The sequence below is a fragment of the Scyliorhinus canicula genome, chromosome 23, assembly GCF_902713615.1.
Source record: "Scyliorhinus canicula chromosome 23, sScyCan1.1, whole genome shotgun sequence".
NCBI lineage: Eukaryota > Metazoa > Chordata > Chondrichthyes > Carcharhiniformes > Scyliorhinidae > Scyliorhinus > Scyliorhinus canicula.
The window spans coordinates 8452526-8557236 of record NC_052168.1 but is presented as its reverse complement, the minus strand read 5'-3'; the positions used below and the strand labels follow the sequence as shown (position 1 = coordinate 8557236).

General features: G+C 52.4%; 1 protein-coding gene across 2 annotated transcripts; it reads left to right on the top strand.

The window, feature by feature from the left end:
* The first annotated feature begins 12209 nt into the window (after positions 1-12209).
* Positions 12210-94004, top strand: LOC119956593 (DNA ligase 1-like). 2 transcript variants are annotated; one of them, XM_038783924.1, is made up of 7 exons: positions 12210-12546; positions 63063-63239; positions 70186-70373; positions 81184-81481; positions 88043-88251; positions 89962-89987; positions 93298-94004. In XM_038783924.1, exons 2-7 carry the CDS (start codon positions 63078-63080, stop codon positions 93846-93848), a joined length of 1434 nt encoding a protein of 477 aa, XP_038639852.1. In that variant the 5' UTR covers positions 12210-12546; positions 63063-63077; the 3' UTR covers positions 93849-94004. The 2 variants fall into 2 exon arrangements, with proteins under 2 accessions (XP_038639852.1, XP_038639851.1); XM_038783923.1 differs by lacking the exon at positions 12210-12546 and adding an exon at positions 52200-52495.
* Positions 94005-104711: the final 10707 nt, after the last annotated feature.

Here is a 104711-nt window from a genome sequence, read left to right as displayed (position 1 = left end):
AAGTCAGGAACGGGCATGACTTGGAGGGGAACTTGCAGGTGGTAATGTCCCATTGCATCTGCTGCCCTTGTCCTTCTAGGCAGCAGAGATAGTGAGTGTGGAGGATGTTGTGGGTGAGTTCCGGAAGGGCATCTTGTATGTGGTACACAAGCTGGTGGAGGGAGTGAATGTTTGTGGAAGGGCGAGCAATCAAGCGGGGCTGCTTTGTCCTGGCTGCAGCCGAGCACCTTGAGTGTTGTTGGAGCTGCACTCGTCTAGGCAAGTAGAGAATATTCCATCACACTCCTGACTTGTGCCTTGTGGATAGTCTTTGATGAATCAGGAGGTTAGTAATGGTTGATCGATGGTTAATCATTGGAAGATGGCTGTGAGCAGATACCCAGGACAGCAGGGTAGCATGGTGGTTAGCATAAATGCTTCACAGCTCCAGGGTCCCAGGTTCGATTCCCGGCTGGGTCACTGTCTGTGTGGAGTCTGCACGTCCTCCCCCTGTGTGCGTGGGTTTCCTCCGGGTGCTCCGGTTTCCTCCCACAGTCCAAAGATGTGCGGGTTAGGTGGATTGGCCATGCTAAATTGCCCGTAGTGTGCTAATAAAAGTAAGGTTAAGGGGGGGTTGTTGGGTTACGGGTATAGGGTGGATACGTGGGTTTGAGTAGGGTGATCATGGCTCGGCACAACATTGAGGGCCGAAGGGCCTGTTCTGTGCTGTACTGTTCTATGTTCTAAACGCCCTGGACATGAATAAAACGTGATTGTATTCATTTTGTTCAACACTTTCCTTTACCGGACAGAAGAATAAAGTAAATAAGCAAAGGAATGGCTGATTGTTTGACATTCAAGAACCGTCCAGCCAGGTGAGGCAGTGTCTGTTCCAATTTTCATTGGAAGGCGGAGCTTCATGTGACCTGGAATACATCCAACCAGAGTTGGCAGCCATATCTGAAACAAGTATCATTGATCTGTCGCTAGTGTTTGTCATGAAATAGTTTGCAACTTGCTTCTTTCAATAAAGCGACTCCATTGTCTTGGAACATGTTAAATGTTGTTTAGTGATTGCTTAAGGGGAACGGATTGAGGGCAATTTCCTGGGGCAGCAATTCCAGATCGGAGCAATGGAAGGAACAGCTATCAAGAAATTCAATCCTCACGCTAATTCTCAATGACATACCCCACTTCCCTCATTGTAAAACTCTCTGATATACCCCACACCCCTCACTGTAACACTCTCTGATATACCCCACACCTCTCACTGTAACACTCTGATATACCCCACACCCCAGACTGTGAAACTCTGATACACCCCACACCCCTCACTGTAACACTCTCTGATATACCCCACACCCCTCACTGTAACACTCTGATACACCCCACATTCCTCACTGTAACACTCTGATATACCCCACACCCCTCACTGTAACACTCTCTGATGTACCCCACACCCCTCACTGTAACACTCTCTGATATACCCCACACCCCTCACTGTAACACTCTGATACACCCCACATTCCTCACTGTAACACTCTGATACACCCCACATTCCTCACTGTAACACTCTGATATACCCCACACCCCTCACTGTAACACTCTGATATACCCCACACCCCTCACTGTAACACTCTGATACACCCCACATCCCTCACTGTAACAACCTCTGATATACCCCACACCCCTCACTGGTTTAGCTCACTGAACTAAATCGCTGGCTTTTAAAGCAGACCAAGCATGCCAGCAGCACGGTTCGATTCCCGTACCAGCCTCCCCGGACAGGTGCCGGAATGTGGCGACTAGGGGCTTTTCACGGTAACTTCATTGAAGCCTACTCGTGACAATAAGCGATTTTCATTTCATTTCATTTCATTTTTTCATACACGGATACATCCCACACCCCTCACTGTAACACTCTCATACATCCCACACCCCTCACTGTAACAACCTCTGATACACCTCACAGCCCTCACTGTAACAACCTCTGATATACCTCACAGCCCTCACTGTAACACTCTCTGATATACCCACACCCCTGAATGTGACATTCTCTGATATACCCCATACCCCTTGCTGTAACACTCTCTGATATACCCCACACTCCTCACTGTAACAATCTCTGATATACCTACACCCCTCACTGTGACACTCTCTGATATACCCCACACCCCTCACTCTAACACTCTCTGATATACCCCACACCTCTCACTGTAACACTCTCTGATATACCCCACACCCCTCACTGAAACACTCTGATGTACCCCACACCCCTCACTGTAACACTCTCTGATGTACCCCACACCCCTCACTGAAACACTCTGATATACCTACACCCCTCACTGCAACACTCTCTGATATAACCCACACTCCTCATTGTAACACTCTGATATATCCCACACTCCTTACTGTAACACTCTCTGATATATCCCACACCTCTCACTATAACACTCTCTGATACCCCACATCCCTCATTGTAACTCTCTGATAATAATAATAATCTTTATTAGTGTCACAAGTAGGCTTACATTAACAATGAAGTTATTGTGAAAATCCCCTAATCGCCACACTCCGGCGCCTGTTCGGGTACACCGAGGGAGAATTCAGAATGTCCAAATTACCTAACAATACGTCTTTCGGGAGTTGTGGGTGGAAACCAGAGCACCCGGAGGAAGCCCATGCAGACACGGGTTGAATATGCAGATTCCGCAAAGACAGTGCCCCCACGAGAGAATTGAACCTGGGACCCTGCGCTCTGAAGCAACGGTGCTACCGTGCCCCCACCCCCTCCCTTACTGTAACTCTCTAATATAACCCATGCCCCTCACTGTAACACTCACAGTAAATCTCTCTGATATACCCCTCACCTCTCATTGTACACTCTGATATACCCCACATCGTACACTGTACCACTCTCTGATATATCCCTCACTGTAATACTCTGATATATCCTCACCCCTCACTGTAATACTCTGATATACCCCACATCCCTCACTGTAACACTGTGATATACCCCACATCCCTCACTGTAACACTGTGATATACCCCACATCCCTCACTGTAACACTGTGATATACCCCGCACCCCTCACTGTAACACTCTGAGATACCCCACGCCCCTCACTGTAACACTCTGATATACCCCACACCCCTCACTGTAACACTCTCTGATATACCCCACACCCGTCACAGTAACACTCTCTGATATACCCCACACCCCTCACTGTAACACTCTGATATACCCCACACCCCTCACTGTAACACTCTAATATACCCCACACCCGTCACTGTAACACACTGATATACCCCACACCCCTCACTGTAACACTCTGATATACCCCACACCCCTCACTGTAACACTCTGATATACCCCACACTCCTCACTGTAACACTCTGATATACCCCACACCCCTCACTGTAACACTCTGATATACCCCACACCCCTCACTGTAACACTCTGATATATCCCACACCCCTCACTGTAACACTCTGATATACCCCACCCCCTCACTGTAACACTCTGATATACCCCACACCCCTCACTGTAACACTCTGATATACCCCACACTCCTCACTGTAACACTCTAATATACCCCACACCCGTCACTGTAACACGCTGATATACCCCACACCCCTCACTGTAACACTCTGATATACCCCACACCCCACATTGTAACACTCTGATATACCTCACACCCCTCACTGTAACACTCTGATATACCCCACACCCCTCACTGTAACACTCTGATATACCTCACACCCCTCACTGTAACACTCTGATATACCCCACACCCCTCACTGTAACACTCTCTGAAACACCCCACACCCCTCACTGTAACACTCTGATATACCCCACACCCCTCACTGTAACACTCTGATATACCCCACACCCCTCACCGTAACACTCTCTGAAACACCCCACACCCCTCACTGTAACACTCTGATATACCCCACACCCCTCACTGTAACACTCTCTGAAACACCCCACACCCCTCACTGTAACACTCTCTGAAACACCCCATACCCCTCACTGTAACACTCTGATATACCCCATACCCCTCACTGTAACACTCTGATATACCCCACACCCCTCACTGTAACACTGATATACCCCACACCCCTCACTGTAACACTCTGATATACCCCACACTCCTCACTGTAACACTCTCTGATATACCCCACACCCCTCACTGTAACACTCTCTGACACAAGGATGCACTCGTTGTGGGTACATGAGCACCATGCACATGTTACCGCACCCGTCACCTCGAGGTCTGTTCCATTGATCTGGACGATATGAGTTAAAATCCGAGGAGTGATGCTGCGGAATTCATTTTCAGTTCATTAAATAAATTAAGAATTAAAGACCTACTGATGACAATGAAACTTCTGGATTCTTGCAAAATTCGATCTGATTCACTGATGCCCTTTCCGGAAGGAGATCTGCCGTCCTTACCCGCTCTGGCCTGTGTGTGACTCCAGAAGCTATGAGGCGGACCATTAAATGGCCTCTGAAATGGCCCAGTAAGTCATTGGGTTGCACCAAACAAACAAGGTTAAGACTGGCACCAGCCATCACTGATCGGAAATGAAAATGCACACCCAGTCCGGCTAACTCTGAAAATTCCTGCTCATTAACATCTGGAGATCAATGCAAAAAATTGGGGGAGCTGTCCTTTACACTCGCAGACCAGACCCAACAGTGGCCGTGATCCTGGTCGGAAACCCCAATATTTAATTTTAATTTTGTAAGACTGTGAGAAAAGGCTATCTCGCTCCGGGAGTGATTTCACAAAGAAATAGGGATACGGTATATCAAAACAAACAAACACAGTATTAAAATATCTTTAACATCACACGAGAAAATTAGTTTACAATTACACCCTTAATCCAATGTTTTTCAAACTTTTTTCCCCTGGGACCCACTTTTATCAACCGGCCGTTCTTCAGTACCCACGACATTTGTGACATACCATTTTCACTTACCTTTAACGTGACAGAGAGCCAGTTTGGTCCTCACAATCTCACTTGCTTTCTTATTCAATGTTACATTCCTGCTCAGCCAGAGGGTGGTGAATCTGTGGAACTCTTTGCCGCAGAAGGCTGCGGAGGCCAAATCACTGAGTGTCTTTAAGACAGAGATAGGTAGGTTCTTGAATAATAAGGGGATCAGGGGTGATGGGGAGAAGGCAGGAGAATGGGGATGAGAAAAATATCAGCCATGATTGAATGGCAGAGTAGACTCGATGGGCCGAGTGGCCTAATTCTGCTCCTGTGTCATATGGTCTTATGCTCATGGCTTCAGCTGCTGAGTTAAGTTCTCGCTGCATCCTTTGAAAAAAATCAAGAGGCTTGTCCTCGAACTTAAGGACAAATGTGTTTCGTCTTGAAATACCTTTGATGTTGGGAGGGTTTTAAACACTCATTTGCCAGTACTTCCCTGCATATAACACAAATGGGCTTTGCTTGCTGATTTGAATCGGCAGAATGTACAAAGCCGTACCTCAAGAAATCATCTTTACCCAGCTTTGTTGCCGATTTCAGCTTCTTCTTCATGGGTTGTTCACCAGAGGTCCTGGAGCTCACACCAGCACTGTCGTGGACTCTCCTGCGCAGCTCTCTCCCGAGTTGATTCAGTTGTGAGATCCAGGCCTCTTTGTGTCTCGGGCCCTCTCTTCCTTATTACAAAACGATCCATTTTCAATTCTTCGCACAGTCCTGTTGCCTTGCGCGCTGGCAAATACAAAATGGAGGAATCTCCCCTCTGTGATTTTGCAGCCAAATCATGGACGTACAGGGCAGATGACGTCAGTGTACGTGTCAGGTGCGTGACCTGCTCTCTGCCACTGTTTCTGGCAGGAAGACTGCGTTGTTTTTAAAAAGAAATTTGAACGTGGTACAGTGCGCCAATTTCAGGAGGCAGTCTGCCCCTCTGGGCTCTGGTCCTGTGCACTGCTGGGTACGCCTGAGGGGTCACACATGAGGGAGGGACGGCCGGCATTCTTAAAAGCTGGTCGCGGCCGTTGGGTGCTTTTCCTGTGATCAGGAACGCGCCATCCTCCCAACATCCGCCCGCGACCCACGAGTTGTTGGCGACCCTGACTTTGAAAAACCCTGCTTCAAAGCTGCTACAGCAGCACGGTAGCTTTGTGGATAGCACAATTGCTTCACAGCTCCAGGGTCCCAGGTTCGATTCCGGCTTGGGTCACTGTCTGTGCGGAGTCTGCACATCCTCCCCGTGTGTGCGTGGGTTTCCTCCGGGTGCTCCGGTTTCCTCCCACAGTCCAAAGATGTGCAGGTTAGGTGGATTGGCCATGATAAATTGCCCTTAGTGTCGAAAATTGCCTTTATTGTTGGGTGGGGTTATGGGGATAGGGTGGAGGTGTTGACCTTGGGTAGGGTGCTCTTTCCAAGAGCCAGTGCAGACTCAATGGGCCAAATGGCCTCCTTCTGCACTGTAAATTCTATGAAACACTGCTCATCAATACAGTGACATAACAACCCTTAACTGCTATCTTTATTTTCGTGTAAAGAAACCCATCTCAGCTCTCAATCCACTTTTAAATGCAGTTAGCACTCAGGAATACTTGCTGTACAGAGCTGTTTTTTGAGACAGTTTTAAGAGACCGACCTGAATGCTGTCAGAATAATGCAGGATCACCAGCTGACGTCGTCAGACACTGGCTTCATGGTTTGACTTCCAGGAACCAACTTCACTGTCAGCTTTTCTGCAAAGCATCTCGAACTCCTCCCATTAGTTACATCGTCTTCCCAAGAGACACAATGGCCGGGATTCTCCGATCCATGACGCCGGGTCAGAGAATCCCCGGTGGGGGGGTGGGGGGGGGGGGGGGGGCGGAAGCGCACCCCGCTGCCCCGACGCCGGCTTCCCCATTCTCCGGCGCCGATTCTCGGATGCCCGTGGGATTCCCGCCGTGCCGGTCGGGGGCCATTGACAGTGGCCCCGCCCCGGCGAGTCTCTGCGCCCCGATGGGCCGAGTGGCTGACGAGTTTGGCTGAGTCCCGCCGGAGTGGGTTACTCAGGTCCCACACGGCGGGATCTGGAAGGTGAGTGTGTGGGGGCCGTCCTGGATGGGGGGGGGGGGGAACCGACCCTGGGGGTAGGGGGACCACGCTGGCCTGGCCCGCGATCAGGGCCTACTGATCGGCAGGCAGGCCCCTGTAGGGCTCCGCCATATTGCCCGGGGGCTGGCGCGGAGATGGGAACCCCCGCACATGCATGGAACTACGCCAGCCGTAGCGCACATGCGCGGAAATACACCTGCCGCAGCGCGTGTGCGTGGAAATACGCTGGCCGCTCCGCACATGGCCGAAACCACGCCGGCCGATCTGCACCGGCTGGAGCTGCGGGGACCACTCCGGCGCCAACCTAGCCCCCTGGGAAGGGGAGAATTCCTCATTTTTGGGAACCGTTGACGCCGGAGTGGTTGGCGCCGGTTTTCACACCGGTGTGGGGACAGAGCCCCATTATTAGAGAATCCCACCCAATGTCTCCCAGGGTACCTTCTTAATCCAAACAAAAATCCGTTAGCCCAAGCTTTTATGATGCTTTAATTACACCTCTGACTCCCAAAAACCCTAGCTGTCTTGCAAACCAGGATTTTAAAAAAAAAACATGACTGCAGTAGTCACACTCCAACCCAGATTTTTAACCCTTACAGCACCAAATTCATATAATACAATATATCTGTAATTCTTACATTCATCACATATCCCACAGCCTGGCAGTGTCACACTCAAAAATCATGCCGTACAGGGGATGTCCAAAACTCCTGCATCACTAACCCGGGGTATGTCAGACCCACTGGCAGTACAGCCCTTCTAGAAGGGGCTCAATAGTGGTATAAATCCTGGAGGGAGTTGCCCTTGGAGCCTTTAATATAGACTGCTGACTCCATGAAGTTTCATGTCATTGGGTCAAACATGAGCAAGGATTTTTTTTTGTTCTCTTCTATATATATATATTTTTTATTCTGTGTACATAACTGTAAATATACTTTGTCAAAAACCCAATAAAAAACATTTATTAAAAAAAAACAAGAGCAAGGAACTCCCCTGCTGATTACCACCTCCTCATCCCCCCTAAACTCAATACAAACACCACTTGGAGGAAGTACTGATGGCTGCCAGGGCTCAGAATATACTCTGAGTAGGGAATTCAATGCCCAGTCACAAAAATAGTTTGGTAGACTCAGTACTGGCCAAGCTGGCAAAGTCTTGACTGGCATGGCTGCCAGTGTTCAGAGATCCACCGTGAAGGAAAGCCTATTTGATCTCTCGACATCCCCTTGGGTGGTAGCACACTCGTTCGCACTGTTGCTTCACAGCTGCAGGGTCCCGGGTTCGATTCGCTGGCTTGGGTCACTGTCTGTGCGGAGTCTGCACGTTCTCCCCGTGTGTGCGTGGGTTTCCCCCGGCTGCTCCGGTTTCCTCCCACAGTCCAAAGATGTGCAGGTTAGGTGGATTGGCCGCGCTAAATTTCCCCATAGTGTCCAAAAAAGGTTAGGTGGAGTGACTTGTTTATGGGGATAGGGTGGAGGTGTGGGCGTAGGTAGGATGGACTTAAGTAAGATTCTCTTTCCAAGGGCCGGTGCAGAATCGATAGGCCGAATAGCCTCCTTCTGCACTCTAAATTCTATCATTCTATGCTCACAGAAGTCAGTTGTCATCCAATTCGATTTTTCCGATGATTACACTAAGCGCTGTGGACGATGGCAACATTCCGGCAATGGTACTGAAGACTTTTTTTCTGCAACTAGCCACATAATAACAATAATCGCTTATTGTCACAAGTAGACTTCAATGAAGTTACTGTGAAAAGCCCCTAGTCGCCCCATTCCGTGGCCTGTTCAGGAATTGAACCCGCGGGCTGCTGGCCTTGTTTTGCATGACAAGCCAGCTGTTTAGCCCACTGTGCTAAACCAGCCCCAGCATGCCCCTTGCCAAGCTGTTCCAAGGAAGCCACAGCACTGGTTGTTACCTGACAATGTGCAAAGTTGCCCAGGCATGCCCTGTTCTCAAAAAGCGGGCCAAATCCAATCCAGGTAGCTACCTCCCCATCAGCCCACTCTTGATCATCATTAACAAATTGAATGGAAGTTGGAGTGCCAACATGTTGCCTGCAGCAAGGAGGCCATTTGGCCCATCGAGTCTGCACCGGCTCTTGGAAACAGCACCCTACCCAAGGTCAACACCTCCACCCTATCCCCATAACCCAGTAACCCCCTCTGAACCTTTGTGGTCACTAAGGGCAATTTATCATGGCCAATCCACCTAACCTGCACGTCTTTGGACTGTGGGAGGAAACCGGAGCACCCGGAGGAAACCCACGCAGACATGGGGAGAACGTGCAGACGCAGCACAGACAGTGACCCAGCGGGGAATCAAACCTGGGACCCTGCTCACTGTGAAGCCACAGTGCTATCCACTTGTGCTACCGTGCTACATTAGTGAACCAGATGGGTTTTTACCACATCGACGAAGGTTTCATGATCGTCATTACATTTTTAATTCCAGATTTTTATTGAATTCAAATCTCACCATCTGCAGCCATATAACGTCTGTGGCTACAAGAGCTGGTCAGAAGCTGGAGATTCCCAGGTTTTTAACTCACCTCCTGACACCAGAAGCACTCAGGACGCTTGATACCATTCAGGACAAAGCAGCTCCCTTGCTCAGGAGCCCATTGACCACCTATCATTTTCTCCATGGCTGCCGCAGAGTGGCAGCCGTGTGTACCGTCTACAATATGGACTGCAGCAGCTCCTCAAGACTCCTCCAACAGCACCTTCCAAACCTCTGTCACCTAGAAGAGAGCTGGAACCTCCGTGAGACCCCACGTAGCCCAGCCAATGAGGCTCACCGTGAGGGGCAGAGCTTCCTCATCAGCAGGGGAGCTAATCAGGGTCACCAATGATGTGTTGGGTAAGCTGAGTCGATGTGAACTGCACTTGATGCAGTGTAGAGGGAGACAGACTTCCAACACTTGATGAGATGCAACACGATTTTATTTAACATCTAAACTATTATACATGTTCAACTGTGGGTTGACACTATGCTGACTTGACTGGAGATCTGATACTAGCCTGACCAGACTTACTAGCTACCACATGGTGTTTGCACTGGCTAGCTCACGGGCTCTGACTGTCTCGGTGGCTGGGTCCCGAGAGAGCGGGAAACCTGGTGCCCTCTGGCTTTATAGTGGTCGTGTCCTGCCTGCTGATTGGCTGCTGTGTTTTGTGTGCTCACTGGTCATCCTGTGTGTCAATCACTGCCTGTCTGCACTCCATTATATACATAGATATATATTATGACATCTCCCCCTTTTTTTTAAATATTGTTTGTGTTCAGATAATAAATATTAAGGTGCATGTGCGTGTGGATGTGTATATGTGCGTGACTATATACAGAATGTGCTAAAATGAACTGATATGCATAGGAAGGTGTCGCTAGTGCAGATATAGGTAGATGAAACGGTAAAAACGATATTTACAGAGGTCAAAACGATGAGGTAACAAAATTGTGCAAACGTTCGGTCTATAAGTTTAGTCTTTGTGACGGGCGTCGAATTCTGGTTGGCCGCCTCAAGGGTGGATCAGGGGCCGCCTGCACTTGGATAGGCGGGACTGCCGCCAATGCGGTGGTCGCAGAGGTTGGCAGGATTGCTGGTAGATCGGTGGCCTCGTGGTATGGCACGTCCGGAGGAAGCATTGTCCTTTCTCAAATGTGGAGACCAAAACTGCGCCCAGTATTCCAGATGTGGCCTCGCTAAAGCCCTGTTTTAGGAAACATGGGAAACACATGCAAGGGAAGGCTGCCATCTCCAAGTTCCCCTCCAATCATCCCAATTTTGAAAAACACTTTACATTCACTGTCGCTGGGTCAACATCCGAGAACACTCTGCCAAATCGCACAGTGGGCACACCTAGATCATTGAAACATATACGGCGGGATTCTCCATTGCCCGATGCCGATATCGTAATTGGCGATTGGGCGGAGAATCGACTGAATCATGCGCCCAGTTCGTTCGTGCATTTACATTTGATTTTTATTAATTTTTTCACAGGATGTGGCCTTCGCTGGTTAGGCCAGCAATTGTTGTCCATCCCCAGTTGCCCTTCAAAAGGTGCTGGCAAGCTGCCTTCTTGAACCACTGCAGTCCCTGAGGTGTAGGTACCCACCCACAGCGCTGTGAGGGAGGGAGTTCCAGGATTTCGCCCCAGCGACAGTGAAGGAACGGCCAATGCATTTCCAAATCAGGATGGTGAGTGACTTGGAGGGGAACCTCCAGGTGGTGGGGTTCCCAGGCATCTGCTGCCCTTGTCCTTCTAGATAGTGGTGGTCATGGGTTTGGAAGGTGCTGCATAAGGGTCCTTGGCGAGTTCTTGCATCTTGTAGCGCAGTGGTTAGCACTGTTGCTTCACAGCTCCAGGGTCCCAGGTTCGATTCCCGGCTTGGGTCACTGTCCGTGCGGAGTCTGCACGTTCTCCCTGTGTCTGCGTGGGTTTCCTCCGGGTGCTCCGGTTTCCTCCCACAAGCCCCGAAAGACGTGCTGTTAGGTAATTTGGACATTCTGAATTCTCCCTCTGTGTACCGAAGCAGGTGCCGGAATGTGGCGACGAGGGGAGTTTTTTTAACCTTTATTGTCAGAAGTAGGCTTACATTAACACTGCAATGAGGTTACTGTGGAAAGCTCCTAGTCGCCACATTCTGGCTCCTGTTTGGGTACACTGAGGGAGAATTCAGAATTCTCAGCCGGTACGGGAATTGAACCCACGTTGCTGGCCTTGTTCTGCATCACAAACCACCTGTCCAGACCACTGAATTGATTTTCACAGTAACTTCATTGCGGTGTTAATGTAAGTTTAATTGTGACAATAAATATTATTCTGATTATGTCCTGCCCAGCCGAGCTGGTTCTAAGTGGTTAGCACCTCAATGCTGGGCAAGTCGGCCTGTTGAGAGGACATAGGTGTTCGACCGCCTTTCTTTCCATCAGATCTGGAGGACCTTGGAGAGGCACCGCTGGCGTTACCTCTCCAGCGCTTTGAGGGGCCCGCTGTCGGTGGTCCCAGTAAGGTAACACAGCAAGTCTGCCCATGCTCCAGCTCCAAACCGCTTGGCAAACTGAAGCTGGCATGCTATTCAGTGAAATGGACATAAGCTTCAGGGGGAAATCTCTCCCTTCACCGTATGGAGCAAAGAGTCACCACCAGCAGTTATAAATGCTTTCTTTCCCTCATCTCCGACAGTCCTGTGACCCAGAATATATGGATGCTATTTATAGACAGAATTGCAGCGTAGTTTAAGCTGCTTCAGCACGACACTGCCTGAAATAAGAGACAGAAGGATTCCTCTCTGCAGATCTGACTGTGTGTTCAGACCGGTGGCTGTATCATAGGTTATTTCATTCACTTCCTCGGATTTATTGGCCAGAAAAGGTTGACTGAACTTTATTTTTGATTCCCGGAATCTAGTGGCTCGGTGCAACAGAATGCCTCGGGAAGATAACCAGCCTAGTGTGGGACTGGAGTCACCAGGCCTGGTAAGGATAGCATGTTACTCTCTCGCGAGGACGTAAGTGAACCGGATCAGATTTTAAGGGTCGCTTGACGGGTCACATTTTATTACGTTCCGGAGTGGGTTTTTAAAAAATCAATTTAGAGTACCCAATTAAGGGGCAATTTAGCGTGGCCAATCCTGCACATCTTTGGGCTGTGGGGGTGAGACCCACGCAAACACGGAGAGAATGTGCAAACTCCACACGGGCAGTGACCCAGAGCCGGGATCGAACCCGGGACCTCGGCGCCGCAAGTGTTTTTTTGTCAAATTCAGCAGAAGAACCCAAGGAACAACAAACATACAAACGTACAAACTAGGGGCAGGAGGAGGCCACTCGGCCCCTCGAGCCTGTTCCGCTATTCAATAAGATCATGGCTGATCTGATTGTAACTTCAACCCCACACTCCTGCCGAACCCCGTTAACCTTTCACCCCTCCCACCCCTTGTTATTCAAGAACCTATCCAGCTCTGCCTTAAAGTCATTCAAAAACTCTGCTTACCATCTCTTTTTGAGGAAGAGAGTTCCAGAGAGAGATCCTGGGAGAGAAAGAAATTTGCCTCAGATCCGTCTTAAGTGGACGACCCCCTCTTATTTTTAAACAGTTACCCCAGTTCTAGATTCTCCAACAAGAGGAAACATCCTCTCTGTCATGAAATGCACTCATGCACATAATGAGGCAGTGACAGACACCCAGTACAGCCAATCAACACACAGGACAGAACACAACCAATCACCAGGCAGAACACTAGAAGGTGGTCTCCCAGTATAAAACACACGAGGCATCAACACTCTGCCTCTTTCCACTGGTGACAACTGTAGTGACAGTCAGGGTGGATATATAAGTTTGCACCTTCTACACGTGGCTCAGAGCCAGTCTGGTCTAGTTAGTTATAGTTAGCACGCTTAGATTAGTAGAGTGTCAAACCCACAGTGAATTGTGTGCACTGCTTAACAAGTTCAATAAAGTGTATTGAAATAACATCAAAGTTTGGAGTCTACTTTCAAGTACAACTGCATTTAGTTGCAGTCCGTGTTACCCCAGGGTGATTAACACGACACTCTCCACATCCACCTTGTCAACACCGCTCAGGATCATCGTGACCTCTTCTTTTTTTTTCTCCTTTTTTTAAAATTTAGAGTGCTCAATTCAATTTTTCCAATTAAGGGGGCAATTTAGAACTTAGAACATAGAACAGTACAGCACAGAACAGGCCCTTCGTCCCTCGATGTTGTGCCGAGCAATGATCACCCTACTCAACCCCACGTATCCACCCTATACCCGTAACCCAACAACCCCCCCCCCCCTAACCTTACTTTTTAGGACACTAAGGGCAATTTAGCATGGCCAATCCAACTAACCCGCACATCTTTGGACTGTGGGAGGAAACCGGAGCACCCGGAGGAAACCCACGCACACACGGGGAGGACGTGCAGACTCCACACAGACAGTGACCCAGCCGGGAAGCGAACCTGGGACCCTGGAGCTGTGAAGCAACTGTGCTAACCACTGTGCTACCCTCATACTCATACAGGCCCTTATGGGTGTTATTCGTGATGAATTTACGGGAAGTTCGAGCTGGAGGTAGTTGTGTCTAGTTTTGTCTGTCCACCTACGAGATTAGCGGACAAGTCCTCTGTATGTGCCGCGAGGTACCTGTCCAATTTTGAGACCTGGTTCACTGTGAGGTTATAATCCCCACAGAGGCGGAAATGATTTATCCAGTTTCAGGATGGACGGGGCCCACATCACGAATTGCGTGGTTTTATTATCCCTGAACCTTCCAGCCGCCCAAACTCTACTTTCTCCAGCAGCGTGCGTGGAAACGGCCGCGCCCTGGAGCCTTTTGGCATCGGGGTAGACATGGATTCTGGCTCTGACTCCTTTAATTTTTCCAAGCCTCTCTTGGAAAACTTCAGGATATTTACTGGTCATTTCGTAAAGTCCTCCAACGCCCAATCTGGAAATTACCAGCCAATCCAGTCTGATCCTCTGGGGCCAATCTTTGCCCCATAAAATGTGGTCCCTGCCCTCTCACGGTGATAGGTGGTAGTCAGGCTGACTCTTGTCTCTAGATAACTGGGGTCGTCGTGGTTGCTATGATCGGTAAAGGTTCCTCCGTGTAGGTGGCTAATCGCGTTCTGGTTGGATAGGATTGCACTCCGGATGCAGTTGAATATCTGTTCTCCAATGACGGACACCTCTTTTGTCTACGTCCATTACATAGAATCATAGAATCCCTCCAGTGGAGGAGGCCATTCAACCCATCGAGTCCGCACTGACCCTCTGAAAGAGCGCCCCACCCAGACAGATGCCCCACCCTATCCCCGTCACCCAGTAACTCCACCTAACCTTTTGGGCACGAAGGGGCAATTTAGCACGGCCAATCCACTTAACCTGCACATCTTTGGAGTGTGGGAGGAAACCGGAGAACCCGGAGCAAACCCACGCAGACGCGGGGAGAACATGCAGACTCCGCACAGACAGTGGCCCAAGGCTGGGATCGAACCCGGCTCCCTGCCTCTGTGAGGCAGCAGTGCTAACCACCGTGTCACCGTGCCGCCCATTTCTAACGGATGACCATTCTGAGTAGCCTGATCATTATTGGGGGGACCTTAGTTGTAATGATACAGTTGAATTGCATCACCCCGTCGTCTGGAAGTGGGCATATTGCGTGGTACGAGCCCCAGGTTGGCCTTAGCCTCTTGCCTGGGGAACACACGTCTTGCCAAGTCTGCTAACATTGCCTTGGTTATGCCCTTCGAGTGTGATTACAGTAATCTATTAGCTAGCACTTGCTCTCCTCCGGAGCGGGATCTCTGGTACACTTGGGGTTATCATAGAATCCCTACAGTGCAGAAGGAGGCCATTCGGCCCATCGAGTCTTCTGAAGGAGCACCCCATCTAAGCCCCATCTCCCGCCCTATCCATAGTTTTGTCAACTGTCAGGGAGACCCTGCGGATTTTTGGTTAGACAATGGGTGACTCCCATAGGTGCCTTCATCTAAGGTTAAGCTTTCTAGTGAGAGACCCCTCCTCCCGACTCGAGGACGTTATTGGCTGGTGTCCCGTGCAGATCCTGAGCCCCTTTCTCTGCATTCTCCAGGGACAGGAATCTCCCATTGGCCTTTTGAGGCCTACGTTAGGCTCCGCCAGTCACTTCTTTTGAGTGGTGACATTACTTATTCCACACACCAGCCTATCTCACAGCATCTCGCTCAGGGATGGGTCTCAAATTCACAATGTTCCTCCCGCTTTTGCAACCTACTGAGAAATTCAGTGACGGCTTCCTCCGGGGTCCTTCCCACCGGACTAAAATGGTATCTTTGGAGGATGAGGGTTTCCTACCAGGTCTATGAGCTCGTCAAAAGCCTTGAGTCAGGGGCCTCTGGGTAGGTTAAGCTTTTGAAATCATGCTGAACACCGCGACCCCCAAGTGTCAGGGGGGTAACTTTCTGCTTCTCTTCTCCCACAATTTGTTTGGAAAAAAAGAAATAACGCATGCGCTCTGCATATCCTCCGTTAATATCGTACGGCTATTTGCATTGTTTACCGGGGAGTTGTTTGTTTCACGCTGAAGGTTGTTCGGGGAGCTTGGTTTTACTCCTCGTCGCCAATGTAATACCTCTGCAAGGTCAAGCTTCGTGCAAACTCTAGTTTATTTAGATGCCGAAAAGAGCCACAGAGGTGACGTCCCAGCCTGGAGACCATCGGGAATGTCGGTACGGGCCTGGTCCGCAGGTTTTACACTCCCGCCGGATAGTTCCGATTGCTGGAGCCTCCGCCCGCTCAACAGGGGGACTCGTACTCCACGAACCACCCGGGGAGATCTGTCGATGGCCCTTCGTGGTCGCCATGACACTGAGGTGGACAGATTTACAATCAATAAAAGGGAATCAAGGGTTGCAGAGCTAAGGCGGGAAAATGGAGTTGAGGATTATCATGATCAGATCAGTCACGATATCATTGCCTGGCGAAGCAGACTCGATGGGCCGAATGGCCTACTTCTGCTCTAACACCTTATAAGATCATAAGAAATAAGAGAAGGTGCAGGCCATTCATCCCCTTGAGCCTGCTTTACCATTCAGTACCATTTAACTCCACTTTCCTACCTCTCCCCAAAACGTTTGATCTCCCATCGTCGCTCAAAACTTTGTCTAACTCGGCCTTGAATATATTCAATGACCCATAGCCCCCACTGCTCTCCTGGGGGGACAGGATTCCACAAACTAACGACCTCTCGTTCCGCAGCCTCACCTCGTTCCCCGCGGACCTCGCGACCCCGTCATGGGCCCCCGACCAGCGACTCCCCCAGGCCTGCACCGTGCGGCCGCCCAGCCACAATGCTGCCCCAGCCTGCCACTTTTGCGGCCAGAATCAGCACTCGCAGCAGCACTGCCCGGCCCGCAACGCGACCTGCAGCAGCTGTGGGCGAAAAGGACACTAGCCTCAGCCCCAGCCTCTAACCCTCCCACGGCTCAAAGCACTCGTTCCCTGAATTCACAGGCCCGCAGGCCCTGTAATGCTGCAGCCTGTATGCCGAATCCGCCCCCACCCGACATGTGCGACTCATGGGGGCGGCCATCTTGGCAATCGTCCTCCATGCGGCCGGCCATGTGCGACTCATGGGGGCGGCCATCTTGGCAATCGTCCTCCATGCGGCCGGCCATGTGTGACTCATGGGGGCGGCCATCTTGGGATCCAACACTCCAAACTCTGAAACTCACCTCGACGACTACGAACTCAGAGGGCAGTCATCACGGGGCCACTCCAGCACAGCTGATCGAGCCGCTGACTACCCGCAGCTCAGCACAGTCACTCTGGACCAATCACGCCCGAAGCATCTGCGAAAGTCGATGGCAGAGGTCCAAATCAATGGGTACAGCACGCCATGCCTTTTCAACTCCGTGAGTACTGAGAGCTTCATACACCCAGACCTGGTAAGACGCTGTTCGCTCCTCGTTTTTCCCGTGCGGCAAACTATCTCTATCGCTTCAGGCTCCCACTCTGTCCAGATCCAGGGGCGCACCTCCGCGACACTCACAATCCGAGGCGCTAGCTATGCAAAATTTCAACTCTACGTCTTGCCCGAACTCTGCGCGCCACTCTTATTAGGCCTAGACTTTCAATGTAACCTTAAGAGCCTCACCCTCAGCTTCGGCGGGCCCCTGCCCCCACTCACTATCTGCAGCCTCGCCACGCTGCGAATCTCCCCCCCCTCCCCTCTTTGCCAATCTCACACAAGACCCGTAGCCACTCGCAGCAGGCGGTACAGCCTGCAGGATAGGGTGCTCATCAGATCGGAGGTCCAAAAGCTTCTCAGTGAGGCGATCATAGAGGCCAGCAATAGTCCCTGGAGAGCTCAGGTGGTGGTCGTGAGGACCGGGGAAAAATTCCGTATGGTTGTCAACTATAGTCAGACCATAAATAGATTTACGTTCCTTGACGCGTATCCCCTCCCCAGGATTGCAGACATGGTAAACCAGATCGCCCTGTACTGGCTCTTTTCCACGGTGGATCTGAAGTCTGCATACCACCAGCTCCCAATCCGCCCAGAGGACCGCCACTACACGGCATTCGAGACCGATGGCCACCTCTTCCATTTCCTCCGGGTCCCCTTCGGCGTCACTAACGGGGTTTCGGTGTTCCAACGAGCAATGGACCGAATGGTGGACCAGTACGGGCTGCGGGCCATGTTTCCGTACTTGGACAATGTCACCATCTGCGGTTATGACCAGCAGGACCACAACACAAACCTCTACCGTTTTCTCCAGAGGGCTCAGAAATTAAACCACACTTTTCCGCACAACCAGTCTAGCCTTCCTCGGCTATGTCGTGGAAAACGGAGTCCTGGGCCCAGACCCGGACCGTATGCGCCCATTAGAACTTAGAACTCCCCCTCCCTCATTTTCCCAAGGCCCTCAAACGGTGCTTGGATTTCTTTTCCTACTACGCCCAGTGGGTCCCTCAATATGCGGACAAAGCCCACCCACTCTTTAAGCCACACTATTTCCCTGTCAGCTGAGGCACGCCAGGCCTTCAACTGCATCAAGGAGGACATCGCCAAGGCGCCCACGACTCCTCCCCCTGGACTGCTGTATAAATACCAATGCTCAGAGCCAGTCGTTCAGTTCATCGAGAGTTCAACGTGGAACAGGCTGGCTCTGTTGTAAGTAGATTAAAACCACTGTTCATATCTTAAAGCACGTGTCTAGTGAATTGATGGTTCCATCACACCCTCAGTAACACAGCACACCCTCAGTAACACAGCACACCCTCAGTAACGCAGCACATCCTCAGTAACACAGCACACCCTCAGTTACACAGCACACCCTCAGTACCGCAGCACACCCTCAGTTACACAGCACACCCTCAGTAACGCAGCACATCCTCAGTAACACAGCACACCCTCAGTAACGCAGCACACCCTCAGTTACACAGCACACCCTCAGTAACGCAGCACATCCTCAGTAACACAGCACACCCTCAGTAACGCAGCACATCCTCAGTAACACAGCACACCCTCAGTAACGCAGCACATCCTCAGTAACACAGCACACCCTCAGTTACACAGCACACCCTCAGTAACGCAGCACACCCTCAGTAACACAGCACACCCTCAGTAACACAGCACACCCTCAGTTACACAGCACACCCTCAGTAACGCAGCACACCTTCAGTAACGCAGCACACCCTCAGTTACACTGCACACCCTCAGTAACGCAGCACACCCTCAGTATCGCAGCACACCCTCAGTAACTCAGCACACCCTCAGTTACACAGCACACCCTCAGTAACGCAGCACACCCTCAGTAACACAGCACACCCTCAGTTACACAGCACACCCTCAGTTACACTGCACACCCTTAGTAACGCAGCACACCCTCAGTATCGCAGCACACCCTCAGTAACACAGCACACCCTCAGTAACACAGCACACCCTCAGTTACACTGCACACCCTCAGTAACTCAGCACACCCTCAGTTACACAGCACACCCTCAGTAACGCAGCACACCCTCAGTAACACAGCACACCCTCAGTTACACAGCACACCCTCAGTAACACAGCACACCCTCAGTTACACAGCACACCCTCAGTAACACAGCACACCCTCAGTAACGCAGCACACCCTCAGTAACGCTGCACACCATCAGTAACGCAGCACACCCTCAGTCAGTACCGCAGCACACCCTCAGTAACGCTGCACACCATCAGTAACGCAGCACACCCTCAGTTACACAGCACACCCTCACTTACACAGCACACCCTCAGTTACACAGCACACCCTCAGTAACACAGCACACCCTCAGTAACGCAGCACACCCTCAGTAACACAGCACACCCTCAGTAACGCAGCACACCCTCAGTAACGCAGCACACCCTCAGTAACACAGCACCCCCTCAGACCCGTCCACCAGCATCACCAGAAACAGTAAGTCCAAGGTCAACGCTCGCTACCAGACGGACGACCTTAGCTGTTCTCCTGTATCTCTTTGAACCCAACAGCCTCAAATCCGAACAACGGCCATTGTTCCTCTGACTGAGTGAAATTGAAAATCACTTATTGTCACGAGTAGGCTTCAATGAAGTTACTGTGAAAAGCCCCTAGTCGCCACATTCCGGCGCCTGTCCGGGGAGGCTGGTATGGGAATCGAACCGTGCTGCTGGCCTGCTTGGTCTGCTTTATAAGCCAGCGATTTAGCCTTGTGAGCTAAACCAGCCCCTGAGTGGGCACCCGAAGTTAAGTATAGGCGTTAGCGTTAGAGATAGTTTAGTTTGTAGTACTGTTGTGCATGAGTAGATCTTACTGTGTGTGTAAATAAAGTAGTATTGACTTTGAACTAATTAACTGGTGTATTGGCTCTTTGATCGGTATTCGGGTTTGAACCTCGTGGCAGTATCGAAAGACTCTGAAAGTAAACATAATTAGGATTAAGGAAGGCGACCATATTGACTGCTATATTTATAGCAAATAAACAGAGCAACACCCTCACCCCCTTAGCGGGGAAGCCCATGTTCCGCAAGGGACACAGGGAATATAATCAACCCCCCCAGCAACAGTGGTTAGCACTGCTGACTCCCAGCACCAGGGTCCCAGGTTCGATTCCCGGCTTGGGTCACTGTCTGTGTGGAGTTTGCACGTTCTCCCTGTGTCTGCGTGGGTCTCCTCCGGGTGCTCCCACCTTCCAAAGAGTTTCGGGTTAGGTGGATTGTCCGTGATAAAATTGCTCCTTCGTGTGCAGGGATGTGCAGGTGAGGTGGAAGAGAGCTGGGGACTGGGCCTAGGCGGGGTGCTCTTTCAGAGGGCCGGTGCAGACCTGACGGGCCGAAGGGCCTCCTCTCGCATTGTCGGGATGCAGTGGTTCTATGGTAAGTCCCGAGCAGGTGCGGGTTGTGACAAGAAGCTCCAGGGGTACGTCCAACCCGAGTTGGTGACTTTAACCGCGGGGAACCCTTTTTTTTTGGTAAACACACATTTTACTGATGGGCGCTTGCAACCCCACCCGGCTATTCGCGAATGAGAGAGAGAACAAAGGCAGAAAGAAAAAGAGAGAGCAAGAAAAGGAAAAAGGTGATACCCAGGGAGGCGAGGCGGTCAGTGATTGGAAACAGAGAAAAGGATAGAGGGAAGGCATAAAGACAGAATAAAAAGGGGAGACAAGGGGGTGAGCAGGGAAATGTAAAAGAGGCACACAGAGAGGAGGCGACGACAAATAATTGGGCCAAAGGACAAAGAAGCAGGCAAAAGGAGAGAGGCTGTGGATGTGCACGAGACAAAGGGAGAGGAGAGGAGGTAGCAGGAAAACAGGATTAAGAAAAGCTTATGAGGGAATGAATGAACACTGAATGGCTAATTCTTTCATTGAGGTCTGCCTCTCTGTGTCAGATTTTTAAGAATGAACCTTTGCTTTTTATTCATGACCGTGGATGGCATTCAGCTTCGCGCCAGGTTCTCTCTCTCTCTCTTGGCTTTGTCCACACATTTCTCTCTCCGTCTGCCTATCTGTCTGTCTATCTGTCTGTGTGTCTCTCTCTCTGTCTGTCTGCCTCTTCACAACCTGTCGTCTGAAGCCACATTGCTATTTTTGGTACCTTTCTGTCTATATAAAACCCTCAGACCGAGATGCCTCGGGGCAGTATCGACTCTTTCTATTCTGTTTATAGAACATTTGAAGCTCTCAAGGGGGAGCTGCTGACGCAATTCGGCACGTGAGCCCCTTTGATAAATCTCGGACCCCTGACATGGAGTCTGCGTTGAGAATTTCAATTATTAACTGTCTGAGTGCCGAGGGAGCGATTCTGTAGCCGGAGACACAGTGAGGTGTTGGCACTGCGTATTGTTTCATCAAGAGCGCTTTCCTCATCCTTTCAATAATGACCATTTTCACTCACAATTCTTTGCAAGATGTTTATTTTCAATTCCTCCCCCCCCCCCCCCCCCCCGCCCCGCAATTTTGTACTCTCTTTTTTTCCCCCGCTCTCTAAAAAGGGATTCGCCCGCTCGCGTTTAGCTGGTCGTTCTGTGCAAGCGAATGTGGACTTTGATCGCAGGCACGATTTTCAAGTGCCGGGTGACACATTCACACATGTGCACAAACACATTCACACATGTGCACAAACGCATTCACACATGTGCACAAGCACATTCACACAAACACATGTGCTGACCCGCACGCACAAACATGCAGGCACTCACAAGCACACACATGTACATCCGACTAGGCACGTAAGCCCGGATATGGGCGGCACAGTAGCTAGCACTGTTGGCTTCACAGCGCCAGGGACCCGGGTTCGATTCCCGGCTTGGGTCACTGTCTGTGCGGAGTCTGCACGTTCTCCCCGTGTCTGCGTGGGTTTCCTCCGGGTGCTCCAGTTTCCTCCCACAAGTCCTGAAAGACGTGCTGTTAGGTGAATTGGACATTCTGAATTCTCCCTCCGTGTACCCGAACAGGCGCCGGAATGTGGCGACTAGGGGCGTTTCACAGTAACTTCATTGCAGTGTTAATGTAAGCCTACTTGTGACAATAATTATTATTAATATTATTATTATGCCCAAACGGGTACACACAGATTTACATAACCACGGACACACACATAAAATGCACACTTGCATGCACGCAGAAACATGCACACACAAAAATACTGCATGCGCAAACATGTATGCACATGTAAACACATATACACACACATGATCGCATGCATGCTGAAGGCACTGGACGCTGCAAAGGCTCTGGGCCCTGACAACATTCTGGCAATAGTACTGAAGACTTGTGCTCAAGAACTTGCCGCGCCCATAGCTAAGCTGTTCCAGTACAGCTACAACACAGGCAGCTCACCACCACCTTCTCCAGGGCAATTAGGGATGGGCAATAAAAGCTGGACTAGCCAGTGACACCCACATCCCTTGAATGAATTTTAAAAAGTACAGAAGCATGCTTACAAACACAGACACACAAAACCACACATGCACAAACGTGTATTACACATAATCACACACAAAAACACACGCACAAACATGTACACTCACAAAGACACATACAAGTACAAACATAAATGCACATACATGGACACACACAAAACACACACATGCACATAAATGCGCACACACATACAAACATGTATACACATACACATGCACAAAAAATACACACGCACAAACATGCACACACACACACAAGTGGGCGGCACAGCGGTTAGCACTGCTGCCTCACGGCACCAGGGACCCGGGTTCGATTCCAATCTCGGGCGACTGTGGAGTCTGTACGTTCTCCCCCTGTCTGCGTAGGTTTCCTCCGGGTGCTCCAGTTTTCTCCCACAGTCCAAAGATGTGCAGGTTTGGTGGATTGGCCGTGATAAATTGTCCTTAGTGTCCAGGTTGGATGAGGTTGTTGGGATGGGGAGTGGGCCTAGGTAGGGGGCTGTTTTGACGGGTCGGTGCAGACTCGATAGGGTCAAATGGCCTCCTTCTGCACTCTGGGGATTCTATTCTAGACACACATGAACACACACATGAACACACACAAAAACATATCCGTGTCTACACACACACAAGCACACTAAAGTAATTTGTTAACAACTTTTCATTTACAGAATTTACAGTGCAGAAGGAGGCCATTCAGCCCATCGAGTCTGCACCGTCTCTTTGAAAGAGCACCCTACCCAACCCACACCTGCACCCTATCCCCGTAACCCAGTAACCCCACCCAACACTAAAGACAATTTTGGACACTAAGGGCAATTTATCATGGCCAATCCACCTAACCTGCACATCTTTGGACTGTGGGAGGAAACCGGAGCACCCGGAGGAAACCCACGCACACACGGGGAGAACGTGCAGACTCCGCACAGACAGTGACCCAAGCCGGGTATCGAACCTGGGACCCTGGAGCTGTGAAGCAATTGTGCTAACCATTGTGCTACCGTGCTGCCTAACTTGAAGTAGACATCTTGACTGACATGATTCCAGTGCAACTAAGACCACCTGAGGTCAGTCACCGCTCCCCCTTCCCAAGCTACCACCAGTTACCAATCTTGAGTCTTTAATCAAATTATCTTGCTGCTGATGTTTTTCTGGAACAGTTCGCCGTAACGCCTGCGAGATCACCATTTGCCCAGGCTCGCAGTGCGAGTGCAGCATTGTTTGACTTTGCTTCGGGGTGCTGGCCACGTGGGCGCTGTCCTTGCGAACTTTCTCACGTTCTTGTGTTGGGACCCACGGCTCTCAATGGCTCCGTACCAAAGCAGTGAAATAAACCAGCGTTTAATCGTCAACCACACCGCTGCGGGTCTGGAGTCACGTGGAGGCCAGTAAGGGTGGCAGATTTCCTTCCTGAAAGAGACATCAGTGAACATCCCCTTAAATGTAACCGCCGACAGAAAATAGGTCTCTAAAAAATATAGACGTGGGATTTAGAAAGAGCATTGCTGAGTTGTGTCCAGGTGCGTTTCCATGGGGTGGAAGCAGCCTCACCACAGATACCCGCAAAGTCGCACTTTGAAGGACAGGGTAGCAATTCCCTTTGCTGCATCCACCAACACAGAAACATAGAACCATAGAAAATAGGAGCAGGAGGAGGCCATTCGGCCCCTCGAGCCTGCTCAGCCATTCATTATGATCATAGCTGATCATCCAACTCACTAGCCTGATTGCGCTTCCCCCCCCCCCCCCCCCCCCCCCCCCCCCCCCCCAGATCCTTTGATCTCCTTTGCCCCAAGTGCTGTATCTAACTGCATCTCGAAAACATACACTGCTCTGGCCTCAACTACCTTCTGTAGTTGCGAATTTCACAGGCTCACCGCTCTCTGGGTGAAGAAATCTCTCCTCATCTCTGTCCTAAATGGTCTACTCCGTATCCTCAGACTGAGACCCCCTGGTTCTGGACTCCCCGCACCATCGAGAACGTTATTCCTGCATCTCCCATATATCCTGTAGCCACTGGAAATAGCTTATCTCGTCATTGTCACATTGCTAGAAGGTCTTGTGGCGCAGCGGGTTAGCGTGCAGGCCTCTGAGCCGGATACTCCGGGTTCCAGTCCCACCCCAGGACTTGATGGTCAAGGAAGATGCGTTCGTCAAGCAGCCAAACAGGTTGAGTGTCAACGTGCAAATCCTCCCAAACGCACCAATGGCTGGCAGTAAGGGTGGGAGAGACTCACAGAATCAGAGAATAATACAGCACAGAAGGGGCCCTTCGGCCCATCGACTCTGCACCGAGGCTTGAGAACACCTGACCTGCCTACCTAATCCCATTTGCCTGCTCTTGGCCCATAGCCTTGAGTGTTATGACGCGCCAAGTGCTCATCCAGGTACGTTTTAAAGGATGTGAGGCAACCCCCCTCTACCACCCTCCCAGGCTGTGCGTTCCAGACCGTTACCACCCTCTGGGTAAAAAGGCTTTTCCTCAAATCCCCCCTCAACCTCCAGCCCCTCACCCTGAACTTGTGTTCCCCTCGTAGCCGACCCTTTCAACTCAGGGGAACAGCTGCTCCCTATCCACCCTGTCCATGTACCTCGTAATCTTGTCCACCTCAATCAGGTCACCCCTCAGTCTTCTCTGCTCCAGCGAAAACAACCCAAGCCTATCCAACCTCTCTTTATAACTTAAATATTCCATCCCAGGCAGCATCCTGGTGAATCGCCTCTGCACCCCCTCCAGTGCAATCACATCCTTCCTATAATGTGGCGACCAGAATTGCACCCATTACTCCAGCTGCGGCCTCACCAAAGTTCTACACACAAATCCAACATGACCGCCCTGCTTTTGTAATCTATGCCTCGAGTGATAATTCCGGGTCAACCATGTGAGGGAAAGATTGTTGGAACCTCTACCATCGCTATCCAAAGCTTGAGACTACAACATGCATGGAAAGGTACATGTTTCCATGAAGCGGATTCCCCTGAGCGATGGTGATGCAAGCCACATTGCTGTCTGTGGGAGCTTGCTGTGCGCAAAGGAGCTGCCTCATTCCTTCCATTACAATCGCGACTTTCTATTATTTCCCCTTGCCCACTCCTCCAACCCCCCCTCCCCCTCCCCCCCCCCCCCACACACACACACACACACCTGTTCCTGAAGGCCCACCAGGAAATCGACATAAGTGAATGGTTACATTTTGTTGCAAATTTGATCCTTGCCCCATCCTGTTTACACATGGATGGGGTCAACGCCAGCGTTTCGGCCTCATGGGGAACATATCTGGATTCCAGCCTCGTGCGCGTGAAGATCATTCAATCTCCCGGGCTAGAAATCGCTTCACGTTCCTCCTCGGAAGCCAAATGGGCCACGGGGAAGAATCTGTGTGGCTGAGGAGCATGGGAAGCTGATCCTCGGGCCTCGTTGCAACAATCGTGCCCTCTCCCGGGCGCCGATGGAGAAGCCCCGATGCAGCAGGACAAAACGTAAGTTTCTCTCCGTGCTCTTTACGGACCCGTGGTTAATTCTGTTGGAGAACTTGAGAATCGCATTTCCTCTGACCAGTTTCTCCAAGAATGTATTACAGGCCAGGGTTCAGAGAACACCAAATCATGGAGTTCACCTGATCCACAACCTTTAATAGATTTTTGGTTATGGGGAGCACAAGGGCCCACTCTACAAGTGTGGTGCAACAGAGATCTAAAGTACTTTTAAAACAAAACAATGTTTATTCTATGAATCCAGTTAACATTTTATAAACACACAGTAAACATCTTAGCAACTATCAACTCAAATTCTCCCCCCAAAGAATACAGTACTCTATAAGTAACCCTTAATCTTTCCCCGCAACATCCATAAGACAAATACCCTCTTTAACAAAAACAGCAGGTTTAAATTCTCTACTGAGAGCAGTTATCACTTTTAAATTAGGAAGTGATCTGAAGACATTCTTGTCATGCAGAGAGAGATCAAAATTACACCTTATTTGGCTGGATGCAGCTCCAACTCTGAAAATGAAACTAAACACACACTTTAGCTGCCAGTTCAATAACGAAAGTAAAAGCAGACAGACAGCCCAGCTCCACCCACACTCTGACATCACTGCAGCTATTTGATAAACACCCATTTCTTAAAGGTACTCTCATATCTGTCATGTGAGAGTACCTTTAAGAAATGGGTGCATATAAATGGGTGTGTATGTAAATATCTGTAGTGAGATTACCTTTAAGAAATGGGTGTTTCCTACTGCAGTGATGTCACAGAGTGGGTGGAGCTGTGCTGTCTGTTAGGTTTTACTTTCATTTTTGAGCAGGCTGCAGGGTGTGTTTTAGTTTTGTTTTCAGAGCTGGATAGCTGCAGTCACAGCCAGAAGGTGTATGAATCTCTCTCTGTAATCTAAAGACTGTAAATCGATCTTGGCGATTTAAAACTAATAACAGTAGTAACTTTAACCTGATGTGCTTCTGGTAAAAGGTGTTTTAAGTCGCATCGATGTTAAAAGGAAAGCTTAAAAGTTTACTTAGTGTTGTAGTCTTTGGGGGTTGTATTTGAATTGATGGTTGCTAAGATGTTCACTGTATGTTTTAAAAAGGTTAACTTGAGTTCATAGAATAAACATTGTTTTGCTTTTAAAAAATACTTTTCCATTTCTGCTCTACCACACCTGTAGAGTGGGCCGTGTGCTCCCCATACCACAATCTAGTAAAAGTTGTGGGTCAGGTGAACTCCATGATACACTTTGGGGTTCTCTAAACCCTGACCCATAACACATGACAATTGAAGGATGGTCTTTTGCACGGGCAGACCCCTTTTTGCATATTTGAAGCTGCTCGCAGGCAACTGCCAAGGACGCATGAATCAGCGAAGACCAATACGGTGGCAGCCATTCAGATCGGCCGTGGGGACACAAGTCCTGAAATAAGTAGTGCCCGATATATGCCTGAAAAACAGGCGCATTTGTGTTGATCTCTCATGCCCCTCGCAACAGTCAGTCCCAATTAAAGATTTCCACAACAACTTTCATTCCTGTAGCACCATTAATGCAGTAAAGCTGGAACAGTGATAGAACAGAATTTGCTGCTGAGGGAAGAAGAGGAGAAATTCTAAATGCTTGGGCAAAGTTGTACGTTTTCAAGGGTGCGAAAGAATGGGGGAGTGATTCCAACAGCAGAATCAGAGGTGAGGAGTCCCACCAGCTGGAAACATGGCCACCAGTGGAGGTGAAGGAAGGTGCACAAGAGGAAAGAGTTGGGTTGGATTGGATTGGATTGGATTTGTTTATTGTCACGTGTACCGAGGTACAGTGAAAAGTATTTTTCTGCGAGCAGCTCAACAGATCGTTCAGTACATGGTAAGAAAAAGGAATAAAAGAAAATACATAATAGGGCAACACAAGGTATACAATGTAACTACATAAGCACCGGCATCGGATGAAGTATACAGGGTGCAGTGTTAATGAGGTCATAGACATAGACATAGAATAGTACAGCACAGAACAGGCCCTTCGGCCCTCAATGTTGTACCGAGCAATGATCACCCTACTCAAACCCACGTATCCACCCTATACCCGTAACCCAACAACTCCCCCCCTTAACCTTACTATTAGAACACTACGGGCAATTTAGCATGGCCAATCCACCTAACCCGCACATCTTTGGACTGTGGGAGGAAACCGGAGCACCCGGAGGAAACCCACGCACACACGGGGAGGAAGTGCAGACTCCACACAGACAGTGACCCAGCCGGGAATCGAACCTGGGACCCTGGAGCTGTGAAGCATTTATGCTAACCACCATGCTACCGTGCTGCCATGTCAGTCCATAAGAGGGTCATTTAGGAGTCTGGTGACAACGGGGATGAAGCTGTTTTTGAGTCTGTTTGTGCGTGTTCTCAGACTTCTGTATCTCCTGCCCGATGGAAGAAGTTGGAAGAATGAGTAAGCCGGGTGGGAGGGATCCTTGATTATGCTGCCCGCTTTCCCCAGGCAGCAGGAGGTGTAGATGGAGTCCATGGATGGGAGGCAGGTTTGTGTGATGGACTGGGCGGTGTTCACGATTCTCTGAGGTTTCTTGCGGTCCTGGGCCGAGCAGTTGCCATACCAGGCTGTGATGCAACCAGATAGGATGCTTTCTATGGTGCATCTGTAAAAGTTGGTAAGGATTAATATGGACATGCCGAATATCCTTAGTTTCCTGAGGAAGTATAAGCACTGTTGTACTTTCTTGGTGGTAGCGTCGAAATGGGTGGACCAGGACAGATTTTTGGAGATGTGTACCCCTAGGAATTTGAAACTGCTAACCATCTCCACCTCGGCCCTATTGATGCTGACAGGGGTGTGTACGGTACTTTGCTTCGTGAAGTCAATGACCAGCTCTTTTGTTTTGCTGGCATTGAGGGGGAGACTGTTGTTGTTACACCACTCCATGAGGTTCTCTATCTCCCTTCTGTATTCTGACTCGTCGTTATTCAAGATCTGGCCCACTATGGTCGTATCGTCAGCAAACTTGCCAATGGAGTTGGAACCAAATTTTGCCACGCAGTTGTGTGTGTACAGGGAGTAGAGTAGGGGGCTAAGTACGCAGCCTTGCGGGGCCCCGGTATTGACGACTATTGTGGAGGAGGTGTTGTTGTTCATTCTTACTGATTGTGGTCTGTTGGTCAGAAAATCGAGGATCCAGTTGCAGAGGAAGGAGCCAAATCCTAGGTTTTGGAGCTTTGATATGAGCTTGGCTGGGATTATGGTGTTGAAGGCGGAGCTGTAGTCAATAAATAGGAGTCTGATGTCAGAGTCCTTGTTGTTGAGATGCTCTAGGGATGAGTGTAGGGCCAGGGAAATGGCGTCTGCTGTGGACCAGTTGCGGCGGTGTGCGAATTGCAGTGAATCATGGCATTCTGGGAGTATGGAGGTGATGCCCTTCATGATCAACCTCTCGAAGCACTTCATTACGTCTAAAGTCAGGGCCACCGGACGGTAGTCATTGAGGCACGTTGCCTGGTTCTTCTCTGGCACCGGTATGATGGTGGTGGTCTTGAAGCAGGTGGGGACCTCGGACTGGAGTGGGGACAGGTTAAAGATGTCCGCGAACACCTCTGCCAGCTGGTCCACGCAGGCTCTGAGTGCACGACCAGGGATCCCGTCCGGGCCCATTGCCTTCCGAGGGTTCACTTTCAGGAAGGCCGATCTGACTTTGGATGCTGTGATGGTGGGTATGGGTGTGTTATGGGCTGCTGGGGCATTCGACAGCGGATTGTTGGTTACCTGCTCGAACCGAGCATAGAATGCATTGAGTTCATCGGGGAGGGGTGCGCTGCTGTCGGAGATACTGCTCGGCTTCGCTTTGTAGCCTGGTATGTTGTTTAGCCCTTGCCACACCCGCCGAGAGTCTGTCTGTGACTCTAGCTTGGTTTGATATTGTCTCTTGGCATCTCAGATGGCTTTGCGGAGATCGTACCTAGATTTCTTGTATAGGACACGGTCATCTGACTTGAACGCCTCAGATCTGTCCTTCAGTAAGAAGCCAATCTCGCGATTCAGCCATGGTTTCCGGTTGGGGAACGTATGTACTGCTTTCTTTGGCACGCAGTCGTCCACACATTTACTGATGAAGTCTGTAATGGTGGTGGCTTTCTCATTTAAGTTGGTCACTGACTTCTTAAATATGGACCAGTCCACTGTCTCTAAGCAGTCACATAAGAGCCCTTCTGCTTCCTTGGACCAGCACTGCGCGCCCTTCTTGGCTGGATTCTCCCGCTTGAGTTTCTGCTTGTATGCCGGGAGAAGGAGCACAGTCTTATGGTCTGATTTCCCAAAGTGCGGTCGGGGGATGGAACGGCATGCGCCCTTGATTTTTGAGTAGCAGTGGTCAGGAGCGTTGTCGCCCCTGGTGGGACAGGAGATGTGCTGGTGGAATTTTGTCAGTACACCCTTGAGGTTGGCCTTGTTAAGTCTTTGGCCACGATGAACAGGGCCTCCGGGTGTTCTATTTCGTAGTTGTATATAACTGTGTACAGTTCATCCAGGGCCTTCCTCACTTCTACCTGAAGTGGGATGTAGACTGCTGTGATAATGGCTGAAGTGAACTCATGTGGAAGATAGTATGGCGGTACTCCAGGGTCAGGTATTCCAGGTCCAGGGAGCAGTAGGTCGCCACATCCAAGCACCAGGAGGAGTTGATGAGGAGGCAAACCCCTCCACCCTTCGCTTTGCCTGAAGATGCCGTGCGGTCCGCCCGGTGAATAGAGAAGCCTTCAGGTTGTATGGCACAGTCCGGTGAGGCGGGGGTGAGCCATGTCTCTGTGAAACAGAGCACACAGCAGTCTCTTACTTCCCTCCCAGAGGTAAGTCTGGCGTTAAGTTCATCCAGCTTGTTTTCAATCGCTTGGACGTTTGCCAGGAGTATGCTGGGGAGAGGGGTCTTGAAACCGCGTTGCTTCAGTCTAACCTGCAGACCGCTGTGTTTCCCTCGCTTCCTCGGTCGGCGGCTGCTGCTGGATGATCCTGGGATCCGATGGGAGACGTCAGCCCTTGTGGAAGGTAGGTCGTTGCGTCTGGCGGGGTCCAGGGCGCTGGTTCAGGTAGAGGGGTTGCTAGGGGGCATGTTTGCGATCTGCATGGATCCCGGCATTCTGCGGGCACGGGAATACCTTGCAGTGCGTTCGGGTCCTCGCGTGGGGTCTCCGTCATTTTGGGGGTCCTGGGTCGTGGGCAGGAGCTTCCTGAGGCAGGTTGGGCTGAGTTCTGTGGTCTGTTCCCTCCCTGGGTGCTCCTGGGGTCGGGTCTTGAAGTAGGCCCGGTCGGGCCTCCATGTGGATTTTCCTTTCTTCCATCTCCAGGTAGGTCGGGTTGCTGGGCGGGCCTCTCCGGGTAGGGTCACTGGGCGGGTCTCTCGGGGTCGAGTTGGGCTGGGTCTCGTCATCGGGGGGTGGGGTCAGTCTTAGAATTAAATTTTAAAAGATTAGAACGTGCATAAGTTAAGTACAAAGTGGATATGTTGGGGCGAGCACGCAGAGAGTCGCCTCGCTCCACCGCCATCTTCTGATTTTTTTTCTGTTGTAGAGCAGGGGAGGAACCTTCCAAAGCAAATAGCTCAATGGGATTAGAAAGGAGCTCTGCCACTGCAGGGGCCCCCACAAGGTGGGGAGGAGGACGCCATTGTGTCTCCTGACCAATGCAAGATGGCCACTGGTACCAACCTGGGCAAGCCCACTTGTCCGCCCGTGCGCCACAATCCAATGATGCAGGAGACACGGTGATGTTTGGCGATGCTAAAACCGTTCGCCCAGTTTCTGAGCCCTGTGGGCAGGCTGGCAATCGGTCGGGGTGCCGCCTGACCACAGTTTCCGAGGACAAGGATGGGGGTAGGGGGCTTTGGATCCACTGGTGGTCCGGTCCGGTCCGGTTTCGCCACCATGCAGAAAGTCCTTGGGTACACCGCCAGCTTCCACTGCCCAATCCATCGAAGTCTCTTCTGTTTGATTGGTGCCAACGCACTTGGGAGGTCATACTTTCAAGAAAATCGCCTCTCGTGGGTACAGCCAGCCAGGATATACCCATTATGTGCCACAGACACCCAAAGTGGAAATGATTGAGTTTCTTCTCCAGTGAATTGATGTGTTACCCACGATGGTACCAGTCTGCACCGATTTTATTTTTAATATTCATCATTAGTCCGGCCAGAAATTCATGTCCATCCTCTAATTGTCCTCGAGAATCATACCCTACAGTGTAGAAGGAGGCCATTCGGCCCGTCAAGTGTGCACCGACCCTTCGAAAGAGCCCCCTACCTCGGCCCAATTCCTCGCCCTATTCTTGCAACCCCACCTAACCGTTGATCACGAAGGGACAATTTAGTGCGGCCAATCCACCTAACCCGCACATCTTTGGACTGTGGGAGGAAACCGAAGCACCCGGAGGAAACCCACGCAGACACGGGGAGAACGCGCAGACTCCGCACAGACAGTGACCCGAGGCCGGAATCGATCCAGGGTCCCTGGCGCTGTGAGGCAACAGTGTTCACCACTCTGCCACCGTGCCACCCTACGGCAAGAAGGTGGTGGTGGGCCGTCTCCTTGTACCCGCTGCTGTCTGTGTGGTGTAGGTACACCCACAGTGCTGTTAGGGAGGGAGCTCCAGGATTTTGACCCAGCGACAGTGAAGGAATGGCCGATCATTCCACTGACAACAGAGAAGGCGATGGGCAGATTGGACAGAGGTGTTTAAGATCGTGACGGACTTTGAGAGCAAGTAAAGAGGAACTGTTTCCCTTTTGGATGAAGGGTTAAAAACAAGAGGACCTTTCGATGGTGGAGGTTGCGAGTTTGGAAGGAGTGGCCGAAGTAGCCTTGGCAAGTTGTGCCAGTGTGTCTTGTAGATACACTGCAGGCACGGTGCTCCCATGGTGGAGGGTGTGAATGTCCGGCTCTTGTATTCACTAACTGGGTAATTGAGGAAGGAATGGAAAATGGCCCAAACCCATCCTATCGCTCTGCCTTCGTGAGAGGGCATGACTGGGCTCATCTGCGACGCCCCCAGCAGTGGAAGTGCCCAGCAGAACCAACTGACTGGTCAACAATGCCCGCTTTGTCGAGGTACCACGGTGTCGCGATGGAGCCAGCTCCCACCAAGGGGAGGAAGGGGCAACATCAATGGCTGCAAAAACATGTCAACTCCATTGACGTCGTTGACACAATCCCTTCCTCACTCCTTTCCCCTCACCATCCTCTCTGCACAAATTTCTTCCCTTCCCCCCCCCCCCCCCCCCCTCTCTGCCTCTTCAACTTGCTTAAAGTGGTGCATGGGGCGTGCCGGGAGGAGCTGGCGCGGCGGGGGTTAAATCTGCAGCCTTCCCAGGTCTGTCTGCGTGTGATGTGATTCGAAATGTTTAAAAATAGAGCAGGTTCGAGTTTCGAAGGCACCGACTCTGCAGAGCCAGAAATAGAAACACAGGAGCTCGTGCGCTGACTGCTGAAGAGGTGGTTCATGCGTAGGTTCCCAGCTGCATAGCACAGCTGAGCAATGGGGAGCAAGATTAGCAGCTTCCAACATAAAAGGCCACTCTCCCATTGGACAGTGGTGTTAACCAGTTAACCCTTTCAGGGCCGGTGGCTAACGTTCACCTCCCTTCCTCACCCTCGCCCGCTCCCTCAGGCACACCTGTGCCATGCAGCCAGGGGTGGGCGAATCAGATTGAACCTGCCTGGTTTGGTGCTTTTTTTCAAAATTCGTTCATGGGGATGTGGGCGTGGCCAGCGTTTGTTGCCCGTCCCTAATTGCCCTTGAACCGAGTGGCTTGCGAGGCCACTTCAGAGGGTATTTAAGGCGCAATCACATTTGCTGTGGGTCTGGAGTCACATATGGGCCAGACCAGGGCCATTAATGAACCAGATGGGTTTTACAATAGTTCATATTAGGCGTTTAATTCAGATTTCACCACCTACCGTGGCAGGATTCGAATCCCCGTCTTCAGAGAGTCACCCCTGGTCTCTGGAATACTGGTCCAATGACGGTACCACCACGCCGTAAACAATTTGACGTCCATCGCGGTGAAACGGGTCGGACATTGAGCTGGCCGTAGGGCAGACGGGGATTCGTGTCACACTCTGGGTTACTGTCCCACGTCGGCCCTCGCGTGGTCTCCTGGCACTTGAGGGAGTCTGTGCACTTTTCACCCTCTCCATTTTAAACCTGCCCCCCCCTCCTCTGCCTGGGCGGCCACACAAAAACACCAACACCTCCGCGTCTCACACACATACCATCCCAGATTGGACACCGGTCGGTCATTCTTTCACCGCCACTCGGCACTCCTTCCCGAGCCGCACGCTGCGTGTAGTTACACCCCCACAGTAGCAGGTCGAGAGCAAGCACCTTCTCCAGGGCAATTAGCGACGGGCAGTAACTGTCGGCTTAGCCAAGGGCAGCCACGTCCCGTGAATGAAGCATTTCTGGAAACTCCAGCTGGGTGAATGGTCTTCCTCATATTGAACTGTGCTGTTAACCACGGCTCTGCTGAGTTGTGTGATCTGCCCCCAGCATAAATTAGGTCATAGATCATTTATTACCGTGTGGAGTTTGCACGTTTTCCCCGTGTCTGCGTGGATTTACTCCTTGTGCTCCGGTTTCCTCCCACAGTTCAAAGATACATGGATTTGGTGGATTGGCCGTGCTAAATTGTCCCTTAGTGTCTCACACTCTCTCTCACTCCTTCACATTCCCTCACACTTCCACCCAATCCCTGATACTCATTTACACTCACATTCCCTCTCACTCCTTCACATTTACATTCTCTCACAGTCTCTCACACTTTCCCACAATCTCTCACATTCTATCGCCCCCCCCCCCCCCCTCACACACACCTCCCCACACTTTGCCATACTCCCTCACACTCACATTTCCTCTCTCTCTCAATCCGTCACTCTCTCTCACTCTCCCACTCCCTCACTCTCTCTCACTCACACTCTCTCTCAATCCGTCACACTCTCTCTCACTCTCCCACACCCTCACTCTCTCTCACTCCCTCACACTCACATTTCCTCACTCTCTCAATCCGTCACACTCTCTCTCACTCTCCCACACCCTCACACTCTCTCACTCCCTCAAACTCTCTCACTCACACTCTCTCTCAATCCATCACACTCTCTCTCACTCTCTCACTCCCTCACACTCTCTCACTCCCTCACACTCTCTCTCTCTCTCACTCCCTCACACTCTCTCTCTCTCACTCCCTCACACTCTCTCTCTCTCACTCCCTCACACTCTCTCTCTCACTCCCTCACACTCTCTCTCTCTCTCAATCCGTCACACTCTCTCTCACTCTCCCACACCCTCACTCTCTCTCTCTCTCTCACTCCCTCACACTCTCTCTCTCTCTCAATCCGTCACACTCTCACTCTCCCACACCCTCACTCTCTCTCACTCCCTCACACTCTCTCACACACTCTCTCTCAATCCATCACACTCTCTCTCACTCTCCCACACCCTCACTCTCTCTCACTCCCTCACACTCTCTCACACACTCTCTCTCAATCCATCACACTCTCTCTCACTCTCCCACACCCTCACTCTCTCTCACTCCCTCACTCTCTCTCTCTCTCTCACTCCCTCACACTCTCTCTCTCTCTCACTCCCTCACACTCTCTCTCTCACTCCGTCACACTCTCTCTCACTCTCCCACACCCTCACTCTCTCTCACTCCCTCAAACTCTCTCGCTCCCTCGTACTCTCTCTCTCACACACTCCCTCACACTCTCTCTCTCACTCTCCCACACGCTCACACTCTCTCGCTTCCTCATACTCTTTCTCTCTCTCTCTCAATCCGTCACATTCTCTCACCCTCCCATACCCTCATACTCTCTCGCTCCCTCATACTCTCTCTCTCTCTCTCAATCCGTCACACTTTCTCTCACTCTCCCACACCCTCACACTCTCTCGCTCCCTCATACTCTCTCTCTCTCAATCCGTCACACTCTCTCTCTCTCACTCTCCCACTCCCTCACACTCTCTCGCTCCTCATACTCTCTCTCTCTCAATCCGCCACACTCTCTCTCACTCTCCCACACCCTCACTCTCTCTCACACCCTCACACTCTCTCGCTCCCTCGTACTCTCTCTCACACTCCCTCACACTCTCTCTCTCTCTCTCTCTCACTCTCCCACACCCTCACACTCTCTCGCTTCCTCATACTCTTTCTCTCTCTCTCAATCCGTCACATTCTCTCTCACTCTCCCACACCCTCACACTCTCTCACTCCCTCATACCCTCTCTCTCTCACACACTCCCTCAAACTCTCTCTCTCTCACTCCCTCACACTCTCTCACTCACACTCTCTCTCAATCTGTCACTCACTCTCCACACCCTCACATTCCCTCACTCTCTCTCACTCTCCTACTCCCTCACACTCTCTCACTCCCTCACACGCTGTCACATTCTCTCTCACTCCCTCACGCTCCCTCTCATTCTCTCTCACCCCCGCTGAATCTCTCATACTCTCTCTCACTTCCTTATGCTCGTCCTTGCTCTATCTCGCTCTCATTCACACCCTCACACTCTATCTCAATCCCTCACAATCTCTCTCCTTCACACTCACACTCCCTCACACTCCCTCACGCTCCCTCACAATCTACCTCAATCCCTCACATTCTCTCTCTCAGTCCCTCACACTCCCTCTTCCTCTCTCACACTCCTCCCTCCCTCACACTCTACCTCAATCCCTCACACTCTCTCTCACTCTCCCTCAAACCTACATGCCATCTTTGGCAGGTGATTCACCCAGGGATCTCTTCACTCCATCACTGTTGTATATGCCCCCCACACCCCTCCCCATTCCAGCCTTGGCATCGCACTTTGGAAGGGCATTAGGAAAACATAGGTAGTTTTGAAAGATTAATATTTTATTGTTAAACGCTGGATTCTCCAGTCCCCAGCCATGTGTTTCCCGGAGGTGCGTCACTCACTGGCAACAGGATTTTCTATTCCCGCCACTTGTCAATGAGATTTCCCATTGAAGCCAGCCCATACATCTTGGAAACCCTTGGGCAAGGGGTGCGCGGCCAGCGAGGACCGAGAATCCAACGGTCGGTGAATTCTGGCCAGGGTATAGTTTTAAGTGGGTTTCATTTAATGTTGGTATACCTGGAAGTGTAAAGCCTATTGTTAAATTCATGCTGGACATTAATTAAGTTCCAACTGTGTTGCTACTGTGCTTAGAGAGGGCTACAGCATGGAGAGTAAATAAAGAGGCCAGCAGAGGTATGCAATGTTGCTTAACAACTGGGACCTTGTAAGGTAGAGAAGACCATTAGACATGGGATCAGAATTAGGCCACTCGGCCCATCGGGTCTGCTCCGCCATTCAATCATGGCTGATATCTGTCTCATCCCCATTCTCTTGCCTTCTCTCCATAACCCCTGATCCCCTTATTAATCAAGCTTTTAAGTTTCAGTTTTAGCTGACTTTATAGGCATGATTGGAGACAGGACCCCAGGGAATGAACGTCTCTCAACTCTGCCAGAAGAAAGACGGGACAGGACGAGAGCTGCAAAGAGGCTGGCTTCCTAAAGTACACGTTACAGTCCAGATAACCAGGGAATTGGGACAAAAAAAGTGTTTAAGAAGTCTGGAGTGAAGAGAACAGAGACCAGGGTATTGTTCAGAAGAGCTCAAGGAAGAGTAAACAAAGTGTTCTGAGTTAAAGAGACAATTGCAGTAAATAAATTTAAAGTGGGACAGCAGAATTCAGAGGTGGATGAAATGTTTGATGTCATTGTAAAACCACCTGGAATCAAGAATTAAAGCTTAAAACAGACCATGTGTTAATGAGACCGTTATAGATTAAGATGTATTTTGTAATCTGTGTCAATCCTAACATTTATGTGTAATTGTTAAGCGAAAGGGGGGAGTCAAGGTGTATCGTATCACAATCCAACTTTTCATGTTTAATAAAAAAAAATTCTTGCTGTTAAAAACTAATTGGTGGTCCTGTGTGTCTCTGTTCCTCTATATTTTGGGGCCAGGGTTCCATTCTGAAACAAAAACAAAAATCGCTTATTGTCACGAGTGGGCTTCAAATGAAGTTACTGTGAAAAGCTCCTAGTCGCCACATTCAGGCGCCTGTTCGGGGAGGCTGGTACGGGAATTGAACCTGTGCTGCTGGCTTGCTCGGTCTGCTTTAAAAGCCAGCTCTTTAGCCCTGTGCTAAATCAGCCCCATTCTGGGATCTCCCCGTCCAGTTGGACCTTGGGATGGTAACAAGGGACACATGAGCCTCGGAGGGAATTCAACCTGGATTTAAACGAGGCAGACAGATTACATTGGCTAGGCTTCTATCCTATTTCATGAAAACAGATTAAGGGGTGATTTAGTTAAGGCATTTAATATAATTAAAGGATTTGATAGAGTAGAGGGAGAGATATTATGTCCTCTGGTTTTGGGCGGGTGGAGGCAGATGGAGAGGCAGAGGAACAAGGGAGCGTGACCTTAAAATTGCGAGCCAACCTATTCAGGGGAATATCAGGAACACATCTTCATACGGAGGGGAGTGGACATCTGGACCTCCCCTGCGTGCAAAAAGCGGCCAAGCCTGGGGAGTTGATTGAAAGTTTCAAAACTAAGATTGATGGATTCTTTTGAGGGTAAGAACGTTGAGGGATGAGAATCTGAGGTCGAGGGAGTTAAGATGCAGATCTGCCGTGATGTGCTTGAATAGGGGACGAGGCGCAAGGGGCTGAATGGCCTCTTCCTGCCCATGTGGTCCGACTTTCCCATGTTGTTTCCTCGCTTGATCAGCACCCCATCCACAAACATTCTCTCTCTCCACCGCCAGCGCACAGTGGCAGCCGTGTGTACCATCTACAAGATGCACTGCAGCAACTCGCCAAGGCTCCTTCGGCAGCACCTTCCAAACCCACGACCACTGCCATCTAGAAAAGCAGCAGGCACCTGGGATCCCCACCACCCAGAGGTACCTCTCCAAACCACTCACCACCCTGACTTGCAAATATATCGGCCGTTCCTTCACTGTCGCTGGGGCAACATCCTGGAACTCCCTCCCTAACAGCACAGTGGGTGTACCTACTCCTAAGGGAGTGCAGCGGGTGCAAGAGGGCAGCTCACCACCACCTTCCAACGGGCAACTAGGGGTGGGCAATGAATGCTGGCCGAACCAACATCACCGACATACCCAGACGGCACGGTTGCACAATGGTTAGCACTGTTGCTTCACAGCTCCAGTGTCCTAGCTTCGATTCCTGGCTTGGGTCACTGTCTGTGCGGAATCTGCACGCTCTCCCCATGTCTGCGTGGGTTTCCTCCGGGTGCTCCGGTTTCCTCCCACAGTCCATAGATGTGCAAGTTAGGTGGATTGGCCATGCTAAAATTGCCCTTGGCGTTCAAAAAGGTAGGGTGGGGTTACTGGGTTACGGGGATAGGGTGGAGGTGTGTGCTTAAGTGGGGTGCTCCTTCCAGGGGCCGGTGCAGACTCGATTGGCCGAATGGCCTCCTTCTGCACTGTAAATTCTATGATTCCATGATGAATGAATTTAAGAAGAGTGTAATAGATGCAAGATGGCATTTGGTAAAATGTTCTCAGATTTCCCCACATTCTGTACATGTCTCACTTGCGGAGGTCAGTGGGGAGAAAGTTAGCTCTGGGGGACAGCATAAGAGGGACACAGCCACGAAACATCTTCATCAACTGACTTCAGTGGAAATAAAAACTTATAAGCACCCTATAGCGGGTGGTTGATTTGAGATTGTCTGTTTAACATCATTGTTTAGTCACAATTACCCCCACTATGTTGCACTCATTATTTGTCTCACTCCTCCCTTCTGTGGATTCCCTTCATGCCTCCTTGTCCTCTTTCTGTTTTGCAGGTGTTTCATTCCCCTCTTCCATTTCTGCCTCTCCTCGCCAACTCTTCATCTCCCTCCTTCGCTCCCTCCATCCCTGTCTCTTTCTCTCTCTCCTTCCATCCCGCCTCTCCCCCACTCACTCCCTCCATTCATTCACAAAGATCAGCTCCCCACCACACCCCTCCCCAGTCGGATTCGTTTTCCAGACGAGGTGCTTTTTTTGTGAATCAATCCCCCCCCCCACTTCCTCACAACGTCCCCCCCCCCCCCCCCCCCCCAACTCCCCCGAAGGCAGAGACATCACCATGGAGATGCAGAATGCACACTGTGAGCAGGAGCAAGCCGAGAATGTCGGTGCTGACGTCGACTGCACCTGCCTCATTCAGCTAGGAATTAGAATGAAGATATTGAGCCAGAGAGAGAGAGAGAGAGAGAAAAACAACGCAAGGATTTCCCCCAAATCCTCCCATCCAAACTAAATCTTAGCAACAGTCCTCTCTCGCGCTCAAGGGTCAATCCTTGTTTGTACTCTGTGTTACACTTCTTTCACTCTTCTGCTTCCACCTTCCTTCTTTATTTTTATTCTTTCCTCACTCTTTTACTGTCGTGTCCATCGATGATGTACGTCGTTTGTCACCAGCGTTACATCAACAGCGAGTGGAAAACCTCCCTGAAAACTCTTCTTACTTTCTGACTTCACCAATGGTGAACATTGAGTTTCTTTTTGAGCGCTATCTCTATCGACAAGAGGGATATCATTGCACCCTTTCCCTCACCCCGCCTGCCGTCAGCTGCTTGGCGCCCATTCCCTTGGTTACGTGGGGGGGTGGTTCTCCGACAAGGGGTGAGTATACCGGGAACACAGTGGCACAGCGGAAGCGTGCTGGGCCCATAAACCCAGAGGTCGATGGATCGAAACCATTCTCTGCTAGTTACATTCGGCGCAACATCGAGGGCCGAAGGGCCTGTACTGCGCTGTAATGTACAGCCAAGATGATAGGATTGCGCCACACAGAGCAAGCCCACTCTCTCCCTCTCTCCCAGCTTGGGTAGCTAGCTGCTGGATGCGCCAGGTTGGCCTCCAAGTCAGAAGATTGAGAGTTCAAATCCCGCTCCAGAGACGTGGGCACCTCATCTCGGCTGCCATTTATCGTCTTGAGGGAGCAATGCATCGTTGGAGATGCCACCTTCCCAAACGTGGTATCGAACCGAGAGCCTGTGGGCCCTCCCAGGGGGGATGTAAAAGATCCCACCGGGGGTTGCCGTGTGGAGGGAAGGTGAGTTCGCCCCAGTGGCCTGCGGCTAAAAGGTACCCCCTCCACCGACGTCGCTGAAATACCAGGGCCTGGGAGTGCCCGACCCCGACGGGCATCTTCGCGGGTGGCATGGGAAAATTTGGAGAGCTGTGCCAACGGCCCTCCACGTGTTCCTGCCCCACCTGGGATGTCGCACGTTGCTGGTGGGTCTGCAGAATCCCAATCACCCTCTGGGCCCACAGAGTGTGCTGCTGTTTGCGGGATCTTGCTGCGCACGGGTTGGCTTCCTGCAGCGCAACAAGCGGCTGAACTCTGAGAGTACGTCCTCGGCTGCAGAGTCCGTCGGTCAGCCGCCAAGGTGCAAGCCTTTCTTTCAACCGTCCCTCGGCCCCTGCGGGAGTCAGGCCCTGCGAGAAGCCTGGCCACGGTTCGCCTTCGCTGAGGGAGTGGCGGAGGAGGCCGGCGGGCGGGCAGCAGGGGGGAGGGCGGGCATCGGTGGTGGTTCCCACCTCTGTGGGAGGGGGTGGAAGGGTTGAAGGAGGGAATACCAGGAAGTCGGTACGTGGGGCGTTGGCGGATCGGCGAGGCGGGAGTCAGTGGAATGAGGAGGGGTGGAGTGGAGGGAGTGGATCTCGGATATCTGAGTGAGCACGAACGTTTAATAGTAAAGGGGTTAAGCACGCAGGGCAAGGTGTAATGGTGAGAGGTGATGGGGGGGGGGGGGTGGGGGGGCAGGGCGTTTGGCTCCGTGGGGATCAACTCTTGGAGTTTAAAGGGCGATCGATTTCCCAACCCGTTTCGGTTTTACCCCCTACATCAGAACCCCCACCCCACTCCTTGCCGGCTAGCCGTGTAGAGGGGGGGGGGGGGCGGTGTCAGTCTGTGCTGTTGTGTGTTTACATCTGGCTGTGTAGCCTGCCTGTGGAACGAAACCAAGCTTCTGATAGTGACTCATTGCAGGGACATTTCTCATTCTCTCACTCTCGCTCTCTCTCTCTCTCTTTATCCTCAATCCACCCCCCAGAAGCACCCTCCCCCACACCAACCCTTTCCGAACAGAGTTCAGTGGAACAATATTGAGCGTGAGTCACTCAATGTGAGTCAGGATTCCCTCTTGAAAGCTTTGTAAGCTTCGCCTCGGCAGTGAGCAGTGAAGCAAGTAGACTGTTGGGTAGTTCCCTGTTTGTTTAACTGAACGCCTTTTGGTAGTGGCTGCAAGGGAATTAGGAACACAGGACTGACGCTCGAGCATAAATACCAGCACAGACACGTGGGGCAGAATGGCCTCATTCTGTGCTGCAAAGTCTATGCATTTCTGCAGAACTGGGATTAATATTCGACACAAGACCCCCCCCACAACTCTGCCTCATCTGACCCTATCAGTGCTCTTTCCACCAGCACCCCCCCCCTCCCTCTCTCCCGCCCCCGACACCACCCCCTCCCCCAGCTTCGGGACGGCACAGTGGTTAGCACTGCTGCCTCACGGGCGCCGAGGACCCGGGTTCGATCCCCGGCCCCGGGTCACGTCCGTGTGGAGTTTCCCCATTCTCCCCGTGTCTGCGTGGGTCTCACCCCCCCCCCCCCCCCCCCACAACCCAAAGACGTGCGGGGTGGGCGGATAGATAACACTAAATTGTCCCTCTGTTGGGGAAAAAAAAAGAATTCATAGAATTTAAAGTGCAGAAGGAGGCCATTCGTCCCATCGAGTCTGCACCAGCTCTTTCAAAGAGCACCCTATCCAAGACCACACCTCCACCCTATCCCCATAACCCAGTAACCCCACCCAACACTAAGGGCAATTTTGGACACTAAAGGCAATTTAGCAATAGCCAATCCACCTAACCTGCACATCTTTGGGCTGTGGGAGGAAACCGGAGCACCCGGAGGAAACCCACGCACACACGGGGAGAACGTGCAGACTCCTCACAGACAGTGACCCAAGCCGGGAATCGAACCTGGGATCCTGGAGCTGTGAAGCAATTGTGCTAACCACCATGCTACTGTCCACTGTCAATTTTTTTTTTTTCCCTTTAAACGTGTTCTCCTCAACCATTGGATTTTGATCAAGGTTTTCAAAATCATGAGGGGGGGGCGGTGGTCCGGACAGAACGGATAGGGAGAAACTGTTCCCATAGGTGGGAGGATCGGGAATGGGAGGGATACAGATTTAAGGAAAGAAGAAACGGAGAATCTTCCTCACACAGCGAGTGGTTAGGATCGGGTATGCGGTTAGGATCTGGGATGTGGTTAGGACCTGGGATGGTTTTCCTTAGTTCATTCATGGGATGTGGACCAGCATTTATTGCCCGTCCCCAATTGCCCTTGAACTGAGTGGCTTGCGAGGCCAACCACGTTGCTGTGGGGTCACGTTAGGTCAGATTCCCCTTCCCTGAAGGATATTAGTGAGCCAGACGGTCGCTTCATGGTCGTTATCATTACACATTCAACTTCAGATTTAAAAAAAAATTGAATTCAAATTTCACCACCTGCCATGGTGGGATTTGAACCCGGGTCCCCAGATCTTTACTCTGGGCCTATCTCGCTCATCCAGAGAAAATACCACTGCACCACCGCCTCTCCATCAGCTCAGCTTCTGCTGAAACTCTCAATTCACTTCATAGAATCGTGGAATCCCTACAGTGCAGAAGGAGGCCATTTGGCCCATTGGGTCTGCACCCACCCTCTGAAAGAGCACCCTGTCATAATATCCACTCATGTATATCATGAGATGCAGCCAGGCAGTGATTGACACACAGGATAACCAATGAACACACACGACACAGAACAACCAATCACCAGACAGGACACCACCACTATAAAGCCCACAGGGTATTAAGGCTCTCCCTCTCTCACAGGACATGGCTAGGGAGATAGTCGCAGTGCACAGGCCAATGAACATCATCATCATGTGATAGAGAGCTAGTCTGGTCAAGCCAGTAGGAGGTTATCAGTTAGGTTAAGAGTGTGTCAACCCACAGCAGATTATGTACAGCAATCAACAGGTTCAATAAAACAGTGTTGGACCATCTCCTGTGCCGGAAGCCTGTTTCACGTTTTACTTCATCCAGTTGCAGTCGATGTTAGACCAGCACAGATAACACATCACATCCTACCTAGGCCCACACCCTGCCCGATCCCCGTAACCCTACCTAACCTTCGTAGACACTAAGGGGAAATTTAGCGCGGCCAATCCACTTAACCTGCACATCTTTGGGCTGCGGGAGGAAACCAGAGCACCCGGAGGAAACCCACGCAGACACGGGGGAGAATGTGCAGACTCCGCACAGACAGTCACCCGAGGCCGGAATCAAACCCGGGTCCCTGCCTCTGTGAGGCAGCGGTGCTAACCACCGCGCCGCCCACTTCAGTGCTCCCCGGAGAACCTCCATAGTCCGACTTCCATAAACTGGAGCTGATCCAAAGCTCTGCTGCCCTATCCGAATTCACACCAATTTCCATTCGGCCCTCAACCCTTGTCCTCACTGACCGATGTTGGCTCCCAGTCAACCAAGGGCACCATTCATTGTCTATCCCCAATTGCCCTCGAGAAGGTGACCACCTTCTTGAGTTGCCCAAGTCCACCTGGGGCAGGTACAACGCAGATGGGGAGGGAGTTCTATAAACGCTATATAAATGCAAGTTGTTGCTATCCTTAAAAGTTAATATTGAATCTGCTTCCTTCACACGTCAAGCAGCACATTTCAGGCCGTTACCAAGATAAAGAACAGCCTCATCTCCCCCTGAATCATTGACTTACTTTATTACATTATGGCATTGGAGGCAGTCCAGAGAAGGGGCAGCACGTTAGCATTGTGGTTAGCACAAATGCTTCCAGGGTCCCAAGTTCGATTCCCGGCTTGGGTCACTGTCTGCGTGGAATCTGCTCATCCTCCCCGTGTCTGCGTGGGTTTCCTCCGGGTGCTCCGGTTTCCTCCCACAGTCCAAAGATGTGCAGGTTAGGTGGATTGGCCATGCTAAATTGCCCTTAGTGTCCAAAATTGCCCTTAGTGTTGGGTGGGGTAACTGGGTTATGGGTATAGGGTGGGGGTGTGGGCTTGGGTAGGGTGCTCTTTCCAAGAGGCGGTGCAGACTCGATGGGCCGAATGGCCTCCTTCTGCACTGTAAATTCTATGACTAATTCTATGATTCACTGGGTTGATCCCGGGTAGGGAGGGATTTTCTGATGAAGAGTGGTTGAGTAGGTTAGGCCTGTGCTCACTGGAGTTTAGTGACCTTATTGAGACATACCGGATTCTCAGGAGGTTTGACAGAGTCGATGCTGAGAGGTTGTTTCCCCTTGTGGGAGAGTCTAGGACCAGAGGGCAGAATCTCAGAGTAAGGGGGTCGTCCATTTCAGACAGAGATGGGGAGGAATTTCTTCCCTCAGAGGGGAGTGAATCTGTGGAATTCTTTACCGCAGAGAGCTGTAGAGGCCGGGTCGTTAAGTATCTTTGAGGCTGAGATAGATTCATAATCAGCAAGGGCTTTACGAAGATAAGGCGGGAAAGTGGAGTTGAGGATTATCACATCAGATCAGTCATGAACTCATTGAACGGCGGAGCAGACTCGATGGGCCGAATGGCCGACTTCTGCTCCTGGTCCATTGGTCAAATTCCCCTTTGGTTACTGGTTCTCCTGCCAATGGAAACAGCTTGATTATTCTTGTAAATTCCATCACAGTTTGGGTTCCTCTTTCCATTTTATTCTTCCGCCGGATGTGAGGGTCTCCGCCAAGGCCAATATTCATCACACGTCCCCAGTTGCCCTGGGAATGAGTGGCTCGCTTGGCCATTTCAGACTAACTACATTTGCTACATTCCAAACCAGGCAAGGACGGCAGATTCCCTCCCCTGTAGGGCTTGGATGAATCTGATGGGGTTTTAACCACCATTCGCAACCCTCAGTAATGACATAGATTTCTGAAGGCAGCAAGACAGGTAGATAAGGTGGTCTGGGATACCTGCCTTTATTAGCCAAGGCATAGAATATGAGAGCTGTATAAAACGCTGGTTAGGTCACAGCTGGAGTACTGTGTACAGTTCTGGTCACCACACTATAGGAAGGATGTGATGGCACTGGAGAGGGCGCAGAGGAGATTCACCAGCATGTCACCTGGGATGGAGCGTTTCAGCTGTGAAGAGAGGCAGGTTAGGCTGGTATTGTTCTCCTTAGAGTGGAGGAGGCTGAGGGGAGGATCTCATCGAGGTGTACAAAATTATGAGGGACATAGATAGGAAAACACATTTCCCCTTAGTGAAATGTAAGTTGCCTTGTGTGGTGTGTCCTTGCCTATCAATGAATCTACAGAACTGCTGATGTCTAAATCAGAGATCAGCAGCCTGATTCACGGGCAGCACAGTGGGCTGCACAGTCGCTTCATAGCTCCAGGGTCCCGGGTTCGATTCCCGGCTTGGGTCACTGTCTGTGTGGAGTCTGCTCGTTCTCCCCGTGTCTGCGTGGGTTTCCTCCGGGTGCTCTGGTTTCCCCCCCACACAGTCCAAAGACGTGCAGGTTAGGTGGATTGGCCATGCTAAATCTTCCTTAGTGTCCAAAAATTTCAGATGGGGTTACTGGGTTACAGGGATAGGGTGCAGGCGTAGGCTTAAGTGGGGTGCCCTTTCCAAGGGCCAGTGCAGACTCGATGGACCGAATGGCCTCCTTCTGCACAGTTGATTCTATGAGAACAATGTTTTATTTTGTGTACATGTGGTTGAGTGGCGATACGAATCTCATGCAGACTTGGTTTTTACAGAGTTTTCGCTAGACTCTCCTGGAGCTTGACTTATGCACGATTGTCCTTCAGTATGCCTTACAACCGCCTCCCCGTATCCGGAATTCACCTGGCTTATATCTGACAACCCCCCATGGTGGATCTGTACTGCCACCTGCTGATGGGAGGTCACACTGCTGAGTACATGCAGGGTTATCTCCAGCCACATCACCACACCTTGGTCCCCAAACACTAACTGGTGACGATTTAACCTGAGGTTGATCCTTCATGGATACCCTCAGTTGGTGCAGGAATTGAACTTGCGATATTGGCATCACATACCAGCCATCCAGCCAACTGACCCCCACCCTCCCAGAGGCGTCAATACCCAGGGGGCATAGATTTAGAATAATAATAATCTTTATTGTCACAAGTTGGCTGACGTCAACACTGCAATGAAGTTACTGTGAAACTCCCCTGAGGTTAGGGGCGGGGGATTTAAGGGGAACCTTTTTGCACCCGTAGGATGGTGGGAGTTTGGAACACGCTGCCTGAAAGGGTGGTGGAGGCGGGAACCCTCACAACATTTAAGAAGTATTTCGAGGAGCTCTTGAAACGCCAAGGCTGCGGACCTGCTGGGTTCATCCAGCATTTTCTGTTTTCATGGCGTACTCTCTGGTTTACCATCAGAACCCTCCTTCGCCTTAACCACCCCCATTTACATTTGTCTTCTGCCCTCAACATCGTTGTCCACCTCCACCTATCGCTGCCCCCCCCCCTCTATCGAGCCCCACCACTCCACACCCCCCCCCCCCCAACCACAACACAGTATAAATCTGACGGCATTTCCAGCTCTCTCTCGCTTTAACAAAGAGTCACCCAGACTCGAAACGTTAGCTCCCTTCTCTCCCCACAGACGCTGCCAGACCTGCTGAGATTGTCCAGCATTTTCTGCTTTTCTGTCTCTGGTTTACTATTCTGGTGGCTTTCCATCTGCCATTATGTTATCAGTTCCCCAGTAACCACCCCCCCCCCCTTCCCTCCCCGGCACCCCCCTTTCCGCCCCTCCCCAAACTTATTTAATCTTATTTCATCTAATTATTCAATGAGGGGCTGGTTTAGCACAGGGCGCAATCGCTGGCTTTGAAAGCAGACCAAGCAGGCCAGCAGCACGGTTCAATTCCCGTACCAGCCTCCCCAAACAGGCGGCGGAATGTGGCGACTAGGGGCTTTTCACAGTAACTTCATTTGAAGCCGACTTGTGACAATAAGCGATTTTCATTTCATTTCATTTTTCAATCTCGCCTAACTAGTTCTGTTTTCAGGGGAGCAATCCCAGTTTCTCAATAACACTAATAATAATCTTTGTTAGTGTCACAAATAGGCTTACATTAACACTGTAGTGAAGTTACTGTGAAAATCCCCTCGTCGCCACATTCCGGCGCCTGTTCGGGTACACAGAGGGAGAATTCAGAATGTCCAATTCACCTAACAAGCACGTCTTTCGGGACTTGTGGGAGCGCCCGAAGGAAATCCGTGCAGACGCGGGGAGAATGCGCCGACTCCGCATGGACAGTGACCCAAGCCGGGAATCGAACCCGGGACCCTGGCGCGGTGAAGCAACAGTGCTAACCACTGTGCTCCCCTGCCACCCAAATCTCCTCCTCTAACTGAAACCCTTCATTCCTAAACCCCTCGCTTAGAATCCAGCCTGCAACTCCCTCTTGGCTACCCATTCTGTATGTAAACATCTTTGTTTCAATTCCATCCCGTGACTCAATTCCGGACACTCCTCAATCGGTACTTAAACTACCCAAATCCCTCAGTGAGAGTCCAACCTTGATGAGCTGACGTTGGGTCTGTTTGGTGCGAGTTGATCATGAGTTGGTGAACAGCGTCCTCTCCTGGAGAGTGCGGGAGATGTTCATCGGCAAGTGAAGGGAACGATCAAGGATTCGAGGACCTGACCTGCAGGATGTACATTGCAGGCGTTGAAAGAACAGGTGGAAATTCATATGAAATTAGTAAGACAGCAAAGGTGCGTTTCTGACCTGGCGAAAACTGTCAACGAGCTGAACCTCTCCTGCGAACTCAGTAGGTTTAACGTTCAAATTCTTCATTTGACTCCAGGATAGCTCTACAAGTGGTTTTAGTGATCTGGGCGCATTCAATCTCTTTGCTTCTTCACAATTCCTGCTCCCTCACCCGTTAATGGACATTGTCCGGATCCAAATTGGGCATCGTCACACGTAACTGGCAGCAGGGTAGCACAAGGGGATAGCACTGTGGCTTCACAGCGCCAGGGTCCCAGGTTCGATTCCTGTCTGTGCGGAGTCTGCATGTTCTCCCCGTGTCTGCGTGGGTTTCCTCCGGGTGCTCCGGTTTCCTCCCACAGTCCAAAGACGTGCAGGTTAGGTGGATTGTCCATGATAAATTGCCCCTAGTCTCCAAAAAGGCTAGGAGGGGTTATTGGGAAATCAAAATCACTTATTGTCACGAGTAGGCTTCAAATGAAGTTACTGTGAAAAGCCCCTAGTCGCCACATTCTGGCACCTGTTCAGGGAGGCTGTTACAGGAATCAAACCGTGCTGCTGGCCTGCTTGGTCTGCTTTCAAAGCCAGCAATTTAGCCCAGTGTGCCAAACAGCCATCGACAAATGAATAGCAGAGGATGGCTCTGATCTATTGACCTGGGTTATCGGCCCAGCACGCTTCTGCTGCGCCACTCAGCTCTAGGGTGGAAGTGAGGGCTTTGGTGGGTCGGTGCAGACTCAATGGGCCGAACGGCCTCCTTCTGTACTGTATGTTCTATGTTCTAGTAACTACGTTCTCCATGCTTCGTCTCACTCACCAGGTCTAGTCCCCTTCGCCTACCCACATTTGTGCATTTGTTATCTCGAGACTCGCCTGTTCCAACGAACCCCTGGCTGGTTTCCCACATTCAACCCTCCATAAACATGAAGTCGTTAAGGTTGCTGCTCTTCAAAGTCTTGACGTGCGGCAGGGCCCATTTCCCTGTCGCTCCTGCGAGGGAGCTAGTCTAGCTCAGTGGGCTGGCCAGCTGGTCTGGGATGTGGAGCAAGGCCAACAGCATGGGTTCAATTCCCGTACCGGCCGAGGTTATTCATGGAGGCCCCACCTTCTCAACCTTGCCCCTTGCCTGAGGTGTGGTGACCCTCAGATTAAATTACCACCAGTTAGCTCTCCCCCCTCAAAGGGGAAAGCAGCCTGTGGTCATCTGGGGCTATATCTACCGCTCCTGGTTAAGTAACACCTTGATTTTAAAATTCTCTTTAAATCTATTATTTCTTAATTCATTCGCTGGCTTGGCCTGTATTTTTTCCCATCCCTGACGGCCCTTGATTTGAGTGGGTTTATCAAGATTCATTTACAGGATGTGGGCATCGCTGGTTACGCCCATCCCTAATTGCCCTTCAGAAGGTGGTAGTGAGCTGCCTATTGAACCCTCCGCAGTCCCTAAGATGTAGTAACACCCACCGCGCTGTTAGAGAGGGAGTTCTAGGATTTTGACCTAGAGACAGTGAAGGAGCAGCCGATTTATTTCCAAGTCAGGACGGTAGGTGGCTTGGAGGGTGACCTCCAGATGGTGGGGTCCCCATGAATTCCTCCAAGGGCTCATCCCTCCCTATCTAAGGAACTGCACCCCGCATTGCCCCATTCCACCCTCCCATCAACCAACTTCACCCCCATCGCCCCACTTCACCCCCCCATTGTCCCACTCCGCCTGCCATCGCCCCACTCCACCCCCACTCCAACCCCCATTGCCCCACTACACCCCCCATCACCCCACTCCGCCCCCCATTGCCCCACTCCACATCCCCATTGCCCACACCACCCCCCCAACGCCCCACTCCCCACCTAAATTCCCACTCCACCCCCCCAATCCCCGCCGTACCACCGCCACTGTCACAAGGGCCACATGGTCGAGCGACAGAGAAAAAATAAAGCGACGCCTTCTGCAGCCGAATGGCCCGCCGATACTCCCGGGGGTGGGGGGGGGGGGGGGGGGGAGTGGCGGGGAGGGGACATAAAGACAGCAAGCGCTGGATAAACGCAGTGGGTCCGGCAGCATCTGTGGTGAGAGAAAATCAGAGTTAACGTTTTGAGTACGTGTGACCCCTCTACAGAAGTGGGGGGGGGGAACGCTAGCCAAACTTGGAACAGTGCCAGGTTGAAGGAATGCAGCTTCGGGTGATCCACTGTGTGGGGAGGAGAAACTTCATTGAATCATAAAATTTACAGTGCTGAAGGCCATTCGCCAGCCTTTGGAAAGAGAACCCCACTCAAGCCCACGCCTCCACCCCATCCCCGTAACCCAGTAACCCCATCCAACCTTTTCGGACTCTAAGGGTGCAATTTCGCGGGGCTAATCCACCTAACTCACACACCTTTGGACTGTGGCAGGAAACCGGAGCGCCCGGAGGAAACCCGCGCAGACGCGGGGAGAACGTGCAGACTCCGCGCAGACAGTGACCCAAGCCGGCGAATCGAACCCGGGGCCCGTCAGGCAACTGTGCTAACCACTGTGCTACCGTGCTGCCCTACAACTTGACGGGGTCGTGAGCCGCGGGGGGAGGGGGGGTGGGGATGGGAGGGGGATGCACTGGGAGGGGGGGGGGGGCAGATGCTGCAAAATAATGACAACAGGTGGGCAAATAAATGCAACCCCCAACCCCCACCCAGCATTATGTTTCACATATCTTATTAACATTTCAACAAAAATGACTCAATAATGACTTAAAGGGGGCATGATGAGGGTGGTGGGGGGGTGGGGTGGGGGGTGGTGAGCTGAGCTCCTGTGTTGAGGAGGGGGCTGGGATATCATAAGGGGGAGGGGTGGGCAGAGGTTTTCTTTTTGCAGAGTCAGGAAGGGAGGGGGTGAAAAGTTTTGCGGCTTTTGGATGTAGCCAAATCTCAGCTGCTGGCTGACGTCACAACCCGATGACGACAGGGGGTTGGAATTACGTCACTGTGGGGGGTTCCCCGTTGACGTCGCGATTGGGGCCAGAGCCGCTCACTTAGCCGCAATTGGACTTTTCTTTTTATCTTTCACCGGAGGATTTTTTTTTTTCGTCCCTCCCCGTCTGACCGGCTGCTCGTTCATGGTTCGCTACGGAGCTGTTAAAGGCACAGGCAAGGCAGCAACTGCACGCTTCATGTGCCAGTCGGAGCGGTCCCTTTAAGAACGTGAGCCTGTTAAATTTAGTTTGGCTATTCTCTCTCTCTCTTGTTTTCCTTTCTCATTGTGATGGGTGGGGTGGGGTCGGTTTTGGTTTGGGTGGGTTGGTCCCTTTAAGAATGGGAAAACCCCCACCCACCCCCTCCTCCCCTGCCCAAAACAACAACACAACTTTGAGGCTTCTTCCAAACTTTATCATAATTAATCATCTTTATTCGTGTCACAAGTGGGCTTAGATTAACACTGCAATGAGGGGCAGCATGGTGGCGCAGTGGATTAGCCCTGCTGCCTCACGGCGCCAGGTTCTGGGTCACTGTCCGTGTGGAGTTTGCACATTCTCCCCGTGTTTGCATGGGTTTCGCCCCACAACCCAAAAATGTGCAGGGTAGGTGCATTGCCCATGTTAAATTGCCCCTGAATTGGAAAAAACGAATTGGGTACTCTAAAATTAAAAATGAAGTTACTGTGAAAAGCCCCTAGTCGCCACATTCCGGCGCCTGTTTGGGTGCACAGAGGGAGAATTCAGAATGTCCAAATTACCTAACAAGCACGTCTTTGGACTGTGGGAGGAAACCGGAGCACCCGGAGGAAACCCACGCACACACGGGGAGAAGGTGCAGACTCCGCACAGTGACCCGAGCCGGGAATCAAACCCGGGACCCTGGTGCTGTGACGCCACAGTGCTAACCACTGTGCCACCGTGCTGCCCTTACGCCCGAAGTGCACCAATGTGGTTCACTGGAACCCACACCCTTTCTCCAATCCCCAGTGAGTTGCTTATTAACCGACCTCGGGGCAATTTGGGTCACACTGTGAAAGCCCCCCCACCCCCCCTCCACCACCACCCCACCATCCCACCATTCCCTCCTCTTTGAAATGGTCAAAAAACCAACACCACCACCAATACCCCACTGGTGTGTCACTCCTGGGCAGACAAAACTGTTTATAGAATTTACAGTGCAGAAGGAGGCCATTCAGCCCTTCGAGTCTGCACCGGCTCTTGGAAAGAGCACCCTACCCAAAGTCAACAACTCCACCCTATCCCCATAACCCAGTAACCCCACCCAACACTAAGGGCAATTTTGGACACTAAGGGCAATTTATTATGGCCAATCCACCTAACCTGCACATCTTTGGACTGTGGGAGGAAACCGGAGCACCCGGAGGAAACCCACGCACACACGGGGAGGATGTGCAGACTCCGCATAGACAGTGACCCAAGCCGGAATTGAACCTGGGACGCTGGAGCTGTGAAGCGACTGTGCTATCCACAATGCTACCTTGCTACCGTCCTTGGACCAATTCCAGTCATTTCCCCTCCCGTCTGCCCCATGAAACTTACAGGGTGTTGTGATTGAGCTCAGCACCCCTGGGGTGAAAGGGACATGGGAGGAAAGGAAGTGGGGGGGGGGGTGTAGGATGGGTGGGGTCGGTCATTGGGCGCACAGGAGGGCATCATTTCGGGGTTACCCAGAAGCGTGGCATTTCATTAGGTTGGTTGCGACGCCCCATGTGGTGGAGCAGCAGTCGCCAAGCTTTTACTGAACTAAATTCAGACCCGGTGGCGTACGGCTGCCTGGCCAACCAAAGGGTGCTGGAGCATGTACTGGCAAAAACCCATGCCACCTGTGATGGATAGGGGACAGGGACGGGAACATTGGCAAGGTTATGTAACATGTGCGTCAAATCCGGTCCAAAGGGCACGTACTGATTCGTAGATCACATTTATTGATTATGTACAAGACAGCCACAAGGGTATGCATTCCACCCCCCCCCCCAAACAGGTTTTATCACCCCCTACCCTGAACGTGTTGACCTCTGCTTGCCCCTGGATCGCTGGGTGTTTCGATAACCTTCATCAATGTATTTGACAGGCTCATCCACTGGATCGGGATTACATAGCTCTCACTGCTCACATCCAATATATCCAGGGTGACTGTGCTCATTGGAGTGTAACCTAACCCTGGCTCTTCCCATATTAGCTTCAACTTCATCTGTTATGCACGAGGGGAAATCTTTGCAGGGTTACGATTTGGAACCCACTGCTGATCCGGTGATAGGTTCAATAGTGGCCTTCGAAAGGGAATTGGGTCAACGCTGGCACGTTGATGCTGGCCATGATCGCTGGAGGAAACAAAACTGCAGGAATGTGGGAAGAAAGCGGGACCGACTGGTTTGCTGCTGGGAAGAGGCGGGTCGAATGGCCTCCTGTATTCTCGATTGTGCCAATGCTTACACGGCAGTTGAGTGCCAACCACGTTCCTGTGGGTCTGGAGTTACACGTGGGCCAGGACGGGTAAGGATGGCAGATTTGGGGCAGCACGGTAGCATTGTGGATAGCACAATCGCTTCACAGCTCCAGGGTCCCAGGTTCGATTCCGGCTTGGGTCACTGTCTGTGCGGAGTCTGCACATCCTCCCCGTGTGTGCGTGGGTTTCCTCCGGGTGCTCCGGTTTCCTCCCACAGTCCAAAGATGTGCAGGTTAGGTGGATTGGCCGTGATAAATTGCCCTTAGTGTCCAAAATTGCCCTTAGTGTTGGGTGGGGTTACTGGGTTATGGGGATAGGGTGGAGTTGTTGACCTTGGGTAGGGTGCTCTTTCCAGGAGCCGGTGCAGACTCGATGGGCCGAATGGCCTCCTTCTGCACTGTAAATTCTATGTAATCTATGTAATTTCCTTCCCGGGGGGGCATTAGTGGACCAGAGATGGGTTTCTGCGACAAGGGTTCCATGGGGGAACCAGATGGGTTTTTAACCACCATTAATGTCCCGCTTTACAACCCTGGGCACACATGTCCATCGGCCCCAGCAGAAGGCAGCAGGACAGGTAGATAAGATGGTTTTAAGAGGGGACACCTGCCATTATCAGCCCAGGCATGGAATAGAATGGGTCATTAGCGAAGCAGATGGGTTTTTACGACAATCGCTGATGGTTGTCATGGTCACCATAGCATAGACTGGCTTTCAATTACAAATTTTATTCATTGAATTTAATCTCCACCAGCTGCCGCGGTGGGATTTGAACCCATGTCCCCAGTGCATCAAGATTACTAGTCCAGTGACATTACTACTACGCCACTGTCTCCCCTTTTTGCAGCAATTCTTTTGCTGTTGATCTACTTTTCCCATTTTCATCTCCTGTGTTTCTTTCCTGGTTTCACTGCCATCTTTTGCACCATCCTTTTGGTCATTTAGTCTCTCCTGCCTCTTATCCGATCACAGACCTTCCCTTTTACACGTCCCTCTTTTCCCTGGCTCTGTAATTGTCCAAGACCATAAAGACTAGAAGACATAGGAGCAGAATTAGGCCACTCAGCCCATCGAGTCTGCTCCGCCATTCGATCATGGCTGATATTTTTCTCACCCCCATTCTCCTGCCTTCTCCCCTTAACCCCTGATCCCCTTATTGATCAAGAATCTATCTATCTCTGTCTTAAAGACACTCAGTGATTTGGCCTCCACAGCCTTCTGCGGCAAAGAGTTCCACAGATTCACCACCCTCTGGCTGAAGAAATTCCTCCTCATCTCTGTTTTAAGTCTGTCCCTTTAGTCTGAGATGGTGTCCTCTGGTTCTAGTTTTTCCTACCAGTGGAAACATCCTCTCCACGTCCATTCTATCCAGGCCTCGCAGTATCCTGTAAGTTTCAATAAGATCCCCCTCACCCTTCTAAACTCCAACATGTACAGATCCAGAGACCTCAACCGTTCCTCATACGACAAGCTCTTTATTCCAGGGATCATTCTTGTGAACCTCCTCTGGACCCTCTCCAAGGCCAGCACATCCTTCCTTAGATACGGGGCCCAAAACTGCTCATAATACTCCAAATGGGGGTCTGACCAGAGCCTTACACAGCCTCAGAAGTGCATCCCTGGTCTTGTATTCTAGCCCTCTCGACATGAATGCTAACATTGCATTGGCCTTCCCAACTGCCAACTGAAACTGCACATTAACCTTAAGAGAATCCTGTTACATAGAACAGAACAGCACAGAACAGGCCCTTCGGCCCTCGATGTTGTGCCGAGCAATGATCACCCTACTCAAACCCACAAATCCACCCTATACCCGTAACCCAACAACCCCCCCCCCCCCCCCCCTTAACCTTACTATTAGGACACTACGGGCAATTTAGCATGGCCAATCCACCTAACCCGCACATCTTTGGACGGTGGGAGGAAACCGGAGCACCCGGAGGAAACCCACGCACACACGGGGAGGACGTGCAGACTCCGCACAGACAGTGACCCAGCCGGGAACTGAACCATTTTTCCAGTTCTGTCTTTGATCTGAAACCTTAACCCCGTAACCTCCCTCCACAGATGACGCTGAGTTTATCCAGAATTCTCTGTTTGTATTTCAGATTTCCAGATCCTTGGTAGTGTGCTTGTTGGGTTTTGCCGTAGGTTTTTCGGTGCCTGGGGAGAATGTGTAACTCTGCCTAGATTTCCTTAATTCCTGATAGGAACATCCCTCTCAAACATCATGTCCCATTGGAGTAACTATTGGCACCATTGGTGTTTGCCCCCTCCCCCTGCCACCCCCATCTCAAACAGAAGGGCGTTACCATTGACTACAAACTGAACTGGACTAGCCATAAATACTGCGGCTACCAGAGCAGATCAAAAGCTAGAAATCTTGCGGTGAGTAACTCACCTCGTGACTCCCCAAAGCCTGCCCACCGTCCACAAGACACAAGTCAGGAGTGTGATGGAATACTCCCCACTTGCCTGGATGAGTGCAGCTCCAACAACACTCGGGAAGCTCAATACCATCCAGGACAAAGGAGCCCCGCTTGATTGGTGCCCCATTCACAAACATTCACTCCCTCCGCCACCAACGCACAGCACAGCCGTGAAGTACCATCTACAACAGGGGTGGGCAAACTACGGCCCGCGGGCCGCATGCGGCCCGCCAAAGGTATTTCTGCGGCCCTCCAAGTCATTAAAAAAAAAAAATTTGTTTTAAATTTTTTTTTTAAGGTTAATGGGGGTTGGGTTACTTACTGGTATAGGGTGGATACGTTGACTTGAGTAGGATGATCATTGCTCGGCACAACGTCGAGGGCCGAAGGGCCTGTACTGTGCTGTACTGTTCTATGTTCTGCATGAGGCGCCCAGAATCATAACCGGGTGAAGTAATTATTTTACTTAGTATACTATGCGGCCCTTTGTGAATTGTGAATTTCTGAATGTGGCCCTTGCACGGAAAAGTTTGCCCACCCCTGATCTACAAGATGCACTGCAGCAACTCACCAAGGCTCCTCAGATAGCACCTTCCAAATCTCTGACCACTACCATCTAGAAAGCAGCAGATACCTTGGAACCCCATCGCCCCTCCAACTCACTGGGTCGAAATCCTGGAACTCGCTCCCTAACAGCACTCTGGGTGTACCTACACCTCATGGATTGCAGCAGTTCAAGAAGGCTAAACCGAAATACAGTACTAAGCCGGACGGCTGACACTGACCCAAATGCATCTTACGGATGGTGAAATTGTCAGTCTTTGGCCACTTGAGAGTTGCTGCAATGCAACGTGAACTGCAGAATGGCGAGGACAGCCATTGCCCCGCAGGATGACTTTGATGTGTTCTGTTTTGTTGTTAAGCGTGCGAAGTGAAACCTATAAAATTGTAACAGGACTGGACAGGGTAGATGCAGGAAGAATGTTCCTGATGGTGAGAGAGTCCGGAACCAGGGGGCACGGTCTGAGGATACGGGGAAAGACCATTTAGGACTGAGATGCGGGGACGTTTCTTCACCCAGAGTCCGTGGATTTGCTGCCACAGAAAGCGGTTGACGCCAAAACTTTTTGTGGGCCATCTCCTGGCCGTGTTGCACCCAAAATGCGGCACAGCTGGTAGATGCCCAGAGATCCCTGTTACCCGGATCTACCTGGCTTGGCACGCCTCGTGAGATCAAACGTGTATTTTGCAAAGCTGCATATTAGAGTGAGACAGCTCGCTTCGATCAAATTTGCACTCCCTTAATCAACCTGAGACATTGGGTTCTAACCCCTTTGCCTCGGAGGCCTCGGGCGAGCCCCGTTCAGTACTGGTCTCCACAAACAGGGACCAGGCGGAGTGGCACTCGTAGAGGGTCTCCCAGGAGATGGGAGCTGCCAGATGGTTGCCCCCCCCCTCCCCCCGGACAAGGTGGCAGCCTGACACTGCTGGTGTCACCCTGGGCACAGCCTGGCATCTGGCAGTGCCATGGTGTCCAGGTGGCACCGCCAACTGGCACTGCCAGGGTCCCAGGCTGGCTGCACCAGGGTCCCAGGCTGGCATTTTTCCCACTCCGGGGAACGGGCCCATGGGCAGGGGCCCGAGGACACCCTTCTAGGTGAGCTAGGGCCTTGGGGAGGTTCGGGGATCGCGTCCGGCGGGGGAGGGGGGGGGGGGGGGGGGTCGAGAGATCGGGACCCCATTTGTAAACGGCGAGCGGAGCCCCTCAGTGCTGGAAAAGGGACAAAGTCCTGCCTCGGTGGGGAAGTCCCTCCGCAGAGTCCCAATAGAGAGCTTGGTATTTCCCGGCACTGCGCGCACCGGCTAAACACACCCGTCTCGGTTTTCTGTTCCAATTTGGATACCCGTATGTTTTCGAGAAGGAGTTAGGTATAGCACTTGGGGCGAAAGGGGTCAAAGGGTATGCGGCGGGGGGGGGTGGGGGGGGGAGCCCGCTGGTGGGGAGTGGGAACAGGATACCGAGTCGGATGATCAGCTATGATCATCATGAATGGCGGAGCAGACTCGAAGGGCCTCGTAGAATAATAGAATCGCTACAGTGCAGAAGGAGGCCATTTGGCCCATCAAGTCTGCGCCGACCCTCTGACAGAGATCCTACCTAGGCCCACATCCACGACCAAAGACAATAACCCCGTCTAACCTTTTGGACACTAAGGGGTAATTTAGCACGTCCAATGCATGGGCGCGATTCTCCGCACTCACGACGGGGCGGAGAATAGCGGGCGGCACAAATTTTTACGCCGACGCTGGTCCGACGCCCTCCCACTATTCTCCTTCCCCCCACGCCCGCCCCCCGACACGAATCGCTGATCGCCGTTTTTTTTTACGGCGAGCAGCGATTCTCCCCTGGCCGATGGGCCGATTTCCAAGGCCTTTACGGCCGTTTTCACGAATTTGAATACACCTGCTATACAAGTTCGTGAAAACGGCGCCAAAGTGCCGTTCTGCACAACCATGCCACCGATTGGCACGGCCGCACCACGGCCGTGCCAAGGGTGGCATGGGCCCACGATCGGTGCCCACCGATCGGGGGCAGCGGGTACTTACCCCGCGCACTCTTTCTCCCTCCGCCGCCCCGCAGGATCAGTCCGCGGGGCGGCTGAGGGGCATTACGGACCGCGCATGCGCGGGTCTGAAGTAAATGTGCGATGACGTCATCCGCGCATGCCCGGGTTGGAGCTGTCCAACCCGCCCATGTGCGGCTGATGTCATCGTGCGCGTCAGCCGCCGTGAGTCTTGGCGGCCGGGTTTAGTGAACGTTCGCTAAGCCCGCGCTGCCATTCTTCCCGGGGCCGCGATGCTAGCCCCGACTTGGGGGGCGAATCGGGTCCCGGGAACGGGTGTTAAGGCTGCCGTGAAACACGGCCGGTTTCACGGCAGTCTTTACAACTCTCCGCATTTGCGGAGAATCGCGCCCCATGTCTTTGGGGAACCTTGCAAACTAATTTTAAAAAATATTTTTACTGAGAAATTTTTCATTATAACATAATTATATAATAGAAAAGAGATGCTTTATGATTCAATGTAAATAGAGCACAATCAATAGTCAAAAACACATTCAACCTTAACCCTCTCCCCCAGCAACTGGGCGAAAAGGGCTAAAAATACAGTACCCCAGCAGTTGCCACCTCGTGCATCTCTTCTCGCTGCATACTGCCACCGGCTGTGAGAGCTCGCAAGCTCCGCACACACACAGTCTCCCAAGATTAGAACCAAACGCGGGCCCCTGGCGCTGTGAGACTGAGGTGCTATCGCATGCAGCTCACCACCCCCTTCTCGAGGGCAACTATAGGGTGGGCAATTAAATGCTGGCCCAACCAGCGACATCCCGGTTACATCCCGTAAGTGATGAATTTTTTTTAATGACTTTAGATGTGGCGCAACCCACCAGGAGAATGCATTGTAAAGATCAAGTGTCAGCTCAGTTTGGCAGCTCCCATGATTCCCATTTGTAAGATTCTGTGTTCTAGTTCCAGTCCGAGAACCTGACTCAAAAATCTAAGTCGACAGTACTGAAGGAGTGCCGTACTGTCGGAGGTGCTCCTTTCTGATGAGATTTTGGACTGAGGCCACGGCGCCATTTTGGAAAACGAGCAGGGGTGTTGGCCGATATCGATCCCTCAGTCAACATCAGGAAACGCAAACTGTCTGATCGCTAACACACTGCCGTTTGTGGACGATTGATGTGTGGCAGAATGGTCGCTATGTTTCCGACATGACAACAGTGTCTCCTCCTCCTGCTATCCTGCCCTAAGAGGGTGTTGGCGACCAGAGTTTCCATTGGATTGGTCCATGGTGATGCCTGAAAAAAATAAGCAGTGGTTTGCCATTGCCACCTGCAACCTGGCTGACAATCTGTCTTACAGTCTGTCATCTGGTGTATAAGAGGGACTTGCAGGCCGATAATCAAACCTGTTTGGCCACATTACGAACTGACCTTCTAAGGCCACCAAGTCCTGGAGTGGGACTTGAACTCTCCTTTCAAAAAAAAAAGTTATTTGTTGACTGTGAAGTGTTGTGCGAAGTCCAGTCGCCGTAAGTGACGCGATAAAATGCAAGTCTTCTTTTCCTTTTATTGTAAAGAATTCCGCAAAGAACCTGCTAATAATAATTGTTATTATAATAATAATCGCTTATTGTCACAAGTAGGCTTCAATGAAGTTACTGTGAAAAGCCCCGAGTCGCCACATTCCGGCGCCTGTTTGGGGAGGCCGGTACGGGCCTTGTTCTGCATTATAAGCCAGCTGCCTTGTTCTGCATTACAAGCCAGCTGCCTTGTTCTTCATTACAAGCCAGCTATTTAGCTCACTGTGCTAAACCAGCCCCCTCTCCTAGAAAGGAGAGACTAAACGCAGACTGGGTGACCGCTTTGCAGAACACCGTCGGTCCGTCTGCAAGCAGCACCCAGACTTTCCTGTCGCCATTTCAACTCACCGTCCTGCTCCCACGTCCACATGTCTGTCCTTGACCTGCTGCAATGTTCCAGTGAAGTCCAGCTCAAACTGGAGGAACAGCACCTCATCTTCCGATCAGGCACCTTACAGCCTTCCGGACTTAACATTGAGTTCAGCAACTTCAGACTGTGAACTCTCTCCTCCACCTTCACCCCATTTTTATTTCCATCAATTTATTTCCATTTCTTCCATCGATCCGTTTTTCCCTCGCCATTGAACCCCCGCTCCCTCCATCCCACCCTACTTGGGCCATCTGTCCCCTATTCCATGTTGTCCTTGAACACGCTGCTTACTGTTTTGCCATTAGCACATTCTGATCTCTTAATGCGCCACGATCAGCACCCTTCCGAGCCATTACCATCACCATTTATATTCCCTTTGTCTTTTTGTGCCCATCATCTTTGTCAATCTCCACCTATCACTGGCACTGTATCCAACCCCACAGCTCCATGTCCCCCCCACCCCCCCCCCCCCCCCCCCCCGCCCCTCCCTTAGAACAGCATAAATCTGACACTATTTCCAGCTCTCTTCAACTTTGGCAAAGAGTCATCCAGACTCGAAACGTTAGCTCCCCCCTCTCTCCGCAGATGCTGTCGGACCTGCTGAAATTGTCCAGCATTTAATAATCTTCCTTCGTGTCACAAGTAGGCTTACATTAACACCGCAATGAAGTTACTGTGAAAAGCCCCACATTCGTCGCCACATTCCAGCGCCTGTTCGGGTTACACAGAGGGAGAATTCAGAATGTCCAATTCACCTAACAAGCACGTCTTTCGGGTCATGTGGGAGGAACCCCGGAGCGCCCGGAGGAATCCCACGCAGACACGGGGAGTACTCCAAGCCGCACAGACAGTGACCCAAGCCGGGAATCGAACCCGGGTCCCTGGCGCTGTGAAGCAACAGTGCTAACCACTGTGCTACCGTGCCGCCCAGGTGTTCTGTTTTTGTTTCTTAAAGAATTCGACATCTACAGCCCTGAGTGTGCAATTCGAGAATCTTACACGCGAGATAATCCAGAGCAGAATCCAATAGCAGAGTGACGTGTGTTGGAAAGACATAACTGACTAAGTTGCTCTTAAGTCTCAGCCACTCTTAGCCACGTCAAAAGCAAACGGCGCCATAAATCTGAAATAAGAAGTGTCAACGCGTAAATACTGAATGGACGAGGCAGCAACTTTGGAGAGAGTAACAGAGAATTGATTTTTCAACGACCCTACATGTGAACTTTGTTTCTCTCTCTCCCAAGATGCTGCCCCGCCTGCTGAATATTTTCAGCCTTTACTGCAGTTTTCGTTTTGGTTTTTTATTTCACCTTCTCGTTGTCCTTTTACGGGAATTTTTTGGTTTCTCTTTAAACCCTTTTCGTTTTCATCTGCTGTTCAGGGGTGAGGAAGGAAGATGGTCGCACCGGACAGTGAAACTCCGCACCTTTGCAGCCCCCTCGCCAAGCAGCATGTCTGCACCGAAGCCCCCACACCAGGGGCTCTCCAGCAGCATCTCTTCTACGGTGAATACGACCCCTTCAAGTATGCGCCCATTTTCGAGAGCGACTTTGTTCAGGTAAGGGCAAGTTAACTGCCGGAGGCTAACCATCATTGAGGTGGCTGCGTACGATTTATAGCACAGGTACAGGGTCCCCCTTTTCCCCTCACAGCCCGCCAACCCTTGTTCTGCTGTTAACACATCCCGCTGCCTTACCTTTATGCTGCTGTTAGCACCTTCTTTAGTCTTTAACACCACCATTGACAGTCCCATTCGGCGCAACTTTCTGGTCGCACCCGCCTGTGAGTTCATTCACACTCGCGTCGCGCAAAAGAGACATGCTGCCGAAGCTTTTCGCCCTGCACTAACCAGGACAAATACAAGAGTGCCAAATTTCAAACTGTCATAACCCACACAAGGCCCACGGGGGAGCCATGATCAACCTCCCTGTGGAGCACACGGAGTACGAGTTTCCAAGGTAGGTGGGGAGGGGGAGGGGAGTGAGGAGGCCACCCGGATAGGGCTCGTCAGAAATGAATATAAAAGCCACCCCGAGCAGGGACTGGAGAGTCGGGTGCCCAACGGGGACTGTAATGGTGGAGTTACAGGCCAGTCTGAAAAACTTATTCCTTTGACTTGCGTCCATAACATAGAACCTTTGAACATTACAGCGCAGTACAGGCCCTTCGGCCCTCGCTGTTGCGCAGGCCTGTGAAACCCCTCTAAAGCCCATCTACACTATTCCATTATCGTCCATATGTCTATCCATAGAACATAACATTTTTATCAAATATCTCCTGAGCTCAGTCCTATCACTAACCTTCTATTTGGCATCGCCTGCTCCACCCCCTCTTAAACAGGACAAAATCCATCACATTTCCCCTTCTCTTTAGCTCAGAGTAGAGCCACACGGACTCCGAATATTGGATGGGATTCTCCAGCCCTTCCCGCCTAGATCTTCCGGTTTCGTCGGAGGTGACACTCCCTCCACTCACCCTCCCATGACAAGTTCCCCCACCGGCATGGCCGACGAGCAACTCAAATGGCCATCGACTTGGGTGGGACTGGAAGATTCCACCTCTGGCCAATGGCGAGTTTCCTCCACCACCTCCACTGTGGGAAAGAATGGTGGAGGAGGTGGGGGGAGAAATCCCAGCCGTGAACTCTGTTCCTCTCTCCACAGATCCTGCCAGACCTGTTGGGTGTTTCCAGCACCTCCAGGTTTTGTCACAGAAACAGTCCGACTGGCCCTTCCATCATTTAGGTTCCATGTTAACCTCCTTATCTCGCCCTCCCTACCAAACCTTTCTCCCTTATGTACTCCCCTCGCTTCTCCCCAAATCTCTGTCTGTTATTCGCCTCAAGTACTCCAAGTCGTAGCAAATCCCACATTCCAACCTCTATTGGCGCGACCATCAATTCGCTCAGAGACACGAGTTGAAGTAAACTGTGGCTTTAATCAACTTACAACTGAGCCTGCCTGCGACTAGCTGAACTGAAGGCAGGCTCGCAGGACCGCAGCACTTTATAGTTCCGGTTGTGGGAGGAGCCAAGGGCGGAGCCCTGTACATGCTCCTCATCTCCCCCTGTGGGCAGAGCCGTGCAACGGCTCACAGATGGAGCCCACAGACACTGTGATATACAGTGTGGATTTATGTTATACATTCACCACACCTTTGTTAAAATAGGTTCCCCCTGAAGTTGCTTTTAGCTTTATTCGTCACTTTGTATTAATAGACTTTGCGCCTCCATTAATAGTCCTCCCAAGAATAGAAACTTGCCTGTACCCGATCAAATCCCTTCATGATCTTAAAGGCCGTTCTGGGTCATCCCTTAGCCTTTTCCTCTCAGGAATATAGAGCCCTAGTCTGCTCGATCCTTCCTAATGGTTATAATCTCCCCGCTCGGATACAGCCTTATAAATCCTTTGTTTTGCACCTTCCCCAGTGGCTAGATATTCCTGACAAGTTTGCTTTGATCGAGGAGCAGATGAACAAGCGGAGGCTAAAACCTCTCCTGACGAGGTTAGGTGGATTGGCCATGATAAATTGTCCTTAGTGTCCTAAATTGCCCTTAGTGTTGGGTAGGGTTACTGGGTTATGGGGATAGGGTGTTGACCTCGGGTAGGGTGCTCTTTCCAAGAGCCGGTGCAGACTCGATGGGCTGAGTGGCCTCCTTCTGCACTGTAAATTCTATGACTCTAGTTCTCCAACCATTAATACCACTTACCCAACGAAAATCCATCAAACTCAACTTGGGAATTTTTCAGTGAATACCCCGGCTCAGTAGCTTTTGGGAGCACGTCAAGTCACCTTATTCTGGACACCACTGCTCACCCCCACCCGCCCTCCCGCGCCTCCCTCACCCGCCTCCAGCCCCACCTTCTCTCCCAAACCACAGAGAAAAATAGTTTATTTCATCACATCCTCTATTCACCTTAAACACCTCAGCGAGTTCGCTCACACTCACGTCGCCAAAAAGGAACATGCCGCCGAAGCTTTCCGCCTTGCACTCATCAGGACAAACGCAAGAGGGGGCGGAGGCCATCCAGCTGGGGCTCGATAGATCTTGACAATAGAAGGCGTCCCGAGCAGGGAACGGGCAGTTGGGTGTACTGTGATGGTGGAGTTATTGCCACGGGAAGATTATTGTAAATAAATCTTTGTTTTCTACCGATGGCGTCCTCGAACATTAAACTGGCGACGAGGGCAAAGGGAGACTTGTCGAAATGCCCCGCCACCCTGGATGACCAACGTACAGGAACCTGATATAACATTTGAATATTCTGCTATTTGGTAAACTCGAGGCCTTCGTCACAGGCCTGGAAGTTTGGAATCAATATGCAGGGCATCTGAGATACTTTTTTCCGGCCAATGGTATCTTATAGATTTCATAGAATTTACAGTGCAGAAGGAGGCCATTCGGCCCATCGAGTCTGCACCAGCTCTTGGAATGAGCACTCTACCCAAGATCATACCTCCACCCTATCCCCATAACCCAGTAACCCCACCTAACACTAAGGGCAATTTGGACCCTGAGGGCAATTTAGCACGGCCAATCCACCTAACCTGCACATCTTTGGACTGTGGGAGGAAACCGGAGCACCCGGAGGAAACCCACGCACACACGGGGAGAACGTGCAGACTCCGCACAGACAGTGACCCAGCCGGGAATCGAACCTGGGACCCTGGAGCTGTGAAGCATTTATGCTAATCACTATGCTACAGTGATCCTCCTGATGGCCTGTGGGGCCCCAACTTTTGGAATTTTAAAGAGTCTTACTTACCCAACTTCACGGAGTTCCAAATCGTTCGATGAGTTGGTCGCACTAGTGGACGAACATTATGATCGGAAACCTTCCGTTATAATACAATGTTATCGGTTCAACATGGCTGTGTGGTCTCTCTGAGTCGGTCACTAACTTTTTGACCTGCCAGAGACAGCAGGTTGGAGCACAGTGAGTTCGGGTCAGCCCTCTCAGAGATGTTGAGGGAGAGGCGGGTTTGTGTAATAAGCAACACAGCCACACAACGGAAGCTGTTGGCGGAGCCCATGTTCGACTTGAGCTGTCATCATCCCGTGAAAATGCAGCGAAAGGGGTTCAGGAGTCCGGGGACTATGGCCTGTCCTCCGTGTCGGACTCCCGCAGCATCACCGGGCAGTGCCGCACTGACCAGATCACCTCCCAAGCGGCAACCCAAGGTGCAGATCTGTAGCCGGGCCCAATACCCGGGAGCCACTGCAGGATACCTCCCCCGAGGACGAAGGGGAGAGCCGGCCACATTGCCAGACAGTGCGCGATGGTCAGAACTGCCGAGGAGAATGCCGTCCAGGGCAGCCGGCAAGATCGCCACAAGCCAGGGTCCTGAACGTGGCCCCTCCAGAAGATGACAGTGCGATGCAGCTGACCCTTGAAGGTGACGCCGGTTAGGGTCACATTACAGGTGAACGGGCATCCACTGGTGATGGAGATGGACACGTGCGCTGCCATTTTGGACCGACAGACATTTCTCCGGCTTCGTGCAGGGATCTTACCGCTGGCACTGTGGGACACCAAGGTAAGGCTGGCAACCTATACCGGCAAACCGCTGGGCATCGTGAGGGCCACGGTGACTCTGGTGATACCGATCGGTCCGGCTTCCCATGGTCGTGGCACAGTGGCCAGGACCCAATCTGCCGGGGCTGTGACTGGTCGCGAGTCCTCCGGCTTAACTGGCAACAGATTTTCCGGATGGGCACTGGGAATTTATATGATGTCATGGGCAAATACCCTGAAGTGTTCCGAGAGGGTCTGGGCAGGATAATGGGGAAAAGGCTCCTATCTATGTGGGGTTAGGTGGAGCTGAGAGAGAGAGAGACAGAGAGAGAGAGGAAAGAAATGCTGTTTTGAACAGTTACAGAAAAGAAGGGAAATTGACAGGGAGATCTTGAAAGTTGCCACGGAGGCAGGCTTTGGAAAAGGATTCTGGCCAAATGTCCCTCACAGAAAGTAAATTGTTTTATAAATGCAATCATCGCCTTAGTTTATCTGTGATAGTGGAACAAGAGCTGTATTCTCATGTGCAGTGTGGTTTAATGGAAACTTGTGTGTTAAGGTTAAGAAACTGCATGTAATCTGTTAGTGTTGGCTGAAGCTAAAGTTTAAATATTGTTTTCTTTTGTTTTTTACTAACATTTCTTTATAAACTAACATCTTATGTTATCACTCTTGGAATGAATTGATGTTCCTGCAACGCATTAAAACTTTAAAGCGTCTGATTCAGTATCTTAGCCGTTGTTGAGGGCTGACCAGGGGTCTGTAACAAGTGAGATCCTAAACTGGCAAGCTCCACCATATGCTCTTAACTGGGGGATTACAGAGGACCGTCTACAGCCGTATGCCCAGAAACTCCAGGAGCTAAGCCTGGAAGATGGTTTCATAATGTGGGGAGCTTGTGTGTCGTCCAACCACAGAGAAGGAGTCCCTCCTGAGGGATTTACACAGTGGTCACCCGGGAGCCTCAAAGATGAAGATGCTGCCTCGGAGCTATGTTTGCCGGTCTGGCATCGAGGGTGACATAGAGCGATGTAGGCGGTTGTCCAGAGTGCCGGGAGCACCAAACGCTCCTGCCGGTGGCCACCCACCATCCCTGGGAATGGCCAGTACGTCCATGGGTGAGACTGCAGGCTGACTTCGCAGGGCCTTTCACGGGGTCCACAGGTTCCTCATTATCATGGGCGCCCACTCGCAATGACCTCAATGACGTCAAAGGCCACCATCGAGAAGTTGAGGTGCTCGTTCAGCACCCACGGAATCCCTGGTGATGGACAATGGGACGCTGTTCACGAGCGAGGAGCCCGCCACATTCACTGAACGGAACGGCATCCAGCAAATCAGAACCACCCCATACCATCCCGCCTCCCTTGGCCTGGCGGAAAGGGTAGTCCACATGTTTACAAGAGACCACACGCCCCATGGACACGCGGCTGTCACGATTCCTCTTTAGCTACTGGACGACGCCACACGTAACGAGAGAGGCAGCAACAGCAGGACTGCTGAAGGCCGGCAGACTTTCCCGGAACTGGGCGGGAAAGTGGAGGTTTCAGAACGGAGCAGGGAAACAGAACCATGACCGTCGGGCACCAGGGTGGTAGTTTAAATATGGTGGGGTGGGGGGGGCACAGTCTACGCCCATAACATCAAAGACTCTGGCTCACTGGGGTCGTGCTCGAGAGAACGGAGCCCGTCTCCTATACAGAGATGGTGCAAGGGAAAGTCCAACAAAAACATATGGACCACCTCGAGAAGCGGGAGCACGCGCTACACGACCCACCCAACCAACGATGTTGATGCCTCCACCATGCCACGAACCATCCCTCAGCCAGGGGACCTAACCCACCAGACCCATCGACCGGACCAGCGGAATGAAAATGATTCTGGCTCCGATGCGGACACAGAAGCATCCGCAACTACAGACAATGCCGTGTCCGAGCCCGAGATTCCGGTGATGGCCCTCCGGGGATCGGGCCAGAAAAGTACAAATGGTAAGTCCATTCTGAATGGCTGAGGTGTTGCCACGGAGAAAGCATCGGGAAATCCTCAAGCTCCCGGGTAATTCAAAAAATGCGCAAGGCTTGAACATATTCCTTTTGTTTGCAGGGAATAGGTCCCTGTGTGTGCATGTCTGTCACTCCAAGCAAGTGTAAATGAACCACGCTACCAATTATATTGGATTATCTGAAGTTGGTTGCTAGCGTGGCTATGAACGGATCGGCCAATTGAGCCGATTTGCCGACCGATCAACGTCCTTTTCTCCTGTAGTATAAATTGGCTTGATTGCAATTTGGCTTTCTTGCAATTGTGCTGATGGGTGCGGGATGAAAAGTTTCAACAACAACCTGTATTTGTATGGCGCCTTTAGCAGAATAAAATGTCCCAAGGCTCCGCGCTGGAGCGTTGTAAAGCCAAATATGACACATGAGTGAGGAAGGCAGGTGACCACAGGCTTAGTCAAAGAGATTTGAAGGAGTTCCTTAAACGAGGAGGGTGGGGGCGGGGGGCGTCTTGTGGGGCAGTGGGTGAGCACCCCTGCCCCTGAACCGGAATCTCCGGGTTTGAGTCTCTCGCCAGGACTCGGTGTCCAAGGAAGGGGTGTTCACAACCCGGCCAAAACAGGTCAACCTGCAAAATCCTTCCCCACACGCGGGTGGTTGGCAGGAAGAGCGGGTGAGACTCCTAGTCGGCCACGCTTGATGTGGAGTGGAGCCTCTCAAGTTACATATGCCTCTGGCGACAGACTAGCAACTTCTTCTGGGAATAACTAGCTATCGAAACAGACAAACGTCTGCCTTAGTGCTCCACTAGATGTGGGAAGAGATTTGGAAAGGAGGAAGGGGAGAGGGGCCAGGGAGTGTATTCCAGAGCTGAGGGTCGAGGTGGTTGAAGGCGCGCGTAGCCACCGTGGCGGAACCATTAAAATTAGGGAGGCTTCCTTGCCGTGCACTGGAGTGAGCTTTGGGTTCACTGGTTTGCTCTCTCTTGCAGGTTACGAAGAAGGGGGAAGTCCTAAACATCCATAACCAGATAACCGTGGTGACCGTGGGCGTGACCTCCACAAGCCCGAACTTTAACCTCCCGAATGTCATGCTGCTGGCTCGACCCATCAACGCCTTGAAGGAGATGATGTGTAACTGTACGGTTTCTGACGACAGATGCCCCCTGGAGCTCACCAGGTAAGAAAGCTGCCCAGTATTTCCCGGTTGATGGATGTCTCCAGTTTGGAACAGCAGCAAGGCTGCCAAGGTTAGCGAGGATGTTGTAAATTAAGGCGCAGAAGCCATAGGATCCCTACAGTGCAGAAGGAGGCCATTCAGCCCATCGAGCCTGCCCCGACCCTCCGAAAGAGCAACCAACATAGGTCCACTCCCCGGTCCTATCTCTGTAACCCTGCCTAACCCGCACATTTATGGACACTAAAGAACAATTTAGCACCTAACCTGCACATCTTTGGACTGTGGGAGGAAACCGGAGCACCCGGAGGAAACCCACGCAGACACGGTGTCATGGGCCAGGGGTTAGAGAACCCCAAAGTGTATCATGGAGTTTACCTGACCCACAACGTTTACAGATTGTGGTATGGGGAGCACACGGCCCACTCTACAGGTGTGGTACAGCAGAAATGGAAAAGTATATTTTTAAAGCAAAACAATGGTTATTCTATGAACTCAAGTTAACCTTTTTAAAACATAGAGTGAACACCTTAGCAACCATTAATTCAAATACAACCCCCAAAGACTACAACACTAAGTAATCCTTTAAGCTTTCCTTTTTAACATCCATACGACTTAAAAACAAACCTCTATCAGAAGCACATCAGGTTAAAGTCACCACTGAAAACATTTATAATTCTGAATTCACCAAATGATCAAGAGATAGTCTTTTGATGGCAGAGCGAACAGCGGTACACCTGCTTGGTCTGGATTCAACTCCAACACTGAAACAAAACTAAAACACACCCTGCAGCCTGCTCAAAAATAAAAGTAAAAAGCTGACAGACAGCCCAGCCCCACCTACTCTCTGACATCACTGCAGTAGTAACACCCATTTCTTAAAGGTACTCTCACTCCAGATATTTATATACACACCCATTTATAAACACCCATTTCTTAAAGGTACTCTCACATGACAATGGGGAGAAAGTACAAACTCCACACAGCCAGTCACCCGGGGTTGGAATCGAACCGGGGACCCTGGCGCTGTGAGGCACCAGTGCTGACCACTGTGCTAACGCGCCTCCCTGTGCTGTACTAATTAAGGGCTGGATATGCGGACACAGGGCCTGGATAGAATCAACAGTGACGTCTGGTTACCTGAGGGGAGGTGTCAAAAATCGGGGGCCATAGATTCAAAATAGGTGCTCGAGGGATTGGAGGGGAATTGAAGAAATATTCTTTAATTCAGAAGGAGAGGAACCCGCGGTCGAAAGGGTGGAAGAAGCAGAAACCCATATCACATTGTTAAATATAAATATCTATTTATAAAGAGCCACGATCTAATGAACCAGTGCAGATGTAAAGATAGAACATAGAACATAGAACAGTACAGCATAGAACAGGCCCTTCGGCCCTCGATGTTGTGCCGAGCAATGATCAGCCTACTCAAACCCACGTATCCACCCTATACCCGTAACCCAACAACCCCCCCTTTAACCTTACTTTTTAGGACACTACGGGCAATTTAGCATGGCCAATCCACCTAACCCGCACATCTTTGGACTGTGGGAGGAAACCGGAGCACCCGGAGGAAACCCATGCACACACGGGGAGGACGTGCAGACTCCGCACAGACAGTGACCCAGCCGGGAATCGAACCTGGGACCCTGGAGCTGTGAAGCATTTATGCTAACCACCATGCTACCCTGCTGCCCAGATAGTTACTGATAAAACCCTGGCGGCAGATAACAGTCTAAAAAAAAACAAGTGTCGTAATTCATTCCGTAGTTATAGACAAGCAGTAAAATTAAAATAAAGTAATAAAAGGATTGCACAATTCTGAAAATTTCAGTGTAATAATAATTACGATACATTGCAAAGTGCTCTTCATTGACAGAGCAAAAAATGAAAGATCCACATTTTGCATTGAAGTCCAGCAATCGAATGTTGTCAGGTTTGAGTTTGTTATATTTGTGAGTTTTGTAAAGTAGAGGATGTAATGTTCTTTGATTGAACTGATGTGAACAAAGAACTTTAGACTTTATTTTATAAACAAAGTTATTTATTACTAACATTACATTAACGAATAACTGAAAAGTCTAAGATGAATACAGTTGGAAATAAATGTCTAACTCTAACTTACCCTAAGATACAATAGAGGCTACTCTCGTACTGCGACTGCTATCAACTCCTCACACACACCTTCTGAACGAAGACATGGTGCATCCGGGTCCCGGGACTCTGTACTCGCCCCACCTGCTGGTCGGATGGTAGAAGTACAACAGTAAACCATATAACTTACGATGCAGATGCAGATCATAGAATTTACAGCGGTGATGAACTACTCGTGTTGCACGCAGATGATAGTCTGCCTATCACCACGGAGGATTGGGCTGACCTGTGTGAGAGAGAGAGAGAACGAGAGAGAGAGAACCCGGTCCCTCGGGTTTGACCTTGCGCGATGGCGCATGAAATGAAATGAAAAATCGCTTATTGTCACGAGTAGGCTTCAAATGACGTTACTGTGAAAAGCCCCTAGTTGCCACATTCCGGCGCCTGTTTGTGGAGGCTGGTACGGGAATTGAACCGTGCTGCTGGCCTGCTTTCAAAGCCAGCGATTTAGCCCAGTGTGCTAAACCAGCCCCTAAGGTTTACCCGATCAATGTCACGGATGGCCGGGTTTCTTATGAGGAGCGGTCGGAAAGGTTGTGTCTGTATCCATTGGAATTAAGACTAAGAGGTGACTTGGGAGAATCCTTTACGATTCTGAGGGGTGTCGACAGGATGGATGTGGGAGCATGTTGCCTCTTTTGGGAGAATCTAGAACTCGGGGGCGTCTCTGTTTAAAAATTAGGCGATGGCTCATTTATGATGGGGATGGTTTTTCTCTCTCCTTGGGTCGTGAGTCTCTGCAACTCTCCCGAGTCAATAGGCCGTGGAAGCAGAACCTTTGAATATATTTAAGAGCTAGATGGGATTCTGATTAACGAGAGCGGCACGGTGGCACAGTGGTTAGCACGGCTGCCTCACCGCGCCTATGGACTCGGGTTCGATTCCAGCCTCGGGTGACTGTCTGTGGGGAGTCTGCTATTTCTTCCCGTGGGTTTCCTCCAGGTGCTCCGGTTTCCTCCCGCAGTCCAAAGAATGTGCAGGTTAGGTGGATTGGCCATGATAAATTGCCAAAAGGGCAGTCTTTTCCAAGCCAATTAGAGGCAGAGGATGCTGGGAATGCCCGTCAGGGCAGGGAGCTGCCCGTGAGAACATAGAACATGCAGTGTAGAAGGAGGCCATTCGGCCCATCGAGTCGGCACCGACCCACTTAAGCCCTCACTTCCGCCCAATCCCGTAACCCAATAACCCCTCCTATCCTTTTTGGACACTAAGGGCAATTTATCATGGCCAATCCACCTAACCTGCACATCTTTTGGACTGTGGGAGGAAACCGGAGCACCCGGGAGGAAACCCACGCAGACACGGGGAGAACGTGCAGACTCCGCACAGCAGTGATCCCAAGCGGGGAATCGAACCTGGGATCCTGGCGCTGTGAAGCCACAGTGCTATCCTACTTGTGCTACTGTGCTGCCCAAGGAGAGAGAGAGAGAGCGGGTTAACGAAGACCCGCTGTCGGAGATGGAGCAAGGTTGAAGCAAGTCCAGGGGCAGGAAAAGAGCAGATAGAGGGGTGCGGACAGGTGGCCAGAGGGAAGATCTGCGCTTCGGGTGGAAAACATTGCTCACTTTTCCCAAGTCTGATCAAATATTGATCGTTTATTTGTTGATGGATTGCCAAACGAGCATTGATTGCCCATCCCGAGTTGCTCTTGAGAATTCACCCTCCCCTCTCCACAGATGCCTGCGGATTTGCTGAGAATGGCAAAAGCTTTCCAATGTCCTCTGCAGCTTATTTTGCTTTGCTTAAGGCTGCAGGGACCAGGAGCATGATGCGGTTAGCCACTGGGGGGGCAGCAGGCGACTGCGGATCGGATCTGGGGGTTTCACCCCGTCATTGTCCATGGGAGGGTGGGAAACAGGGAAAAGGGGGCCGGGGCTCGTCGGAGGAGGAGGTGGGGCCCACGGCCCTTCACACCCTCTCCCCCACACTCTTCACACCCTCCCCCACCCCTCACACCCTCTCCCCCCACATTCCTCACACCCCTCGCCCCAACCCCCAAACATCCTCCCCCGACCCCTCACATCCTCTCCCCCCCACCCCTCACACCCCACAGCCCTCACACCACCCCCCCACCCTCCTCCCCCACATCTCCCCCCCCCCACACCTCCCCCACCCCTCACACACCCTCCCCCACTCACCCTCCTCCCACCCCTCACACCCCCCACCCTCACAGACCCCCCCATCACCCCCCCCACCCTTCACACACGCCCACCCCCACCCCTCACCCTGCCCCCACCCCTCACACACCCACCCCCACACTCTCCCCGCCCCCACCTCATCCTCCACCCACCCTCTCCACTCCCACCCCTCAGACTCTCACCCCCTCACACCCTCGCCCACTCCCTCACACCCTCGCCCCACCCCCCGACTCACCTCCACCACCCCTCACCCACCCTCCCCACACCCTCCCCCACCTCTCACACCTTCTCTCAACCCCACCCCTCACACCCTCCAACCCCCTCCACCCCTCACACACTGTCTCTCTCCCCCCACAAGTCCTCTCTCTCACCCTCCCCCACCCCTCACGCCTCTCCACTCCACCCCTCAGACTCTCACCCCTCACACCCTGCCCCACCCCTCACACCTCAACACCCTCACCCACCCCCGACTCACCCTCACCCACCCTCCCCCAACCCTCACACCTTCTCTCACCCCCACCCCTCAACCCCCCAACCCCCTCCGCCCTCACACACTGTCTCTCTCCCCCCACCAAGTCACTCTCTCTCTTCTCTCTCCCCCCACCCCTCACACCCACTCTCTCTCTCAGCCACCCCCCCCACCCCTCACACCGTTCTCTCTCTCCTCCCCAACCCTTCCTCCCGCCCTGCAGCCCGCACCACCAGTGGTGTCCGGGGAATATCCGGAGCTGCAGGAACTCTGAGACGACGTGCGGGCCGTAGGATTCCTCAATAATCTGTCATATTGTTTTCCCAAATATAAATCACTTAAATCCCGAACCGTCAGTAAAATTATGCTTTTTGAAGTGAAAGGTATTAAGGCCGATTTTATTTAATTTCAAACCATGAATCACTGATCATTAGGTCTTTAGCATAGCTACAAATTCATGAAGCAACAGAGTAATAGAGCCTTACCAACAAGATAGGCAACAAATCTGGGTAAATAGAGTTAAGGTACAGATCAGCCAAAAAGAGCAAGGGGCTGAATGGCCTTCACTTTTCCTGTCCTATCTCGATATTAATGAACGGGCCTTCATGTATCACAAGCTCCTTCTCCAGGCATTTCAAACTAGCCCCGAGACAAAGAACCATTAGTCAGCTAAACTAATGGCTCACATGGCGCCCCTCGGATTTTCTACGGCATTATCAGGTCCCATCCGCCTGCCCGATCTTCTGTGCCTCAAACCAAGCTAAGGCCATTTATGCGTTTACATTCAATGAGTCAATGTCAAAAGCAAACGACCACCGTGCCATCGTCAATGGTGAAAATGAATGAAAAAGATATAAACTTTTAAGCCATACCCTACTCCTGAATCCGAACCACCATGCAAAATCTTTCAAAGGTCCTATGTGGCTTTTCTGGCCACTAACAGAACTTGCAACGCTTTACTATGCAAATGCCTCTTGTTATGGGCCAGGGCTTAGAAACTCCAAAGTGTATTATGAAGTTCACTGACCTATAACCTTTATGTTGAATTTGGCTGGGATGAGGAGAAGAGCCTTCACTTTGGGTTTGATTCATCAGACTTCCCAGGTACTTTTATTCAAAACAAAGTTTACTCTACGAATGTAGGTTCACATATAGATATGGAAACACAGCAAGAATTGGTATCAATTACAAACATAAAGAAAACACAACAGCAACAGGACTCTTCATGTATATGTATATAACTCTTAATGAATCCCCCTTAACTGTTCCAATTCAATAACAAAATCCAATAAACCAAAACCCCTTTCAAGGGCATGACCCAGCACACTGTAATCTCACTTAAATGGGATTGATCCTTTCCCTGAGATCCAGCCTCCAACCAACAGATTCACAATTCCTCCCGGAAAGCAACTCTATCTGTTAAAGTTCCCAAGGCAGTTTGCCGCACCCAATGTGCCTTCAGTTCACTGGAACAGCTTTTAAACTGAAAACAGGGGGAACTTATTTTCCCTTCTGCAGTCAAAAGCACCGAAACTGGAACCCCTCTCATCTCACAGCCACAGCCCAGCTCCACCCACAAACGACATCACTGAAGCCATGCTACAAGTCATGTGATAAGACCAAACCTTTCTTAAAGGGACACTGCCATGACACACCTGACCAGTTTTCTTTCCCCAGTGTATTTTTAGCATTCAATTGTGGCTTTAGTTCATTGCAGTTGTGTCCGATACCTGACACGCAACCTTGCCAATGTGTTATCCTTTGTAAATTGAGGGGTGGTAGATATAGGACAGATGTCAGAGGCAGTTTCTTTACTCAGAGAGTAGTAGGGGTGTGGAACGCCCTGCCTGCAACAGTAGTAGACTCGCCAAATTTAAGGGCATTTAGTGGTCACTGGCTAGACATATGGATGAAAATGGAATAGTGTAGGTCAGATAGGCTTCAGATGGTTTCACTGGGTCGGCGCAACATCGAGGGCCGAAGGGCCCGTACATGCGCTGTAAGTGTTCTATGTTCTAAATATTACTCTTGCGGCTAATTTCTTTTATTTGAAATATATTACCCAATTCAGTTGTTTCCAATTAAGGGGCAAGTTAATGTGGCCGATCCACCCAACCCTGCACATCTTTGGGTTGTGGGGGGGGGGGTGGGGGGCGAGACCCACGCAGGCACGGGGGGAATGCGCAAACTGCACTCGGACAGTGACCCAGGGCCGGGATCGAACCCGGGTCCCCGGCGTCCGTGTGGCAGCTGTGCTAAACACTGCGCTGCCGTGCTGCCCCCCTTGAGACTAATTTGTGACTATTTAAATAAGTAACGTTGCTTTTCTTCCCCCATCGCTTATTCCCATCAACCCAGACCCCAAAGACAAAGAGTCATCAGGACTCGAAACGTTAGCTCTTTTCTCTCCCTTCCAGATGCTGCCAGACCTGCTGAGATTTTCCATCAATTTCTCTTTCGTTTCAGATTCCAGCATCCGCAGTAATTTGCTTTTATGCTTTGACCCCAATCTGCATTTTGGAAACCTTTCCTTGTCCCTGTAATTAGGCCCATTCCAACAACAGATTGTCTGCAGTCAATACCCTTGTCAGCCAAATAAAGCATGACGGTAAGGTGACTGCCGATGTGAATTGAGGTGTTGTTGGGGCATGGAATGTGCCCGCCAGCAACAGTGGCAGGAAAGGTCTCAATCATACATCTGAAATTTTTTTTAAAAGAGGTATGGGAACTCGGTCAATGAGAGTAGTTGGGCGGGATTCTCCCACAATTGGCGAGATGGCCCGGCGCCAAGTATTCTGGCGTTGGGCCAACCAGGAAGTTGCGGAATCCTCCGCACGTCCGGGGGCTAGGCCGGCGCCAGAGGGGTTGGCGCCGTGCCAACTGGTGGCGAAGGGCCGCCACGAGGTGTCCCATGCGCAGACTGGCCGGCGTGGTTCTGCGCATGGGCAAGGGGCTGTCTTCTCCACGCGGAGCCCTATGGAGACTGGCGTGGCGTGGAGACCAGCCCGCAGGTTGATGGGCCCCGATCGCGCGCCAGGCCACCGTGAGGGCTCCCCCCCCCCCCCCAACGGGGCTGGATCCCCCCCCCGTACCCCCTCCCGAGGACTCCACTAGAAGGCCTACCAGCCAGGTCCTGCCGTGTGGGACCATCTCCATTTCTCGCCGGCGGGACTGGCCAGGAACTGACGGCCGCTCGGCCCATCGGGGCCTGGAGAGTTGCTGGGTGGGGGCCGCTGCCGACGGCCCCCGAGCGGCGATGCGTAAACCCCGCCCCCGCCCGAAAACCGGCGCTGGAGAATACGGCAGCCGGCGGCGGGGCGGGTTTCACGCCACCCCCCCCCCCCCCCCCCGGGGATTGTCCCACCCAGCGGAGGGGGTCAGAGAATCCCGCCCCTGATCTCTGAGAGCTGTGCAGTGATGTTGATGGGCCAAATATCTGGGAAGTCATGCGGTTCCCACATGGGAATCAGACATAATTTCAGGAGCTCTGCTTCCGATTAAACCCCTTACTTCCCAACACGTTGATTAAAGAAAGGAAAGTCGTGCCTGCGTCTGAACTATCTTTTTCCTGCTGCACCACCAACTATTGAATGAGGAAGGATGTGATGGCGTTGCAGAGGTTCACCAGATTGATCCCGGGGATTAAAGGGTATGAGGAGGAATTAAACAATTTGCTTCATACTCACTGGAGTTCAGAAGGATAAGAGGGGATCCGATCGAGGTGTATAAAATACTAAAAGGGATTGATTAAAAAAAAATTTTGAGTACCCAATTCATTTTTTTCCAAGGGGCAATTTAGAGTGGCCAATCCACCTACCCTGCACACCTTTGGGTTGTGGGGGCGAAACCCACGCAGACACGGGGAGAATGTGCAAACTCCACACGGACAGTGACCCAGAGCCGGGATTGAACCCGGGACCTTGGCGCCGTGAGGCCGCAGTGCTAACCACTACGCCACCGTGCTGCCCACTGAAAGGGATTGGTAAAGTAAACATAGGCCAAATGTTCCCCCATGTGGGGAGGTCTAGAACGGGAGGTTACAGATATTGACGATGTGGAGATGCCGGCGTTGGACTGGGGTGGGCACAGTAAGAAGTCTGATAACATCAGGTTAAAGTCCAACAGGTTTGTTTGGAATCACTAGCTTTCGGAGCATATCTCCTTCACCAGGTGAGTGAAGAGGCGGGTTCCACAAACACATATGTAGACAAAGTCAATGATGCAAGATGATACTTTCATTACGAGCCTTTGCAGGTCATTAAGTCTTTACAGGTCTAGGCGGTACGACCGGGGAGAGGGATATTGGTTATGAGGAGGTAGATTTAAAACTGAGATGAGGGCAGCACGGTGGTGCAGTGGTTAGCATTGCTGCCTACAACACTGAGGACCTGGTTTTGAATCCCGGCCCTGAGTCACTGTCTGTGAGGAGTTTACACATTCTCCCCGTGTCTGCATGGGTTTCGCCCCCACAACCCAAGGATGTGCAGGGTAGGTGGATTGGCCAGGTTAAATTGCCCCTTAATTGGAAAAAATAATTGGGTACTCTAAAAAAAAATTTTAAACTGAGATGAGGAGGAACTACTTCTTGTAGAGGGTGGGGAATTTGTCGAACTCGCTGCCTCATAGTGCGGTGGAGTCCAAATTGGGTTCGAGAAGGAGACAGATATATTTCTGATTAAAAGAACAGGTTAAAGGGATATGGGCAACAGGTAGGGAGGTGGATTTGAGACCAGGATGAGATCTGCCATGATCTGATTGAATGGCGGAGCAGCCTCGAAGGACTGAATCGCCTACTTCTGCTCCTAATTCCTGTGTTCCTGTGTTCTTATAAGGTAACACACCCTAATTTCAGTTATTGCTGTTTCATAATATACATCAGTAATTTTAGATATTGTCGTTATGCTTAATTATGATAAATGGAGCAATTGATAAAACCTCTGGGGTCTAAAGAAACCTCTATATTCTTAGAGAATTTGGCTTTACGTTGACAAAGTCCTAATTCTTATAAAAAATGTATTAGGTTGTGACGCCGAAAGAGGTCGTAGCCTTGGCTCTGAGATTCTGTAATCGAAGCCATTGTCTTCATCTGTTCCTGCTTAACATGACACAGAGGAAGAAAGGTCATTAATCGAAAAGCAGAATACATTGTTCTTCCTGAGGGAATGCAGCCTAAAGTGGATTGACTTGGTCTCGCTCCAGCGTGAGGGTGGGGGCTTTACCTGCAGAATGTGCTTCTCTCTCTCCCACAGAGAGCTGGCGATGCCCTCCTATACGTCACATCCTACTGCGATGGCGGCTCCTCATTGGATAATCACAGTAGCCAATTGCATTACGAGGCCCAGAGGAAGCTCCCCAGCTGGAGGCCTCTGTCAGGATGGGCTCCAGTACCCTGTACAGTTGATGCATAACAGTCTAAAGCTGTGTAGGCTAGGTGGATTGGCCATGCTAAATTGCCCCTTAGTGTCCAAAAGATGCGCAGGTTCGTCGGGGTTGCGGGAATAGGGCGCAGAAATGGGCCGAGGTAGGGTGCTCTTTTGAAGGGTTCATGCAGGCGCGATGGCCTAAATGGCTTCCTTCTGCTCTGTAGATATTCTATGGATAACCTCCCGACGTTTGTGACCAATTGCCCTCACAATACACGATAACATTATATTAGATTTCCTAATTACTTCCTGTACCTGCATTCTAACCTTTTGTGATTCATTCACTAGGACACTCGGATCCCTCTGCGTCTTAGAGCTCTGCAATCTCCCTCAATTTAGATAATAAGCCTCCTTTTTTAATTCTTCCTTTCAAAATGGACAATTACACATTTGCCCACATTCTACTCCATTTGCCAGATTTTGCCCCCTCAATTGACCCATCTCCTCCTTACGTCCTCTTCACAATTTACTCCCCGACCTATCTCAGCATCGTCAGAACGTTTAGTCCCCCCCCCCCCCCCCCCCCCCCCCCCCCCCCCCCGTACCTTCAGTGCCTTCGTCCGAGTCATTGTGTGATTTGTGTGAATCGCTGATGTCGAAGCCGCGTTATGGCTGTTATTGTTTTTCAGGCTCTTTCCCCTGAGTTTTGTCAACATTTCCATCCACGACGTTTACAACCGGCGGCTACGGCTGAAGCTGGCCAACGGGCGGGCTTTCTACCTGCAGCTGTACGTCCACCCTGACTGCGAGAACGAGGTGTTTGAGCGCTGGATGAAGCTGGTGACTCTCCTGCACACTACCCCGGAGGATGTGTACGGCTATGAGGCTGTGACGCCCGAGATTGAGTGCATCCTGGAGCAGGGCAGCCTGGAGACATCGATCGCCTCACTCTCCGATTGGCAGCTGGAGCCACCTGAGATGTCGCCGGTACGTGGGGCTCTGGTTGGGGTGTACCGGGTGGGGGGGGGGGCAGGGGCCGGTTGGGGGGGGGGGGCTTGTTGCTCATCGGTGCCTTGAACACAGAGGGCATCGGAGCCTCTTTCAAAGAGAGATAGTTGCCATTGTCACGACGCACATATGTTACCTGCAAGGGTATTCCAACTTGAAACACCAATTCGTGGGGGTGTATAGTTTTGAAGAAGTCGTCATGTGACAATATTAAAGACTATTTATTAAAGTAAAGACAAATACAGATAAACAGAACAACTCTTCTCTCATGCAGTTAAGAGGTGTGAACAGTTCAACTCTATAGAATGTACCCCGTGTACCCCTATATCGATGATTCCTGAACTCTTTAAGACTTCCCTGTTCCCCAAACAAAATCCAAATTAAATAACCAGCTATAGTTACCACACATAACAGAATCTGGGGACCGCCTTTTTTCTGGTCCAGCGAACTGCTGTTACAAAGGTTTTCTGCACTGCCTTGGCTCTAGCACTCAGAAACGTATTTGCGGTAAACGTGGCTTTCCGTTTGGTGGCTGGAAACTGGCCTCTCTATTCTCTGAGACTGCGAAGTGGTAACCGTCTCTCCTGGCTCCTCAGGGACTGGTCAATTTTACCTTTGTTTTTCTTTGATTATGCCTTCAGTGTATTCGGCAGTCTGCCCCTGGCTATACATTAACACATGTATATCTCATGGACCTTCCCAATCGTCTGTAATCTGTTCCTCCTCCATTCGCTATTAATACTTGATTGTCATTGAAACTGCTGCTTTAAACACTTTACCGGGAGAGAAACAGGCCAATTGAGGCCCTTTGCCTTATGTCTACATTGTCTCCAGGCAGGTTCATGACTCAATTGGGTAACCATTTAACAGGGAGTTCCATTTCAATGCTGACTTTCCTCTGACCCTTTCCCCGTCTCTTGGGTACCATTCAATCTGTCCCTTCCCACTCGCCATTCCCCTTATCCGATCCATTCCGTATCTCTCCAGGTCAACCTGCTCCACTTCCACTCCTTCCCCATCTTCTGCTCTCTCAACAATGCCCCTCCTACCCTCCCATTCCCTCTCCCCCTTTTTTCCATTCCCTCTCCCCATTTTCCATTCCCTCTCCCCATTTTCCTTTCCCTTCCCCTATCTTCCCCTCCTCTCCCCTACCCACCACCCTCTTCCTCTTTCTGCTTCCAATCTACCCTTCCGCTCTCCCCTCCCTTTAAGTAGTTTGGCCCAAAGCAATAATGGGACGGTTCCGCGCTGTCGGTGGTGCCGCACTGTCGGAGGTGCCGCACTGTCAGAGGTGCCTCACTGTCGGAGGTGCCGCACTGTCGGAGGTGCCGCACTGTCGGAGGTGCCGCACTGTCGGAGGTGCCGCACTGTCGGAGGTGCCGCACTGTCGGAGGTGCCGCACTGTCGGAGGTGCCGCACTGTCGGAGGTGCCGCACTGTCGGAGATGCCGCGCTGTTGGAGATGCCGCGCTGTCGGAGGAGCCGCGCTGTCGGAGATGCCGCACTGTCAGGGGTGCCGCGCTGTCGGAGATGCCGCACTGTCGGAGGTGCCGCACTGTCGGAGGTGCCGCACTGTCGGAGGAGCCGCTCTGTCGGAGATGCCGCACTGTCAGGGGTGCCGCTCTGTCGGAGATGCCGCACTGTCGGAGGTGCCGCTCTGTCGGAGATGCCGCACTGTCGGAGGAGCCGCGCTGTCGGAGGTGCCGCACTGTCAGGGGTGCCGCACTGTCGGGGGTGCCGCGCTGTCGGAGATGCCGCGCTGTCGGAGGTGCCGCACTGTCGGAGGTGCCGCTCTGTCGGAGGTGCCGCTCTGTCGGAGATGCCGCGCTGTCGGAGATGCCGCTCTGTGGGAGGTGCCGCACTGTCGGAGGTGCCGCACTGTCGGAGATGCCGCTCTGTCGGAGGTGACGCATTGTGGTGGGTGCCGCTTTGTCGGAGATGCCGCACTGTCGGGGGTGCCGCACTGTCGGGGGAGCCGCACTGTCGGAGGTGCCGCACTGTCGGAGGAGCCGCACTGTCGGAGGTGCCGCACTGTCAGAGGTGCCGCTCTGTGGGAGGTGCCGCACTGTCGGAGGTGCCGCACTGTCGGAGATGCCGCTCTGTGGGAGGTGCCGCACTGTCGGAGGTGCCGCACTGTCGGAGGTGCCGCTTTGTCGGAGGTGCCGCGCTGTCGGAGGTGCCGCGCTGTCGGAGGTGCCGCACTGTCGGAGGTGCCGCTCTGTCGGAGGTGCCGCACTGTCGGAGGAGCCGCGCTGTCGGGGATGCCGCGCTGTCGGAGGTGCCAGCACTGTCGGGGGTGCCTCACTGTCGGAGGTGCCGCACTGTCGGAGGAGCGCACTGTTGGAGGTGCCGTGCTGTCGGGGATGCCTCACTGTCGGAGGTGCCGCACTGTCGGGGGTGCCGCTCTGTCGGGGGTGCCGCTCTGTCGGAGATGCCGCACTGTCGGAGGAGCCGCACTGTCGGAGGTGCCGCTCTGTCGGAGATGCCGCACTGTCGGAGGTGCCGCTCTGTCGGAGGTGCCGCACTGTCGGAGATGCCGCACTGTCGGAGGAGCCGCACTGTCGGGTGCCGGAGCGGAGTGCCGCCTGTCGGAGAGCCGCGCTGCGGAGGTGCCGCACTGTCGGGGTGCCGCACTGTCGGAGAGTGCCGCACTGTGTCGTGCCGCACTGTCGGGGGTGCCGCGCTGTCGGGGATGCCTCACTGTCAGAGGAGCCGCACTGTCGGAGGTGCCGCACTGTCGGAGGAGCCGCACTGTCGGAGGTACCGCACTGTCGGAGGAGCCGCACTGTCGGAGGTGCCGCACTGTCGGAGGAGCCGCACTGTCGGGGATGCCTCACTGTCGGAGGAGCCGCACTGTCGGAGGTGCCGCACTGTCGGAGGTGCCGCACTGTCGGAGGTGCCGCACTGTCGGAGGTGCCGCTCTGTCGGAGATGCCGCGCTGTCGGAGATGCCGCTCTGTGGGAGGTGCCGCACTGTCGGAGGTGCCGCACTGTCGGAGATGCCGCTCTGTCGGAGGTGACGCATTGTGGTGGGTGCCGCTGTGTCGGAGATGCCGCACTGTCGGGGGTGCCGCACTGTCGGGGGTGCCGCACTGTCGGAGGTGCCGCACTGTCGGAGGAGCCGCACTGTCGGAGGTGCCGCACTGTCAGAGATGCCGCTCTGTGGGAGGTGCCGCACTGTCGGAGGTGCCGCACTGTCGGAGATGCCGCTCTGTGGGAGGTGCCGCACTGTCGGAGGTGCCGCACTGTCGGAGGTGCCGCTTTGTCGGAGGTGCCGCGCTGTCGGAGGTGCCGCGCTGTCGGAGGTGCCGCACTGTCGGAGGTGCCGCTCTGTCGGAGGTGCCGCACTGTCGGAGGAGCCGCGCTGTCGGGGATGCCGCGCTGTCGGAGGTGCCGCACTGTCGGGGGTGCCTCACTGTCGGAGGTGCCGCACTGTCGGAGGAGCCGCACTGTTGGAGGTGCCGTGCTGTCGGGGATGCCTCACTGTCGGAGGTGCCGCACTGTCGGGGGTGCCGCTCTGTCGGGGGTGCCGCTCTGTCGGAGATGCCGCACTGTCGGAGGAGCCGCACTGTCGGAGGTGCCGCTCTGTCGGAGATGCCGCACTGTCGGAGATGCCGCACTGTCGGAGATGCCGCACTGTCGGAGGTGCCGCTCTGTCGGAGGTGCCGCACTGTCGGAGATGCCGCACTGTCGGAGGAGCCGCACTGTCGGAGGTGCCGCTCTGTCGGAGATGCCGCGCTGTCGGAGGTGCCGCACTGTCGGGGGTGCCGCACTGTCGGAGGTGCCGCACTGTCGGAGGTGCCGCACTGTCGGGGGTGCCGCGCTGTCGGGGATGCCTCACTGTCAGAGGAGCCGCACTGTCGGAGGTGCCGCACTGTCGGAGGAGCCGCACTGTCGGAGGTACCGCACTGTCGGAGGAGCCGCACTGTCGGAGGTGCTGCACTGTCGGAGGAGCCGCACTGTCGGGGATGCCTCACTGTCGGAGGAGCCGCACTGTCGGAGGTGCCGCACTGTCGGAGGTGCCGCACTGTCGGAGGTGCCGCACTGTCAGGGGTGCCGCACTGTCAGGGGTGCCGCTCTGTCGGAGGTGCCGCGCTGTCGGAGGTGCCGCACTGTCGGAGGTGCCGCACTGTCGGAGGTGCCGCACTGTAGGAGGTGCCGCTCTGTCGGAGGTGCCGCGCTGTCGGAGATGCCGCACTGTCGGAGGAGCCGCACTGTCGGAGGTGCCGCACTGTCGGAGGTGCCGCACTGTCGGAGGAGCCGCACTGTCGGGGGAGCCGCACTGTCGGAGGTGCCGCACTGTCGGAGGAGCCGCACTGTCGGAGGTGTCGCACTGTCAGAGATGCCGCTCTGTGGGAGGTGCCGCACTGTCGGAGGTGCCGCACTGTCAGAGATGCCGCGCTGTCGGAGGTGCCGCACTGTCGGAGGAGCCGCACTGTCGGAGGTGCCGCACTGTCGGAGGTGCCGCACTGTCAGAGATGCCGCTCTGTGGGAGGTGCCGCACTGTCGGAGGTGCCGCACTGTCGGAGGTGCCGCTTTGTCGGAGGTGCCGCACTGTCGGAGGAGCCGCACTGTCGGAGATGCCGCACTGTCGGAGGTGCCGCACTGTCGGGGGAGCCGCACTGTCGGAGGAGCCGCACTGTCGGAGGAGCCGCACTGTCGGAGGTGCCGCACTGTCGGAGGAGCCGCACTGTCGGAGGTGCCGCACTGTCAGAGATGCCGCGCTGTCGGAGGTGCCGCACTGTCGGAGGAGCCGCACTGTCGGAGGAGCCGCGCTGTCGGAGGTGCCGCACTGTCGGAGGTGCCGCACTGTCGGAGGTGCCGCACTGTCGGAGGTGCCGCACTGTCAGAGATGCCGCTCTGTGGGAGGTGCCGCACTGTCGGAGGTGCCGCACTGTCGGAGGTGCCGCGCTGTCGGAGGTGCCGCACTGTCGGAGGTGCCGCACTGTCGGAGGTGCCGCACTGTCGGAGGAGCCGCACTGTCGGAGGTGCCGCGCTGTCGGAGGTGCCGCACTGTCGGAGGTGCCGCACTGTCGGAGGTGCCGCACTGTCGGAGGTGCCGCACTGTCGGAGGTGCCGCTTTGTCGGAGGTGCCGCACTGTCGGAGGTGCCGCTCTGTGGGAGGTGCCGCACTGTCGGAGGTGCCGCACTGTCGGAGGTGCCGCGCTGTCGGAGGTGCCGCACTGTCGGAGGTGCCGCACTGTCGGAGGAGCCGCACTGTCGGAGGTGCCGCGCTGTCGGAGGTGCCGCACTGTCGGAGGTGCCGCACTGTCGGAGGTGCCGCACTGTCGGAGGTGCCGCACTGTCGGAGGTGCCGCTTTGTCGGAGGTGCCGCACTGTCGGAGGTGCCGCTTTGTCGGAGGTGCCGCACTGTCGGAGGTGCCGCACTGTCGGGGGTGCCGCGCTGTCGGAGATGCCGCGCTGTCGGAGGTGCCGCTTTGTCGGAGGAGCCGCACTGTCGGAGGAGCCACACTGTCGGAGGTGCCGCACTGTCGGGGATGCCGCACTGTCGGAGATGCCGCGCTGTCGGAGGTGCCGCTTTGTCGGAGGAGCCGCACTGTCGGAGGAGCCACACTGTCGGAGGTGCCGCACTGTCGGGGATGCCGCACTGTCGGAGATGCCGCACTGTCGGAGGTGCCGCACTGTCGGAGGTGCCGCACTGTCGGAGGTGCCGCACTGTCGGAGGTGCCGCACTGTCGGAGGTGCCGCTCTGTCGGAGGTGCCGCTCTGTCGGAGATGCCGCACTGTCGGAGATGCCGCGCTGTCTTCCATTGGCTGTGAAGCACCTTGTGACATCCCCCTCGAATTACTCTTGAAAATACCCTCCCAGAGCATCTCTATTTAATCCCCTGGTTCTATTTGACGGAGGGCAGTCCCAGCTTCTTCAGGGGACAGAACCCCCCACGATGCAGGAGGAGGCCATTCGGCCCATCGAGTCTGCACCGACCCTCCCAAAGAGCACCCTACGTCTAGGCCATCTCCCCACCCCCCCTCCCCTATCCCCGTAACCCCCTGCACTGATCATGGCCAATCCACCTGAGCACATCTTTGGAAAGGTCTTGTTAAACACCGTCACTGCTGCCCTGGGGCCAGTATTTTCAGTTTTCATTCAATAATAATCTTTATTACTGTCACAAGTCGGCTTACATTAACACTGCAATGAAGTTCTTGTGAAAATCCCCTAGTTGCCACACTCTGGCACCTGTTCGGGTACACGGAGGGAGAATTCAGAATGTCCAATCCACCCAACAAGCACGTCTTTCGGGACTTGCGGGAGGAAACCGGAGCGCCCGGAGGAAACCCACGCAGACACGGTGGTGGTGGTCAGGGCGAGGGGGTGGTCCCAAGTCTCATCCGGAACGGGAATCGAACGAGCGCTGTTGCCGTTCACATGCTGGCCACCGAGCCAACTGCGTGCCCACACCCACCCCCCGACGCCCGCTTTGCCGCTGAGTTACGCAGGAGTATCCGCTTGCTGTATTTTCCCCTTGGTCGCGGCAGACTGATGCGCCCGTCTCTCTTTTTGTCTCTACCTGCGTCAGGGCATGAGGGAATACTACGAGGCCAGTCGGGCGAGCAGCAAGAAGAGCAAGCAGAGTAAGGACAGTAAAAAGAGCAAGAAGAGCGACAAAAGCGACAAAAACGCCAAGCCTGAAAAGACCGACTGCAGCCAGCTGAGAAAGGAGGGGAGCGACGACGAGAGCATTCCCGAGTTCGACGGTGACCAAGAGCCCTGGCCTCCTGTCGAGCCGTGGGTATTCCTGTCCATAAACCTGGAGGGTGCGAGGCGGCGGGGTGGGAGGGTTGGGGGGGGGGGGGTGTTGGTGGGGAGGTTGGGGTGGTGTTTGGGAGCGGGCGCCACTCTTGTGTCCCACTCTGGTGGGTTCAAGGCCCACTCCAGCGACTCAGGCACGACACAGTCCAGCCCTCGAGACTCCTGCTGTGTATCTGCTGAGGGGCTGCTGCACTGCCGGCGATGCTGTCTTTCTCAAATGCACTGAATCCCTCGCGAGTGGGTGTGCACAAGATCCAGGAAGTGTTGAGGACATGTCCTCGGTGAACAGTGCAGCAGGTCATAGCATAGCATAGAATCTCTACAGTGCAGAAGGAGGCCATTCGGCCCATCAAATCTGCACCGACCCCTCGCAAGAACACCCTACCCAGGCTAACTCACTCGCCCTAACCCCACCTAATCTTTGGACGCTAAAGGGATTGATTTTTTAAAAAAAAAATTTAGAGTACCCAATTCATTTTTTTCCAATGCAGGGCTAGGGTCAGGCAAATGGTATGCTGGGCTTCATAGCCAGAGGATTTGAGTATAGGAATCGAGATGTTTTGAACTCGATGATCAGCCATGATCAGGCTCAAAGGGCCTCCTCCTATTTTCTCTGTCCGTATGAACAACCTTAGTCAGTACAAGAATGGAACTCAGTGCTGATGGCCCTGTTCGGCATCACCAACCAGCTGTCTAGCCCACTGAGCTAAACCAGTTCCCCCCAGTTTATAAATAAGGGGCGGGATTCTCTAATAATGGGGTTCTGTCCGCACGCCGGCGTGGAACCCGGCGCCGACTCCGGCATCAACGGCCCCCGAAAGTGAGGAATTCTCCCCTTTCTCGGGGGCTAGGTTGCCGCCGGAGTGGTTCCCCGGAGCTCCTCGGAATGGCCCGCGTATTTCAGCGCATGCGCGGGGTTTCCCTTCTCCACGCCGGCCCCCCCCCCCGGGTAATATGGCGTAGCCCGACAGGGGCCCGGCGCGCAGCAAAGAAGGCCCCCACGGAACCAGTCCGCCCGCCGATCGCTAGGCCCCAATCACGGGTCAGGCCGCTGTGGAGGTGCCCCCCAGGGTCGGATTCCCCCCCCCCCCCAACCTCCAGGATGCCGCCCCCCCCCCACCTCCCCCGCACACTTACCTCACGCCGGCCAAACTCGACGGCCACTCGGCCCATCGGGGGCCCGGAGAATCGGCGCCCGCTGTCAACGGCCCCCCACCGGCGTGGCGGCGACCCCCACCTCGGGCTTCCGAAAAATGGCGGCGGAGTATGGGGAAGCCGACGTCGGGGTCATTGCATCTCTGGAACTCTCCTCAAAAGGAGGTGGGTGCAGATTCTTTGACTATTTTGAAGGCAGAGCCGGATAGATTCTTGATTAACAAGGTGGGGGAGGGGGGGGTGAAAGGTTTTCGGGGGGGTCAGCAGGATCGTGGGGTCGAGGTTACAATCAGATCAGCCATGGCCTTATTGAGTAAGGTTACAGGCTTGAGGGGCCGAATGGCCTCCCCCTGTTCCTAACTTGCATGCTCATATGTAGGCCAACTTACCTGGCTGTTAGTCCTTACGTTTAATCCCATACTGCTTGGCGTTTCCTTTATTGCCCTTCAGGTCGTGCAGTCGTTCGTCGGGATCGATAGGTTAGAGTTTACTGTTACTGATTCACCTCAAACCCTCTGCTTTCACCCACAGGCCAAAGAAAGAGAAGAAAAATCGAGGTATGGTATCTGATTGACAGGTTTGGAACAAGATCATCTTGTTTGGGTAACATAGAAATGGTTATCAAAGAGGATAGGGGGGGATCTTGAGGGGGTCGTGGCGGTGGGGGTGGGGTTGGTGGGTGAGCGTTGGCGTTTCAGTGAGGAGAAGGCCTAGATTCTCCCACTGTTGCTCCTCTGGAAGCATGGGCGGGATTTCACAGGGGGCAGGGCGGCTGGGAGAGTCGGCGGGGCCCTGCATCCCTTCATGCTCGTCGGAGGGTTTATTGGCCAAGAGTGAGGCTTTCACCCTCACGTGTATTCCCCCACCCCCCCCCCACCGCCACTCTCTCCCCTCCCCCCTCCCACCACCACCCTCCCCCCCCCCCCCCCTCCCACCAATCTGTGGAGAGACCCCGAGCTCTGCAGTGCCCGAGGAAGAGGAGCTAGTGGAAGCTCAGGGTGTCAGCAAGGCCTGGCTGAAAGGCCACAGTCAGAGAAGTAAGGGATTAGAGGGTGGATGTGAGAGGACAGGTGAGGGTCACGGGGTGGGGTGGTGGGGGGGGGCATATAAAGTGGAGGGAGAGGAGGCTGGAGAGGGTGGGTGGACTGTTTCTCCGATGGGGATGGGACCAAAAGAAGTTACCGCCACCTTCTGCCATTGCCTGACATTGGCCTGGGCATCTAACGCTGCCTGTCAACCCACTTGACATGGGACACCCCCTGATGTGGGTAAAATAGTGTGGGGGGAGGGGGGTGGGGGAGAGAGAAATGAGGCACTTACATGGTCATTAATTAGCGACTTAACGAGCTCGCTCGTGGTGGTGCGCACCATCCCATAGTTGCGAATGTGGGAGGTCAGCCTGGAGTGCGTGGCAGCTTTCGGGTCTCGAGGTAGCAAAGGCAAGGGCGAGGGCTTCGGCAGCAGATCAGCCGAGGTAGGAGTGGAGCTGAGCGAGGTCACGGCATCTTAGTGATGGAGTGTGTGTGTGTGTGTGTGCGTTGGAAGCTCAACACGGGCTCAATTGGGAGTTCAAGGTTGTGGCAACAACTGACTCCAAGCTTTCCTGTTTTTCATTGGCGGAAAGTTCCTCTCATCCGGCACCGGATGTGGGATAACCGTTGACAATAGCGGGGCCGGTAAATCCCGCTGGCGGCCGCCTCCCCTGCCGACGAAAAACACGTGGGGGGTAAATCCTGCCCTCAGTATCTTTCTCGTCACTGGGGAGCTGGGCTCGATGGCCTAACCGGCTCCTCAGAGACCCGGCCATCATTTTGAAAGGGTGCCCTGTTCTCTACATGAGCTACAGGGTCCCCCACAACCCCCATCCATGGGCAGTGTCACCCCCCACACGCATGTGCATTATCCCACTCCCCCCAACCCCAAGTGGGGACACTCCGCTTTAGGGTTGTTGACGGACCCCCTTTTCAGTCCTCCCCATGCCCCCTTTTGCCACCCCCTCCTTCCAGGACCTCCATCCTTCACGACCCCCCCAAAATTCCAGAGGCACTTTCATATAGCCGCTCTTCACCCCCCACTCTTCATACCTCCCCTCATCCCTCCTTTCCTGAGCATGGCCCTCTCCTCAGGCCATGACCGATGGCACTGCCACTTTGGCAATGCAGCTGCCAGTCTGACAATGCCACCCAGGCACCTTGGCAATGCCAGGGTGGAGGTGCCAAGGTGCCAGGGAAGAGCCAGGGTGCCACCCTACCCCTATTCCTAACCACCCAGGGGCCTCCAGTGGCCTGGGGGATGTGCCATTGCACCTGGGCCCATGTTTGCTGTGGATCCGATCTAGACGGCGCCCAGCCGGGGGCTCCCTGGGTAAGTTGGTAGATAACGGAACCTGGTTACATCGGACGCAGGGGCTGGTTTAGCACAGGGCTAAATCGCTGGCTTTGAAAGCAGGGCAGCAGCACGGTTCAATTCCCGTACCAGCTTCCCCGAACAGGCGCCGGAATGCGGCGACTAGGGGCTTTTCACAGTAACTTCATTTGAAGCCTACTTGTGGCAATGAGCCATTTTCATTGCATTTTCATTTCACTTCACGTCAGCATGGTTAAGTGGCTGTGTGAGACTGGGTCCTGTCCATTGTGGCCAGGACTCAGATTGCCATATCTAGTTACACACCGGCCTTCGAGTATCTCCCGCCATCTACAGGCCACGTTGCTATGAAGGGGGTCGGGAGAAGCTACCAGACTATGGGGCTCTCCCGCCCAGTATTTGTTTCTCCTTCCAACCTTAGATGCCGCTGTTCCGTCACTCAACCACCTGCCCGTTGGCCTTTCACCAAACGTGGTTGTAATCCTGAACCGAGATTCCATCGTTATAAAAAATAATCAGACAACAGAGAGTCGTTCGCCTTGTCAGTCTAACCTGGGTTTGGATCATGGCATCATAGGACCACAAGAGATAGGAACAGGAGGGAGGTCATTCGGCCCTTCCCGCCTGGTCCATTATTTACTGAGATCATGGCCAACCTGTCTCCACCCCCTCCCCACCCACCCACACACACAATTCTCCATAGAATATAATTACTAATGTTCGATTTGATCGAGATGTTCAAGGTAACGAGGGGGTCTGAACAGAACGGATAGGGAGAAACTGTTCCCATTGGCGGAAGGATTGAGGGGGACCCAGATTTGAGGTAATTGGCGAAAGAAGCAACAGAGACTGTTAGGGGAAGCATAGCGTTTAGCACAGTTGCTTCACAGCTCCAGGGTCCCAGGTTCGATTCCCCGCTGGGTCGCTGTCTGTGCGGAGTCTGCAGTCTCCGGGTGCTCCGGTTTCCTCCCACTGTCCAAAGATGTGCAGGTTAGGTGGATTGGCCGTGATAAATTGCCCCTTAGTGTCCAAAAAGATTAGGTGGGGGTTACTGAGTTACGGGTGTGGGCTTAAGTGGGATGCTATTTCCAAGGGATAGTGCAGACTCGATGGGCTGAATGTCCTTCTTCTGCACTGTAGATTCTATGAGACACGAGGAGAGATTCTCTCAGGCCGCCGAGTGGTTAGGGTCCGGAAATCGATGCCCGAGAGTGTGGGGGAGGCGGTGTGGGACGAATCGAGGTCTTCAGGAGGGAATGGGATCATTATTTGAAAAGGAAGAATGTGCAGGGGTTATGGGGAAGAAGCAGTGGCAATGGGTGAATTGTTCATTTGGAGGGCCAGCACAGAGAGGACGGGCCGAATGGCCTCCTGCACGGTACCAGTGACAGATTAGAATAAGATCACTAAATAAACCCTTTATTAATGTCACCATTCTGAACTGCCATGTGTAAATGCCAGGTTGAAGAGTTCTTGAGCGCTAATTTTCCTTTCAATTGGCAGGAAAGTCAATAGGTTTCAACTTCTTCAACAAGGGATCGAAAGAGAAGCTGGCGGACAAACACCAGGACGGTCACAAAGGCAAGTCGGCCCCTCCGCCCCCGCCCCCGCCCTCCCCCCAAAACCACGACGCACGGCCGAAGGGCGAGAGGGAGGAGAAGGGGGGCAGGAAACCAAAGGACAACGGGGGCAAGTCGAAGCAGAAAGACAAGCCCCCGGGTAAGGAGGACAAGGGGGACAAGGAGAAGAAGAAGCAGCGGGACAAGGAGGAGAAGGAGAAGGAGAAAGCGGAGAAGCAGCGGGAGAAGGAGGAGAAGAGGCAGCAGCAGAGGGACCGCGGCAAGCCCACGGGGAGCGAGGACGCCAAGGGCAAGGAGAAGGAGAAGAGGCAGCAGGAGAAGGAGGCCAAGCAGCGCGAGAAGGAGGAGAAGAAACGACGCGATTTGGAGGACAGGAAGAAGGGAAAGGGGCAGGAGAAAGAGAAGAGGCAGAAAGAGAAAAAGAAACCCGGCAAACCAGCTTCTACCAGGTCCAAAGAGAAAGTGGATGAATGAGATGTGGATGGCGCAGTGCGGGAGTTGAGAACCAGGATAGAGAAAGGGTTTACCAATGGAAACCCAGAAGCAGGAGCTATGACAGGTGTCTAAATGTATTAGAATGGATCTAATGTGCCCACGTTAACCGGGAATAAAATACTTCCTTGCAGTTTATTTTGGGTTTGACAAAGGCTCGAAGGTCAAACTCCCTCCCCCCACCCCCAACCCCCCCCCCCGCCAAAAAAAAATGCTTCCTTGAGGCTTAAGTTCAGAGTTCACCCATTCTGTGGGTACAAAGTTTTACATTAGTTTCCCCCTGTGGACCCCAGAGTAGTTTTCTGTGCGGCTTTCCCATTCCAACTGCTCTGCGGGTGGTCAAATTGTTTTGTTGTGTCACTTCCTGCCTTGCGAGCAATTGGTGAAAACAAAAACTTTAGATTAAAAAAAAAGTATCTTTCAAGTCCTACTTTTTTTTGTTTCATTCTCATGCACGGTTCGGAAGGCCCACCTGTGGCAAAAACGGCACGGACCCCCCCCCCCCCCACCGCCCCTGCACCCTGCTTGGCATTTAGGCAAACTTTTCAGAGGCCCTCGGATGTCCCACGTTGGCTTGTCCCTCCCTCTCCCCCTGCCCCCACAACGTTCTCCCTTGGCTTTCTGGAAAGTATGACGTGGAGATGCCGGCGTTGGACTGGGGGTGGGGGGGGGGGGGGGGTGGGCACAGTGAGAAGTCTTACAACACCAGGTTAAAGTCCAACAGGTTTGTTTCAAACACGAGCTTTCGGAGCGCCGCTCCTTCATTCACCTGAGGAAGGAGCTGCGCTCCGAAAGCTCGTGTCTGAAACAAACCTGTTGGGACTTTAACCTGGTGCTGTCGGTCTTCTTACTTTCTGGAAAGTAGTCAGTCTCACTTTGGGTCTAAGTGAACAATGGAACAATAGAACATTACAGCGCAGTACAGGCCCTTCGGCCCTCGATGTTGCACCGACCTGTGAAACCCCTCTAAAACCCATCTCCACTATTCCCTTATCGTCCATGTGTCTATCCAATGACCATTTGAATGCCCTCAATGTCGGCGAGTCCACTACTGTTGCAGGCAGGGCATTCCACGCCCCTACTACCCCCTGAGTAAAGAGCCTACCTCTGACATCTGTCCTGTATCTATCTCCCCTCAATTTAAAGCTATGTCCCCTCGTGCTGGACATCACCATCCAAGGAAAAAGGCTCTCACTGTCCACCCTGTCTCATCCTCTGATCAGGAGAAGGAGGCCAAGCAGCACCTCAAGTGCTGTCTTCTGGGTGCTACTGATGCGACACTACGCCTAGGTCCCAATGCACCACCCCCCCCCCCCCCCTCACAGGTAGGCACAAAAGATCCCTCGATCCCCACCCACCATTTCAGGGAAGAGCAAGGGGGGAGGTCCTCCCTGAGTACCCCGGCATATCCCAACCAACATGGCTGTAGGAACAGACAATCTGGGTGGTAACCGTGTTGATGGGATCTTGCTGTGTACAGATTTGGCTGTCGCCTTTTCCTACATTGCGGCAGTGGGCAGCACGGTAGCACAAGTGCCTAGCACTGTGGCTTCGCAGCACCAGGGTCCCTGGTTCGATTCCCCGCTGGGTCACCGTCCGTGCGGAGTCTGCACGCTCTCCCAGTGTCGGCGTGGGTTTCCTCCGGGTGCTCTGGTTTCCTCCCGCAGCCCAAAGACGTGCAGGTTAGGTGGATTGGCCATGATAAATTGCCCTTAGTGTCCAAAAAGGTTAGGAGGGGTTATTGGGTTACGGAGATAGGGTGGAAGTGAGGGCTTAATGTGGGTCGCAGACTCGATGGGCCGAATTGCCTCCTTCTGCACTGTATGTTCTATGAAGAAGCGCCTCATTGGTCGCGAAGCGCTTCCGGACGTCCCGGGGATGTGAGAGGTGGTGAGGTTGGGTTAAGTGTCCACGTCTGAATGGTCACCGGGACTTCCTCCCTTTGCTTCACCCCCGAAGCTCCGTGCCTAGTGCCTTGGTCACTGACGGCGCCAGGGTGAGGGAGCCCAGCGAGCATCCACGCCACAGAGAGAGTGTTGGGGGGGGGGGGGGGGGGGGGCGGAGGGGGGGGGGGGGGGGGAGAGGCACCACAGCTGAGCTTAACCCCTTCCTCACTTCCCTTTCTTTCAACACTGCACTCACCATTGAGTGAGGAAAATCACCGGACAGGAGGGGAAATCTGGTCGAGTCGCACCCACAAAAGGTTGAGGGTATTGAGGGGGGGGTGGGGGGGGGGGGAATCTGAGATTGCCAGCTTTCAATGAGGGAAGGGTATGGAGGGGAAACGGTAGGTGGGTAGAGTTGAGATGCAGTTTCTTGGGCGGGATTTACTGGGCAATCCGCCTTCTGCGTTTCTCGGTGGCGAAGGCAGACATCCAGCGGGGTATCACCGCCATCACCTCGATTCCCCGTTGATTGCACCCCTCGGCGCCAGGGAACACGGGCTCCGTCGGCGGGTCCAGAATGTCGGAATATCCAGCCAGCCTGAACAGACGGTAAATCCCCGCCCCCTTGGACCTGAATGGTGGAATTGGCTGGAAGGGCGGCGTGACCTTGTCCAGTTCCTATTTGTTATGTCCCCACCTCCAAGCATGAGTACCGGCAGAAAATCCCAACTGGTTCGTTAAACAGTCGTTTGGGAAGGAAATCTGCTGCTCTCACCCAATTGGGGCATACCCTGTGACTCCATTCCCACAGTTGGGTGTTAGTTGCCCTCCAATGGGGCTGAACACGCCATGGAGATGGCTCAGAGACACCTCAGGGCAATTAGGGAAACAGGAGGGGGCTGGTGTGTGTGTGTGTGGGGGTGTAGAGGTATGGGGGGGGGGGGGGTATAAAATTCTGGTGTTGAATATTAAACACACTCATACCCTGCAAGCCAAAAGATATTTGGTTAATTTTTCATGGAAAGTCCCCAGTGAAGTGAAAGTTTAACAAAGTTACACTGCTCCAGTGTAATAACTCCAGCACCGTTCCTCGAACTCTCACAATTCCCGCGGTTTTAAGCTCAGTTTCTGGGTTCTGTTGCCATGAGCGGCCGGTGCGGAATCGCTGCCAGTGCTCCCGAGGTGATGCTGCGCTGTCCACGGTGCTGAACTGACGTTTGGGCGGGTGGGCATTGGCAAGGGCAGCGGCCCATCTCCCGGGAGCGACGGGTCTCCTCCCGCCCTTTGGGCGCTCCACTGAAACCCTTGCCCGCTTGAGACTTGCCTCCTTCCCCCTGAGTACGAGGCGGGACCCTTCGTTGTCGGGGTGCGAAAGAGAGCCGTGTTGGGGTGCAGCTTGCCCAGCAGCGCCTGGATCCATCCTCTCCGCTGTCGGTCATGCGTTGAGCGCGACTGGTCATGCAAGAGCTGGTGCTCACTGACGGACCTTGCACTGCAAGAAAAGACAGTTTTTAAAACTTGCAAAGTAGCCCAAACTCCCAAACCTCACTGTATCTTCTAGAGCCAGGCTTGTCCGAATGAATGCTTTTCTATACGTTCCTTTTTGTCCCAATTAAGGGGCAATTTAGAGTGGCCAATCCACCAAGACTGCGCACCTTTTTGAGTTGTGGGGGTGAGACCCACGCAGACACGGGGAGAATGTGCAAACTCCACACGGACAGTGACCCGGGGCCGGGATCAAACCTGGGACCTCGGCGCCGTGAGGCAGCAGTGCTAACCACTGTGCCGCCCTCGCTTTCCTGCATTTTAATCACTCTGACCATGCCGTCTCTAAGCCTGAAGATCTAGAATATAGAACATCGAACAGTACAGCACAGAACAGGCCCTTCGGCCCTCGATGTTGTGCCGAGCAATGATCACCCTACTCAAACCCACGTATCCACCCTGTACCCGTAACCCAACAACCCCTCCCCTTAACCTTACTTTTTAGGACACTACGGGCAATTTATCACGGCCAATCCACCTAACCCGCACATCTTTGGACTGTGGGAGGAAACCGGAGCACCCGGAGGAAACCCACGCACACACGGGGAGGACGTGCAGACTCCGCACAGACAGTGACCCAACCGGGAATCGAACCTGGGACCCTGGAGCTGTGAAGCATTTATGCTAACCACCATGCTACCGTGCTGCCCTAGTATCTAGAATTCCTTCCCCAAATCTTTCCGCCTCTCTCTCTCTCTTTGTCTTTCGGATGCTCCTTGAAACTTAACCCTTTGACCTGTCCTAATATCCCCTCATGAATGAAATGAAATGAAAATCGCTTATTGCCATGAGTAGGCTTCAATGAAGTTACTGTGAAACGCCCCTAGTCGCCACATTCCGGCGCCTGTCCGGGGAGGCTGGTACGGGAATCAAACCGTGCTGCTGGCCTGCCTTGGTCTGCTTTAAAAGCCGGTGATTTAGCTGAGTGAGCTAAACCAGCCCCTTCATGTGGCTGAGTGTTACATTGTGCTTGGTAACACTTCTGTTAAGTGTCTGGGGATGCTATATAAATGGAAGGGATTGTTGTTTTCACCTTTGGGGTGTGGAGGAAACAGGCCTCTCTCAAGTGCTGGCCAGAATCCAACAGCTCAGTCCTATTGACTGCAAAGCTAGATTATAAAATAGAATAGGCCAGTCAGCAATTTCTACAGTGAGGGGATATTGACCCACAGTGTTGTTCAGTTAAAACTTACTTCAGACGGGCGCTCTTGCACAGCAGCAGGAGCAAGTGTCACAAAAGGAAGGTCAGTCATTGATTAGACTCGAGTGTCGATTGGGACCCACGTTTCTCTTGCAGAGGTCAGAGGAGATAAGAACATTCAGCCCCTCGAGCCTGCTCCGTCCGCCAGTAAGAGCATGAGATGGCTGTGATATAATGGTATCGCCACTGGACTAATAATCCCGGGACCCAGCTTTGAATCCCACCACGGTGAATGGTGGCACTTGAACTCAATAAAAACCTGGAATTAAAAAGTCTAATGATGACCATGATTGTCATTGAAAACTCAATGACAGGGAGATAAGGGGAGGACACTGCCCAGGGCAAACTTCACCTCCACGTGCGCAGGGCCAAGTCTAACGCAGTTAAAAGCGATGCACAGGGGGGCAGCTAACCAGGACGAGAATGAGCGGGTTCTTCCTGGAGGTGGAGAATAAGTGTGAACGGTGCCAGGGAGGCCCGGCCAACTACACCCGCATGTTCTGGTCTTGTCGCGTACTGGACGTCCATCTTTAATGCCATGTCCAGGGTTGTGGGGGGGGGGGGGGGGGGGTGAGGGTGGAGCCCTGACCGTTGGTGGCGGCCTTCAGGGTAGCAGAACAGCCAGGGCGCTTCATGGGGAGGGGGCGAATGGCCGGGTCTTCGCCTCCCTGATCGCCTGCTCGGCTGGCGATCGGCAGCACCTCCCAAAGCTGCAGACCGACTAGCCGCCCTGGCAGAATTTCGCAAACTAGAGAAAATAAAAGACGCCATTGGAGGATCAGAGGACGGCCTCCAGAGCATGGGGAGGATGTTCACCAGCATGTTCCAAGACATGTTCAGAACCAATAAGTTTGGTTGGGGGTGGGTGGAACACCACAATGAACCATAAAACAAAGGGGGGGGGGGGAGGTTGTGGAAAGAGGGGATGGAGGGGGAAGCAGGTATGGGGGGGAGGGAGGTGACGGTGGGGGTGGAGACACTACGGGAAACACAAGACAACTAGGAGAGAACTGATAGGGACAAAGGACAAAAATGCGAAGGTGACCACAGCCGCGAGCACACCCAGCAGACACCCTCCCCCCCATCGCCCCCCACCTCCAGAACCAGCATGGCTCAGAACCAGAAAACATCCAAGCTGGGGGGAAGGTGGGGGGGGGGGGGGGAGGAAGGCCAGACAGCGGGAATAAACGTCCACTGGGGACTCCCATGCAGGGGCTTCCCATAACCGCACAATAACCCCCCCACCACCACCAGGGAACACAGCCAGCCATGAGCCCCACCCGACCTGGTGGACACACCTTGGGCCCCCATCTGGCTCCCCGCCGTCTCTTTGTTTTCTGCATTTTACGCATCCTTTTTCCACTTCCGTTTGGGATAAATGAGCGCGCCTTGTAATACAGGGGTTCACATGCTGAGACTGGATACAGTTTTTGATACATGTGTTGGTTTTGTCTTGTTCTGTAACCGTTGATACAAAATGTGAAAAGCTCAACGAAAATACTTTTTTAAAAAACCCACCTGGTTCACCAATGCGCCTTTAGGGAATGAAATCCGCCGCCCTTACCCAGTCTGGCCCTACACGTGACTCCAGACCCACAGCGACGTGGTCAACTTTTAGCTGCCCTTGGAAATGGCAAGAAAACCATTTGTTCCAGGTTCGAATCCCGGCCTTGGGTCACTGTCCGTGTGGAGTTTGCACATTCTCCCCGTGTCTGCGTGGGTTTCGCCCCCACAACCCAAAGATGTGCAGGGTAGGTGGATTGGGGATGCTAAATTGACCCTTGATTGGAAAAAATTAATTGGGTCATCTAAATTTTATTTTTTTTTAAAACCCTGTACCTTCTTTACTCATCTCGTCTGACATCAAATTACTGTGACGAATGGAGACACGTTGCCAATGGGATTTTCCACTGAGTCCAATTTAATCCATGGCTTCGGGAATCCCATGGTGGGGGGGGGGGGGGGTGCGCTATCGGCTGGACGGGAAAATCCCGACAGCCCAGACAGTCGGAAGGTGGCGCCTGATGCGTTCGAAGCCTGTGGCTTTTCAATATCAATCTAACCGATATTGCCTGGCCCATGTTATTCCCCTTTCACTGGAATTAACGGGGCTTCTCCGGGGAATCCTGGCCATCCCAGCGCAAGTGAAAAAGACAAATAAATACTCACACCACAGCTCTCGTCTGGTTTGGGGTCGGCAGCAGGGTCATGGCCATCAGGATTAAACCAGCCAATGGCAGCCCATTCTGTGAAGCGTGCATTGCCAAACGCTACAGCGAGGGGAGGGAAAGGAAAACAAAATGTGTCTATTTCAGCTGAACAAGTCTTCAGTCCAGTGGGTACTTGTTTGTGCCTTTTCATAGAATTTACAATGCAGAAGGATGCCATTCGGCCCATCGAGTCTGCACCAGCCCTTTGCAAGAGCACCCTACCTAAGCCCACACCCCCACTGTATCCCTGTAACCCAGTAACCCCACCCAACCCAACCATTTTGGTCACGAAGGGCAATTTATCATGGCCAATCCACCTAACCTGCACATCTTTGGACTGTGGGAGGAAACCGGAGCACCCGGAGGAAACCCACGCACACACGGGGAGGATGTGCAGACTCCGCACAGACAGTGACCCAATCCGGAATCGAACCTGAGACCCTGGAGCTGTGAAGCCATTGTGCTATCCACAATGCTACCGTGCTGCCCGAGGCAGAGGTTAGCACAGAGGTCAGCACTGTTGCCTCACAGCGCCAGGGCCCCGGATTAACACTGTTGCCTCACAGCGTCAGGGGTCCCGGGTTAGCACTGTTGCCTCACAGCCCCAGGGCCACGGATGAGCACTGTTGCTCCACAGCTCCAGGGTCCCAGGTTCGATTCCCGGCTTGGGACACTGTCTGTGCGGAGTCTGCACGTTGTTCCCGTGTCTGCGTGGGTTTCCTCCGGGTGCTCCGGTTTCCTCCCACAAGACATGCTTGTTCGATGAATTGAACATTCTGAATTCTCCCTCTGTGTGGCCGAACAGGCGCCGGAATGTGGCGGCTGGGGGCTTTTCACAGTAACTTAATTGCAGTGTTAAGTTAAGCTTACTTATGACAATAATAAAGATTATTATTGCTAGTGGGATTCGAACCCGGACCCCTAGAGCATTAACCTGGGACTCTGGATTACTCATCTGGAGAAAATGCCCCTGCCTCCCCCTCTTTCTCGATACAACCTCTCATATGTATAACTTTTGCACCTTCCCCATTGTCTCTAAATCATCATCCATACAGAATCTATATAGTGCAGAAGGAGGCCAATCAGCCCACTGAGTCTACACCAGCCCTCCGAAAGAGCACCCTATCTCGGACCAATCCCCTGCCCTATCCATGTAACCCCACCTAAACGTTTGGACACCAAGGGCAATTTAACATGGTCAATCTACCTAACCTGCACATTTTTGGACTGTGGGAGGAAACCAGAGTACCCGGAGGAATCCCACGCAGACACGGGGAGAACGTGCAAACCTCACGCAGACAGTCACCCGAGGTCAGAATCAAACCTGGGTCCCTGGCAGTGAGGCAGCAGTGCTAACCACTGTGCCGCCCTTGTTAGAATGGTTCATTAATGCCCTTCATGAAAGGAAATCTGCCATCCTTACCCAGTCTGGCCTACATGTGAGTTTAGCTGCACAGCGATGTGGTTCGATGCAAATTTCATCTAACTTCCCTGTGCTTAATTCTGCCGCCCTTGAAATGAAACCTGATGTTTTTGCTACTTTTTAAATGGCCTTATTAACGCGTCTGACAACTCTGTCCGGTCCGTCATTTTCATGGAGGTGTTTATTTTAACATGGGTTAATATTGAGCAGGTAAAGGAATATCGCTGAAAAGAGAGATGTTGCCGAAACTTTTCATCTTGCACTCATCAGGCCAAATTTCAAACTATCACGACAATTTATACGGCATGAGGAAAAGTGTCTGGATTACTTGCAAGTTATCAGAGTCGATTTGCCAGCCAATCAGCGCACATTTCTCTGGTGGTATAAATTACTGTTTGCAATTTGGCACTTTTGCATTTGTCCTGATTAGTGCAAGATGAAAAGCTTCAACAATGTGTTTCTCTTTTCAGCAATATAAAAGATCTCACTGTTGCAGCAAGCATTTGTGCATTAATGTTGCAAACAATCTCTAGCCTTGTGCTTCTTTCTGAATGTACAGAGAAATGATTCTCAATTGAAAATACCTTATTGGGTATAGGAGTCAGGATACCTGGGAATGTTCGTTGGCCTTAGCAATTACACTTGCTGGAAACAAATAGTTCAAAAACACACACTTACATCCTGCTTCTGATCTGTAATGGAGATCACTTAATCGCTTAACTGGTCCCATCCAGCGCCTTACTTAAATGCTGTTAGACTTTGTGACTTTAAAGGAGCAGAGATCACCTCCGCAACAGATGAATGCCCGCATTAAAAAGGAGAGAAAGGAAAAATCTCTTCTGGGTCCCACTCCAGATTGGAGAAATAAATGCAGAAAATACTGTTAATACTCAGCCAGTCATATGGAGTCAGGGGGTCAGAGTTAATTTTTCAGGTCGGTGACCTTCCTTGTCAAAACTGGGGGGGAGAATCAGAGATGTAATCGAGGCACAAGCCATCGCACGAGACAGGGCACAGTGGTCAATCCATAGAATCACTACAGTGCAGAAGAAGGCCATTCGGCCCATCGAGTGCACACCAACCCTATCAAGAGCACCCTGCTCGGACCCACTTCCCCGCTCCAACCCCGCAACCCCACCCAACCTGTATATCTTTGGATACTGAGGGGCAATTTAGCATGGCCAATCCAGCTAACCTTCTTAAGGAACTTGGTTGCGGCCTTCTGTCCCACCCGGGATTAGGAGGGTAGCTGATCAACAGGTTTCAGGCAAGTTCAGATGCAAGGAAATTAAGTGAGGGGAAGTAAGAAAGACTCACATTGGGGGCAATTATTGCTAATGGTGCCCTGAGAAAGAAACATTTTAGAGATGGCAACTTTTGGATGTGTCTCAAGGCGGTCAGCTGGCACAGTAATGGACTAACCCCCACCCTGCCCTATGTTGGAGGGAACAAATTGCTTCCTCCATTGCAGGTCTTTCCATCACAAAGAGGCCGTTTTGCAAAGTGGCATCGCCAGCCAGCCGTTAACTGAAGCTAAGGAGCATTGAGGTTGGGCAACCCTGGTAGAGAGCAAAACAAGGCCAGGAGATTTGGGCATGGGGTTCCGAGGGAAGTAGAGCGACGGAAAGGCCTTACCCACTTGTGGTGAAAAGTAGGACACGTCTCTAGTCTCGCATTGCTTGGCCGGACGGCCAGTTGCTTGTCTGGACGCTTTAGCCGATTGTAAGAGGCACTCGAGAGACTGTAGGACGGTGTGATGTGAACTTATACCCGTGGAACTGCACTAAATCAGCCCCATGTCCTGGTGCACATTCCGACTGAAAACAAACAAAAAACTAATTCTTCAGATCTCCAGCATCGTAATGCTTGACATTCCATGGAAGTTACCGAGGGAACTAATGGTTTCTGTGTGTGGCTCCATGTTGCCTCCCCAGCCATTAACCACATCAGTCATAGACATTTATTCCAAGTACAAGAATTCACCAATTCCATGATCCATTTTATCGGCCTGAAGAGTTATTTATGTGTCTCCAGTGGGTTGAAAAACAACTCCTCCCCCATTTGCTGGCTTCGTAGAAAATCGTGGCTACATTTCCCTGATTGGCTTCCCAATGGCTGCGGCCCATGAACATTATGGTCTCATAGAATCCCTACAGTGCAGAAGGAGGCCATTCGGCCCTTCGAGTCTGTACCAAGTCTCTGAAAGAGCGAGCTACCTGGGCCCACTCCGCCACCCTATCCCCTTAACCCTACCTATCCTGCGCATCTTTGAGCTTTGGGAGGAACCCGGAGCACCCGGAGGAAACCCACGCAGACGTGGGGAGAACGTGCGGGCTCCGGAAAGACAGTGACCCAAGCGGGGAATCGAACGGTAAGAGTTGGAGAGATTCCTGGTCAGCTATGTGATGGAGGGAACGTCGGAGTATCTACCATCACGATCCGTAGCTCCAGACTGCAACATGTCCAGAAAAGTGCTTGTTACCGACACAACCCAGACTCCCCACGTGAACACCCAACACCACAAAGGACCTTAAAGTCATGGAGAGCTTCCAGGAGAAAGTTGATAGGAATTAGAACAGG

What these genes read in the sequence shown, in the direction of transcription:
- LOC119956593 (XM_038783924.1), top strand. Translation starts at nt 63,078, where the DNA reads ATGGTCGCACCGGACAGTGAAACTCCGCACCTTTGCAGCCCCCTCGCC. An exon ending in CCCTGGCCTCCTGTCGAGCC is followed by an intron (nt 88,252 to 89,961) that starts GTGGGTATTCCT and finishes TTTCACCCACAG; the next exon opens with GCCAAAGAAAGAGAAGAAAA. An exon ending in GAAAGAGAAGAAAAATCGAG is followed by an intron (nt 89,988 to 93,297) that starts GTATGGTATCTG and finishes TTCAATTGGCAG; the next exon opens with GAAAGTCAATAGGTTTCAAC.